Genomic DNA, 112,362 nt, shown 5'->3' with positions numbered 1-112,362 from the left:
TCATGGCCTTGTCCTCTGTAATAATTGTGTAATCAATCAATTATTTATCTATATATATGCACATATATTGTGGAATGATTACCCCAATCAAGTTACACATTTTGTAATTATTTTTCAGCAGTTCAGGGAGAAAACTTTCGTCACATTTTTTTTTTAATGAGGAAATAGATCTTGGTGGTATGGGGCCCTGCCCAGCTCTAACATTCTGATATCTGAATAGTCTCAAAGCAGGTACTTTGCTGCCCACCAGGGGGAGCACCAGGCCTCACAGCAAAGCTGGTTTCCTCCAGGGGAAAGCCTGATGGGCACAGTCCCTAGGAAACAGGTCAAGATGAGGGTTTTGGGGATAGCGTGTCCTCCACAGTAGGGCACAGCCAGTCTCCCGCCTCACAGGGCGCCCAGGGAAGTGAATCTCCTTGCCCTCATTCAACACAAGTCTCTCTGATAAATAAAATCTTTTCACTACTTCTTTACTTCAGATTTAGCCATTTATCACTTGTCCTGAACATACATAAACTTGATTATTCAGCCTTGTCTTTCACTTCCTTCACAATCTCTAATTTCCAAGGATAGAGTTCCAACATTTTGTTGCAACTGTGTTTTCTATTCTCCTGCAGGTTCTCTTGTGCAAGATTAAGGATCAATTTGTGGGGTGTATGATTTAGGTAAACATTTATCTCCCTGAGAGACTCCAGCCATGCATTATACAGACTCAATTGTGACTGTGTCGTCAGGTGTCTGCAGCTGGGCTTGTGGTCACACCTCTCCCATTGTAGCTGCCTGCAATGGGCAAGAGAAATAGGTACCAGTTATAGAAGGAATGGCATGTGGACCCCCAAGTTAATTGGCATCGTGGTTTTACTTATTCCAGTGATGTTTTAGTGTCCATTAAGAGGATCCTTTCTATTCTTTTTTTAAAAAATTATTGCACAACTTGATAATATATATCAACAGCCTTAAAAATGTGTGTATCGTTCAAAATGGGCTTTGCTGTTAGCTGTAGTTTTTTGTAGACGATCTTCCTTTGTCAGATTGAGGGAGTTTCCCTCCTTTCCTACTATAGTAGTCCCCGCTTTGCCCTGGTTTCCCTTTCCGCAATTTCCCTTTCCACGGTTTCAGTTACACCATGTCAATCCAGTCTGAAAATATTACGTGGAAAATTCCAGAAATAAACAATGCATAAGTTTTAGATTGCATACCATTCCAAGCAACCCAATGAAATATCATACTGTCCCATTCTGTCCAATCCAGGACATGAATCATCCCTCTGTCCACACTGGAGATGCTCCCAACCCATTAGTCAACTTAGTAGCCATTTTGGTTTTGAGATTGACTGTCCTAGTATCACAATGCTTGTGTTCAAGTGATCCTTATTTTACTTAATAATGGCCCCAAAGCACAAGCTTAGTGATGCTGGCTTATTGTTATAATTGTTCTATTTTATTAGTAGTTATTATTGTTAATCTCTTACTGTGCCTAATTTATAAATTAAAATCATAGGTATGTACGCACAGGTATAGAAAAAACATAGTGTGTATGGGATATTCCAGGCTGATTTTGTACTTTCCCTGTTCCAGCCCCAGCATCAGTCATTTCTTCAAGGACTCCTGCTTCCTTTTAGTAACCTGTAGATTGTACTCCAGGCAGTCTCATCTGCCCAGTCCAGGTGATGGTTGCCTGTCAGAGTTGAAAACAATCAAGAAGTCTGTGTTGTGGTCTGAGGGAAATGTGTCCACAATTCTGTCCACAATCGCTACGTACTCCTGTGGCTGGACCACTATAATCTCTGCCCTCTCTGCGGGATAGATCAAACAGTCTGCAAGTCTTTCTTACTGCTGATGTTTGGAACAGTGTATGGATATCATCGAGTGTTCTTAGAAAGGGCTGGGATATTCATTAGGATATTTTTTTAAATGAGTTATATTTGTTGACTTTCAGCCCTCATTAAAGCCAGTGTATAATCTGGTAAGTTTCCTTTTCATAAGTCTTCCACAATTAAGAACAGTTCAGTTCAGATTTTCTTTCTTATTTCTGTGATGTGAATTATAAAATGCCTTAGGATGCTGCAAGGTAAGAAAGAAGCACAATTTGATTGATTTTTGTAATTTACCTAATGCTGTTCATTACGCAAGAAAATGTAGAAAGGAGACTATATAAGGGGATTGTTTTGCATATTTATAATTTATCATAAAAAAGAGAATTTATAGGGCTGGCCCTATAAATGGCCCTAACCGTGCCCACTTGGGTAGAGCATGGTGCTGATAACACCAAGGTCACTGGCCAGCCACCAAAAAGAAAAAAGAGAGAGAATTTATAGCTATAGATAAAGAGTAATTGAAACCGAATTCTTATCTATAGGTTGTTCCTGAAAGGCTCCTTCCTAAAAATAAAGAACGCGTGAAATTTCAGAAAGCTAGAATTTTAAGTTTTGGTCAGTAGTGCTAAACACTATAAATCAAATGTATGCTTTTTATAAGCTGGGTATTTTTTAAATGGATATACTTTATTATTAAGTAAATAATGCATGTTTAGCCAAAACAAATAAAGCATTTTGACTCTAAATAGCATTTTAAGCTTAAGAAAAAAAGTCATAAATTGTTAACATGTTTCAATATTTTCATTATTCATGTTTTTAATTTTGTAAAATTTCTTTTACTTAAGCTCCATAATCACTAAGACTTTTTTTTTTTTTTTAAATTTTCTTTAAAAGATGACTGGTCAGGGGATCGTCACCCTTGACTTGGTGTTGTCAGCACCACGCTCTCCCAAGTGAGCACGGGCCGGCCCTCACTAAGACATGTTAAAACTGAAGCCTCATTATCTTTTTCATCTCTTGCTCCTAAATGGTATTATTTTTAAAATGGCAAGTTTCAGAATTCTTTAACAATTACTTTAATCAAATTGTTTCCTAAAAGAAAGGTTTTATGCTTTTTGTCCTTCACACCATTTTAGAACTACACTTGCCTGAACAAACAGTTCCCATGAACTTGTTGTTGTCCGAGCTTAAGTGACAGCAAACGATGAAGCAAAACTGTAGAAAATTTCCAATGTCTTTTATGTGAATCATGTTGCTGAATGAGCTGAGGATCCAGCAGCCTTGATTTTGTTTGCTGAGACAGATTGTCCAGTAATTCCACTGAAATTCCAGTCTGAGCAATAAAACAAATAACATCAGTGGCAGAGAATAGAGAGCCCAGAAATAGAACCACACAAATACAGTCAACTGATCTTTGACAAGGTAGCAAAGATAATTCAATGAAAAAGGATTGTCTTTTCAACAAATGGTGCTGGAACAGTTGGACATGCCCATACCCAAAAAAAAAAAAAAAAAAGAATCTAGACACAGACCTTACACCCTTCAGAAAAATTAATTCAAGATGGGTCATAACCCTAAATGTAAACTGCAAAGATATAAAACTCCTAGAGCCAAAAGAGAAAATCTAGGTGACCTTAAGCCGGGTAATGACATCTTAAGATACACCACCAAAAGCACAATCCATGAAAGAAAAAATTGCTAAATTGAACTTTTTTAAAATTAAAAACTTCTCTGCCAATCTGAGCAATAGATAGAACCTGGATAATATTCATGGCTCCAAAAAGGCATGATAGCTTTCTTCTCCAGATTTAAGACCTGACATTTTGAAGATAGCAGCAAATCCTAGGAGCTGACATACTGGCTTACCATTCGAATCAGGAAAAAGAGAGAGGTGCCCCATTTCCTGGGGAAATGCAATTGTTTCCTACAGAAAAACCACACATGGCTGATACTTTTCGATGTTGTTGTTTTGGTGGCTGGCTGGTCCAGGGATCCAAACCCTTGATCTCGGTGTTGTAACACTGCCTTCTAACCAACTGAGCTAACCGGCTAGCCCTGGTTGATACTTTTATAATCAGGCAAATCACCTACAAATCTACCCTTACCACCTGCTATGCAGCTGTGTGCACAGCCTCCCCACCACCAAGCAACCAAACCTGGTAGCAGGGACAAAGTCAGCAACTGAGAACCCTGAGCTTACTGCTCTAGTCAGGCCAAGAAGTCACCTACATAGTGACTGAATGCCTTCTTGGTAAGTTTGATTTATCTTCTATGTTATGGTCCTGGCCTCACAAGTCGATCCAATTCAGAAACTCAAAACTCACTGTGAAATCACTGGCTATTAACATGAAATGAGAATTTATAAATTTTTATGAAATTATGTTTCAATTTATTTGTGTTGTGAGTGGAATCCTATTGAGTCCAAAGTGTTTAATTTACTACTGAACTACTGATTAAATTGTATAATGCCATTCTAAAAAAGGGTGGCAACATTCACATAACATAAAATTCATAATTTTACTTTTTTTTTTTTTTTTTTTTGTGACCAGCGCTCAGCCAGGGAGTGCACCGGTCATTCCTATATAGGATCTGAACCCGCGGCGGGAGCGTCGCCGCGCTGCTAGCGCAGCACGCTACCAAGTGCGCCACGGGCTCAGCCCAAAACTCATAATTTTAAAATGCACAATTCAGTGGCATTTAGTACATTCACAATGTTGTGCAATCATCACCACTATCTAGTTCCAGAACATTTTTATCACCCAAAAGGAAACTCCATAACCATTAGCAGTCACTCCCCATCCCCTGTTCTCCAGCCCTGGCAACCATTAATCTGCTTTCTATCTCTAGGATTCATCTATTCTGGATATTTTCTATAATGGAGTCATATAATATGTGGGCTTTTGTGTCTGGCTTCACTCATTTACCATAATGTTTTCTATGTTCATCCATATTGTAGCATGTATCAGTGCTTTATTACTTTTTATGGCCGAGTAATATTCCAGTGTTTGGATATTCCACATTTTGTTGATCCACTCACCAGCTGATGGACATTTGAGTTGTTTCTATCTTTGGGTTATTGTGAATAGTGCTGCTGTGAACATTCCTATTCAAGTTTTTGTTTGAACACCTGTTTTCAGTTCTTTTGGGTAAATACCTAGGAGTGGAATTACTAGATCACATGGTAATTCTGTGTTGAACTTATTGAGGAACCGGCAGACTGTTTTCCACAGTGGCTGTACCATTTTACCTTCCCCCTAGCAATGTACGTGCGTTGCATTTTCTCCACGTTCCCATCAGCACTTGTCTTCTGTTTTTTGTTTTCAGTTTGCCTGTTTTTTGGTTTGTTTTTGTTATAGCCATCCTAATGGGGTGAAGTGGTATCTCATTGTAATTTTGATTTGCATTTCCCAGTGATTAACGAGGTAGAGCATTTTTTCATGTGCTTCCAGGCCCTTTGCATATCATCCTTGAATAAATGTCTTTTCAAGTCTCATGCACTTTTTAAATTTTGATTTGCCTTAATTTTTTAAAAATTATGGTAAAAAACACATAAATTTACTGTCCTAACAATTTTTGTGTGTGTGACTGGATGGTACAGGTATTGAACCCTGGACCTTGATTTTATCAGTATCATGCCGTCACCAACTGAGCTAACTGGCCAGCCCTCTCCTAACCATTTTTAAGTGTACATTACAGGACAAGTATTGTTAACTATCCACATTGTTGTACAACAGATATCTAGAACTTTTTCATCTTGTATGACTGAAACTCTATATCCATTGAACAACTCCCCATTGCTCCCTCCCCCAGCCCCTGGCAATCATTCTACTTTCGGTTTCTATGAGTTTGATTGCTTTAGATGCCTCATATAGTAAAATCATGCAATATTTGTCTTTTTGTGATTGGCTTATTTCACTTAGCATAAGTTCCTCAAGTTTCATCCATGTGTTAGCATGTGACAGGATTTCTTTATATTTTAAGGCTGAATAATATTCCATTGTATATACATAACACATTTTCTTCATGCATTCATCCATTGATGGACATTTAGGTTGTGTCCACATCTTGCTTATTGTGAATAATACTGCGATGAACATGGTGTGCAAATATCTATTCAAGATTCTGTTTTCAATTCTTTTGGCTATATATCCAGAAGTGGAGGTGCTGGATCATATTGTAGTCTTATTTCTAATTTTTTTAGAAATTGTTTTACACAGTGGCTGCACCATTTTAGAATCCCACCAACAGGGTGCAAGTGTTCCAATTTCTCTACATCCTCACCTTGTTATTTTCTGTTTTTTCAATAGTGGCCATCCTAACAGGTGTGAAGTGACATCTCATTGTGGTTCTGATTTTCATTTCCCTAATGATTAGTGATATTGAGCATCTTTTCATGTACTTGTTTGTCACTTGCATATCTTCTTTAGAGAAATGCCTATTCAAGTCCTTTGCCCATTTTTAAATTGGGTTATTTGATTTTTGATATTGACTTGTAGGAGTTCATTATAAATTCTGGATATTTACCCCTTATCTGATATACGATTTCCAATTATGTTCTCTCATTCTGTATATTGCCTTTTCACTCTATTGTTTCTTTTGATGCACAAAAGCTTTTGAGTTTGGTGCAGTCCTATTTGTCTATTTTATATTTTGTTACCTGTGTTTTTGGTGTCATATCCAAGAAATCATCGCTAAGTCCAATGTCATGAAGATTTTCCCCTATGTTTTCTTCTAGGAATTTTATAGTTTCAGGTCTTACATTTAGGTCTTTAATTCATTCTGAGTTAAGTTTTGTACTGTGTGTAAGATAAGGGTTCATCTTCATTCTTTTGTATACAGATATCCAGTTTTCCCAACATCATTTGTTGAACAGACTATCCTTTCCTCATTGTGTAGTCTTGTCACCCTTGTTGAAAATCATTTGACCATATACATGAGGGTTTATTTCTGGACTCTCTATTCTGTTCCATTGGTTGTCCATGTGTCTGTCTTAATGCCAATACCATACTGTTTTGATAACTGTAGCTTTGTAGTATGTTTTGAAACAAGGAAGAAAGTGTGAATCCTCCAACTTTGTACTTCCTTCTCAAGATTGTTTTGGCTATTTGGGGTCCTTTGATATTCCAATTCCATATATTGGGTTTTTTTTTTAGTTTTTGGTGGCTGGTCAGTACCAGGATCTGAACCCTTGACCTTGGTGTTATTAACACCGCATCCTTCTATGTGAATTTTAGGAGTTTTTTTTCTCTACTTCTGCAAAAAAAATGCCATGGGGATTTTGATAGGGATTGCACTGAATCTGTAGATTACTTTGAGTACTATGAATATTTGAGTACTATGAATTGTCTTCCATTCCACAAACACAGGATGCCTTTCCATTTATTTGTCATCTTCAATTTCTTTTTTTAAGTTTTATTTATAATTGACACATAATAATTGTACATACAGCATACAGTGTAATATTTCAATACATGTGTACATTGTATAATGATTAAATCAGGGTAATTAGCATATCCATCATTTCAAACATTTATCATTTCTTTGTGATGATAACATTCAAAATCCTCTCTTCTAGCTATTTTGAAATATACAATACATCATTATTAGCTGTAGTCATCCTACTGTGTAATAGAACACCGGAACTTATTTCTCCTATCTAACAGTAACTTTGTACCTGTTGACCAACCTCTTCCCATCCCCTTCTCCCACCTCTCCTCCCTGGCCTCTGGTAACCACTATTCCTGTTAGAGGGTGAACAAAACCAATGCCATTTTGTGCCCTATTTGCCATGTTGACTCAATCTTATTCCTTTGCTTCACTGACCAGTTACACCTTAAGATTAGGGCAAGTGTAAACATAGGAACATAGATTTCAGGGAGTGAGTGACTTATTACAGCAGGTGGCATCAGTGTTCTGTGCTCCCCAACCAAGCCACATGGATCACAAGACACCAGGTGAATGATGTTATTACCTTATTTTCTTAAGATGTTTCCTTGAAGTTATTCTTGGTAACAGGGGCTTTGCTATGTAAACATTGCCTAACCTTAAAGCTAGAGTTCTCATCTGCTGACATGTGATTCTTCACTGCATCCAGCTTCCTTGTCTGTAAGTCACCGATTAATAAATATCTCTGATTACTGAATGGACCTGCCTATTTCCTTCTTCAGTACTGAAAAACCCTCTCAATTTGGAGGGCATTATACTTTAACCTCCTCCTTACACAATTCTCCTCTCCACTTCTATGAGATCTTTTTTTGAGATTCCACATACGAGTGAGATCACATGGTATTTGTCTTTCTGTGTCTGGCTTATTTCACTTAACATAATGTCCTCCAGGTTCATCCATATTGCTGCAAATGACAGGATTTCATTGTTTTATGGCTGAATAGTATTCTATTGTACATATATGTACCACATTTTCTTTATCCATTTATCCATAGATGGACACTTAGTTTGATTCCATATTTTGGCTATTGTGAATAGTGTTGCAATAAACATGAGAATGCAGACATCTCTTTGACATACTGATTTCCTTCCCTTTGGCTATACCCAGTACTGGGATTGCTGGATCATATGGTAGTTCTATTTTTAATTTTGTGAGGAACCTCCATACTGTTTTCCATAATGGCTGTACCAACTTATATTCCCACCAACAGTATATAAAAGTTCCCCTTTGTCTGCATTCTCCTTAGCATTTGTTATTTTTTGTCTTATTGATAATAGCCATTGTAACTGGGGTGAGGTGATATTTCATTGTGGTCTTGATTTGCATTTCCCTGATGATTAGTGATGGTGAGCATTTTTTCATCTACCTATTGGCCTATCTACCTACTGGTATGTCTTTAGAGAAATGTCTATTTAGGTCTTTTGCCCATTTTTCTTTTATAATCAGGTTAGGTGTTTGCGTGTGTGTTTGTGTGTGTGTCTTTTGCTATTGAATTGTTTTGAGTTCCTTATATATTCTGGATATTAACCCCCTGTCAGATGCATAGCTTGCAAATACTTTCTCCCATTCTATAGGTTTGATTGTTTCCTTTGCTGTGCAGAAGCTTTTTAGTTTGATGTAATCCCATTTGCCTATTTTTGCTTTTGTTGCCTGTACTTTTGAGGTCTTATCCAAAAAAATCCTTGCCCAGTCCAATGTCATGAAGCATTTTCTGTTTTCTTCTAGTAAATGCAGTTTAAATATGAGTATTTTTTAGAATTGTCCAGTGAGGCCACCTGGTTCTAGGCTTTCCTTCTGGGGGAGATTTTTGATAATGATTCAATCTCTTTACTAATTATAGGCCTATTCAGATTTTCTATTTCTTTACGATTTAGTCTTCTTAGGTTCTGAGAATGTATCCATTTCTTCTAGGTTATCCAGTTTGTTGGTGTATAATTGTTCATAATAGTCTCATAATCTTTTTCATTTCTGTGGCTGAATGTTTCAGTTGTAATGTCTCTTCTTTCATTTCTGATTTTATTTATTTCGGTGTTCTTTTTTTTCCTTTTTCTTATTTATTTATTTATTTTGTCAGCTGTCCTGTATGGGGATCCAAACCCTTGACCTTGGTGTTATCAGTACTAGCTCTAAATAACTGAACTAACCAGCCAGCACCCATTTCTTTCTTAATATTATTAAGGGTTTGTCTATTTTGTTGATCTAAAAAAACCAACCTCTTCATTTTGATTTTTTTCCCATTGTTTCTCTATTCTCTTTTGTTTATTTATGTTTTAATCTTTATTATTTCTCTCCTTCTACTAATGTTAGTGGGAGAGGGACACCTGGCAACCCCATTATTTCCTGTACTGACTTTCAATCAGTCCCCATTTTTAGCCTATTGCCACATGCCTTACTTTTTCATGGAACCTAGTACTCATAAATCCTGCCATTCCTGGGATTCTTCAGGGCAAATCTGCTCACTTCTTATTGGCATCTCTTTGAAAACATTTAGGTTGTAACTTATGGTCTATGTCAGTTCTGTTGTCCATCTTCCATTTTTAAGGACTTTCATAATTGTTTAATATTTGCATAAATAAAAGTTCTAATTCTCATTTGCAAATGTCTCTTGCCCCTCTCTATTTGGTCGTTGTAAGCTTATACTTATAAATTCCTTTACTGACATTTTAGTGGGAGTTGGGAGAGAGAACTGAATTTTGTGTGGCTATGTTTACCCTGAATTCATCGTGGGTTTATTATGCAAAGTATCTCATGGCACAATGAAAAAGTGCAGTTCCCAGGAATAGTCACAAGGTGGTGCAGCGAGTCTATATTTCATTTACAGTTTCCACACACACCACCTCCCGCCCCCACCTTCTCCTCGCCAACTCCAGAAGAGTTGGAGTATTGTGAGTCCTGGATAAACCAGCAATGGGAACTGCAGAATCACAGAATATTTCACTGGAGTGAGTGTCAGAGGGCTTTCTAGTCCACCTCCTTCAAGCAAGGAAACAGATCCACTGGGAGTCAACCAATCGAAAATCCGAAAGTAGTAAGAATAGACTTGGGCTTGAATTTTAAAGTTTTTTTAAAGTTATAATTGAAGTTGTCTTTAAATCTAAATACAACTATGAATGCATGAAAGTGGGAGTGGGGAAAAGGAGGACAATGCATCTCTTGCTGGACATGGTGGGGAGAAGGAAGCTGAAGGAAAGTCACTGGTTCACTCGACGCATGTCCTGGGCACCTGCTCCATGGGCAGCAATGCACTAAGATCTGTGAAGACACAAAAGGGACAAGACAGAGTCCTTGCCCACCAGACGCTTACAATCTGTTAAGGAGATAAATCACACAGAACACAATTAAGTACAACCAAGGAAGTATGTAATAAATGCCCAGCAGAAATGTGTGCTACAAGTTCTGTTCGCGGCATGAAGAAGGGAGAGGCCATGTCCCTGCTCAGGAGTGGATCACTTACCTGATGATGAGATTTGGATTGGCCGCAGAACAATAATGTACGTCAGCCCTTCTCAAATTGTAGTATGTGGAAGAATAACTTGGTTTAAATGTAGACTCTGCATTTAAATGCAGATTCTAATTGTGCTGAGGTTCTGCATTGCTAACAAGCTCCCAGGCGATCCCATTGCAGTTGATCTGAGGAACACACTTTGAGTAGCAAGGGCGTAGGCACTGGCTCACGACCTTGGCTGAGCATGGGAATCACATAACTCTGAGCCAGAAGTCACTGAAACAAAGAAGCAAAGGCCACACAGTAGCCACCTTCACAAGGGTTTTGGCACTGGTGGGAGGTATATCATTTTCAGAGGCAGCAGTGACAATTCTTGGGGCATAAGGTTGTGTTCATCAGCAATGACAATAGGGCCCTAGCAGCCCAATTCTTCTGAGCCTAATTTTGAACATCCGTCTTGGCTGCACAGTCTGTTAAGACTGGTTCTATGGTCCTGGAGATTGGGAGCCACCTTATATAATTGTAAACACACACCCACACACAGTCTTTTATGGTTAAATTTATAATACAGATTTTAAAACCCACATAAAACAAATGTGTAGATTAATGAATTGTTAAAAGACAAATACCCTTGTAACCAATATTTATGTCAGTAGATAGTATTTTACTATCTCACAAACCCTCCATATGCCCCTACCAGTCATAACTCCTTCCTCTGCTGAGAATATCCCTGTCCTGACATTTAGGGTAATCATTTCCATAATTTTCTTTATAGTGTATTACCTCTCTACTTTCTAGCTAACCATACTGTGGTTTAGCCTTGCCTGCTTATATCTTTCTCTCCCCCATTGAAATTTAATTGTTGAAAGGCTGGATAAATTGTCTTGTAAAGTTTACCAGTCTGGAATTAGTGATTAATGTAGTTTGGTATGTTCCTCTGTCCTCAGATTTTCTTTTTCTTTTTTGTAAACGGGATTTTTTATTTGTCACTATTAAAGTTCTGAATTTTAAACAGATTCTTGGACTGATGGTTCATATCCATCAGCTCGTTCAACTTTAGCACCTGTTTCATCCCCAGTAGCTTTTCCAGAACTACTACCTTCACCATGAAGCTCCATGAGTTTTCTCAATTCAAACCTGAGCTTCTTCAGCATTTTTACTTTTCTAACAAAGACATCATGAAGAGGATAAACAGATTGGCAAGCTTTTCTATGTCTTTTCCAATGCTGTCTGGAATCAATTTATTGATCACTTCTTTCAAGTCACGGGTCTGCACCTCTCGGGTCATGATTTCCATCATCTTTTTCCGGATTTGGCAGACCTGTTGGTGCTGAGCATAAGAAGTCTTCCATATCTGATTGTTGCGCTTTTTAGAACAGACGAAGCAAATAACCATCGGTAGACTTAACATCAACATGAGCTTCAATCATGGTCTGCCATTTTTTGACCATGGAACACATTTTGTCATGAGTAAGATCTATGCCATGGAAGTTAGGCAGTTTTTGCCCTAGACATCCTCAGCTTGAATTTTCTAAATGAAACTTCATCATTCTGCTGATCAGCAAGGCTCACTTCCAACACATGACCCTTGAGGCCATCAGATGCAATTTTGGTTCCTTGAGTCTTGGTGACTGGTGTTTTTTCAATATTTCCTAAGACCCATAAGGGGATCTTAACCCTTGACTTGGTGGTGTCAGCACCACGCTCTCCCAAGTGAGCCACGGGCTGGCCCCAATGGTTCTTATAGTAAACACAGCAGGCACTTCACACCATACCAATCTTTCTTAGAAAATGGATCAACCACTTTCTTCTTGGCTTTTTGCTGCCTTTTGTAAGAAGCTTGTTCTTACCAACCACCATGGTGCTTGCTGCTCAGAGGGCCAAAAGGGAGATTGTCTTTTTTTTGAGAGAGAGATTTTAAAACATATTTAATTGATGAATTTGTGATTACATTTTAGATGATTAAACTAATAAATGGTCAGAAATACGGAGCTTTATGTACTGATCAAGAAGGCATAAATAAGCCACTCTTCTGAAATCCAAGAATGCTTCAGATTAAATCTTTGGGGGTTGAAAAACTCTTTACAGTCATCCAAGACACAGGAGAGCAATAGAAACACAGTTGTGTCCCCCGCATCCAGAAGCTGATCCACTTTCTTTCATATTAGGCATTGTCTAAAAATTATTTCTGGGCCGGCCCATGGCTCACTTGGGAGAGTGCGGTGCTGATAACACTAAGGCCACGCATTCGGATCCCTATATAGGGATGGCCGGTTGGCTCACTGGGTGAGCGTGGTGCTGACAACACCAAGTCAAGGGTTAAGATCCCCTTACTGGTCATCTTTTAAAAAAAAAATAAAAATTATTTCTGCCACTTTGTCATCTTCATCCTTCAGGGAGGCAGATTCCAGTCTCACCCCTGCGAATCAGAGGTGGGGCAGCTTCAGGGTCTGCAACCTCCCAGTGGAAAATGGCAGTTGTCATCCTCAGATTTCCTATAAATTGGCAATTGAATCTAGGCTACAGATTTGATCTTTTTTGGCATGGCCTCACCATAAGAAGTATTGTGTGCTGGTCAGAAGGTACATAAATATATATTTTGTTGGATCTCTCTTTTTGTGATGTTAGTAGCCATTGATCATTGCCTAGATCCATTAATTCACTAGAGGTTGCAAAATAGGTTCTAATTTCATTTAGACTTTCAGTTAGATTCAATTAGATTCTATCATTTCTTTAGAGGAATACTTCTCTATAGAGAAACTTCATCTCATTTCTTATTTAGTTACCCAGTGACATAGTTTATATGCGGAAAACAAGATAAATTCTCGATTCCTTTATTTACCAGAGGGGGAAGTTACGGGGGGAGAGGAGAGAGAGATTTCCCAGTTATCCTCGCATAGTGACCAGTTGGGGTGTGTGTGTGTGTGTTTAGTATCGTTATAAACGTGGGGATTTAAACATATTTGATGTATTCCAACTGTCTCAGCTTTGGTCAGAGTTGGCCTCTTCAAGTTGGCTCCCAAGCTCTATTGAGTTTGTCTGATGTGACAATTCAGGCCCATCTTACACATGTTCTGCCACCAACTTGGAATCTGCCATTTAAAAAAACCTTGGTTTCTTTTAGTGGGAAAAGGGTATTTCCTAGGGCCCAGACTGCTGTAGCCATCACAGAGTTTATTGCGGATCCCTTGTGCTCACTTGCTATTGGAGTGTGCAAACCCCTTCCATTTCCAGCCACTGCTCTCAGATTGGTTTACAGAGCCTTTGAGTACCTGTGGCTATTTTGGAGCTCCTAGGTCCATCAGATGCCCATTGCTCCCCTTTGCTTTCCTCCCCACAGATGCTGATATTATGCAGCCCTTGCTTCTGGTCAGAGTTTGGCCCTGCCTGCTTGTATGTGGGGGAGTTGTGGGAATACCTTGTCAATTATGTTTGCTATATAAGTTGTTCACTACGTGCTGGGTTTCTATGGAGGGATTTGTAAAAAATGAAAAATTATGCCACTGCTACCACCATTTTTTCCCAATACCACCTTATTAAAATACAACCATAATAGCCTCTTAATAAATGTCCTCCACTGCTTAAACTAGCCAAAGTTAGTTTTTACTGTTTGCAGCTAAGAACCAAAACTGATACTGGTGGATGTTATTTAAGCAAAGTGGTGGTAGAAGCAAAAATTTTGTGGCCTGATCTGTTTTGAGGCCTATGAATAGCTGAGCGGATTTGTGCAGCACTTTGGTTAAAGTGAAAGCTGTAATAGCAAGCTGTATTCTCCTGGAAGCTTGGACAGCAACAAACCATGATGGATCCTTGCTGTAGGTAAGAGGAAAGTGGGCTTCAGGAAGATTAACCTTCTGATCTGTGCAAGATAGACGAGGGGTGTGTGAGGGAGACCAACACAAGGTAATCTGCTAGAAAACTAACAGTGCTCCGCAGGAGACTGGCAAGTACCAAAAGTAGAGCAGCGGGAATGTAAAGGGGAAGACCTGAGATAACGTAAGAAAACTCAACAGTACTGGGTGGCTAAGAGGGAGAAGTCAACAGTTGAGGTCTCAAAGCTGGGTGATCAGAACATAAATAAGACAAGTAAAAGGAAAGCATGGAATTACATTAGATTTCTAACTAATTCATCCCAGTAAGTTGGCCTGGAAGAAGCCCTACTCAGCACTTCCACCACACAAGTCATTTCACCACCAAGTCATTTGCTTTCAAAATCTTCCAGACTTATGTGATTTACGTGAAACCTATGAGGATTTGATGTAATACTTCAGGCACTTCAGAAGAGGCATAGGTGAAATGGCCTTTGAGTCCCGCCATTTTCAAAGAAACATCAACTCTGCAACCTGCATATTTGTTGTCTAAAGCAAATGGATCTTTTCAATTTAACACTAAAAACCTGCCCTCGAAGCACTTACTAGAGCGCTTAATCTTGAACTGACTTCTCTCTAGCTCCTGTCAAAAGACCAACTGAGACTATTTCAGAATATAACATCAATTACCCTTTCTTTTTTTTTTTTTTTTTTTTTTTTGTCGTTTTTTCGTGACCGGCACTCAGCCAGTGAGTACACGGGTCAGTCCTATATAGGATCCGAACCCGCGGCGGGAGCGTCGCCGCGCTGCCAGCGCAGCACTCTACCAAGTGCGCCACGGGCTCGGCCCCAATTACCCTTTCTTTAAGAAGCGATAGATTACATGTCTGTAGTAAGTCAGATCACCATAAAGCTACAGACCTAGACTTTATTACTTCAGCTGCCAGTAGAAACATCATTGATTTACAATTTACTCTCGCGTTTCTGTGGTATTCAATAAATGATAGAGGCATACAAGCAAATTTATGCACTTGATACACCTGCACTGGAGACATTTTCACTTTGTAGTTCATTGACCTTTAATGGTAAAACTTCCTGACTTTTGTGCTAGAGATTTCCTTTTCTTAGCAACTGTTATGCCCTTTTTAACTGGATGAACAGGAATACATGGCCTCCCTTTTCAAGTTGGTGCTGGAAATCTCAGACCTAAACTCAAGTGTCCCCAGCAAAGCACTGTTTCGCTTGCATCCCTCACTTCCCCTACATGGCCCCGGATCTTATTTCAGGTCATACTGTACTAGTCGTTTAATATAAACTATCTCAAATCCACCAAGGAAGATGGCATAAACTGTATCCAGCTGCCTTCTTTCCCCTCACCTCTATTTTGAGTTATTTTACCACTATTACTCACTGTTGCAGACATTATCAAAACAGCAACAGAAGTCCCCCGCAAAGTGCTTATGGCTTTAGAACAACTGTGAAAAGCCACTTGCTTATTGTTTCCTTTCAGCCAAAAGATTATTTGAACTAGGATGAAACAATTAGCAAGGTGGTGAGGAATAATATAGATTTAAAACAAAAATGGTAGTACACTGAGTTAAGCATTTTCCAAGGGCATTACTCTGTCAGAAGATACCGAAGTCAGGCTTAATGGTTACTTTAACCACCCGAGTCTACACTCAAGCACTGTTTTTCTGTTGGCTCTGGCACACACTTATTACCCCCATTACAATCATTATAACCAACACTCAGGACCTTCTCCTAAGAAACTATGATATGGTGACAAAATAGGAGGGACACTGGTGTCAGGCCTGGTTTCAAAATTCAACTCCAGCACCAACTGGTTGTGCAAGCAAATTAATCTGAGTTTCTTATTTTGGAAAATGGGTACTACATCAGGATGTTGAGGACATAATCCAAAGAACCTAGAATAGTGCCACAAGCACCAAGCTACCTACTTTGCCCTTCACATACTCCCCTTAACTTTAACCCTGCATTTCCTTCTGCCATCATCTTAGCCAAGTCCTATTCAAACCTTGATTAATTTAGCAACTTCCTATGAGACTCTAGAACCCTTCAGTTTCTCCTCTTCCAACCATCTAGTTTTCCTCACACTGCTCTCACCACTCATAAGACCTTACCATGACTCCGCATCACCTAGCACATCGTCCAGGTGCACTTCCGGTTTCCCACAAAAGCCAAGCCTTTGTGGCTTCTCACGATGCCCTCCCCTCTGCCCTAGCCAATCAATGTACATGTTCAAGAACCAATTCATGTCCCTCCTCCCTCAAAAAGCCATCCCAGATATTTTCACCAACTGAACTTGCTCTTCTGAGTACAGCACCTAAAATCTGTATTCCAACTATTTGGCTCTTGTATATACTTAGCTGATTATTAATGACTTTTGCTTTCTAAACTAGACCATAAACTTAAGGGTAGAGACCATATCCTATTTTTCTTATACCAGTTTCAAAGGCATAATCATAGGCCCCACCCTTCACCATTCACACACAAAACAGGAATAGGAGGGTGCTCCAGAAAGTTCATGAAAAAACAATTAAAAGGTACTACAAATCTTTCCATGAACTCTTGGAAGTACCCTTGTATGCTGAAGGGGGGAATGGGACAGCATTAAAAACTCTCCAGGTGATTCTTATAAACCATGCACGAGAAAACCTCTATGTATCATCCAGCAGAAAGAATTCTGTCAACAAATATTTATCTGTATTACTGACAAATAGGGCCTTAATACAGAATTAAACTTTTTTTTTTTTTTTAAAGATGACCGGTAAGGGTATCCTAAACCTTGACTTAGTGCTATCAGCACCACACTCTCCCAAGTGAGCCATGGGCCAGCCCTAGAATTAAACATTTCTTCTGCCAAAATATAAAGCCAAAGCTGTTGCTATGGTTCAGAAAAAAAAGTGGGAAATACTTGCTATTTTTCAGATAAGAGGATAGCCACTGCGAAAAAAAGGATTCCTCCTCCAACATGGTGTACCTGCCTTGGTACCTCAGGGCACATTCAGTAGCATTAGCTGGGAGTGACTAGGATAGGGGTATCTCCTGTTTTGGCACCAGGATAATTCTGCTTTAGTGTTCTATAGATAATTCTATGGGGGGGGTGCAGCACTGAGACAGCTGCCTGGTTCTGGAATTTGAACCCGTGACCTTGGTGTTACAAGGCTACACTCTAACCAACTCAGCTAACTGGCCAGCGCTAGATAATTCTATTTTTTATGTAGTTTCCTATCACAGATATTTCTTGAAATTGCCTCCCCAGTTTTTCACAGGTTGAGAAAGTTACTTCCCATCTATTTTTGCCACGTTTAATATTTGTTAATTTGCATTGTTGTTTTCAGAAGTAATCCTCCATCTCCATAAACAAATGAAAACCAAACAACACAGTTGGAAATCAAGTTTTGCTTTTATATGAACAGAAGTAGACCATCTAGAAATATTTCAGTTTATTTAAATTATTAAGTAGAATATGAAACCGAATTTGTAGCTAGTACCAGAGGATGGACTTAACTGTTTGGTGTTTAATGAGAACAGCTTCTACGTAGGATCCCAGGAGACTTAACAGAAAAGGGGCAAAGCCCTAATATTAAGCAAACAGAACTCATGTTTCAAACAGATTATACAAAAATTGATTTATACTCCATTTCCCTTTTTTCTTGATATTTAGAAAGTGCAGATTTAACAAAAGGTAGCCATATCCTTTGTATGTACAATGCCGATTATAATTATGCAAACAAAACTGTCAGTCTGTTAACCAAAAATCCCAGTGTTTAGCTCTCAAACCTTAAGTCACTGAATTGAACAGTAAGATTAAAGAGGGTTAAAAATAAAAAAGCTACTGCCACATTCCAGATAAAGGGAAGCAACAAATACATTAAAGTTCATCTAACAACAATAGATTTAACCTAAAACTTTTCGAAAAGCTTAACATCATTTCATTATTTTTTTTTAATGGAAAGTTAGGTATTATTTGGCAATGCTGCTTTTTACTAGTAGTAAACAATGATAAAGTCAAGTGAGGGAAAAATCTAAGAACAACCAGTGAGGCATATAAAATTGTTTTTCGGGCACTATCTGAAAAATTCTTGGATTTTCATAGCAGATACGTCCCTATGTTTCTTGTTTTTGTGAGCCAAGAGGTCGTTAAAATGCTATTCACGACACAGAAAGACTTTTCAATGGAAGCTGCTGTCCTAAACTCAGCCTCTGCTAGAAATGAATCATGCTATTCACGATTATTTCAACAGAGGTATCATCTTAGGATGCTAGCAGCATAGCAAACTTAACTTACCCTATCCCAGTGATAAGCAATGAAGCAAAATTAGAAAAATGAAGTGAAAAAAGGACAGGGTTAGAGATAGCTAGAGATTTCATCTTCACATAAAAGCGTTTTGTTGTCCTTTTTCCAAATCCATGGTAACACAAGTTTTCCAAAAGGATGTGAAGATAGGACTTAAAATTAATAATATTCTAAAGTATTTCTAAATCTTAAGGTAAAGACAACTTAACACTGAAAAAGTGTTCTTTGAAGGCCAAATCTCAATACATTTGGCAAGCATGTTAATAAAATTCACTCCTCCTTCTCATTTTTTTGTTTTAAAACAATCTTTACTGGGCTACCAAACTGCTAGAGGAGCTGCCAAAATGGAGACTACTCAAATTTAGGTTAAGAGATTTACTCTAGGAAAGTGAATAGGCTATACACCTAATCAGAAAGACAAACCACAACACCCTCCAAACACTAGTGCATGCAATTAACTCCTCCATTTCATAAACTCAGTGGACAGACAGGAAGGGAACAAACAGGGAGAAAAACGTACACAGAAGTAAAACAGCAAATGAAGGAATCTGGGACAGACGTTTTAGGGCAGGGAGCAAATGGAGGGAAGACATCGATTAACTGACATTTGATAGAAGGCAGTTAGAATTTACCTTTCAGCTTACTTAGCAAGTTAAATCAGTGCTTTATATTAAACTCGACAAACGTACTAGTTTGCCCCTTTCATTTAAAAAAAAATCATACCATGAGGTGGCAGGAGAGAAGCAAATAAAGCAGCATGCAAGAAGATGGGCCGCAAGGGAAAAGTGGCCAAGGAGAAGAAACGGTGGCAGGAACAGTTTTAAATATCAAAGGCCACTTAAAATGAGACTCAGCAAACCAAAGTTATCATTTCTGCATTACTCTTTGTCCTCATTAACTACTTTAAAAATTACAGCCAAGCAAACCACAAACATTTTAATGGTTTATGTATGGATGATATGACTCCTGCACATGCTTCCACCAAAACAAAAAAGGAAAAAAACCAAAGAAGTTCCTTTCCACATAAGGCACAGGACAAAATTAACCCCATTTACATATTCAAGGCGAAAATGAGTGTTTTCCTGGCTTCTGTTTCTTTTGCTATCACGTGTCTATAGATTAGAGGGACTCAAGCACATTATCCATGACAGAAAATTCCACTGTTGTACAAAATAAAATTGTTAATTCTAACTTTTATTCTTATACAATTTGCAGAATAGAGTTGAAATGATTGCTATAGGTTTTAATGTTGATAAGAAGAACTGGACTATAATACAACTGAAATGCAGTGGTGAGCTGAGCAAGTACATTTAAAAATGAAGTCACAGACATGATTTTTCTACACATTTTTTGTTTGAAGGAAATTATAATAAAGTCAGCAAGCAGTCACAGATGAAAGAACAAATAAAATAGGTGGACTGGATAGTTAAGATGAAGAACAGAAATATCTGTTTAGAGTTAAAAATGGACAGAGTGGCTTATTTTGCAGCAGGGAGAGAAAACGGGTGGTGGATGGCAACTGATGGAACAGGAGAATGCTCAGCAACATTTGCTCTTCCAGCCTGTCACGCCTCCTCCACTGCTGATATCTACATTTTCACTGTTGGGCTCTTTTACAGGGGTCTGGAACAAATACACAAGGAAAGTAACCCATGAAAAAACATTGCCATCAAGATTCAACAGAAATAGTCTCAAAAAATGTCATTTTATGCAACAAAATACAATTGCAGTCACATGAGATAGCGTCCCCTCCACCTCCCATGCAAAGTAGATTTGGAAGCTTTGTTTTTGACCTTTATTTTGCCTGCTTCTTCCAAGTTGTGAAATTTTAGCCATTTCCTGGCATCCCTTTAAAAAACTTCTGAAATCATTTCTGTCCTAACAATTTTAAAAGATCTTATCTCCTAGCCCTGACCTCTGAGTACATTTAGTACTTAAAAAGCATTATGAAGCAAGTTGTATAAAACCAATGTTGGGTCATATCTAACTTTAGAGAAATGAAACAGAAACCCTTTTCTGTTTAGTTATTTTGCCTTTTGAGACTGAAGCTGGTATTTTAAAAAGGCAACCTTCACCATTAAGTGAAAAGGGGTGGGGCAAAGTGCAAAGTTATGTAAATCACATGGAAAATGGACACAGAAAAAAACCCAAAGGACATAAACCAAAATTTTAACAGTAGCAACCCTTAGGTGATGTGTTTATGGTGATTTTACGTTCTTCTTTGTATAATGTTTTCCCAACATTCTAGATATTATTTTTAAAATCAGAAGAATACACTGTTTTAAATGGGCAGACACATACTGTACCTATGAAAAAAATTTTTTTCAGCGATAGCCTATATACAGAAAAGTACACAAATCTTAAGTGAAAAGCTTGTGTATTTTTAGTATATACTGTGAAATCACCAGATCAGGATAAAGAACATTATACCCCCAGAAGGCTCCTTCATACCCCTTTTCTAGTAAATACAACCCTTTTACAGTTAACCAATATTCTGACTTCTATCATCATAGATGAGTTTTTTATGTTCTTGACCTTCATATACATGGAATCATAGTTAAATTTATTGTCTGACTTCTTTTACTGTCCATCTGTGAGACTTATCTATGCTGTTGTAACAGTAGTTCACCACGAATGGAATTTTAAAAAGTAGAATGTACCTGAGAACTTATTGTCTCATGGAAACAACATAAAGTAAGGTCTTGAGTAGCCCAAGAGAAACCTACTTAACTTACACTGAGGTGAAATTTCTACTTGCCCTTATAGCCCACCCACCTACCATCAATGCCTAATGGGATTCCTCTCGTTTGTTGAAGCAGCAAGTTTTTACGTTAAAAAGACCTTTGTAGGTTTTCCTGAACTAGTGCCTTTGCTTCTAATACAGATCTTTAAGAAAAATATACGCAAGAAGAGAAAAGAGGCAGCTCAGCACCTAGCCCACAGCAATAAGGAATAATAGTCGCACAGGAAATACTCTTTCTCTAGGAACTTCCAGGTGTGGGTCAGGTTCAGGACATGAGTGCCTGTAACCAATGAGGCCCCTACATTTATTTACTTAGCACCTCACTCACAGTCCATCTTTTTACAATTTAACTTAGATCCTTGAAACAAAGTCTCTAAAAACTGGCATCTCTTGCAGGGCAAAATGTTTTAGAGACAAAGTATTAATCGAGTTTATTAAATACAACTTAAGCTGGCTTCTAGCTACAAATAAGAAAAGGCAAATAACCAAATAGAAAAACTGGGCAAAAGAATAAACAAAAAAGTGTACCAAAAAGGAAATGCAAAAGTGATTCTTCATTTTCTAAAAAAATTTATCTTTTTATTTTTTAGGTAGCTGGTGGTATGGGGATGTGAACCCTTGACCTTGGTGTGAAAGTGATTCTCAAACATATTTTTAAATGCTCAGTCTTACTTACAAGAGAGCTGTAAATTAAATCTACATTCTTTAACCTGTCAGATTGGGAACGATCTGAGTTTTATAATCCACTGTGCTGGCCAGGATGTGAGTAAACAGACATTCTCATACACTGCTAGTGGGAGTGTTAATTGGTATAACCCTAATGACAGAATTTGGCAGCAACTACCAAAATTGCAAATGTACATATATGCTCTATGGCCACTTCTGGGAATTCAACTTTCAAATATACTTACACAAAATGATTTAAATATAAGATTATGCACTACGACACAGTGTATAAGTGCATAAGGTTGAAAATAATCTAAATGTCCCTCACCAGGAGACTTGTTCAATTATGATATAACCATTCAAAGGAGTACCATGCAATTATTTAAAAAGTAGATTTATTTTACTTATAGTAAGTGAAAAAGGCAAGGTGACAAATATAGAGTATGTTACCTCATCTGTAAAAAAAAAGGGGGGGTGGTGGTGGATGGGAATAAGTATATTCATATTTACCCATAGTAATGATGAACAAATTAATTACATTAGTTACCTGTGGGGGAGGGATGAGAAACTGGCAGTTGAGAGGATTAGGGGAATGAAGTGGGAGACTTCTCTCTACTTTTATTTTTACTCTTTTTAAATGTTTAAACCATGGGAATGAATTACCTATCCAAATAATTAAGTTAAAAAAATTTTTAAATTGCTTTCATTCTGAAGTTAATTCTAATGTGAAGCAAGGTTTCATTTGATGTTTTAACTCATAACTTTACATGGGCAAGGCTCTAGACTGAGATCTTTCTTTATTGGTGTATCCACACTTAAATCTTTAATATGATAATAAGGAAGTTCTACCTCACTGGGACATGTTATATAATGGCTGTACAGCACTCTCCAAAAAAATGTCAAGACTGGTAAAAAGATCAAAGGACACAGTACAGACAGAAAGCAGAAACCATGTAGAAGACCGAAAAACCCAGAAAGAGAAAGAACACAGAGACAAGGGTATTTCAATAAGTTTTGTGATGACTCCTACCAGTCATATCCTGTTCTTTACCTGGACTGTGAGTACTGGAATAATTTTTCATCCTGACTCAATCTTCTCAAATAGAAAGTACCTTCCACCAATTAGCAAAAACATTTTTCTATTCCTTTTAGTCTCTTTATTTAATTACAAATATGAAAAAAATTTCCTAATCAACACAGTATTTTTCTATTCTATTTTCTTGTTCCTCAAAGGAATAATAAATAATAAAAATTTATCCTCTTAAGGAATTTGCAAAAGAATTAGTGAATTAGTATTTTTTTAATTAAAAATTTTTATAATGAAAAAAAAGTTAGAATTTCAACGAAACTGCCTGTAAGAGTCAGTAAATGATTTTGTCCTACAGTCTCTCCCCCTTACCACCATCACTCTCTTGGATTATTCGCCATTTAGAGTTTGGTATCTATCCTTCCAGATCTTTATTTGCTATAGTGTGTGTGTGTGGTGTGTGTGTAGTGTGTGTAGTGTGTGTGTAGTGTGTGTAGTGTGTGTGTGTGTGTGTGTGTACAAGTGTGTTTGGTAGCACACAATTTTTAAAAATGAGATCACTAAACATATTATATCCTAACTTGCTTTTTATAACTCAATATACTATGATATCCTCTATATTTAATTGCTCTGAGCCTCACTCATTCTCTGAAATCAAATCCAATTTTCGATCTGACTGGATTCTCATAGAAAAACATCTCCTAAAGCAGCAACTCCTACAACATGGTATGCAGGATGCTGGCAGACTTGGAAGAGCAGAATTTTGTAGTCCCCTTGTATAGCAATAATTGATGACCGTTTTTCCCAGTCTGAACATTCAGCTGTAGTCAAGAGAGATCTACATTTCACTCTAAAAAATTAAGTTGCTTGGTTTTAATGATTTCATACACAGAATTTACTTCAACGTAAATATCTATATTCAATTTCTTACAATTGCTCAGGAATTTCACTAGATTTATATTTGACCTACCACCTCTATTACACTTGTTTTAGAGATACCGACCTTTTATCTCTAAGTTGGTTACTGAAAAAATACTAATATTTCAAATATAAAAACATAAAGGTTACCAGAAGCAATTACATTTTCTCCTATACAATGTTTGCTTCTCTTTTAGGATTTGTCTCAGATTTTATCTATATTTATTTGCATTTAAACTTATAATAGATTGAATAGAGAATTCAGGACTCATAACCAAATCTATGCATTATATCTAGTCATTTGAAGGAAAATATGAAAAGCAGATTTCCTACTTTTGTGACATGTTACTCATACTAGACTAGTATTGGGATTCACAAATCTTAAAGCCAGAAACAAACCTGAGGTAAAATGAATTCTCCAAGATTACATTCTCAGCATTATTTATTTATTTTTTACATTACAGGTTGTGAATTCAGTAAATGAAATTTGAGATTCCATTTATTCAGTATATAACGTATACATATGATAGAATAGATTCTGTAGCAGTAACTACATAATAGATTCACTTATTTTAAATTTTCTCAAATTACCTATGGGAATACAAAGAACCCATTAAGAGAAATGAGTCCAAGAGTATAAAAGTTGGAACAAGATAAAAAGCTAGAAAAAGGAATATGGAATTGGGGACTAGACAGTGACTACGGGAGCGCAGAATACTAATTGTTTCCACTGTCTAGATCCTTCAGATTTCTAGATGGCTTTCTGTTCCCCTGAGTTCCTTACTTTATTCTGGAGGATTAGACAACGGTAATGGGTAACCATTTAGAAACAGTACCACCCAAATCCAAATTTTGTATGTGAATTCAGTACTTTATTTTTTATTTTTTTGGTGGCTGGCTGCTAAGGGGATTCAAACCTTTGGCCTTGGTGTTATAACACCATTGTCTAACCAACTTAGCTAACCGGCCAGCCCTAAATTCAGTACTTTAGAAGAGACAAAAATATTTAACTGAGACACTCAGGTACCTTAACAGGAAGTAAAACTAGGAACTTACCTTTCGAAGGATATCTTCAGCTAATGTGAGGAACGCCTTTTCGATGTTTATATTTGCTTTTGCACTAGTCTCAAAAAATCTAATACCATGCTCCCTTGCAATCTAAAATAGAAGCAAAATATCATACTAAAATTATCAAGCATGGGTTGCCGACTGATGACTTTAACCTCTTAGAGGAAATACTAATCTTATTCTGAAGACAATGGTCTCAACTAAAACATGTAAAACATTATTTCAAAGAGTCAAGGTCTTTCAAAAAACAAACAAAATAAAAGTAATCAAAAAAAAAAATTCTCTCATTACCAGAAGAGTTTATGTTAGATATTCTAACTCAGACATTTCAGTCTGGGAGCAAACTTAAGAGAAGCTCAGTGTGACTCAGTATCTAATTTCTGCTTGTCACAGGCTCCTAATTGTCCAACTTTAGAATCATTGTTTACATTTTTCCCTCTTTATAGTTTAAATAAGGCTAAAAATGCTACAGCCTCAGATTTGATTCTCTCATACATGTTGAATATGCACTCAAATGATAAGCTATTGTTTACAACAAGCATTTAAAAATCTATAAAACTACCTCAGTGTACTCCATCACCACTACTATAAAAAGTCAAAAGCAATATTATCTTCACAAAGAAAGGGCAACATAATTTCTTCCAGAGATTTTTACCTGCTCTCCTTTTCCTTTAGGTACGACTCTTTTATCGTCCATATCACACTTGTTTCCTAGTAACATTCTTTCCACATCTTCATTGGCATGCTAAAATGGAATAAAATTTTACTTTTACACACTACCATGAATGATGGCTTAATATTTTCTTTAAATGACTTTATTTTTTTTCAATTTAGAGTATCATTTCTTTAGCTTGAAAGTTTTAAAGAAGTCTCCCTAAAACCACCCCATGATAAAAGCCTACACAGCTTTTAAATTGCCTAGCAAAAGAGACATAATTCCTAAGAAACATCCATGTCAAATACTGTTTGCCCTCCAGAGGAGGCTGTATGCTTCCTAGATATGTTCTCACCAAAAGAAAAGATACAGGCAAAGGATCTGATACTGGAATCCCACAGGCATAATCTAAATCCAAGGTAATACATAATTTCAGATTTCATAATGTGTATGCCTATAGAGACCTTAATTAAAAATTTTACAGAGCCCTTAAGTCTTAGAGCACAAGGAGATCCCACTCAGAAAAGTCAGTTAAAAACAAATGGTTGCCCCATCAAAATCCCAATGACATTTTTGCAGAAATAAAAAGATCCATTCTAAAATTCACATGAAATTCTAAAGGGACCCCCAAATAGTCAAAATAATCTTTAAAAAGAAAGTACAAAGTTGGAGGATTCACACTAATTTCCTAATTTCAAAATTTACTGCATACCAAAGCAGTGGGGTACTGGCATAAAGACAGATAAACAGACTACTGGAATCAAATAGGCTAGAAATAAATCCTCCTGTATATGGTCAAATAGTTTTCGAAAATGGTGGCAAAATCAGCCAAAAGGTAAAGAACAGTCTGTTCCACAAATGATGCTAGGAAAACCAGACATCCACATGTAAAAGAATAAACCTGGACCCTTATTTTACACCACACACAAATATTAACTAAAAATGGATCAAAGACACAAACCTAAGACCTAAAACTCTTAGAAGAAAACATAAGAAGCTTCATGACATTGAAGTTGCCAATAATTTCTTGGATATACCAAAAGCACCAGCAATAAAAAAAAAAGTAAATTGCATCAAAATCAAAAACTTTTGTGCAACAAAGGACACTATCACGAGAGAGAAAAGGCAACACACAAAATAAGAGAAAATATCTGCAAATCATGTATCTGATTAAGGGATTAACGTCCAGAATATATAAAGAACTCCTAAAACTCAACAAGACAAAACCTGATTCAAAAATGGCAAAGTGCTTGAACACACAGTTCTCCCAAAAAGATATACAAATGAACAATAAATGCATGAAAAGATGCTCAATAGTACTAATCATTACGGAAATCAAAATCAAAACCAAAATGAGATACCACTTCACACCAATTAGAATGGCTATTATAAAAAAAACAAAAACAAAAACAAAACCCAACAGAAAACAAGTGTTGGTGGGGATGTGGAGAAATTGAAACCCAAGTGCCCTGTCGATGGGAATGTAAATGGTACAACCACTGTGGAAAGCAGTTTGACAGTTCCCCAAGAAGTTAAACATAGAATTATTCTATGATCCAGCAATTCCACTTGTAGCTATGTATCCAAAAGAATTTAAAGCAGGGACTTGAACAGATATTTGTAGACTCGTGTTGACAGCAACATTATCCACAATAGCGAAAGGGAGGAAACAACCCAATTGTCCAATAACAGATGAGTGGATATACATACAATGGAATTTAGCCTTAAAATAAAAAACAGGAAATTCTGACACATGCTACAACATAGATAAACCTTGAAGACTATGCTAAATAAGTGAAATAAGCTAGTAACAAAAGGATAAATACTGTATGATTCTACTTAACATGAGGTACCTAGATCAGTCAAATCCATAGAGACAGAAAATAGAATGGTGGTTGCCAGGGGCTGAGGGAAGGGCATAGGGAGTTATTGTTTAATGGACACAGAGTTTCAGTTTAGGAAGATGAGAAAGTCCTGAAGATGGACGGTAGTGATGGTTGTACAACACGAGAATGTATATAATGCCACTGAATTATATACCAAAAAATGGTCAAAATGATAAACTTTATGTTATGTATATTTTACCACAATAAAAAAAGTATTCAAAACCAATAAAAACCACCAAATGGTTGCAGTTAAGTTATTCTTTTTCCTACAGATATCAGAGAGCATATCCTATAGATATGTGAGATCTAGGAAAGTTAAAAAATATACTCATGACCTAAAACAATATAGTTTGAGAGGGGGCAAAAAAAGGTAGGGTTTGAGAGGATACCTCTTCAGGTAAGGAGTAATATCCTTAGTAGAATTACAAGCTTAAAAAAGAAAACACAAAGTATTATAAAGAAACTCCCTATTTAGGGAGTCCATGGTCTTAGCTGAATTTAGTGCCTCTTAATTTACCTAATTTATGTTATTACTAAAACAAAGGCAACTTTGCAAATATCCAGTAATAATCAGCAATACACCAGGAGCTACTAATACTCTGTAATGTGCTAAGAATCCGTAAGAGGCAATCTTAACTTGGAATCTATGGATGGACTTCAGGAGCATCAAGAATTCCAAGTAATCACATATTGTACAAAACTTTGTGAGTTAGTTATGCACATTGTTCTGGTAAGATTCTAAATTCTCAATGGGGTCCATTACCCAAAAAAAGTAAAGAAGCATTGCTCTGAGAGGCTCCCAGCCATTAAATGGACAAATTATCCTGGTAACCTGAAATCATCTACCAATACCCTGATCACTACCAGACACTGTAAGTTGCTAGAGACACTAACATTAACCTCCACTAAAACAGAAGACAATTTATCTAAGTCTATAACTTTAAAGGCTACCATTCTTTTAACTAAGGATTACTTGTAAATTAAGGTGTAAGCAGGCCAATGGAAGAAAGCCAATAAATAAGTAATCAATAAAGTATTTTTAAAAGGTAAAATTACCTTAGATGTAAATTTAAGGTATTTTGAGTCTGGTTTAAAAAAAAAAAATCATTGTAGAGTATGCATAAAGCAAATGCACTTCACAGGGCCTGGTTTTCCAAAGCCTTGCAGTTTCAAATATTGACCTTACAAAAAAACAGGAAATTTTCCCCAGGCTATTTATTTAGCCTGTGTTGTAAGATAAGAATTGTAACACAACAAGGCTGCTGGTTCAAAGACAGATAGGTTACTGACGGATATGTAAAGTTACTGAGAGACTGTGGGAGGCAGAAGCAATGTTTGCTAGATCAAGCTTTTGTTAGTGGATCACTTAATTGCCTAACAGAATGTCATCTGATTTCATTAAACTTTTTAAAACTATGTCTCTTCCTGTAACTTCCTGGGCTAGACAGTAAATGCAGGAAGAGAACCCCAATTCATGGTTAATTTCCCAGATGGAAGAAATGCCTCTTGCTTGAGGGTTCTGGGATATCAACCCCTTTCTGGGGTGTCTCACTGCTCAGAAGAGATGAGCTTTGAGTAATCTTTGGTGGCTCCATCACCCAAGGGATAAGGGGTGACAAATTCATGGGAGACAAAGCAACAAATCATAAAGCTTTAGCAATGTGACCACCAATTTACAACCCACTACCTCCATACCCACATACATTACTATTCTATGGCTAGTGAGGAAATGGGTAAAATTCCTTAGGCATGTATGACATTTTATAGCATAAATATAACTCTACCTCAAAAACAGATTTGAAAGTAAGCCTGAAGAAGTAAGAACCCTAAAACTCCTGCTTAAGTGTTGGTCCTACAGCAGCATCATATTAACAGAAGACAGTGGTGATCACATCCTGGTATCAGTGGGAGTTTCCTTCAGGTCCTGGCAAAAAATGAAATTTACTAAGTTATTCTCAGACTCCCTGTACAAACTCCTTCTACCCCCACCTACTCAGCCTTGGCTTCATGGTGGCTTTAGGAACCTCTTACCAAAAGGGGGCAGGGAAAACCATAACAGCAGGTCCTGTTGTCATTAAAACTCTTAGTATTGGGGGATTGGCCAGTTAGCTCAGTTCATTAAAGAGCAGCCTTATTACCCCAAGATCACAGGTTCAGAGCCCCTAAAGGCCAGCCACCAAAAACCCCCCCAAAAAGCCCCCAAAACCCACAACCATTAGTACTGATCAGGAAAGCCTTCTTTTTTATCCCAAATATTCTTTTCTCTTTAGAGTTGGTACACAGGCACCTTTTGTTCTTTGAGGGGAAATGTGGAATTGCATTTGGACTGACCGGAGGAAGATTATCACACATTTGTTAGTTTTCATTAGGAAGTTAAAAGCCTCTGTTGCATTAATGATGTAGAAGGAGCGAGTACCTCTTAGCATGACTAAACAACGCACAAGCAAGGTGCTGAGCTTTATAAAATGTGTTATTGTGACATTGTAAGGTCTCATTATATTTTTAGCTAATGTCATGATTATCAGAAATTCTTCTCAAAATGTTGTATTTTAGTAACAGAACTGCCTTATGCCTAAACCTGGCTTCTTAACTATGTATGCCCTGTCTGTTTTTAAAAGGCTAGATCTCAGATATAGAAATGACCAACTATTATATATCCAGCAAGGACATATTTCTGAGTCCGTGAAGTAACACCTTCCTGTTAGTCTTGAAAACTTTCTGAGTTAATATTTTCTTGGCTCAGATTTTCTATTTTCCTAATTACTGTCCCTTTCACGTAGTGCTGAAGCAAGGCTTAAGAAAAGAAAGAGCCTGAAAAACAGCTGTGATATGCTTCTCTGAATAACAAACACAAAAAACTTTAAAGAGGTCTTTAAAGCTAAGAGATCATCCTTACATGGCAATACTAACAATAAGAATCAAGCTTGATGAGCTTAAGTAAGCTTTGCTGCCAAACTAGGGGACCACTAAAACAATATTCAAAATGTACAGAGCTTCTTTCCATATATTTTCCTGTGCTAACATGCATATTAATCTTTGCCATTCAGATACACTACATAGAGCTTGTGTCTACAACCATATCAGGCAAAAACACAGAAGGATTGGTAGATGCACCACACAGATATATTCATAGACAGACATGTTTATGCAGGAGCATATGCATCTCTATTCATATTAATTACACACCCAGACTGTTACTAGCTTAAAAATTGGCTAATTTCCCAAGGCACTAACACAGAGTGAGAAGTTTAGATCACAGTTTCTCAACTTCAGCACTGTTGACATTTTGGGCCAGATCATTTGGGATGGGAGGGGGAAGGCACCCTGTCCTGTTCACCATAAGATGTTTAGCAGCATCTCTGGCCTCTACCCACTAGATACCAGTAGGATTCTCCTTGTGTTCCAGTCATGACAACCAAAAATATCTCCACACATTGCCAAATGTTCGGGGGCGGGGTGGGCGGGGTGTGTGTGTGTGTGTAAAATTGGCCCTGATTGATTGCTATGTCTCTTATTAAACAAATTAGAGGCCGGGGTGGGGGGGGGGGGCGGCGGTGTGTGTGTGTGTGTGTGTGTGTGTGTGTGTGTGTGTGTGTAAAATTGGCCCTGATTGATTGCTATGTCCCTCATTAAACAAATTAGAGGCTCCAAGTAACTCAAAAGGATGTTTAAGAATTAACCATGAAACCATTCAGAAGCCATGAGTATTTCATAGATATGAATATCAAATTTATTTTGATACACAAATAATGAGAACCTGTTAACTTTTTTAAAAGCATTATGTTGTAAAAATTGGAGAGAAAATAACAAGATCTTGTATGAAAGAAAGAATCTGAGACTAAGGACTTATCTAAAGCTAATCCAAAGCATCTTTCTTTGAATATCCCTACAGCCAAGGTAGTTACGTTCCCTGGATACCAAAAGATAATTACAAGATTTGTTTTGTGTTAAATGTGAATCCATCACACTCTTTCTACCAGTCCCATCCTTATCTGGATGTAAATTCCACCCTTCTCTTCAGGCCTCAACTTAAATGTCATTCCCCTCATCGCCCAAACTGTTAGGTACTTTTTTCATTTACACACTAATAAAGTATTTTTTACTTCCTAACCCTTAACGCTAGGTAGGTGCTATGGTCTGGATGTGGTTTGCCCAAGCCAAAATTCATGTTGAAATTTGATTCCCAATGGCAGGTTGGGAGGTTGGGCCTGGTGGGAGGTGGTGTTTGGGTCATGGGGACAGATCCCTTATGAAAAGATTAATGCCCTCCTGCTGGGGTCAATGAGTTCTCATTTTCTCAGGAATGGATTTGTCCAGAGAGCAGGTTGTTTGAAAAAAAAAGTCTGGCTTCCTTGGTTTCTCTCAGGCTTCCTCTCTTGCCATGTGAGCTCATATGATTCCTTTGCATACACCCACTCCCCTTCTGCTTTCTGACATGAGCTGAAAAGCAGCAGGAGGCTCTCACTGGATATCTTGAACTTTCCAGCCACCAGAATCATGAGCCAAATAAACCTCTTTCCTTTATAAATTAAATTACTCAGCTTCGGGTATTCTGTTATAGCAACACTAAATAGACTGAGACTGGGGAATCATTTATCTTGTTCATGCTGCATCCCCAGCCTAGTTCAAAACACTGAACAAGAGTTGTTCCTTGATACAAAGTTTCATGGTGAAACATGTCAACAAGTTCCAAAAAGCTACATATTATACCTCCCTCCTGGACATTCGCAATACACCAAAGCATACAAAAAGATCAGAAATCACACAATTAAAAGACCTACTTAACTTATTTGTCCACAGAACTCTTTATGCCAAGTAATACCATCAAAACGTAGAACACACTTTAGAAAACACAGAATTAAGAATAAGCAAGGTCATGTTGCTAAAAAAACATCAGGACTGGGATTCTAACTATGTGACTTCTTATCTTTCCCCACTTATCCAAAGCACAGAAAACTTGTATTTGTCTCCTTTTGCTAAAAAAAAAAAAAAAGTTGTAAAACAAGGTGTTAAAGCTTAATTCAGTATAATTCAGAAATAAATTGTACTGAGACATAATGCATGTCATAAAATTTACCCCTTTAAAATATATACAATTCAATATTTAGTATATTCACAAGGCAGTTCAACTATCAACATTATCTAATTTTAGAACATTTTCTTCACATGTAACCCTCCCCTGAAAATCACAACCTTACCTGTATCCGTAGCAGTCCTCTTTCCTCCAACATCACCACAGCCCCTGGCAACCATGTATCTACTTTGTGTCTCTATGGACTTGCCAATTTTGAGTATTTCATATCAAAGGAATGATAAAATATATGGCTGTTTGTGTCTGGCTTTTTTCATAATGTTTTCAAGCTTTGCCCACCCACACTGCACCATGTATCAGTACTTCATTCTTTTTTATGGCCAAATAATATTCCATTGTGTGGATATACAGTCGACTCCTCAGTATCCGTGGTAGGTAACTGGTTCCAGGACCTCCCACCCCACTTACAAAAATCCACAGATGCTCAAGTCCATGATATTAAATGGCACAGTATTTGCATATAACCTATGCATATCCTCCCATATACTTTAAACCATCTCTAGATTACTTATAATACCTAGTATGATGTAAATGCTATGTAAACACTTATTATACTGTATTGTTTAGGGAACAGTGACAAGAAAAAAAAAGTATGTACATGTTCAATACAGACATACTTTTGTCCCCAAACATTTTGGGGGTTTTTTTGTTTGTTTCTTTTTGGTGGCTGGCCAGTACAGGTATCTGAACCTGTGATCCTGGGGTTATAAGGCTGTGTGCTCTGACCAACTGAGCTACCTGGGCAGGCTCTTCCCCAAATATTTTAAACCCGCAGTTGGTTGAATCCAAGGATGGAGAACCCATAGATACAAAGGGCCAACCATAACATATTTTATTTATCCATTCATCAGTTGATGGACATTTGGGTTGTTTGTACTTTTTGGCTACTATGAATAACGCTACTTTAGACATTCATATACACTTTTTGTGTGGATGTTTGTTTTCAGTTCTCGTGGGTACATACCAGAGTAGAACTGTTGGGTCATAGGTAACTCCTTCTATGTTTAACATTATGAGGAAGTGCCAAGCTGTCTTCTAAAGCAGGTGCACCACTTTACAATCCTATCAGCAATATAACAGGGTTACAATTTCTCCATTTCTTTGTCAACACTTGTTACTGTCTGCCCTTTTGATTATGGCCATCCCAGTAGGTATAAAGTGGTATGTTGTTGTCATTTTGATTTGTATTTTCTTAATGACTAATGTTGTTGAATGTCTTTCCATGGGCTTATTGGCCTCTTGTATATCGTCTCTGGAGAAATACCTATTCAGATCCTTTGCCCATCTTAAAATTGCATTATTTGTCCTTTCATTCTTGAGTTATGAGTTCTTCATATGTTCAGCATACAAAAGTCCCTTATTACATGATTTGCAAATATCTTCTTCCATTCTGTGGGTTGACTTTTTACTTTCTTGATGGTAACCTTCAAAGCACAAAAGTTTGTAATTGGACGTAGCCCAATTTATCTTTGTCTTTTGCCACTTCTGCTTCTGGTGTCATATCTAATAAACCACTGCCTAATCCAAGGTCAGGGAGATTTATTCCTATGCTTTCTTTTAAGAGTTTTATGGCTCTAGCTCTTACATTTAAGTCTATGATCCATTTTGAATTAATTTTCCTATATGGTATGAGACAGGGGTCCAACTTCATTCTTTTGCACAGGATAGATATACAGTTGTTCTAGCACCATTTACTTGAAAAACTATTCTTTCCCCACTGAATTGTCCGAGCAATCTTGTCAAAAATCAACTGACCGTAGATGTGAGGACTTATTTCTGGACTCTTAATATATTCCCATTGGTGTATGTCTATCCTTATGCCAATACCACAATGTTTTATTATCATGGCTTTCTTCTAAGTTTTGAAACCAGGAAGTGTGAGTCCTATAACTCTGTCCTTTTTCAAGAATGTTTTGAGTTCCTTGTATTTCCATATGAATTTTAGGATCAGTTTGCCAATTTCTGTCCCCCTCCGTACCCCTCCCCCCCAAAAAAGGACAGCTGGGATTTTGATAGGGACTGCACTGAATCCATAGTTTATACCTTAGTTGGTACTACTATCTTAATAATGTTAAGTATTCCAATTCAACAACGTGGGATGTCTTTCCAGTTACTTAGATCTTTAGTTTCTTTCAAAAATGTTTTATGGTTTTCTTTGTACAAGTATACTACTCCTTTGGTTAAATTTATTCCTAAATGTTTTTTCCTTATTGATGCTACTGTAAATCAAACTGTACTCTTTATTTCATTTTTGGATGTTATTGCTAGTGTACAGAAATACAACATTTTGTATATGCATCTCATTTCCTGTAACCCTGCTGAACTTATCAGTTCTAGTAGTTTTTTTGGTGTATGTGTGTGGATTCCTTAGGATTTTCTATATTCACGATCATACCATTTATAGTTTTGCTTTCCAATCTAGATATAACTTTTTTTAAAAAAAATTTCCTAATTACTTTTGCTAGAACCTTCAGCACAATGTTGAACAGAAGTGGCTAGAGCAGTGACCCCTGCCATGTTTTTGACCTTAGGGACCTGTGGGATTTTCACAGATGTCATTTATCAGGTTAAGAAAGTTCTTTTCTGTTCCTAGTTTGTTGACTGGTTTTAATCAAAGGGTGCTGGATTTTGTCGAATGTTTTTTCTGTGTCTACTGAGATAATCACATGGTTTTTGTCCTTTATTAATATGGCATATTACACTGATTTCATATACTGAATCATCCTTACATTCCTGGGCTAAACTCCTCTTGACCATGATATATAATTCTCTTAAAAATATTGCTGGACCAATTCAGCTTATTTTCATTTAAAGTTTTAATTTCTACAACAAAGTGGAACTTAGACAAAGCCAACCTCTTACATGTCAAAAAGCAGGACTTTCTTTTTTATTGGCTGGGTTTTATGTATCTTAGTATATGCTGGGAAACTTAAGCCATCTACCAAGTCAAGTATGTAAGTCTATGGTTGCTATAGACTGGATGCCCCCCCAACCTTGAGGCTTAATCCCCACTGTAACTGTTGAGGGTGAGAAATCCTATTATGGTAATTGAAAGGTGGGGACTTGAATAGGTGATCAGATTGTAGGACCACGACACAGTGAATGGATTAATAATGGTGGTCAACAGTGTCGTTCTGATGATTTTAAAAGGAAAGCACATGAAGAGTTTTTCTCTCTCTGCTCCACCATTTTCACAATGTGATACCCTGCCATCACCATTGTCAACAAAAGACTTTCACCAGCTGTCTTCCCTGGACTTTGGACTTCCCAGCCTCAGAAACTATAAGCAATAAATTTCATTTTCTTTATAAAATACCCAGTTCTGTGTATTTTGTTATAACCAACAGAAACGAACTCATACAATGGAAAAATAAAAAACTTGTATTTGGTCTTTGTTCCCAGTTTCTGTCCTGAGATCCTAATTTCCTGAGCGACAGAAGAGTCAGAACAAGCCCCTTTCAACCATAACTGAGTTTATGCTAATGTGGTGATTGCCAGTAGGTCCCCTATCTAGCTTCAGAATGGGCGCTGGTCTCCAGAAGAACCAACCAAGTGAACAGAGAGGGTTGAAACTTTCAGCCCCACCCCCTGACTTCCAGGAAGGGAAAGGGTATTAAAGATTAAACTCAATACCAGATGCCAATGATTTAATTAATGATGCCTAAGTAATAAAACTTCGATTACAACTTTGAAACAGGGAGGCTAGAGAAGCTTCCAGGCTGATGAACATATTAAGGTACTGGGAGGGTAGACATGTCCAGAGAGGGCATAGAAGCTCTGCAACCCTCCACCCCAATACCTTGTATATGCATTTCTTCCATTTGTCTGTTTCTGAGTTGTATCCTTTATGATAAAACTGTAATCTTAAGTAGAGCACTTTCCTGAGATTATGAGTCACTCTAACAAATTATCAAACCTGAAGTGGGCTTCCACAAAATTTGCAGCCAACTCAGACAGAACTGTGGGTAGCCTGGGGACCCAGGACTGGTGTCTTGTGGAGGCTGACACTAACTCTGAGTACTTAGCATCAGAAAAGAATTGAATTGTAGGACACCAGTTGGCGTCACAGAACCAGAATTGGTTGTTGTTGGAAAAGACATTGCAGTCTCTTACAAGGGTACCTCGAAAAGTTTGTGGAAAGATTCATAATATCTTTTAACTCTATTTTTACACAAACTTTTAAGTACCCTCATATTATAGACTATTTGTCCAAACAATAAAATAAAGAATAAGAAAATACAAATAGAGCTTTTGTTTCAAGAAGTGTGTATCCTTAACTAATTACTAAATAGTAACGGGCTTCTCCTTGAAGAGTTGTTGTAGCAATAAAAAAGTAGTAATGAACCCTTAGGATTGCTACCACTGAATGTATTATCACGGGTCTAACACTGGCTTAATACTTGGTCTTGGTGTATCCGGCCAAAACTTGCTTTAAAGAGTTAGTCTTGGACTGGCTGGTTGGCCCAGTTGGTTAGAGCATGGTGCCAGTAACACCAAGGTCCAGGGTTTTTGTAACAGCCAGCCACCAAAAAAAAAAAAAAAAAAGAAAGTTAGTCTTAATGAAATTCAAAGTCTAGAAGGCAGCAATAAGACATGAAAAATAATCCCAACAAGAGGCCACCTATTCTGTAGCATAGAAAAAGACATTTTTTGATACACAACTTACCTTATAAAAACTGACATCTTCACATGCAATGATATGGCACTATTTTTTGGTTAGGTTTTTATTGTATTAGTACTCTGTGTATTTCAAAATGTCTAGGAACAATATGACATTTCTATAACTTTAAAAATGATAAGTTTTAAAATTACTACTGAAAATTTCATTCATTCATTCAACAACAATTCATCAAGAAAGAATTCATTTAGAAAAAGGTATTGTAAAACTAATGGTAGCTTCTATTTGGGCCATCTTATAAGACGGCTATACAGTTTTGGGGTAATTTAGTAATTGTCTTGGGTGGAGTTCTAGACAGACTGCCCAAAGGTTTAAGAAAAAGGCAGGCAAAGAATAACATTAACCTATGAAAAGTAGAAATTAATCTCAATAATAGTGACTTCAATACCAGTGAAAGCACATTATATCCTGAAGATCAAGTGGAATACCTTTTCTTCCTAACCAAGTACATAAACGTATGTTCATGAAGTGTTTATAAAATTTCTAGGTCTTACCTCATCTATGTTTCTAAGCCATTTGCTGATGTTTTCAAAACTTTTACCATTAGTGATGTCATATACTAGCATGATACCCATTGCTCCTCTGTAGTAGGAGGTTGTGATGGTGTGAAATCGCTCCTGGCCTGCCGTATCCCTGAAAATAAACAGCCAATAATTTGTATTAAGCATTTTGATATAACTACATTCCAGGTAAAGGACAAAACAATAGAATAGTTTGTAAAATACACGGAGATTAAAACTCACTATCAAAGCAAAACAGAACAACCATTCATTTAACTCTTAAATGGTAAACAATTATGGTTCTTCATAAATATATATATAAACTTTTTAGTTTAAGGCAATTAATGATCTACGATACTGGATGAAAATCTGGAAGGGAAAACAGTAGAAAGTGATATTCAAAACTCGTGAAGTTATTTAAGGAACACTGGCAATCATCATAAAAACTCAGAATACCATTTTATTGAGTGATTTCGTTCCATAATGTAATACAGAAACATATGGAATTTTTAGAACATTAAAGGACTACACTTTAATATAGCCACATTTACACTTAGAATTATTTACAAAAAGTTGTAAAGATAACCTCACATGTAAATAACAAGATAGAAATATGCAAATATTATTTTTCATTATTATTTAATGCCATCAAGCCAAAGGTTTAGATATATTTTGTTCCTGTAATTATGCCTCTTTTGTGGATCATTCTCATCAGCATACAAATGTATTTTAGTATCTATTTTTTTTAAAAAGCAAAAATAAACAAAAAAACCCTACTCTCGACCCCACATCCCTCCAAGTAATACTTCATTTTGCTATTCTTCTTCCCAGCTAACATTTCATAGCCTTTATTTTGAAATAATTATAGCCTTACAGGAAGTTACAAAAACAGTACACAGAGAGGGTCCTGGGCACCCTTCACTCAGCTTTCCCCAATGGTAACATCTTACATAACTAACTATAGTAATTAAAGACCTTACTTGCTCAGATTTCACAGCTTTTTTGTATGCACTCACTTGTGAATGCGTGTATGTACAGTTCTTCTCAATTTCATCACATGTACAGATTTGTGTAACCAGCATCCCAAACAAGATAGAAAACTGTTGCATCACTCCTCTGTCCCTCCCACCCCGCAAGTCCCTAAATTCTGGTCAATAAACTGTTTTCCATGTCTATACTTTCACCATTTCCAGAACGTTCTGGTATGTTAACTTTTGAAACTGGCATGTGTCACTTTTTTCAGCATGATGCCCTTGAGATCCTATCCAAGTTGCTGTATGTGTGGATATGAGTTTTCACTTCTCTGGGATAAATACGCAGGAATAACATTCCTAGGCCACATTATAGGTGTATGTTTAACTTCAGAAGAAAATGCCAAACTCTTCCAGAGTGGGTGTACCTCTTTCTATTCCCACTAGCAAGTATGACAGATCCAGTTTCTCTGCATCCTCACAAGCATTTGATGCTGTCACTATTTTTTATTTCAGTTGTTCTAATATGGCATATAGTAGTACAAGAGTACTTCAAAAAGTCTGTGGAAAAATAGAATTAAAAGATAATACAAATCTTTCCATGAACTTTCTGAAGACCCCTCATATCTCATAATTTTAATTTGTATTTCCCTGTGGCTAAGATGTTGAACATTTTTTCATGTGCTTATTTGCCATCCATACATCCTCTCTAGTGAAATATCTGCTTATGTCTTTTGCCTATTTTCTTTTTTTTTTAAAGATGACCGGTGAGGGGATTTTAACCCTTGACTTGGTGTTGTCAGCACCACGCTCTCCCAAGTGAGCTAACCGGCCATCCCTATATAGGGATCCGAACCCGTGGCCTTGGTGTTATCAGCATCACACTCTCCCGAGTGAGCCACAGGCTATTTTCTAATTGGACTGTTTGCTTTTTTTACTGTTGGCTTTTGAGAATTCTTTTTATATACAAGTCCTTTGTCAGATATGTAGTTTGCACATATTTTCTCCAAGTCCGTAACTAGTCTTTTCATTCTCTTGACAGGATATTTGGCAGAGCAAGAATTTTATATTTTGTTGCAGTCCAATTTATTGATTTTTTAAAAAAATCTTTTATGGATCATGTTCTTAGCATCCTGCTTAAGAACTCTTCATCAAATCTTAGGTGCCAAAGATTTTCTTCTGGAAGTCTCATGGTTTCATTACATTGATGATACATATTAAGTTAGTTTTGGTACAGAGTGTGATTATTAAGTAGAAGCTCATGTTTTTGCCTAGTTGTGCCAAATCGGTCCAGTACCATTTGTTAAAATGTTGAGGTAATGTCCTTCCTCTACTGAATTGCTTCTGCATGTCTGTCACAAATGTGTAGGCCACAGTGTAGTCTATTTCTGGGTTCTTTATTCTGTTCCAATGCCCTACGTCTCTATGCCTCCTCCATCACCATACTACCTTGGTTTACTGTAGCAAAATAAAAAGTCTTAAAACACAGTAGACTGATTCTTCCCACTTTTTATTTTGTCAGAATTGTTTTAGCTATTCTAGCCTTTGCATATAAATTTTAGGATAAGCTTGTCTACATTTACAATAAAATCTTTCTAGCAAACTTCTTTAAAGAGTTATCTCTAGTCTCTGTTTCCCCACATTCATTCCTCAACTATTTCTAATCAGATTGCTATTACTGCAATAGTATATACCAAGACTGCTCTTCAAAAGGTCTCCAGTGACCTTTCTGATTGCCAAACTTAGTAATTACTTCCTTTTAATATATCTTAATCACTAAGCAGGATTCCACACAGCTGATCATGTTCTCTTATTCAAACACTTTATTCTCACGACTTTTCAAATACCATGTTTCTGCTCTTTGTTCTATGTCACTGCCTGCTCGTTTTCAGTATTTGTTGTTGGCATTCTAAGATTCAGAGATGATGGGCTGCCAATCTCCACACAGCAGCCAGAGTGATCTTCTTTAAACATATGTTTGATCACATTTTTCTACTCAACACTTCCAGTAGCTTCAATGGGGAAAGAATAGGCTTTTCAACAAACGGCGGAAGAACAACTGCATATCCTCCCCCTGCAAAAGAATGAAGCTGGACCCCTACTCCATACCGTATACAAAAATTAAAACAAATCTTAAGACCTAAATGTAAGAGCTAAAACTATAAAATCTCTTACAAGAAAACACAGGGGGATATCTTCATGATCTTGGATTTGACAACTGTTTCTTAGGTCACCAAAGCACAAGCAACAAAAGAAAAACTAGACTGAACTTCATCAAAATCAAAAACCTTTATATTTCAATAGACACTAGCAAGAGAGTGAAAAGACAACCCACAGAATAGAAGAAAATAGTTGCAAATCATAAATTTGATAAGGGACTTGTGTATGCGGAATACACAAAGAAGTCTTACAACGCAGCAATAAAAGGACAAATGACCAGACTTAATAATGGACAAAGGATCTGAACAGACACTTCTCCAAAGAAGGTATACAAATGGCCAATAAGCATATAAGATGCTCAACATTAGACATTAGCAAAATGCAAATCAAAACTACAACGAGACACCAATTTACCCCCATTAGGATTGTTATAATAAAAAGGACAATAACACATGTTGGTGAGTATGTAGAGAAATTAGAAAGAACTCTCAACCATTGTTGGCAGCAATGTAAAATGATGCAGTCACTTTGAAAAACAGTCTGATATTTCCTCAAAATGTTAAGCATACAGCTACCCTACAATCCAGCAATACTACTTCTAGGTATATAACCAAGAAAAATAAAGACATATGCCCCCACAGAAACTTACACAAGTACTCACAGCAACATTATTCATAATAGCCAAAAGCAGAAACAACCCAAATGTCCATCAACTGATGAATGGATAAATAAAACGTGGTATATCCATACAATAGAGTATTATACAGCCATAAAAAGGAATGAAGTACTGATACATGTTCGACATGGATAAACCTTGATAACGTTATGCTAAGTGAAACAAACTAATTATAGAAGATCATATACTATATGATTCCATATGTATTAAATGTCCAGAATAAGAAAATTTATAGAGACATAAAGTAGATTAGTGGTTGCTATGGCAAGGAGGTTGGGAGGTTGGGAATGAAGGTTATGGGGTTTTTTTTTGAGGGTTAGAAAATGTTCAAAAACTGTGGTGATGGTTGTACAACCTTGTGAATACATTAAAAACCACTAACTGTACATTTTAAATGGGTAAACTATATGGTATGTGAATTATGTCTCAATAAAGCCATTATAAAACAATCAAACTAAAACATGGCAAGGCTTAAAAAACAAAACCAAAAAACTTCCAGAGGCAGCTCATTACGACCAGAATGAAGTCAAACTCTTTATCCAGGGGTTTATAAAGCCTTACAAAATTTATAATTTATACAGAATTTATTATTTCTCCAGCCCCCATAATTTTGAGGCACTTTTTCCCTACCCACTAGAGCTTCATTTTTTTCATGTCCCCAAACTCACAAGCTTGTTCTCACCTGACAGACTCTGTACTAGCAGTTCCCACCACCTGTACATGATTGGCTTCTATTCACCTTTCACATTTTAAATGTGCTTAACATGTTCACACATCTGTCATTTATCCATCAATTCAAATATTTATTGAGTGTCTACTATGTGCTAGGCATTATGCAAGAACATATACAGAACATGAGCTTAGAGTCAGACTCAAGTTTATTTTCAAGCTCCACTACTCTTCCAGCGGGGCAAACTTGAATGTACTTAATCTCCTTGGACCTCAGTTTTTTTCATTTATAAATAATTATGAGGGATAACTAAGGTATGAGACCCAAAATTTAATTGCGTATTTTTAAGACATCCTAACAATGCTCTTAAGTCAAAACCATCTTTGCAGATGCTCTATGGTAATAAAATCTCTCTCAAGTTACTATTTATCTGTGCTTAAGTAGTACTCAAAGCCGCTTCACAAGGAAAATCCTGGTTTTTTCTTGCAGCCTGTTTCTGTATAAGGTGAAATAAAATGTTTTTTCATTTAGCTAAATGAAAGATCTGGCTGGACTTTTCAATTTTCTTAGGAGAATATCAGCTGCCACTTGCTCATTTCATCTCAAAGTATATGGATCTGTCTCTTCAAAAAAAAAAAAAATCCCATTTATACATTCTTCAGGTATTTATTGAGCAAATACTATATGACAGACACTATTCTAGGCACTGGAGACAAAGTAGTAAACAAAACAAAAATTCCTGCCTCAGTGGAGTTTATATTCTATTAGGTATAGTAAATAAACAATACATAAGAAATGTCAAAGGGTGATGAATTCCAAAGAGACAAAAAGAAAAGCAAGGAAGAGACTAAGCGTTCTCTGAGAAAACACCAAATGGCAGATGCTGCCAGTGCTGTGCAAATGCCTTGGAATGGGAAGCTTTCAGCAGTGGCAACCAGGAGCAGGTGGCAGCCAGGCCAGGGTTTGCAGCTGAGGCCTCAGAGCTCAAGGAAGCAAAGCCAAAGACAAGGAGTAACACCCCATCACCAAACTGGGCAACCTTTTCAAGGACACGAAGCTCAAATCCCTGGAGGAGATCTGTCTCTGCTCCCTGACCATCAAGGAGTCTGAGATTGTTCACTTTTTTCTGAGAATGTCCTCAAGGATGAGGTTTTGGAGATTATGCCTGTGCAAAAGTACATGCATGCTGGCCAGTGGACCCAAGGCATTTGTCATCGTGACAGACTACCACAGTCATGTTGGTCTGGGTGTTATGTGCTCCAAGGAAGTGTCCACTGCTTCTCCAGGGCCATCATTCTGGCCAAGCTCTCCATCATCTGTGTACAGTGAGGCTACTGGGGGAACAAGATCTGCAAGCCCCACACAGTCCCTTGCAAGATGACTGACCATTGCAGCTATGTTGGTAGCTTCATCCCAATCCCCAGAGGCACTGGCATTGTCTCAGCCCCTGTGCCCAAGAAGCTGCTGCTGGATGGCTGGTACTAACAACTGCTACACCTTGGCTAGGGGCTGAACTGCCTCCCTGGGTAACTTTGCCAAGGCCAACTTTGATACCAACTCCAAGACTTACAGCTATCTCACCCCTGACCTCTGGAAAGAGACCACATTCTCCAAGTCTCCCTATCAGGAATTCACTGATCATCTTGTAAAGACCCATACCAGAGTCTCCATACAGAGGACCCAGGGTCCCACTGTAGCTACTATAGTGTAGTATATAGTGTTTTCATACAAAAAAAGGTGGGGGGGAAGGGTTGCACCCCCTTTCCCTGCCAACGTGGTCTTGGCCTCCCACCCTGAGCTGTTGTTAAGTTCAGGGACCCTGGGTGGCCTTCTCCACTTCCAGGTGTACAGAGGTGGCCTCTCCCCTATGCACATCAGACTCATGCAGTCACAGGCTACAAAACTGTTATGAGGCTGCTGGAAGCCAAGGACAGTACTCGGGCGCAGCTGGCACTACCCTCTGCCCTTCCTTCTAGCAGGTCAATTCCAGTAGTAGTATCCAGTAGGGAAACTGTAGTGCTTTCAGTGCCCACTGAAGTCACTGTGATCAATCAACTATCTGTTACTTAACAAGAAACTTGCTAATCATTATGGCACCCACAGCAAGCAGTTGCCTTATCAATGAAAAAGGTATACTAACATAACAGCTAAAATAGAGATATGGTTCTTAATATTTAACAAAACAGTCCTAATTACACTGGTTGTTAATTACTTTTTAGCACAGTTTGAGAGTATATGTTAATTGGTATTTACTATTTTTTTTAAAAAGATTTTACTTAAGGGCCGGCCCGTGGCTCACTCAGTAGAGTGCGGTGCTGATAACACCAAGGCCACGGGTTCGGATCCTATATAGGGATGGCCGGTTTGCTCACTAGCTGAGCGTGGTGCTCACAACACCAAGCCAAGGGATGAGATCCCCTTACTGGTCATCTTTTAAAATAAATAAATAAATAAAAATAAATTAAAAAAAAAAAAAAAAGATTTTACTTAAATCAGTCCGTAAGATCAAGAGGAACCCTAATATGCAATATTTTCCTTTGAATTGGATGAGAAATATGTTTTATAACAGCATTATTTATCCTAATTCAATTCAATACTATGTCATGACAATTTCATGTTGTGATTAATAAAAGCATTTTGCTCTCCAAAAAAATAAGAGAATTAATTACACCTGTTAAAAAGAGAGAGGAACTAGGGGCTGATGTCTGGGGTGTGGCAACAAGTGCAATTTTAAACAAGGTGGTGGGAGAAGGCTTCCTTGAGAAGGTGAAGGAAATAAGGAAGTGAGCCATATAAAAATATGGAAGAACAGTGTTGCAAGAAGAGGGAAGAACAAGTGCAAAAGGCCCTGAGGGATAGCTGAGGAGCAGTAAGGAGGTGTGGCTGGAATGGAGTAAGTGAGGGAAGACTACTATCAAAGAGGTATAAAAGTGGGTAGGGAATATAGATTGGATGGGATCTTCCAGGTTTCCACAAGGGCTTTAGCTTTTCCTCTGAGATGAGAAGTCTATCAGAGGGTTCTGAGAAAAGAAAACCTGGAGTTAGAAAGAGTCATTCTGTCTTCTGTGTTGAAATGGGGGTTTGTGTGTGCACATGCATGTGCTGAGGCAGAGTCAGAAGGTAATGCAGTAACTACCCAAAAAACTGCCAGAAGAAATGTCATTTCACGAAAAACATCTAAGAGGCATGCTATCAGTTCTTCTAGGTTTGAGCCTTAAATCAGGTTAAACCACAGAGGTTACACATGCACATATATATGTATATATATGTTTGTATTTACATATCTGTTTACACTCTTAAACCATAATGTTAACCTCTATTACCTTTAATATTTATTAAGAATCATTACAAGCAGCAGCTTTATGAAACTTACTCTGTATTTGTTATAATCTAGATTTCCCCTTAATTTCTGAAAAGAATAATGTAATTTATTGTGGGTAGCCCCCCCACCTTGGCTGTCAAGAAGCTTATAGGTAAGTTTTACAAATAGAGCAAAGCAAACTAGTTGTATATTTATACCTTCCATTTTTATCATTTCTAATTTCATTTTATCTTTTATTAATCTTATGTATTTACTTACAAAGTGTTTTAAATCGGGTGTAACTATAAATGCTTTTATGAAAAAACAGATTTGTCTCATTACAGTACAAATAGCTTAGTTCTTTTCTGAACTGGTAAAAAGAAGCATAAATTAACTAATGAGTCTATCCCCTAAGAGATGGGTTCAAGTCTCTTACTTACAATACAGGCTAGAAATTTACTTTTCTAAGACAAAGAGCATGCAAGACCTGGGTTTCCAGTAGTGACTAACAACTAAGTGTAGGAGGCATAAAAACCTTTCATTTTAATTTTGTTGTAACTAATAACCATTTAGAGAAAAGATCTTCCACAGAACTCCACTATGAACACCATCCCCAACACTTTCTAGCTATTATACACTTAGCTTCTTCCCCATTCATTTACATTACACAATTAGCAAATTATATACACACTTACTTCAGTGTCAAGTCTATGACTAAATTCTCTACAAGGGAAGAACACATTGCGAAAGAGGCTACTTAGCTAAATCTACATCAAGAGCATATAGAGAGGGGGTTTGTATTATAACGCTGGTTAGTTATAAAATACCAACAAAAAGATATTGAAATATTAATGGCCCCTCTGAAAAGAAAGATAATTACTACTTATGTTCAGAGTACATTTGTTCTGATCTATGGCATACTACTCCCTGTTTTTTGATTTTTGTCTCTATCTTCTAGAATCTCTTACACCCAATTATCTTTCCTCTCTTTATATGATCTCCCCATTAAATTTTCTTTAGCTTTCTTTATCCCATTTTCACTTAAACATTTCACACATTTATACATTTCAACATGACTGTATCTGCCCCACAAAATGACTTGGCTCCTTGATCTCAAATTATCCTTTTCCTGGGTACTGCCTCGATTCTCATTATACCTCCCCCTACCGATTATTAAGACGATCAACTATTTATTTCAAACTAGGGAACAGGGTCTTTGCCTTACTACCTCTAGGCTAACTGGTGACCTTTTGCCCAGAGCTAAAAATAGCCACAGCTACTTGTTCATTGGTCAAATTATTTTTAGGTTTGTATACACGCATATGCTCAAGTCTAATCCAATCCAGCACATTGAATCCAATAAGCAAAAATAGGTGTTAAAAATCTGAAGAGCAATTAAACATTGTACATGTTCACAATACCTTTTTATGTCACCATAATACAGGTTTCTAAGCCTGTTTTCAAAACCACTCACTTCTCTGTTATTAAAAATTTTTTCTTTGCAGTCTACTTAATATGATCAGGTTTCTAACATCATTAGCCAATGGCAGCAGAACTTTCCTTACATAAAATAATACACAGCTGAGAGAATGTTGTAAAATCCTATTTTTCCCACTGATATATTATAAAAGGAGTGATATGTTCCTAGGAATTAAAATAGCTTATTTTCCTAATTGTTAGTCTAACACATGGGGTCAGGGAAGCCGTGTACTCTGGCTGCTATTTTGACAGTTATTTTTAGTCTGGACACTAATAGCACCAGAACAGACCAGAGGCAACATCAATCTGCTGTTTGTATTTTTTGGTAAAATAATAAAGGTCTTTCTTATTTTACAAATTAGAAGCCAAATTTCACATGTTGAGTTTTATTTTAACAAGACCTAGATTTCCTCACAGATATACAATTTCTCTACACCCAAAATATCATGAGTTTAAATTATGCTTAATTCAATGAAAAAAACATTTTTTTTCAAAAGTAAAAAGGCTGATACCTGCTTTCTCAGAGCTTACACCAGTGGGGACAGGAACAAGTAAATAAATATATAATCACAAATTGTAATAAAAGCTATCGAGGTAAATAGGGTGGAGTGATGGAGAATGGGGTAAGGAGGAGGAAGGACATAATCTAGATAGAATGATGAGGGAGATCCTCTCTATAGAGGTGATGCTTAAAGTGAGAAGTATAAACCAATCAAAGTATGAAATCAACCAAAGTCATTCAGTCAACAAGTATTTACTGAGCATGAATATTTGCCAGGCTATGTTCTACGTGGTAGATAGATAAGCATAAATCAGGTGGAATCTCCACCCTCAAAAAGCTTACATTCTAGTAGGGGAACAGTAATGAACCCATTAAAAATAAAAAATAAATTTTTCAGACACTAAAAAATGCTATGACAGAGATAAACTGGAATAAATGTGGTAGTGCCCGGGGGGACTGCGCTTCTTTAGCTAGTCATCACACAAGGCCTCTCTCAGAACTGAGATCTGAATGAGAGAAGGTAGCAGGGCAAAAATCTGATGAGAAGCATTCTAAGCAAAAAGAACAGTAAAAGTGCAAAGGCCCCAAGATGGGAACATGCTTTGCTCAAGGCAGGGAAAAAAGGCCACAGTGGCTGGAGTAAAGCCGGTTAGAGATTAGGTGAGAGGGGACAGTAGCTAAAATCTGGAGTGTTCAAATGTTATTTCTGTTGATATGGGAGGCCTCTAAAATGGAGTGGCCCTTTAGAGTGCTCAGTCCAGTGACGGGGTGGGGGAGAGTTGGTGGAATGGAGGGGGAGGTCTATAGGGCATGTACAAAGGTCCTAAATTAGAAAAAAGTTTGCCATGTTTATGAAATTGAAGGGAGATCAGTTTGGACTGGAGACTATATAGCACAAGGCTAGAAAGGTGGGCAGGGGCCAACCCTGTAAACTGTGGTAAGGAATTTGGACTTTCATTTAAAATGCAGTGGAAAGTCAGAAGGGCTATAAATAGAAGAAAGTAATGACAACCATGATCAGATTTATACAGTAGTCCCCTCTCATCCACAGTTTTGCTTTCCGAAGTTTCAGTTACCCAAGGTCAGGGGTCTGAATATATTATACGGAAAATTCCAGAAATAAACAATAAGTTTTAAATGTGTGCCTTTCTAAGAAGTGTGATGAAATCTCACACCATTCCACTCTGTCCCACCCAGTATGTGAATCACCCCTTTTTCCCCGAGCATTTATGCTGTATAAGCTACAACCCCATTAGTCACTTAGCAGCTGCCTTGGTTATCAGATTGACTGTTGCAGTGCTTGTGTTCAAGTAAATTTTCAAGTAAAAGTTACTTGAACCTTTATTTTTACTTAACAGGACCCCAAAGTGCAAGAATAGTGATGCTGGCAATTTGGTCATGCCAAAGACAAGCCCTAAAGTGTTTCCTTTAAATGAAAAGGTGAAAGTTTTCCTTAATGATTAGAGAAAAAAGTCATATGTCGAGGTGGCTAAAATCTACAATAAGAACCAATCTTTTATCCATGAAATGGTGAAAAAAGTAATTTGTCCTAGTTCTGCTGTTGCATCTCAAACTGCAAACGTTACAGCTACAGTGGGTGATAACTGCTTAGTTGAGGTGGAAAAGGCATTAAATTTGTTGGTGGAAGACATGAACAGAAACGTGTTCCAAATGACAGCAATCAAGTTCAGAACTATCCACAGTTTCAGGCATCCATTGGGAATCTTGGAACACATCCCTCAAGAATAAGGGGGGACCTACTGCATTAGAAAAAAATTACTCTGAGGGCTGGCCCATGGCTCACTCGGGAGAGTGCAGTGCTGATAACACCAAGGCCATGGGTTCGGATCCTATATAAGGATGGCCAGTTCGCTCACGGGCTGAGTGCGATGCTGACAACACCAAGCCAAAGGTTGAGATCCCCTTACTGGTCATCTTTTTTAAAAAAAAAAAGAAAAAAGAAAAAAATTACTCTGACTGTTAAGTGGAAAAAGTTCTGGAAGACATTTAAAGGGAACGTGAGGACCTGTTAGGATATTAAGAGCCTACTACAATAGTTCAAAGAAAAGGTGATGGTGGCTTGGACTAGGGAGGTTATAATGGAGATGGAGAATTGCAGATGGATTCTAGACATATTTTGAAGACAGAATCAACAGGGATTGCTAATGAATTGAATGTGGGGGTTAAGGGACTAAGAAGAAACAAAGATGAATCCCAAGTATCTGATACCTTACACAGGTAGATGGGTAATTCTTCCACAAAATGAAACCACCAGTTTCAGGTGACTGTGTTTATGTTAAATATGCTGCTAGTACAAGATACAGATGTTGACAGTGGCAGATATTCCCGATCCCTATCCCTTCAAAAACAACAACAAAGAAAAGGCAGACTTGAAGTAACTTACTATGGCTATTTTCCTGGCAGGACCCACTACTCTAGCAAGATATTGTGGTGGAAACTTTCTGCAGATCTGGGATTTAAAAAGCCACAGCTACTTCTCTATCAGCCAACAAAGCTAATTTTAGGCCTAGATACATATGCCCTCATCAGGATGAGACTCATCTCCACCTTTATGCAACACAGACTGAAAGATTCCTGAAAAGAAAGCAAGACATGAAGATCACTTAAATAAAAAAAATTAGACAAAGCTTTAACATAGACTGAAGAAGGTTTTCCAATATTCAATTACAGAACAGGAACTTTCATGCTGAAACAGGAATCTGAATATATTTATTTGAACTAGAGAGATAAAAATCACTGTACTTTTTAGTCACAACTGGAAGCAAAGCATTAAAGTTGAGGACAAGTTTTGAATTTCAGTGTATCGCAAGTTATTAGTAATGGGCTTTTCATGCTAAAAGTCTTCCTGAATGACTATGGATATCTCTTATCTCTGAACCTTGAGCTACGTGCTCTTTCTCCCTGAACATTAGCTGTAGAAGTGTTTTATCTCAGCAAGGTTCTATTAAGAAATATGTCTAAATTTTAAACAACTCTGTATTAGAAATGTTACCATTTCTGTGCTATACTTGAATTTCATAGGTACAGTAGAAATCTTTTATAGATTAATCTTGAAGGCCACACTAGAGGACTTATTGTTCCAAAAGAGCACCCTTTAAGGGAGGCTCTTTTTAAAAACAAGTGCTAGTTGTTTGTTACTGTTTACTTCTAAAAGCTACATAAAGACTAAAATGATAAGAGGGGCAAAATGTATAAATCCACAAGGTCAAGGAACAGAAAAAGAGAAAGTTGTGGACAGGAATGAGTAGACAAAAGAACAAGACAAATTTAGCAGGGCAAATTTTTTATATATTATATAAAACCAAAATATAGCAGAAAAAAAACTGTTTTGTAAACTTAAATATGCAGACCAAGCCATAATGTTAAATGTATCCTCAATGTCAAAAAAAAGTTTGCAAATTATTGGCCTGAAGTGTACACTGAAGGGGGATATAGTTAAAAAGAGAGCCAATCAGCCTAGCACAGCTTAGGAGGAGCTTGGAACATAGACCGTAGAGCCAAGGTCAGGCATAAAGCACAGAGCTTTTTTTTTATTTAAAAAAAAAAAAAAAATGGAGGGTGGTGAGGAGACTGATTGAAATTCAGAATAAATAAATACAAGAGTACTTCAAAAAGTTCATGGAAAAATATTATCTTTTAATTCTATTTTTCCATGAACTTTCTGAAGTGACATCCTTCCCCTGAGATCAGCTTTGATTTTAATGAAACAGAATGTGAACCCTGGTTCATTTGCTGAGTTATTTCCCCACTAAAATAAGTAAAAATCGATGATCATCAAGTGGATTTTGCTTCAAAGAGAAATACTAGTTTTAGGAAACACTTTAAAATATCTAAATTTTATTTAAATTTGTATTAAATTTTAAGGATGTTATCGATAAAGACTATATTTCTAATAACACGGTCAGGTAATAAAGATATTCTGGTTAAACACATCCTACTTCTAATTATTAGATTCCTTTAAAAGGGAATATCTAGATTTTTGAAACTGTCTTCTACTGTATTCTGGGCTATTGTTCTCTCCCAATTCTCTTTCTAACTATCCAAGTATGGCTTTACAATCTCCTTTGCCACCTTCCTCCTCTGCTCATACCCTAAAATATTATTATTCTTAGGGTTCTAACCTCATAATGGAAGATCCCAAACAATAATAGCTATATTTATTGAAAGTTAATTATGTATCAGACACTGTTCTCAGTGCTTTACATGTATCACTCACCCTCATAACCATTTTATGATAGCTCCTATTTACAGTAAAAACCGAGATAACACAAATTCAGATTTAACATAATTGTTGACAGGTAATGAAGAAAGAAAAATGATAGGAACTGGAAAAAGCAGCAAAAGCAAACTGTACTATTTATAGTAGGCAGTACAGCCATTAAAAATACCACTCTGGAACCTACATCCTGAGCATGTGTGCATCCTGGCTCTGCCACTTACATGCTAAACCCTGGTTAAATTATTTCGAAGTTCCACTATTTCATTATCTGTAAAACAAAAATAATCCAAAAAAAAAAAAAAAAAGCATATGCCTACACAAAGATTGTAGCAGCTTTATGGTAAATAAATTGTTGTATATCTTAACAATGGAATAGCATTCAGCAATAAGCTTATAGATAATTTTCAAAATAATTATGTTGAGGAAAGAAGCCAGACCCCCCCCACACCCAAAAAAAGACAAAGAAAAATAACACACTATACGATTCCATTTATATATATTACTAGAAAATGGAAACTAGTCTATAATGACAGAAAGCAAAAGAGTGGGTGGGGACAGGGGTAGCGGGGAAGAAGGCATTACAAAGGATTACAAGGAGGCTTGAGGAAACTGTTGAGGTGATCGATATGTTCATTATCTTGCCTGTAATGATGGTTTCATGAGTTTAACATATATCAACTTACCAAATTGTAAACTTTAAATATGTACAGTTTACTGTATGTCAGTTATACTCAATAAAGCTGATTTAAAAAAAATAATAATAACATATCCTACAGGGTTCTTGTAAGTATTTAATGGGTTAATACATATAATACACATAAAATACTTAATATTCTGAAAAATATTACCATTATAATTTTAAAGTCTATGATTCACACTTGAATACAAATTCAAAGAATCTTATCATACTTCTATGGGCAAAACCCCATGCAAACTAATGAAAATAATAATGCTTATAAAAGTTAAGAACATTAAAAAGACTTTCAAAGCAACAAAAGGATTATAATATTAACTTTTTATATTGGATGTTTGTCAGCAAAGCATTGTGCTAAAGACTTTACACAGATTGTTCCATATAATCCTTATAATAATCCTCTGAGATAGCTGGTATTATGACCATTTTACATGTGAAGATATAAGAGCCTAACAGTGAGTATGTAACTTGCTTGAGTTCATACAGTAAGTGGAAAAGATTTAACACTCAGCCAAGATCTCATGGACTCCAAAGTCCATGGCAATTTTTACTTCACTGAAAGGTCACCTGATTGCCTGCTTTAGAAAGGAAAAGTTTCACAGAATCTAAACAGGTGACAAGAAAGAATTTCACTGCCAAATCTTAAGGAACCTGGCATCCTGCTATATGAAGGGAGTAAATTAATATCACTTACCATATCTGTAGCTTGATCTTCTTTCCTTGTAATTCAACTGTTTTGATCTTAAAGTCTATTCCTACAACATAGAAAAAAAAGCAAAATTTAACTGTGGCTTTGTGCTTGACTATACCAAAATTTATAGGAGTAAAAATGCTTACACTTTTAAAATTTGTTTTTGTTTGGTTCTGGAGATTCACTAAGTATGCAATTCTCAGCAAAAGTGTCCAATTTTAAACCTGGGTAATGTAAGATCCAGGATGGTAGGAGAAATAGCCATAGAAAGAGTGAGTTTTCACAAAGGAGGAAATAAGTAAATTTTAAAATATCGAATATTTTAATGCCTACGAATAAAAAGACATTTCCTAGTAAGAAAAAAAAAACCAGCCTTTACTAGTTTACACAGCAAAAGAAAACTATCAGAAATAAAGAGGGTCATTTCATAATGATAAAGCAATTCTTTAGGAAAGCATAAAAATACAAGTGTTTGGGTTGTCTGGTTAGCTCAGGTGGTTAGAGCACAGCCTCGTAATACCAAGGTCAAGGGTTCAAATCCCCATACCAGCCAGCCACCAAAAAAAAAAAGTTTATACACCTAATAACACAGAGCTGCAAAATACATGAAAGCAAAACTAATAGAACTGCAAGGAGAAATAAACAAACCTACAATTACAGTTGGAGATTTCAATACTGCTTTCTCAATAACTGATTTTTTTAAAAAGTAGACAGAAAATCAATAATGATAAAGAAGACTTGAAAAACATTATATCAACCACTTTGACCTAATTGACATTTACATAAATCACCATCCAAAAGCAGAACACACACCCTTTGTGTGCATACTGAACATGTATCAAGAGAAAACATGAGGGCCATAAAGGAAATTTCAAAATATTTAAAAGCATTGAAATCACACAAAATATGTTTTCTGACAACAAATTAAACTAGAAATCAATAACAGAAAGACATCTGAAAAACTCCTGAATATTTGGAAAACTGTGGGTCAAAGGAAAAATTACAATAAAATTAGAAAAACTTGAAATGAAAACAAAAACATAACAGATCAACATTTGTGGAGTACAGCTAAAGCAGTGTTTAAGGGAGAAATTTATAGCATTAAAAGTTTACATTAGGAAATAAAACTATAACAAAATTCAATCATTATTTCAGAAGTGGAAGAATACCAAAAGAACAGATTAAGTCAGTAATTCTTAAAGTATGTGAAAAAGATGAGAACTACTGAGTTTTAAAAAGTAACCCCCTATAGAATTTATTTGGCAGAGTGGACAAAAAAAGTTACTAGAGAAAGGAAAAAGGTAACTTCAAAACAAAAAATCAATCCAGATAAAGGCATGACAAATTAAATATTTCTAGGAGATTCAAGACAATACGGCAGGGACTCCAAACACCATCAAATATACTGTAAGTTCTGGAATACATCTTTACATTTTCCACATGAGAATTTTGAAACTATATGACAGTATCATCTTATGATGGATCATAGCAAAATAGCCCATTTGACTTGAGGGCAATAAGTTGAATCAACAGCAAAAGAGCAAAGTGGGAAGAGGAAGGACTAATATCACTATTTAGAAAATAATATTAAGCAAATCTGCAAACTGATTAAGTCATCCAACCACGGCAATAGAACAGTCCCAATAAACTGAAACTTATCTCACTACAAAACATCTGGAAATGTTGCACAGATGAAACACACTTTCAAAAAACTAAGAGAAATTCTTGGCTGGCCAGTTTGCTCAGTTGGTTAAAGCACAGCCTTATAACACCAAGGTCACAGGTTCAGATCCTCAAACTGGCCAGCCACAAAAGAAAAAAAAAAAACTAAGATAAATTCCTATGGGCCAGAAACAAAGAGGAAACTGAAAACCAGAGCAGATAAACAAGCTTTAGTTGCACTTTGGAAGTGGCAAGGTTGGGGGGGAACATAACCAAGGAGCTTGCATTTTTAACAGCCAAGCAGGAAGGTTCCGAGCCTTTACATGGCAGAATATTGGAACTCAGACCTTCGCCTGAAACCTAGAAAGGACTACAATTTTATTGAGAGCCACCTAGAAAATAAATCTGCTCACCAGCAAAGGGAGATCATGAGGAAGCTTCTAATTCCAGGCCTTGCAGCACAAGGTTTGATGATCCAAATTTACATTAAAAATGGCCCTGGGCTATTAACAGCAAATATAGTAACTGTTTGAAAGTAGAAATCCTTTCAGCGGATCTTACAGGATTCCCACAAATAAAACTCTATTGAATACTAGCTAATAATCCAAAACTAATAAACATTAAATAACACATATGAAAATTATCCACTTTGAGTAAATGTCAACAAAGCCAAATTGAACCTCCAAATTTTTGACTACAAATTAATTACTTCACATGATTAAAATTACTGAGGAAAAAAACACAATCAACAACTAAGTCTGGGATGACATTTTTACCAATAAAAGGAAAAGTGAGAAAAACAAAAACAAGGTAGTAAATTTTTCATAAAGCTTGACTTAAAAGCTTTCCTTTCATTGAGATTATAGCCATAATGATTTTTCCAAAGCTTTTTCCATTGATTTTTCCATTTGCTTTCTCAATTGCTTTCAGGATAAAATTGTAAAAATGTCCTTCGGTGAAGTCTTCAGCCCACGTGACATATGCTCATCATGTTTTCTCATGTCTTTCACTTAACATATGTTACTTCCTAAAACCTTTCCTCATCCCAATTTTCTTTTCTTGGTAAATTTACATTTTCTTTCAAGACTCAGTTTCACTCCTGCGAAACAAACACGAGAAGCAAGCCTCAGCTGACAGTGAACATTAAATGAAGAAAACAATCTAAAGCATATAAACAGATCTAAAAGTAAATCAAGCTTCAGAAGAAAACATGTGCTACAATCTTAAAGAATAACAGATAAAAATTTAAAATAATTAGAACCTGTTACATGATTCTAATGAATATCGGTTTGCTCTGTACTGCTAATGTTGTTTTCCCATTCCAGGCAGATGGGTGGTAATATATATCACTCATTAAAACTTTAAATATTTAAAGAATTCACAACTTTTTTCCAGGGGAGGAATTAATTTTGATCCAAATATTTTGGGAAGCCAAGGAAGAAAAGGGAAAGGAAAATGATAAAAATAAAGTCCCTGCCTATAAATTGATGGGAAGGGATTCTGGGGTGGGAAAAATGCTTACCATACAAAAGGAAGAAACAGAATTATTCAATGGTTTTCCTACTCATACCTTCCCCAAACTGACATGGTCCCTACTCTGTATTTCATTTTTAATAACTAACCTCTCACCAAGAAATGGTCTAAAACCAACCCTTAACAGAACATGTTAGCTATCTCTTCCTGGCCCCCAGTATGCTTACCCCTTCAAACTTTTAGATTTATCCTATTGCTCCCTTCTTAATTTGAGTCTGTCTGCTTCTTAAACAGCCAGAATCTTTCAGCTTGCCCCCATTATGTTTCCCATACTCAGTCGAGAGAAAAAAGGGCCACTTAACCAGCTATTAATAACCTTATCCTATGTCTACAGGCCATATTTTTGTTTCTCTAATAATTTCTCGGAAAATCATCCTAAAATTATCTGATCATAAAGACTAACTCTGAGCAAGACTAACAATTCCAGTTAAGCATACAATTTATTTATTTTATTTTATTTTTTATTTTTTTGTCTTTTTGTGACCGGTAAGGGGATCGCAACCCTTGGCATGGTGTCGCCCGCAACGCGCTCAGCCAGTGAGCACACCCGCCATTCACTATACAGGATCTGAACCCGCGGCGGAAGCACGGCTGCGCTCCCAAGCGCTGCACTCTCCCGAGTGCGCCACGGGGCCGGCCCCATTAATTAATCTTAATGACAAGTCAGACAACCGATACTATTTCAGGAAACTTGCCTGAAGAGAGATGAATTTAGGACACAGTCTGAAAGTTCTAAACCCCTTGCAATGGAAACTAGGTATCACTGGAAAACATCTAAGAATTAATTTAGGCTGTTTTAAGCTGCCTACTTACTGGTTGAGATAGAAACCTCATCCTAGACTCCTTGAGTTTCCCTCATGACCTTATCTAGTCAATAACCATAACTATTAGATTGTACTACTAAACCTCTTGAACTTGTTTTGGAGATTAAAGATTCTTCGCCAGCGGTCTCCTCCCCATCTCTTCTCTTTACAGCAAAATTCCTTGAAAGTTAACTATACATGTTTCTCCTTCCATCTCATGATCCTTTCCAATCTGGCTTTGTTGTTGTTAACACTCTTCTCCTCACCAACATACAAACACCCCTCTACCAAAACTGCTCTTGTTATCATTAATGATCTCCACGTTCCTAAATCCAGTGGTCCTTCCTAAGTCCTCATCTGTGTCAACCCAATTAGCGGTTGAAATCATTCTGCATTCTTTTCTGCATGAAAATTCTCCTGGTTTTCCTACTTTTCTGGCCATTCTTCAGTCTTCATTGCTGGTTTCTCCTCATCTCTCTCACCACTAAAAACTGAAATGAAGTTCTCTTTTCTATGTTCACTCATTCCCTAGTTTCCCTAGTGGTGATTTTCGCTAGTTTCATGGCTTTAAATTCCATACACACACTGATGACTTAAATTTATATCATAGCCCAGATCTCTCCCATAAATCCAAACTCCAGATACCCTACTGCTTATTAGATATCTCCAAATACCATTTCTCACAAAGACTAAAAGCAAAATTACTTAAAATGGCCCACAAGGTTCTACACATTCTGCCCACATCCCCCTTTCTACCCTGTCCTCACCATTTTCTCCATCATCTTACCTCTGACCTAGCTAACTGTACTGGCTTCCTTTTTGTTGTTCCACACACAGGTCATGCAGATTTCCACCCCAGGGCCTTTGCATATATTGTTTGCCCAACCTGGAATACTCTTCTCCTGCATCATGCCTCTTTTCCCAAGCTACCCTATCCTGTTGAAATATTTCTCCAGGCTCCCCACTCACTCACTGTCTGTTAACACTACCTATCCCCCGCTTCCTTCCTTTTTGTCTTTAATGTTTCCTTATTTCTGTTAGGATCTGCTTCCCTTTGCCAAAATGTAAAACCCTCAGGGTAGGTTTTAATTCAGTTAAACTCCCAGCACCTAGAAACAATGCTTGCCATATATCTGGCATTCAAAAAAAATTTTTATTGTTGAATAAACAGATAAATGATGTTTTCTGGAGAAAGTAAAAGGGTATCTGAGGAAAACAACCAATTTCACTCTTAAGGTGAAGCTCACCACTTGACAAGACTAGTCTTACCTGCTTTGCTTCCAATCAGCTTTTTAGGGCCTCAGGCCAGACTCCAGTGATACCCCAAAATAGTTAAGGGGGGAAAAAAAAGAAGGAAACAGGACCAGTGCAGAGAAAAAGTAAATCATTCCTCACCTTCTCAGAACAAGATAATATTTTAAAGAAAAAAAAAAAGTAAAGGAAGGAAGGAAAAGGAATGACCTAAACCAGAGAACTCCTGGAGATAAAAAAAAAAAAAAAAAAAGCTTAAGTAATATATTCAACAGAAAGGTTATAAGAGACAATTGAGATCTCCCGGAAGATGACTAAATGACAAGCAATGGAACATATGTGAAACATAACAAATTAGAAGGTCAAATGAGGAGATATGACATATAACTAACAGAAGTTTGAGAAAGAACAGAGAAAGTGACATACAGAAAATAATTAAGAGAAATTATTTGAGAAAACTTAACAGAACCAAAAGAACTTATTTTTAGACTGAAAGACCCACCAAATATCTGGCATAATGAATAGAATAAAATAAAATAAAACCTATACTATGGCACATAATAGTGAAATTTCAGAACATCAGGAATAGATTATAAAAGCTTGCAGAAAAATAGACTACAATAAATGATCAAGAATGACCAATTCTCCACTTCTCAATAGCAACACCAGAATCCATAAGACAAAAAGACAAGGTCTTTAAAAATATTTTCAGTAGACATAAGGAGGTTTTTCAAGATGGCGAAGTTCCCTGGTGGTCTAGTGGTTAGGATTCGGCGCTCTCAAGATGGCGGTGGCTGCGGTGGTTGGTGCGGAGTAGCTGAGGTGGAAAAGGCGGCCACTGGGCCTTAGGCAGCCGGGAAACTTTTGGACCTTCCTCTCGCCATCTCTTAAGGGAGGACCGCTGCTGGTGGCCGGTCGTGGGGGCTGACCACCACTTTGCCCTCGGCAGGAGAGGCTGCCTCATTTACAGGCAACAGCTTTGAAGTGTGGAGCAGGAAAAGAACTGTTTCTTAGCTGCAAAAGCGCATCTCTAAACAGGGAACATGGCGCCAGGGCTGCTGTGGATGCAGACAGGATCCCGGAGGCCGGGGCTCCGCTGAAGGCGGCCAGCTGCCCTATTCATGATTCGAGGTTTCAGGCCGGCATAAAAGAAGATTCCTGGGAGCGCCCGAGCCGCGCCGCGGGACCGAGCGAGCAGCCCCGCGGGACCGAGCGAGCAGCCCGAGGCAGCAGGAACCGAGAACGGGGAAGGCAACAAACCAGAGGCAGAGAGTGAGCATATGACCTGGCACAGCCCTGTGAGTGACCCCCGACCCGGCCCTGCTCAGGGGGCTGACGCCCACCTGGCTTCCGCCTGCATCACCGGGCCACTCACCGCCCTGGGGCTGCCTCCATTTTCTCAGGTGTGACAGCTCTGGCGGGGCTCAGCCAAGCCTCTCCTCCTCGCCCGGCTCGGCTCCTCACTGAGCCTTCCCACTTACTTGCCCCGGCGCGGGGCTTCCCGAGGCCTGTGGGCCGGCCTCCCCTCCCACTCCCTCCGTGGTTCTCTGGCGGGGCTGGTGGCGTGGGGCGTCCCCGGCCAGCGTTGGGAGGGCACGGAAGTAGGAGAGGGGCGGACTGTCACTCCACCACACTCTGGACTCCGGCCCCCGGTAAACTTCCTGTTACTGGGAGGCAGATACCATCTCTGCGGCCACCAGTTCGGAAAAACGCCTAACCGATTTCGGGTTAGGAATAGTGTGGTAGGAGAGTTCCCAAGTCTGCTTGAACCTGCTGGAGAGCTGACTGCAGGTGGGCACCGGACTCGGTCGGTGCTGGGGGGATACAAAGGTGAACAGTGTGCTGCGGGCTCCTCCCCCGAGGAGCTCACGCTCTGGTGTGGGAGATAAGACAAGTACACAAATAACCGCGATAACAGGAGGAAGGTGATAAGTCCCGAGAAAGATCTACACAGTGCTACAAAGGCACCCAGAGCGACCGGTCATCTGTGCCTAGCAGAAACCTGGTAGACTTCCTGGGCGAGGCAGTGCCGAGCAGGGTCTTGAAGGCCCAGCTGATAGACGAGGGTTGCAGAAGACACGTCCCAGCCCAGCCCAGTGCACACAGAGTGGGGAGACGTGCGGCCAGGGAGGCGAAGACTCGACAGAAATCACACACCCTGTGGGGTCACCACTACACGATCCAACAGCCTGGGCCAAAGCACACGGAACAGGGAGAAGTCCTGCACGGGAAGTGAAAGCTCAACAGAGATCACACACCCTGTGGTACGTGATCCAGCAGCCCAGCAGAGTCCAAGCTGACCAGAAAGGTGGCTCCCCAGAGAGGCCCAAGACCCGAGGCAACCATACACACAAGGCACTAGAGGCCAACTGTGCAGTCACGGAGGTAGCCATACCAAATTGGCAACCACAGCAATATCTTAGTCAGTCAATAGTCTCAAACCGGCGGACTGTGAAACCCCCTGCCACAATGAATAAACATCAAAAAAAAAAAGATACCAGAAATACAAAAAATCAAGAAAGTACACCACCAAAAGTTAATAAATCTCAAACTCTAGATCCTATAGAACAAGAAGCCCTTGATATGACTGACAAGGAATTTTGAGTGATAATTCTAAGGAAACTGAATGAGATACAAGAAAACACAGCTAGACATCATGAGGAAATGAGGAAAAGTATACAGGATCTGAAAGAGGAAATGTACAAGGAAATCAATGTCCTGAAAAAAAATGTAGCAGAACTTGCTGAACTGAAGAAGTTATTCAGCGAAATAAAAAACACAACGGAGAGTTTAACCAGCAGGCTTGTCGAAGTTGAAGAGAGAACCTCTGAACTTGAAGATGGGCTGTTTGAAATAACACAAGCAGACAAAAAGAAAGAAAAAAGAATCAAAGACATTGAAGAAAATCTGAGAAGATATCAGACAACCTTAAACACTCAAATATCCGAGTCATAGGTATTCCAGAAGGGGAGGAAGATGGAGATTCCATTGAAAACATATTCAACAAAATAGTGGCAGAAAACTTCCCAGGTATAGGAAAAATCACAGATCTTCAGATCCAGGAAGCTCAACGATCTCCAAATGTATTCAACCCAAAAAGGCTTTCTCCAAGACATGTTATAGTCAAATTGGCAAAACTCAGAGACAAAGAGAGAATCTTAAAAGCTGCAACAGAGAAGCATCAAATCACCTATAAGGGAGCCGCAATCAGGCTAACATCAGACTTTTCATCACAAACCCTAAAAGCTAGAAAGGAATGGGATGATATTTTCAAAATACTAAAAGACAAAGATTGCCAGCCAAGAATACTCTACCCTGCAAGGCTATCCTTCCGAAATGAAGGGCAAATAGTATATTTCTCAGACAAACAAAAACTGTGGGAGTTCACTACCACACAACCGCCCTTACAAGAAATCCTCAAGGGAGTACTGGGTTTGGTTCCTGAAAAATAACTACCACTGCCATAAAAACCCAAGAAAAATCAATACTCACTAGTATAATAAAAATGGCATTCACGAAGAGAAAACAAGCAAACAAAAACGCTATCTACAACCTAAGGAACCAACAAACACAGAAACCAAACAGTAAATCAGAAAACAAGGAACAAAAGACACCTAAGACAACCAAACAACCAATAAAATGCTAGGAATAAATCAACACCTTTCAATAACAACTCTTAATGTAAAAGGCTTAAATTCCCCAATCAAAAGACACCGACTGGCTGACTGGATCAAAAAGGAGGACCCAACTATATGCTGCCTACAAGAGACCCACCTCACCCATAAAGATTCACACAGACTAAGAGTGAAAGGATGGAAAAAGATTTACCATGCAAACAGAAAAGAAAAACGAGCTGGAGTAGCTATTCTTATAGCTGACAAATTAGACTTTAAACTAAAAACCATAAAAAGAGACAATGAGGGACACTACTTAATGATAAAAGGACTGATCCATCAAGAAGACATAACAATCATAAATATGTATGCACCCAATGTTGGAGCAGCCAGATTTATAAAACAAACTCTATTAGACCTAAAGAAGGAAATAGACACTAATACCATAATAGCAGGGGACCTGAACACCCCACTGTCAATATTAGACAGATCATCTAGGCAAAGAATCAGTAGAGAAACACAAGATCTAAACAAGACTCTAGACCAATTGGAATTGGCAGATATCTACAGAACATTCCACCCAACAACCTCAGAATATTCATTCTTCTCAGCAGCACATGGATCATTCTCCAGGATAGATCACATATTAGGTCACAAATCAAGTCTCAATAAATTCAAAAAAATTGGAATTATCCCATGTATCTTCTCAGACCACAATGGATTAAAACTAGAAATTAATAACAAACGAAACTCTGGAAAATATACAAACACATGGAAATTAAACAGCATTCTACTTAATGACATATGGGTCCAAGAAGAAATCAAGCAGGAAATCAAAAAATTTATTGAAACTAATGAAAACAATGATACATCATACCAAAACCTGTGGGATACTGCAAAAGCAGTATTAAGGGGGAAATTTATTGCATTAAACGCTCACTTCAGAAGAATGGAAAGATGGCAAGTGAACAACCTAACACTTCACCTTAAAGAACTAGAAAAACAAGAACAATCCAAACCTAAAGTTAGCAGACGGAAAGAAATCATTAAGATCAGAGCAGAACTGAATGAAATTGAAAACCAAAAAACAATTCAAAAGATCAACGAATCAAAAAGTTGGTTTTTTGAAAAGATAAATAAAATTGACAAACCATTAGCATGGCTAACAAAAAAAAGAAGAGAGAAGACTCAAATAACAAAAATTAGAAATGAAAAAGGCGATATTACAACTGATTCATCTGAAATACAAGGAATCATTCGAGACTACTATAAAAAACTATACGCCAACAAATTTGAAAATCTGGAGGAAATGGATAAATTTCTGGACACACACAAGCTCCCAAAACTGAACCATGAAGATGTAGAAAATTTGAACAGACCAATAACAATAAAGGAGATTGAAGCTGTTATCAGAAGGCTCCCAACAAAGAAAAGCCCAGGACCAGATGGATTCACAGCAGAATTTTACCAAACATTCAAAGAGGAATTGACACCGATTCTTTACAAACTATTCCAAAAGATTGAAACGGACGCAAATCTCCCAAACTCATTCCATGAAGCAAACATCATCCTGATACCAAAACCAGGTAAAGATATAACCAAAAAAGAAAACTACAGGCTGATATCCTTGATGAATATAGATGCAAAAATCCTCACTAAAATACTAGCAAACAGAATACAGCAACACATACGTAAAATTATTCACCACAATCAAGTGGGATTCATCCCAGGGATGCAAGGTTGGTTCAACATACGCAAATCAATAAATGTGATACACCATATTAATAAACTCAAACACAAGGACCATATGATCATCTCTATAGATGCTGAAAAAGCATTTGATAAAGTTCAGCACTCATTCATGACAAAGACCCTCTATAAGTTAGGTATAGAGGGAAAGTATCTCAACATAATTAAAGCCATATATGCCAAACCCACTGCCAATATCATCTTGAATGGAGAAAAGCTGAAAGCTTTTCCTTTAAGAACAGGAACTAGACAAGGATGCCCGCTCTCACCACTCCTATTCAACATAGTGTTGGAAGTACTAGCCAGAGCAATCAGAGAAGAGAAGGAAATAAAGGGCATCCAGATTGGAAAAGATGAAGTCAAACTGTCCCTGTTTGCACATGACATGGTCCTATATATCGAACAGCCTAAAACCTCTACAAAAAAACTGTTGGAATTGATAAATGATTTCAGCACAGTAGCAGGATACAAAATCAACACACAAAAATCAGTAGCATTTCTTTTCTCCAATAGTGAACATGCAGAAGGAGAAATCAAGAAAGCCTGCCCATTTACAATAGCCACCAAAAAAATAAAATACTTAGGAATTGAGTTAACCAAGGAGGTGAAAAATCTCTATAATGAGAACTACAAACCACTGCTGAGAGAAATTAGAGATGATACAAGAAGATGGAAAGATATCCCATGCTCTTGGATTGGAAGAATCAACATAGTGAAAATGTCCATACTACCCAAAGTGATATACAAATTCAATGCAATCCCCATCAAAATTCCAAAGATATTTTCTCAGAAATGGAAAGAACTATCCAGACATATATATGGAATAATAAAAGACCACGCATAGCCAAAGCAATGCTGAGCAAAAAAAATAAAGCTGGAGGCATAACACTACCTGACTTTAAGCTATACTACAAAGCTATAATAACCAGAACAGTATGGTACTGGCATAAAAACAGACACACTGACCAATGGAATAGAATAGAGAATCCAGAAATCAACCCACACACTTACTTCCATCTGATCTTTGACAAAGGCACCAAGCCTATTCACTGGGGAACGGACTGCCTCTTCAGCAAATGGTGCTGGGATAACTGGATATCCATATGCAGGAGAATGAAACTAGACCTATACCTCTCACCATATACTAAAATCAACTCAAAATGGATTAAGGATTTAAATATACACCCTGAAACAATAAAACTTCTTAAAGAAAACATAGGAGAAACACTTCAGGAAATAGGACTGGACACAGACTTCATGAATACGACCCCAAAAGCACGGGCAACCAAAGGAAAAATAAACAAATGGGATTATATCAAACTAAAAAGCTTCTGCACAGCAAAAGAAACAATTAACAGAGTTAAAAGACAACCAACAGAGTGGGAGAAAATATTTGCAAAATATACATCTGACAAAGGATTAATATCCAGAATATATAAGGAACTCAAACAACTTTACAAGAAAAAAACAAGCAACCCAATTCAAAAATGGGCAAAAGAGCTAAGTAGGCAATTCTCTAAGGAAGATATAGAAATGGCCAACAGACATATGAAAAAATGCTCAACATCACTCAGCATCCGGGAAATGCAAATCAAAACCACACTGAGATACCATCTAACCCCAGTTAGGATGGCTAAAATCCAAAAGACTCTGAACGATAAATGCTGGCGAGGTTGCAGAGAAAAAGGAACTCTCATACATTGTTGGTGGGACTGCAAAATGGTGCAGCCTCTATGGAAAATGGTATGGAGGTTCCTCAAACAATTGCAGATAGATCTACCATACGACCCAGCTATCCCACTGTTGGGAATATACCCAGAGGAATGGAAATCATCAAGTCGAAGGTATACCTGTTCACCAATGTTCATCGCAGCACTCTTTACAATAGCCAAGAGTTGGAACCAGCCCAAAATGTCCATCATCAGATGAGTGGATACGGAAAATGTGGTACATCTACACAATGGAATACTACTCAGCTATAAAAACGAATGAAATACTGCCATTTGCAACAACATGGATGGACCTTGAGAGAATTATATTAAGTGAAACGAGTCAGGCACAGAAAGAGAAATACCACGTTCTCACTTATTGATGGGAGCTAAAAATTAATATATAAATTCACACACACACACACACACACACACACACACACACACACACACACACACACAAAAAAAAAAAAAAAAAAACCAGAGGGAGATATAACAACCACAATTACCTGAAGTTGATACGACAAGCAAACAAAAAGGACATTGTTGGGGGGGAGGGGGGTACGGGGGGAGGGAGGGAGGTTTTGGTGATGGGGAAACAATAATCAATCACAATGTATATTGACAAAATAAAATTTAAAAAAATAAAAATAAAAAAAAACAAAGCACAAATAAATAAATAAAAATATTTTCAACCTAGCATGAAAATCAACTATACTGTAAATTGAGAAAATAAAATTTAAAAATGTATTTTCAACCTATATCCAGCCAAAACCAAATTAAAAGCATTTCCAGACATGAAAGATCTCAAAATATTTAGCTCTCATGCATCACTTCTGAGATAGCTACTAGAAATCTGCTTTACCAAGCCAAGAAAGAGGAAGAAATAAAATCTATCAGTTAAGTAAAAGCCAGGTTAAATTGAGCTAGACAGCGAATTGGCCTAGAGAGAAGAAAGTTCTAAGAGAGGTGCCTCCTGGGGGTGGAGATGGGGGTAGGAGTGGCGAGACGGAAATGGTACTAACAGAATTTGTGTGAAAAACAGAATTCAGAATTACCATGTTTGGGATTAAGTGGAGATAGTGCCTTGAAATCTAGGCAAACCTAACAATGAAGGAATTGTAAACTACACTAAAAACAGAAAGTTTCCCAAGAAAGGAGATGCAATTATAGTACACTACCTTGGTCTAGCAGTTAACCAAAACATTTGTTATTACTATTTGAGAAGATGAAGGGAGAGGTGCCAGAAATGTCTGGTGGTATGAGTATTAAATTCTCATCTTCTATAACAACAAGAGAGAATTTCTAAGATTAGGATTTTTAAAAGTTAGAAGCATACGACTAAGGAAGACGGAGGTGAATAACAGAAGAAAAGGTAAAGAAATGTTTGGGAAAGGTAAGACATGGGTGGGCATGGGACAAGGATTTGTTGTTGTAGCTGAGCTGCTGTTGTCACACCCTTGAATTAAGATTTGAATTCTAAAAATATGTACCTATTACACTATACAGAAATAAAAATTAGGTTAAATAAGAAAAAAGTATGTTTACAAGTATGTTCTCTCCACTACTTAAAACACCTCAACTTGATAATCACTGTGTATGAATGAAGATGATTATATTTCTTAGCATGGCCCCCAGCCACCTCTCCAGTCTCATTCCCTCTAGTCTTCCTTCTGTAACTACATTCAAAGGCAACTTTTACAGCTCTGAACTTTTTTAAAGGAAATCCCTTTGTTACACCAGCATGTACTTTCCACACCCATATACACCCATACCCAAACACACCTAAGTAAGGAAGAACTTATAGGTAAGGTAGAATAAGAACGCTTATGATAAAAATTTGGGGATGGGGCTGGCTGGTTAGCTCAAGTGGTAGAGCATCATGTTATAACACCAAGGTCAAGGGTTCAGATCCCCAAACCAGCTAGCTGCTCCTCACCCCCCAAAAATAAAAAATGGGAATGAAGAGTAAAATCAGCTGCCAAAAGAAGCAAGGAAAACTTACCACGCTTTAAGATTCTGCCAGTAGGAATAATCAAATTCTCCCATAACACTATCCATTTGTTAAATTACCACAGACAATCATAGGGTTTGATCCAACTGATTCTTTTTTAGGTTTTATAAAAAAACTTATGTAAAAACACACTAAAGGAAATTCCCACTTTTTACAGATTCTTGGATCCAGCTCAAAAGAGTATTTCAACTTCCTGCAGTCAACCTATTTATCAATTTTTTGCTGATCAAGAGAGAAACAATATCAGCCAACATATCTGCCTAAATGATGTTGTAGAAGCACCATCCAGTGGCAAGAGAAGTAACTGCAACCTCTAGCCACTATAAATACCAGTTTTCCAAAGCTTGGCTTCTTCTCATGACACATCAATACATAGTAATTAATGCAGACAAAAACAACTTATATAATAAATCCCAGGCAGCCAAAGCTTAACAATTTATAGCTAAATGATCAATATCTCTGGTTTCTACGAAGTGAAAACCAAAGTGTTTTCCCCACACCTGGAGAGGAAATAAGACGTACATCCTTTGAATGTCACTTAGTCTGGAATTTAAGAAAGCAGGTTCTATGATCTTAACTCTGTCACTAGCAGTACAAATTAGCCGTACAAATTTTGAAAAGGTAATTTTCCAATATGAACATTAGTTTCTTTATCAGTATGCAGATATGAAAATGCAGAATGTGAAAAAGTTCCCTTATATAATAATAGCTCAGGTAACACTTTACAATGTGTCTGCCACTGTTCTAAGCCTTTTGCATGGATTAACTCATTAAACCCTCAGAACAATCCTAGCCCATATTATTTCCCTTCTACAAATGAGGAATAAAATAAAAATCAACAGTGGCACCAATAATAGCAGTAACGCTAATATTTACCAGATAATTACTAAGCGTGCTAAGCAGTTCACACAAATATTCACAAAACTCCTTTGAAAGAGTACCAATATGCTTGTCTGACTCATATTATGTACGCTCTTAACCTACATTAAGTTCCATAATTCCATTTATTTTTTGAGGTAAAATTCATATAAAATTGACCATTTTTAAGTAAATAATTCACAAGGTTATGTATCCACCACTTCTATCTAGTTCCAAAATGTTTTCATCACCTCAAAAGGAAACCCCATACCCATTAAGCAGTTGTTTCCCATACTCCCCTCCCTCCAGTCCCTGGAAACCATCAATCTACATTTCTTCTCTACGTATTTATCTATTTTGGATATTTCATAGAAATAGAGGCACATAACACATGACCTTTAGTGTCTGGCTTCTTTCACTCAGCATGTTTTCAAGGTTTATCCACATCACGTGGCATGTATGGGAGTTCTTCAAAAAGTTTGTGGAGAAATAGAATTAAAAGATAATACAAATCTTTCCACATACTTTTTAAGTCCCTTCATATTAGTACTCCATTCCTTTTCATGACTGAATAATATTCCGTTGTATGTATACAGCATAATTTGTCTATCCATTCATCTACTGATGGACATTTGGCCTGTTTTTTGTACCTTTTGGCTTTTGTGAATACTGCTGCTATGAATATGTGTGTACATGTATTTGAGTACCTGTTTTCAATCTTTTGGGGCACATACAATGAGTGGAATTGCTTGTGTAATATGGTAATTCTACGTTTAACTTTTTGAGGAACTGCCAAATTGTTTTTCCACAGCAGCTGCACCATTTTACATTCCCACCAGCAATTTCTCCACATCCTTACCCACACATGTCATTTTCCTTTTTTTTAAACAGTCATCTTACCCAGTATGAAGTGGTTCTTTGTGATTTTTGATTTTCATTTCTTTAATGACTAATGATATGAAGCAGTTTTCATGTATTTGGTGACCATCTATACATCTTGAAAAAGTCTATTCAAGTCCTTTGCCTATTTCTTAATCAGATTGTCTTCCTATTGAGTTTTAAGAGTTCTTTATATATTTCAGATACTTGACCCTTATCAGATATGACTTGCAGTTTCTTCCATTCTGTAGCTGTCTTTTCACTTTCTTAATAATGTTCTTTCATGCGCAGAAGTTTTGAATTTGTACCGAGTCCAATTAATTTACATGAATTCTTCCTTTTACTGCATGCCTTAACTCCACTGATTTTAATTTCTGAAATACCTGAGATGGGAGAAGTTCCTGGTATTGAAAAATTCCTGATGACAGAACCAAAGCTAAATACAGCTTTTTCCAACTACAACTAAGATATGTAATAAAGGGACAATACAAGTGTTTCTAGTACAATGTCATATGTATATTCCTGAATACCCATTGTGTACTGCAAAATTACATATTAAAAATAACCAGGCTTATGAGAAAAACTAGGGATGAGGTAGACCATTCATAACCAATTTTGTTCAGGGCATTAAAAATACCAGCACTATTAAAAACACGTTAAATTCTTAATAAAGAAACAACCAGAATAAATATCAAATTCTACCCTTAAAAAAGATGAAGGTAACAATGGAAACAGAGGTAAGGAAGGATTGAAACTGTAAAATTATGAAGGCAGAGGTAAACTGTACAAAGATTACAAAGAACCTCACAAAATTCCCTTGGCCAAATTGTGCCAAGGACAAGAATGAAGGGTAAATGGGTATGTCCATACTTCTGTATTCCTCTGGGATATACTGTAATCAGCTGTATTAGTGTACCTGGTGGCACAAAATATATTGTGCTGGGGATAAAGCACAGTATGACCCAAGATGAACTTCATTATTCTGGTATCATTCTCTTACTGAAAAATTGGCTGTAAGCTAACTCACATTACAGTAATGTGTTTCAGCACAGTAAACCATACTTATTATATACTCAGCACTAAACAAGGTAGACAAAGTCCTTCTGTTGAGGGAACTTTTATTTGAGAGAGAGGGGATAACCAAAAAAAAAAAAAAAAAAGTCAAATCTCCAATGTTAGTGGTGATAAATGCTGTGAAAGTGAACAGGAGAGTTATTTTATACAAGCCAAGGAATGCCACACAGAGAGACCTTTGAGCAAAGACCTGAAGGAAGTCAGGGAACAAGCTGCAGTGGATTGAACTGTGTCCCCCAAAGTCCTTGTATTAGAAAATATGATTTTACAGAAAAGTTTCAAAAATAGTACAGAGGTCACATATACCTTTCGTTCAACTGTTTTTTTTTTTTTTTTTGAAGAGTTCACTTTTTTCTTATTTTAACTTAGTTTTTTTCATCCCAATGCATTCCACTTAAAATTTCTAAAATCTTAAATTTTAAAAACATTTGAAGCAATAAAATTAACATATCAATTTCAGCAAATTTAGAGAATATAATTAAGCAAAACAAAAGAAAAATTGAACACAATCCCACTACTCAGAGAACAATAGTCCAAAAATACTTGATTATAGCCTTCTAGATTTTTCCACGTGCTTGTCAGCCCTCACCCATTGCTGGGATCCACCACTCAACTGCTCTTAATGTTAACAGCTTATCCACAGTACATTAATCAGGAACAGGAAAATAACACTGGTACAGTGCAATAAACTACAAACCTAATTTGCCAATTTTTCTTTTACTAATGTCTTTTTCTGTTTCAGGATCCAGTTCAGGTTCCCACATTGCATTTAGTTGTCACATCTCCTTAGTCTCCTCCAATCTTCAATCCCTTAGTCTTTCATGACCTTGTATCATTTGAAGAATACCGGGCAGGTATTTTGTAGAATTTCCCTCAGTTTGGGTTTGTCCAATGTCTTCTCATAATTAGATTAAGACTTTACATGGGGACGGGGAGGGCCAAAAATATCACAGATGTGATGTTTTGCCTTTCTAGGTTCATCATATCAGACAGTATATACTGTGAGTATGTCTTATTAGTAGTGATACTAACCTTGAATATACTTCCAATACTTGGTTAAGATGGTATCTAGAGAGTTTCTCCCTGTTGTAGATTTACTGTTTTCCCCTTGGTGATTAATACATTTTTTTAGAGAAGAGAGATACTTTCAGACCATGTGGACACCACGTTTCTCATCTTACTTTCACCCACTGATTTTACCTTCCATCACTGGATCTTGCCTGTGACAATTATTGATGTAGTATTTGCTTAACAGTGAGTTTGTGTTTCTCTCATTCCTTTCACACTTATTAACTGAAATCCTTTTTGTGAGATTTGTCCCTTCCACCCCATTTGTTTATTCATTCAATTATTTATTTTTATCACTATGGACTCATAGATATTTGGATATTTTATTCTATTAGTTATAACCCATTATTATTATCATTTCATTCCACCTTTGGCCATTACAAGCTCCTTCAGGTCGGCTCCTGTGTCCTTTTGACATGTCCCATCCTTCTCAGCAATTCTTTGTTTTCTAGCACCACAAGATGTTCCAGGATCATCGTGTATTTCTCTTTCCCCAGCTCTGGAATCAACAAGTTCTTCAGAGAGCCCTGATTTCTTTTGTTGAAGAATTGTATTTAGAGTCAAAGATCTGGGTACTAAGTGTGCTCATTGCTACTGGAGTGTCACTGCTTCTATGCCTTCCCAGCAGACAGATCTGGGAAATTTACTTATGTATACTAACCCACACACATACTCACATCTACATTTCCATAATCTACCTGTATTTATAATATATAAAGCCATGAATCTATATTGATACCTCCAATTCCAGTCCAACACCACAGAGTTCATTCTAACCGTCCCCCTTCCCTTATTTGTAACATCTTTCTTCAACAATAATAAACCTGGCTCTCATTATCTAAAGCATATTACTTGTATGCTCAATCCTATTATATACACAAAGCAGTTTCAAACTTGCTAACCCACACCCCTATAAGAAGCAGATTTACTAACTAGAATAAAATGCTTGTATATAGTTCTTTTTATCTTTAGCCTTATGGTCAAAATATTGTTTTCCAAAGTTACTTTGATTATTCTTTTCTCTTCCCTCAATGTGGTAATGTTATTCATTTGTAATACAGTCTCAGGTTCATTTACTGGCTTATATTGTTTCTAAGTCAACAGTTGTTCTTTTTGTTCCTCTGTCTATAATATGGTCTTTTTTTCCCCTCTGGCTTTCAGTAATTTAATTAGGATGCACCTCGGTATCATTTTCTTTGTATCTATTATACCTACGTTTATTAGGTATGTGGCTCATATCTTTCATCCTATTCGGAAACTTTTCAGCCATTCTTTCTTTCTTTTTTCTTTTTAAAGATGACTGGTAAGGGGATCTTAACCCTTGACTTGGTGTTGTCAGCACCACGCTCTCCCAGTGAGCTAACCAGCCATCCCTACATAGGGATCCAAACCCGTGGCCTTGGTGTTATCAGCACCACACTCTCCCAAGTGAGCTATGGGCCAGACCTTCGGCCATTATTTCTTCAAATACTTATTTTTTTTTTTTTTGTCTTTTTCGTGACTGGCACTCAGCCAGTGAGTGCAACGGCCAGTCCTATATAGGATCCGAACCCGCGGCGGGAGCGTCGCTGCGCTCCCAGCGCCGCACTCTCCCGAGTGCGCCACGGGCTCGGCCCTCTTCAAATACTTTTTCTACAATCCTTCTCCCCTTTTCCTGGACTCCAATTACATGTATGTTAGATCATGTGATATTGTCCCACATATGACTGAGGCTTCTCAATTGTTTTTCAGCCTCCTTTCCTTGGTGCTTCAGTTTGAATAGTTTCTATTACTCTATCACTAATTTTTTCTTCTGAAGTTTCTAATCTGCTATTAAGCCAATTGACAACATTCTTCATTTCAGATATTGTTCAGTTGCAGAGTACCATTGGGTCCTTTTAACCTTACATTTGCCTCCTTGTGGTCATGCTTTCCTTTAAATGCTTCAACATATCCCTGTCTTGTAAATCCACCATTTCTGTCATTTCTGGGTCTATCAACTGACTTTTCTCCTGGTTAAATGTTACATTTTCCTATCTCTTCCTATATCCAATAATTTTGGACTGGATACCGAACTTTTTGCATATTTTGTTGATGAACTGTGTGGATTTATTTATTTATTTATTTATTTTTTGACCAGTAAAGGGATCGCAACCTTTGGCTTGGTGTCATCTGCACCACTGAGTGCACCGGCCATCCCTATACAGGATCCAAACCCACAGCCTTGGCACTACCAGCACCGCACTCTCCGGAGTGAGCCACGGGGTCGGCCCTGTGTGGATTTTTTAAATGTTGAATTTTGTTCAGGTGAGCAGTTAAATTAAGAACTGGCTTAATCCTTTTGAGGCTTGATTTCCCGGGTCTTCTTAGGGTTGGCTAGAATAGTCTTTTCTTTACAGTTACTTTAGCCCCACTGCTAAGGATTGCCCTTTCTGGAGTCTCTTCCAAATGACCCATATTTAATGAGGTCTCTCTACTCTGGCTGGACAGAACTTGACTGTCTCCCAAACCAATGTGAGTTCCAATATTCTACCAGTTCCTGGATAGTTATGTGCCCCAGCCCATGAAGCCTCACCCAGCTTAGTATCAGCAAACACTCAAAGGGACTCTTCTGCAGATTTGTAAATCTCACTGTTTGCATAACTCCATCTTCTGTGGTAGTCAACCCTGCAAATTCCAGCCTTCTCATCTTCCCTGTAATCTGGTTTCTATCTCTTTGGTCCAGCAAGACTGTCTTCTTCTGCTTGGACCCTGCACTGGAATCCAATTTCATACAAAAAGTCAGGGAGATCACAGGCTCTATTTATTTGTTTTCCTTCTCTCAGAGAGCACAGTCCTGTCCTGACTGTTACCAAATATCTAAAAACAGTTGTTTCATATGTTTTGTCCAATTTCTTAGTTGTTCACAACCAGAGGGCTAGTCTGACATCACCTGCTTTAGTAATGGCCAGAAATGAAAACCCTCAACAGCTTTATCTTTAAAAGGTTAAACAGTCTTTAATGTCTTCTGGAATATGTTATCATTTGAGAACCTAGTAAAAACCATGCCCTTACACCTAATGTGTATACATACAAAATTTGGAACAGAATTTCAGGGAGTTCAAAGTCTCTGCCCCAGCCCCTCTGCCTTCTAATGTTCAAGAGGCTGTGGCTACAGTACTAGTGTACTGTACCATCATCTTTTCAAGGTTTTAGGGCCAATTTTTATTTACCAAAACTTGTTAAGGCTGAAATTAAAGTATTTGAGCCAAGGACATTTTTCTTTCTTTTCAAAACAATCTAGCTATTCTTCTTCCACATGTGGTAGATAATATTTGTCATATTTTAATGATAACAAACAGGTACTTTGATACTACAGACCAAAGAAACAAAGCTAAAGTAATCTGGATTTTGTACCTGAATTGTTTCTTAATTAGCTTTCCTTCATTATATAATTATTAAAAAGTAAATTATTTTGTTTACTATCCCAGATCTAGCCACCAGCAATATAGCAAGGTCAATACTGAATTTTACACACACACGCATGTGGATGCATATACACAAGGGATCTTCAAAAATTCACGGAAAATGTGTTTCATGAAAATACTACGCATAGATTTCAATTTTTTGGCGGGGGCATCAAAATAAACTCATACTGACTCGTGATAACATGTCTGAACAGGATGTAGTTTAAGGCACTAAGATGGATAAGATATCAATTTGAAAAGAGTCCCTATGAGATCAACATGAATTTGCTAAAACTGAAACAAGAACAAACATCAAATTTATGGTGAATCTTGGATGAAATAGAAATCTGCAGTTTACAAATGGATAACTCATTTTAAGAAAGGATGAGAAAATGTTGAAGATGAAGCCCACAGCAAGCAGAACATCCATATCAATCTGCCAGGAAAAAATTAATTTTGAAGGGTTATACCTTCAAAATTAAAAAATTAATTTTGAAGGTTCATACCCTAACTGAAGAGGACCAACAATTAAGAGTAGAAACAACAGCCAACACTACAAACATCTCAACTGGTTCATCTTACACAATCCTGACTGAAAAATTACAGTTGAGCGAACTTCCTACTCAATGGATTTCAAAACTGTTATGCCCAGATCAACTGCAGACAAGAGCAGAACTTTCAATGGAAATTTTAAACAAGTGAGATCATGATCCTAAATCATGTCTTTGAAGAACTGTAACAGGAAATGAAACATAGCTTTACCAATATAATCCTGAAGGCAAAAACATAATCAAAGCAATGGCTACCAAGAGGTGGAAATGGTCCAGTCAAGAGCAGATAGGTCAAGAGCAAAGGTCATGGCAATAGTTTTTTGGGATGATCAAAGCATTTTGCTTGTTAACTTTCTGGGGGGCCAAACAATGATAACATCTGCTTATTATGAGAGTGTTTGAAAAAAGCCAAAACTTTAGCAGAAAAATGCCTGGGAAAGCTTCATCAGAGAGTCCTTCACCACCACAACAATGCTCTTGCTCATCCCTCACATCAAACAAGGGCAATTTTGAGAGTTTCAATGGAAAATCATTAAGCATCCACCTTATGGTCCTAATTTTTTGTTTCCTATAATCTTAAAAAATCCTTAAAGGCACTCATTTTTCTTCAGTTAATAATGTAAAAAAAACTACACTGACATGGTTAAACTCCCAGGACCCTTAGTTCTTTAGTGATGGACTATGTGGCTGATATTGCTTACAAAAATGTCTTGAACTTGATAGAGCTTATGTTGAGAAAGTTTATATTTTTTATTTTTATCTTTTTAATTCCATTTTTCCAAGAACTTTTTGAAGTCCCCTTGTACTGCATGGGACATACTTATGCAAGATATGCAAGTAACCCTCATGACCTGAGAGTGAGCTGGGTGACCAGCAGAAGAGAATCCTGGAGTGGCTTAAGTGTGGCAGGGATGTAGTATGAAAATCCAAGCCTCTGTTCCATCATCTGCACAATAGGGAGAATGATAGTGTGCAGAGCTGTTGTGAGGATTACCAGTGAAATCCTAAAGCACCTGTCTGTCACATTTTATATAGTCAGTACTAAGAGTAGTCATTACTGGTATTTAGAGGGCCTACAGACAGTGAACAGCACACAGCTGGTCCTTAATATGGGTTAGTTAGTTCCTAACTCTAAAGGAAAGAAAATTAACATATTTCTCTATACACAATAGATGTGATGCCTTTCTCATCTACCAAGAATAAATTTTTTTTTCACTTTAAAATTTAAAATTTCCTTTAATACCTCTATTTGTAATATACACGTAGTATTTCAAATACTATTTGGCATTTGCCTTTTACCATCTATCCAGTTTGGCAAAAATGTCTCTAATCCAAGGTTCCACCTGCTACTTACACTACCAAAAGACTGCTACAGAATACAGCAAAGAAATAAAGTATTACAGTTTATCTCCTCTGGGTATAGTTTTAAAAGTCAATGATTCATTATGTCACTCAACCATCAATCTTTCCATCCCATAACTTTCACCACCAACTTATTCTGTCTCTTTCTACGCTTTGTACTACAGAATGATAGTAGAAGACACAAATCTGAAAAGTTCAGGCCCATTTCTAACTCACACTAATTTATATCAACTTCCCTTTAGTTATCTTGGTTATCTTTCACTGCAAACCTAGAACTAATGAGGAATTATTTTCCACTTGAGGGATCCTAGATTGCTAAAAAACAAAGCATTCTATTTACAAACCTTAAAAATTAACTCTAGTCCTAATCAAACAGAAACTAACAATTGTAATGAAAATATAGAAAGCGTTAATTTCAGAAAGCCTCAAAGGAGTGCCCTTTACATTTCCTGAGACAACCCACCTTCAACCCACACACCACACTGCACTAAATGCTTCTGCTTAGTGATTCCATTGCACCCCTACAGGAAGGTTTCCTTATCTGGACTCTGAGTCACAAGGTTGCACAAGGAAGCAAAAGTTATAACAACATGAAAATACTAATAGATGCCTTACTAGCATCTATCCCCCACATATCACATGGACACTTTTGGTATATCTCTTACCAGAAATTCCAATAACAGTGCAAACTTAACTACAAAGATACACTGCAAATCCTACAACAGATGCAATGAAAAATGGCAGGGGAGAACTGCTAAGCCACTGACAAATGAGTAATAGGCAGTTAACAGATGGACAGAAATATAGACAGATGATGGCACAAGAGGGCTTAAAATTAAGATTACATGAACAAAGGATTAAGAAAGTTCTTGAAGAAACAAATAAGGCTTTAGAATATACATTTAATGACTGCTCATGTTTATACCAAAAAGTCAAAAGTGAAATTAAATCATCTTATTCATACAATTTTGTCAGAAAAAGTATGCCAAACTTCCCAACACTGGATTCTTTCTCTTAGTGCTAAATAGTAACCAAGAATTAAATTATAACCCCAAATTTTGTCATATACAAAATAAAACAAACTTGTTTTCATAAGTTTTAATTTCATTTCTCAATAAAGTTCCCAACATTTATTTTCCACTGTTTGCTAGGAAATTGATCTACTGTTTTAAATAGTTTCCCTGTGACTTTTTTCAGTACCATTATTTCATGAGTATTACCCTATAATTTACTTTTAATTTTGTGCCGGTCTCTCCTACTGGATTATAAACTGAGTTAATAGGGACCACTGCCTTTCTTGTTTACTGCTTTCTCCTAAAAGTACATATAACTATGAATGAAACTATCCTAAACCTTGTCATTATTAACTTTTCCATCTTATACAATACTTTGAAAGTGTACTTTTCACCTTTTCTAGGCCCTCAATTCCACAATCATTTGCTTCCAATCCCAACTACACAATTTTATTAGAAATGAGCCATTTAAAATCTTTACATCATCTCTGATTTGCCTTCATTCCACCATACATAATCTAGACAATCTTCATATCTCACTATTTCATTCAAAATACTCCTTATAATAGTCTTCTCTCCACTACCATGCCATCATCCTATGCTTAGAATACCAATGGTCTCCAAAGCAGTCTTCCTGATACTCTTTCTTGTTTCATCCTGCATTCTGCTACCATTCTGATCTTCCTAATATAAAGATCCGTTTCATCAGGTCACTCTTACTTAAGCTTCTACTAGATAAAGTCAAAATTCCCTTGCCAGTTTTTCACAGCACTCCACATCAACTGCCACTGGTCTGCATATTCAACCTGATTTCCCACTGGTCTCAAATATATAACCTCCTCTATATTCTAATCAATTTCCCCATTGTAATCTCCCTTTATTGATATTGATCCACCACCTGAAAAGCCCTCCTTAGTTCTTTCCACCCAATCAAATCTTAAGGTTTTGATCATAATCTACTTCCATTTTTAGATTTCTTAGTAACACTCTAGCTCTAATCATTCCCTTCTATAACACCTCACCCCACCCCAGCCCCCTTTTACCACAGTGTAATAATATACGGCAACCAGACAAGAAACTGGAAGCTGAATTTGGAGCCCTTCTTTCCTTATGCTGTATTCATAGTTACCAGATAGATAACTGTACCAGTTATCTATCTCATGCTCTTTGCACCATGCTCATCCTTCTGTTTTGTCATCTATACTGCCAGCTCTGGAAAAACTACTATTCCCAGACTCTTTCAAGCTGGTTTCTGGTTAGGATCTGCCAATGGAAGGCACTGACAGGAAATAACAATCAGGAAGAAAGGAAAAGCCAACTGATTCTGGTGGCAGCTACAGAAGAATTGGGGCTATCGCTCCAGCTCACTGGCCGCACAGTGGTGGGAAGCCCAGTGCAGTGGTGATAGTTACCACTGGTAATAGCCCAATAGTTTACCAGTAGCAGCAATGAGAACAGTTCTTGCTTAAGCAGCAGAAGGGATACCTCTAGCAGCTCAACCACAAGTACAGGCTCAGGGGCTCGAGACCAGAAAAGGTAACAGTTTCTAATCTCTGGATAACCCCTTCTCCCATTTGTTCCTCCAGCTCTTCCATCACTTCTGAAACAATTCCTGTATTAAACCCTTCCCTTCTTTTAAAATTAAAAACTCTATACCTAAATCAAACCTGAAATGGTTTGTTTTTCTCCTGGGACACTAACAATAAATCAAATCTTCTACTTTCTGTATTAGTCCATTTCTGTTGCTTATACAAATACATGGAACTGGACATTTTATAAAGAAAATGAAATTTATTGCTTACAGCTTCCGAGGCTGGGAAGTCCAATGTCCAGGGAATATAGTTGGTGAGGGTCTTGGTGGTGGAGACAGTGACCCAGTGGTCTCACACTGCAAGATGGTGGAAGCAGAGAGAGCAGAGAGAAAGACTCTCCTTTCTTCTTTTAAAGCCCTCAGAACCACACCCCTGACCATCATCTTTAATCTATTCACTACAGCATGGTCCTGCAATCTAATCACCTCTTCAAGGCTCCACCTTTCAATTACCATACTAGGATTTCCCACCCTCTTAACAGTCATAGTAGGGAACAAGTTTCTAATACATAAAACTTGGGGGACACAATGCAAACTTCAATGAGTGTTGGAGGAACATAATTCAATCCACTACACTTTCTCAGGCTTATGTCATCATTGAAACCTGTTTCTAACCTATTAAATAGAAGCAATGAAAGAGGGACAGCCCTACTTCTCAAACTTTTTGTTCTGAAGGACTCCTTTACACTCTCAAAATTACTGTGGATCCCAATAATCTTCTGTTTATGTGGGTATGTCAATTTATACTTACTATATTAGAAATTAAAACCAAGAAAAAAAATTTTTAAGTATTTATTAACGTATTTTAAAAGAAACCCATTGCATGTTAACATATTTTTATGAAAAGCAACTATATGTTATCCAAAACAAAAATTCACTTAGTGAGAAGAGTGGCATGATTTTAGAGCTTTGCACCTTCAATGTGTAGCTTAATAGACGATAGTGTTGGATTATATCTCCTTCTGCATTCAGTTTATTGTAATATGCTGTTTTGGCTGAAGCATATGAAGAACATGAAATATAGGAAGAAAATCTAGATGCATATAGGTATGTAGCTGGAAAAGGGAGGAGTATTTTTAAGTCTATTCAGATAATTCTAAATATTCTTCCTTGACACAACAAAATTCACTAAGTGGTAATTTCTTAAAGATTAGTTGCAATGTGGAATCTGAAACCATATCAATGAACTTTTCATTTTCTATTATACTAAAATCCATCAGTTACTTAGCACTTTGAATGAATCTATTAATCCATGCATGATTTTAGAAAATCATGTATTAGTCATTTGGAAATTATTGGTTCACTAAGTTATACAGTTCTGCCAAATGTTGACACGTTTTACTACACAATGTGAAATAAAATCATATGTGTTATCACCATGGACCTCATCAGGAAAATCTTTAATTACTGAAAAGCTGTCACGCTCACGGAGGCAGAGACAAGTTTTCCAAAATTCTAATTTTAAAAGCATGAATTTTATCATTGGCAACAAATACTGTCACTTCATTCAAGAAAGTATCTGCCAAGTACTCAAGTCTGAATAACCAGTTTGCCAGTTATTCTCTCAAGGATAAATGGTGTTGCATGAAAAAGGCGGCCAATTCAAACAATTTCACAAGTGTTTTCCCTTGAAACAACTGTCATTATCTCAAAATGAGGCAGAAGTAGTTTACATTTACTTCTCATTTTGTCACAGAGCAAAAACATATGTGCTCAAGGGTCAAGATTTAATAAAAAGATAATTGTTTCTGCTGCCTCATCAAGGACATACTTGGGTAAAACTACTTTAACAAAATGACTTTAGTTCTTCCTGTGAGTCCATGGTGATGAATACAATGCCTAGTAGTCCAGCTTGGTGCCATCTTGATTCATGCTGAGGCCAGCAACTTTACACACCACTGCTTCTGCACTATCAGTGCAGGCATTAATACAATGAAAAAAGGCAAATACCGTCTCAGAATTATTGTGAAAAGTTCTGAAATTCTGGTCAAAAAAGTTCTCTGGTCAAAAAAGACCCCCAAGTAGAGGTTTGTGGGGATCAACATGTTGAAAACCACTGAGGTACACTGAAAACATTTGGTGAGAATTTACATGCCATACAATGCATTGTATGTTTCCATTATGTATTTCATTTGCTCCTTGCAATAATCTTAAAAGATGTTTTTAAACAGATGAGGACATTTAGATGGAGCCAAAAAACAAATCCAAATATTTCTAATTCCAAAACCTTCCATTACCATGTTTAAGATCTGGCTCTGATATATCTGCCATATTATCAAGGGCAGGTCATTAAACTCTGCTTTCTCATGCGTAAAATGGTAATAGTTACCTCCCTTGCCCTCTTCACAGCAATGTGCAAGGCTCATAAGAAGGAAAGTAGAAGTACTCTAAATTTTTTCCTAAACTGTATTAAGTAATATGAAACAAAAACCAGTTCCAAGAAGAAAAAATCCTTGAGGTTCAAAAAGATACACGGTCACTTTATTAAGTGATTGTGAAAATTTACATACCTCTGTTTTAAAACAGGTGAAAAACAGATAAAACCAGATTTAACTTTACTTTGCTTGAATCACACAACTTTTGGTTTAATTCAGTCTTTTCCCACCATTTCCTACTGAACTCTCAAGCCTACTCTCCTGTAGCAGGCTCTAATTTCCAAACTTCCTAGAAGAACCAAAAGTCCCCTACTCTTTGTGAAAAATCCAGGAAGCCAAACCCAGAGAAAGAGAAACGCGAAGCCAAGAGAAGGCCAAATCCAGTGATAAAGCCAAGGATGCATAACTTCAAGTCCAAAGAGCCTGATCCCTAAAACCAAGGTGCTTTAGAAGAATATGTGTAGCTATATATCCATTATAGCTCAATATAACAGATAATACATAGTGAAGATAAATCTAAGACTGACACAGAAATACAACCCCAAAACCAAGACTATTTTTTCTTTTTTCAGCATTTTTAGCAATAAACAAAACTAACACTATTATTATCAAAAGCATCTAAGCATGGGCCGGCCCGTGGCTCACTCGGGAGAGTGCGGTGCTGATAACACCAAGGCCCCGGGTTCGGATCCCATATACGGATGGCCGGTTCGCTCACTGGCTGAGCGTGGTGCTGCCAACACCAAGTCAAGGGTTAAGATCCCCTTACCGGTCATCTTTTTAAAAAAAAAAAAAAAAAAGCATCTAAGCAGTTAAGTTTTTAAATGCCTTGCCATCCTCAGGATACAAAGGGTCTTCAAAAAGTTCATGGAAAGACTGGCATTAACTTTTAATTCTATTTTCCCACAAACTTTGTTAAGTACCCTCGTATGCCTAGAAAAGTTTAAATTATAGAAAAACAAAAATCTGTAAATCCTGAAAAATGCTACAACCCAGCATTATTGCAGGGTCAGTCAGGATTATCTTTTTTACTACAGAGGCAAAGATGCAGTTTTACTGATACAATTATAGCTAGGGGTCTGCTACTGCTGACTGAACCTACACCATCTTCTACTAGAGAAATTAAAACCACCTCAATTAAAGCCAACTTCTGGGGCATAAAAATTCCAAAGCATCTCAATGTTATTTAGAGGGAAAAGAGGCTGTATTAGATATTAAGAAAGTAATATCAGCTGAAAAATTTTTTAAATATATATGAGATTATAGACAGGCTTAATGAGAATCAGAAGTTCTTAAATTCAACTGCCACTAAAATGCAAGGAAATGCACAAGCAGTTCTGAGCTATAGTGTACTGTATTCTCTCCATAACGAAGAGTGAATCTGCAGGAAGTGATATACTAGCTGCTCTGCAAAAAAAAAAAAAGTGTTAAAAAACAATAACTAAAACATAAATGAAACTCTTTCCTCTGACTTCTACAGAAGAGGCATGAGGTGTCATTAAGTTTGCTTAGCTGGTTTTAATTAAGCCTCGCCCACACAGCCTGAGAAAATGACTCAGCAAGACTCAGCCCATATGTTAACTAGAGTTAAGCAATTACCATGATTAAAGTTAAACATGGGGTTCTGAAACATGTCCGATTTACAGATTAAAAAAAAATAGGCTCAGAAGTTAAATGACTTGGTCAAGCTCACAAAGCAAACTAACTACCACTATCTGTCCCCTGGCTCAATATTCTAATGTATTCAGAATTAAAAGACCATTTCAAAAAAAAAAAAAAATTAAAGGTTCATTGTCACAGTTACGGATGGGCATTTTCACATATAGCCACTCTTGATCCTTAAATATTAAATCATTCAATATACAAATAAGGACTTAAAGACATCTTTGATACACTTTTCACCACAAAATTCCAACTCTGGTCCACTTTGCACATTGTTTGGGTCAGCCATTTTTTAAAAATTGAATCAAATCATGTCACATTCCTGCTAAAACCTTCAAGGGAATTCAAATCCTTAGCATGGATTACCAGACTCTGCATGATCTGGCCCACACCTATCTCTTCAACATAGGTTGCTTTTGCTCACCTCACTTTAGTCACAACTGCAACACAGGCTATCTTTCAATTCTTTGAACTCATAAGTTTCTTTACTGAGGACCTTCTCCTGTTTCCTCTGTCTGGAATGTTCTTCTTCCTCTCCTCCCTCTTTTTTCCTACCTAACTTTCATAAAATCTCACTATCATAAATGTTAATTCCTCAGGATAGCATTCCCTGAGCCACGTTCTCATTCCCCAAAATAGATTAATAACCTCTGTTTATTCTGATTTCACAATGTATTTTTTCCTTATAGCAATTATCTCACTAGAGAATTACTCTGGTTTGGTGTTTGTTTATGTGATGAATATATATCACCCCTATCAAACTGCTACAAATATGGTGACCGTAAGTCTGTTTGACTAGAACAGTATTCACTTATGTTTCCAAACATCCTGTTCAAGTCTAAGATCAGTCTCAGATTTTACAGTTTTCACAAAGTTGCATTAAAATAAGTGGAGAGAGTTCGGTAGAAGTTGAACTGGTATTTCTAACTTCTGCTAAGGTCTTACCTACTAGTCACATGTGACACATGTGTAGTATAAACAATCATCACCTTTTAATACGTGGTTAAATCTAAAAAGATGACCAGTGATGGCCCGTCTCTTTTCCCAACCCTTTACAAATGCAAAATAAGTGACATTTCCCTTTTGAGAACAGCAAGCTAATATCAAGTGCAGTAAGAGGAAGCTAACTCCCTCCAGTCTTAAAAGATGCTGGAAGGAGAATGTTTAAGGTTGCTGCACCTCCCGATCATCTGTGTGATGGCCAATGCCTCAGCCAACAAGAAGCCATCAGGCCACCATCAGTGGGATTATGGGAAACATGGGAAATTACATATACATGTGAAATGTGTATGAGCAGACTTTTCAGAGTATCCAGAGGTAGCATAAATGCTTTTGCTACAATGACCTTATCATTTACTATACAGTGTATATCTACACTCAAGGAACATGTACATTTAAAGTGACGACAACGGAATGAAGAAGCAGCAAATCTGAAGAAGCATCAACATTTAATTCAACAGGCAATACTGGTAGTTACTATAAGATTTTGTCTGAAAATGACAATATATGGATTCCCATACTGGCCGGACACCAAAAAATAAATACATGAAAATGACAATATAACACATGAAGTTGCAAAAGATGCCTTTACAAAAAATTCTGTAAAGCATAACTTTTAATTTAGATCAAATGACTGTTCTTCTAAATTAATTTTTCATTTTTTTTCAATTCCAAGTTTTCTTATCCACTCAAAAAAATGAACCAATTAATTGTTCATTATTGATTTCATTTGCAGAAGAACTTCACAAAAAGATAATTGGTGCAAGTGTATCAGTATCATGTTTCAAATAGAAAAACCATCATCCCATTTACAGCTTGATTTCTTTCATCCAATTCATGGAATCAAAATAAAGCCTTTGAAGTTCATTCCGTTGAAGGTAAAACATCTGATATTACTGTGAATGCTGTTGTGAATTTTGTTAAAAAATATATAACACTGAAGATAAACAGTGTTTGTTTTAGTGATGATGAAAATACCAATTCTGGTAGAGTGTCGTGGTAAAAACAATATTCCCACTAAGCTTTTAAAAACCAAACTATGGAACAAAAAATATACATGGAATGATTGTGGAATACACATTATTCATAATTGCATGCAAGAAGGCTACAGTATTTTCCCAACTGAAAGATATATTGTAGATGTCAAAATGTAGAAATACACACAGTAACTGACCTATATTTGTGATCAAGCTGATTACATTTATTTTTATATATAAATATATATATTATATATATAAATGTTAGGCATGTGATTTCTCCCTGTTATATGTCATCAATCATATTTTGGAAATGTGTGAGCCCATAAAGAACTACTTCAAAAATCAACCTAAGTGTCCTACAATGGTATTGAATGTTTTTATAAATAAGTCTTCTGAATTTTGGGTGCATTTTTAAAAATCAGTTGGAAGTATTTAACCAAAGTATTCAATGAACTGAAGTGCCAAAAAATCTTCAGGTTTTTAAGTCTTTGGCAAATTGCAGTAATTGAAAACAAAAGCTTGCAAACAGGGAACTGCCAAATGAAAGTGTCAACGATTTCCATTTTATCAACCATAATATACAAGTTTGAGGACTGCAGAAAATTCTATTAAATAAATACAGCCATACTGGGGAAAAAACACAGTCTTCAGAAAAATACAAGGGACATGGCATTAGAAATACTGCCAATAAAGGCACCATGAATTGACACACACAAAAATTCTGCCTGGGTCATGTTTCTAACACTCAATATATTTTTTTAAAGTTTTGCTTTAATCAATACAGACATTCATTTTTAAGAAATAACTATTTTTGAAAACAGTTTTTGAATAGATAAAATGAATCTACAAAATATTTCAACAAATTAAGTAATTATTTTCAGCACCTCTTTTCTCTCAAGAGTGTTTCAGTTTGGATGACAAATTACATGGTCAACCCAGCCATTAGGCATATTCAGTTTTGTTCATTGCCTCCCCAGAACCTAGCACAGTGCCCATAGTGGGTATTCAATATGTTTGCTCACTTACCTAACAGCTCATTCCTTCAACCTTTCCAATAGGGTTTACACAGATGAGTAGGGACCTCACATAAATTAATTCACAAATATGGAGAGGAATCCCCACTCCCACACTGCCTTTCTCACCTATTATGAACTATTTCAGTTAAATATATCATCAGTCACTAGTTGGAAACCTAACTGGTTCCTTGCTCTCACCAATCTTGTCCCCAACACCTAAACACACTAAATCAAGTTTACTTCTTTCATATCTTTATTCTAAATTCTCACCTTCCTAGCTCACACCCTCATCATGGCTCTCTTGGATTCTACTTAGCATTTGACTAATTCATCTGTCTCCATTAACTCCCATGTTAATAGTTTGGTATATATGTTATTTTCTACACATATGAAAGTATAGATAGTATGCTTTTTAAACAGAAAAGAATAAGTCATACCTTAAAAATTTGAAGTCATGACATAAACTCATGACATCTTAGAAAATCCATACTCCTTAACAAGACTGTCAAGGCAAGACCTTCTACAATCTATCCCAACTTACTTCCTGCCACACCTCCCATTCTAGCCACTTGGTACTACCTGCATATCCAAACACACCATATACCAATGACTCCATTCTTAGCAGTTTCCTCTACCTGAATATGCCCTTCAATCCCCAGTACCTTATTAATCATGCTTTAAGGGTCAGCTTAAATAAGACCTCCCTTATGAGGCTTACACTCCCAGTCAGAGCTAATTAGGTCCCGCCCTGGGCTTCCCGCACAAGATCCTTACATAGCTTTAGTATCATTTACACATATTATTTAACCATTAGTTATCTGGGTAACTGGATAACTAAATTGTGAGCTCTCTGTAAGAGATCGTATTATCCTTTTACCCCCGTATAAATTATCATGTCCCTTATACACAATATATGACCAGTAAGTGCTTACTGAATAAACTGTCAGTGCCACTGGCTGAAAAAGCCTATTTTTCACCATAATTCAGATTTCAATTGATGACTCAAAAAAAATTTAACTACAAAGAAACATACACCTCAATTATTTTCTTTTCTATTGTCAACAATTTCCTTTCTGCAACCCACTATCAAAAGAGGTAGAATGAGTCATTTAAAAGTTTCCAGATCACCACTGTTTCTAAAATAGTGTTTAAAGGTCTGCTAAAGTTTAGCACTGCCCAAATGTATGCTAAGTAAACACAGATAATTTCAGATAAAACTAAAAAGTTTTTCCTCAGCTTCTTTGGCAAGAGTAAAATTATTTATCACATGCCCAGAGAGAGTCATATTCTGTAAACTTAAGTATTATAGTACCTAGATCAACATACTTGGAACCTTACAATTCCAGGCTAATTCCTTCTTTCTAGAAAAACAGAATCAATCTTTTTCAGGTATGAAACTGGACTGATTTGCTTCACATGCCTAGTATTTGCTCAAACACTGAACACCAACAAATGCCAAAAATGAAAAATAAAGTTCCTACACAGGTTGGAAAAAACATTTTTTTTTGCCATGAAAAATCAGATGAATTTTGTATTTTAGATTTTTTTAAAAAATCTCTAAAATAAGGGTTATTTAATGTATATTTTGTTATGCTACTAAATGTTAGGAGTTATATTCTAGTATGTTGTGTGTGTTATTTGTTATGTCCATCTCTCCCACTAGAATTAAAATTCCACAAGAGTAGAACTTCATTTGGTTCACTGCCATATCCCCAATATCTGGCACCTACTAGATATGCAAATATTTATTGAATGAATCACTTAATAAAACAAAAATATACTGCTTTTCCAACTTCAAGGTTGCTGGGGGTCCAAAACAAAGAATCCATTGTTAATAATCAGGAAGTACAGGTTTCTAAACTGGCTGGTAAAGCAAAGAATTAGCAATCAGTGCTTCATGCTGCAGTCAACTTTTACAAAGCATCTATGATGTACAAAAACAAAACTGAGTTAGGTGTGGTCTACAATTTAGAGATACACTAAAAACACAAATTAATTGACTATTTTGTTCCTTCAAATATTTGAGAAACTACCAGCATTGTTCAAGGTGTTACAGATACAGACGTGAGCAGACATCCCTGCCCTAATGCAGTTCACATTCACAGGGGTGAGTCAGTTAATAAAACAAGTAAATATATCTAAAAAATGGTATTAAATACTAAGGAGAAGTCAGGTAAGCAGCCTGGTGGATTTGATTTGGGAGCTGTTGTTATTTTATTATAGGGTGGATATAGAAGATTTCACTGGTAAAATGATATTAAGCAGAAACCTGTAAGAAATGAGGGAATAAGCCATGCAAGTAAGTACCCAGAAAGTAGATGCAGACAGAACAAGTGCACAGCTCCTCAGGTAGGAGAGTGCTTGCCAAGTTCAAAGAATGGTAAGAGGGCCGACCCCGTGGCGCACTCGGTAGAGTGCTGCGCTGGGAGCGCGGCGACGCTCCCGCCGCGGGTTCGGATCCTATATAGGAATGACCGGTGCACTCACTGGCTGAGTGCCGGTCACGAAAAAACGACAAAAAAAAAAAAAAGAATGGTAAGAAAGCTGAATTGCTGGAGGGTGAACAAAACAATGTGAGTTACAAGGAAAAGATGACAGCAAAGAGGTATCAGATCAAATGACATTGAGCCTTACATATTCTTTCTGAGAAAATAAAAAGCCACTGAAGGTTCTGAACAGAAGAGTAACGTGATATGAATTAAACTGTAAATGAATCATTGTAGGTGCCTTGTCAAAAAATGGTTGTAGAGGACAAGAAAGAAAGCAGGGAGACCAACTAAGTAAGTAAAATAATTCAGGCAATATGATGGTGCCGTGGACCATATTGGTAGCAGGAGAAATTGTGATAAGTAGGGGAATTCTGAAGGTAGAGCCCAAGAATCTGCTGATGTGTATGTGAGTGAAAGAGGCATCAAGGATAACTTCAAATAAATAGCTGGGTGACCCCAGGTCCTATACTACTTGTCACATTATTCCATTTGATCCAATCAATTTTGCGAGGTAGGCGTTATTAGCCTATCTTAAAGAGAGGTTCAGAAAGATTTTAAAACTTGCCTTAAGTCAAACAAGTGGCAAAACAAATTTTAATCCATATTCTTTTCTCTATACCATCCCCCTACCACTCTGGCCATTGCTTCTTAGTTTCCTTGCTGGATTCCTACCCTATCTACACCTTAAATGTTGGCACTCCTTATAGTTTTTGGAGGTTTCTCACTCTATAGTCACTGAAGCCATTATGACTTCAAGTACTTTTATTTTTCAGAACTAGATTCCACTCCATGTTATAACACCAAGGTCAAGAGTTCAGATCCCTACATCAGCCAGCCACCAAAAAAAAAAAGATTCCACTCCTTATCTCCCAGACATGATATCAAATGTCTATCAGACATGCTAACCTAAATATCCTATAGGAATATGTCACAACTCAAAAACTTTTTCTTAGGCCTCTGAGATCTGCTCCTACTCACATATTCCCTAAGTTAATGACACCAATCCACCTAGCCAGTGGCAGCACCAGAAATACGTGGCATGAATCTAATCCTGCCACTCACTACTCTATCTCTATATAATGAAGTACAAGCTTATGGCCAGATCATACAAGGTACTTCACAGCTGGCACCAGTTTCTAAACACATGATGTCCCAGACCCAGCTCCAAACCCAAAATGTCAATAATAGGGGACTAGTTGAATACATTATTATACCTCAAATGCAATACCACACGGTAGTTTAAAAAATGAAAAAAACTACTTAACACTGATAAGAAATGATCTCCAAGATACAATATATAAAAGCAAACAAGGAATAGAACAGTGTGAATATGTGCTGAAATTTATGTAATAAAACGGGAAAGAGATCATACAGTTGTCCCTCAATATCCATGGGGGACTGGTTCCAGAACCCCCAGATACGAAAATCTGCAGATGATCAAGTCCCTGATACAAAATGGCGTAGTATTTGCATATAACCTACATACACCCTCCCGTATACTTTAAATCATCTCTATATTACTCATAATACCTAGTTCAATGTAAACAGTTGTTATGCATTGTTTAGGGAATAATAACAAGAGGAAAAGTCTGTACATATTCAGTATAATTTTTCTTCCCCAAGTATTTTTGCTTGGTGGTTGGTTGAATCCATGGACGCAGAACCCACGGACACAGAGGGCCAACTGTCTATTTGCTTTTATATGCATAAAATATTTTTGAAAGAACATAAAAAAAAAAAAGTAATCCTGTTTGACTCCAGGAAGGAAACGGGCAGGAAGATTTTTAAACCTTTTGCATTTTGAATCACATCACTACTGACACAGTCCAAAACGAAAAGAGCTTTTAATGACCCATCAGAGGAAAAAGAATCACGGAACAGCAAAGGAACTGAGCAAGTTACATTTCCAGGAAAGCAAAATTCCAGAAGCTACATCCAGGCAATAAGTTTTTAAAAGTATGACAAAGACCAAGAAAAACAAGGATGTTGAAGCAAGTTCTCATTTCCTGTCAGACCCCCTAAAACCTAAAATATTTAACTAGTGATATTTATTACAGCATTATTTATAAGAATTTTAAAAAGAAAACTACATGTCCAACAGTATGTTTTTCTTAGTAAATAACCATTTATGTGACGTATTTAATAGTACAACCTTGGTTCTCAAACTTTAGCTTGTATCAAATCACCTGGAAGTCTTTGTCAAAACAGAAGGTTGGAGTTTCTAATTAGAGGTGAGCCTCACAATAGATCAGAGGTGGACCTGAGAATTTACATTTCCAACAAGTTTCCAAGTGCTAATGGTAAAGGATCCACACTTTGGAACCTGTCCACATTTCAAAAAATGAATCAATCTTTACCATCTTTAAGGAAAATTAACCAACCACAGACCAAATTACACAATGGTTGAGGAAGACCAAATACCGCCTAAAAGTATGCACTGAAGCAGATCGTGGCAGTTAACATGAGAAAAATTAACTGACAAATTGCAAGGGGATGAGCCAAGCTGTAATACTATTCCAGGGTGCAATTCAAAATCTACAAAACAACATATCATCATGTAATACCAATCAGGCACACCACACTGTTGCTTTCGGGAAGATGTGTTTTATAGAAGAGTCAAGAACAAATTAACAAAAATTAAGCTATTTATTCATGAAATTAAGTTAGCTATAATGCTTTCCTTAAAATTAATGTTTAAGATCCAGCAATCCCACTTCTGGATATATATCTAAAGGAACTGAAATCAGTATGTCAAAGAAATATCTGCACTCCCATGTTCATTTAAGTATTATTCACAAGAGCAAAGACATGATAGCAATCTAAGTGTCCGTCAACAGATGAATGGATAAAGGAAATGCGGTGTATATGCACAATGGAATACCACACCGCCTTAAAAAAGAAAGAAATTCTGTCATTCATAACACTATGGATGGAAGTGGAGAACATTATGCTAAGAGCCAGGCACAGAAAGACAAATACTATACGATCTCAGTTATATGTGGAATCCAAAAAAAGTCAATTTTACAGAAACAGAGTAGAAAGGTGGTTAGCAGAGGCTAGGGGTGAGGGGAAGTGATGGGAAAAGGGGGATACTGATCAGAGGATACAACGTTTCAGTTACGCTGGAGGAACAAGTTTTAGTGATCTACTGCACTCCATGGTGACCAGTTAACAATTTACTGTATCTTTCAAAATTACTAACAGAATATATTTTTAATGTCCTCACCACAAAAAAATTATAAATTGGTGATGTTAATTAGCTCAACTGAATCTTTTTACAATGTGTATACATAGATCAAAACATCACACTGCACCCCATAAAAATATACAATTATTTGTCAATTAAACATATTTTAGAAATTAATGTTTAAAACTTCCAAAACCTATAACAAAAAACTTTTACCAATTCTTTCTTTCCAGCCATTCATTCCCATCAATCAACACATAATTTTACCTAACAGCAGATAAAACAAATTGCATTTGAGAATACAGTTCCCTAAAAATTCTCACTGAACTGGGCAATTTAAAACTCACTAAATTAACTAAAATTCAATAGAAGATCAGGAAAAAAGGCAAAATGTTCAAAGAAAGTCTGAATTGAATTGCAGGAACATTTCCATGGAGCTAAAGAGAAGTATTCCAAAGGTAGACAGAATTCCAAGAACGAGGATGTTACCTGAGTTTGAGTTAAATGTTGAAAGGGTAAACTGTGCTTTAACTAAATAAATCACTGCTGGAGTTGGAAATCATACTTCAGTAGGAAGATGACAACCTAGGGCAAAGAGTAAGATTATTCATATACATATATATTGCCTGCTAAAAAGCATAACCTAGAAATGTCAAAAGCAGCTCAATACAGTATGTGTTTAAATGCCTTGTGTTAAAAAAAAAAAAAGTTCTGTAATTTCTGGCACTCACACATAAAAACATCTTAATAAGGCAAATTTTTCAGAAGAGAAACTGAAGAAAAATTAAAGTGATACAGTGTAAAATCTAGTTACATTGGATTTTATCATGTTAACATTGAAATGGTTTTTATGAGGCTGGCCGGTTAGCTCAGTAGGTTAGAGCGCAGCCTTGTAACACCAGGGTCACGTGTTCGGATCCCCCTACCGGCCAGCCACCAAAAAAAAATAAAGAAATGGTTTTTATTCCCTTAAGTACACACTAACATTTAACCACAAATAGCCCCACAGTCCACATGTTGCTTAACTTACAGTTACCTGTGTATATATACCTATGTAATCTTTTTATTAGAGTATTTTATTGCACAGAGAAACACAAACTGCCAAACCCTGTCTGACTTACGGTCCACAAGCCCACTATATTTCTGAGGGAGGCTTATGAAGTTAAAAGCATGGCTGACTTCCCAGAAGTCCATCTTAAAGGGATAAGCCAGTTGCAGTAAGATGCTATTTACAGTTGTGACATTCATACATCTGGACAGACCCTTTTTGAATCCATTTAATTAAGAGAAATTACTTCTTTAAATATATTATTCAATATGGAAAAATCCCTTTATTTACCTCCCAAACTGCTTCATTCACATTTCAAAGGATAACCCTCTAATAATCCTAGTACTTGAGAACTGGTGAATAAGTATTATGTTCACCTTATTCAGGCTCATAATTTGCTTGTACTGTATTCATCCTTAGCCTTAACTTTCCCACTGATATATCCTGATTTTTTCATATATATTTTTTGAATATAAGAAATCATTGCTATTATTTTATAATAAATCACTTATCCAACATCTTGTAGAAAAACTATTCCACACAAATTAACATTATACTTGAAACACCAAAACTTAGTTGTTTTTTATTATGTCTCCAAAATGTAGCAAACTTTCCTATCTTTAAAGAGACTACTGAAGATAAAAAAATTCCTTCTCATTGATCATAATCATCAATTCATAAATCTTTAACTGTATGGTATAGTAATACAATCTAAATTTTCATTTTTGTTTTCAGGTCTCCTTCCTAAATGTCTATCAGGTGTCATTTCCACTGGCTCAACATGTTAACTGCATAATAGCAAAAGTTTGCTGCTTCTCAACATCTTTGAGCTCAATAAAATGAGGGTGGACTATATTTACAAAAACAGTAGCAAAATACCATCCATCGCTAACCTTACTGGACATTTTAAGTTAAAATGTGGAATCATATAGAGTCAAAAATTACCTCAAATTCCAGTTGAGATAGTAGAGAAAGATCTTTCTGCCCCCTTCTCTCCAAAGCCACACCAAAACAAGAAATATAAATCAAATTCTACCTTCATCTCAGTGAATAGACACTGCAACTCAAACGACAAGATAAAGACAAAGAAATTTATGAGGTCACGGCCCACTGAAGAAGATACCAAAGAAGAACAAACAAATTCATGCCTCAGAACCCTGGAAAGGTTTAGCAACAGTAGATATCAGATACCAGGCAGAAAGTGGGGCTTGTTTAAATGTCTATATAAGGACACCCCAAAATATAGCCTCCATCTCACATAGCCAGATATTACCAACCCTCGAGAGCAAAGCAGGAGTCTAAAGGTTTATTCTCTAGAAAAGCTGAACCAGACACACTCTGAATTCAGGAACACCAAGCTTAACTGAGTATGGGGATAAGACTAAAAATAGAAATTTTTTAAAAAGGAGATTAAATATAAATGTGCATACTTGAAACTAAAAGGTAACCCCATACTCGCCCACCCAAGTCCCCCTAGCTGCTCAGATTCAAGAACGCAGGCAGCCAAGCTTATATCCTCCTCCCCATGCCCAAAGCAGGTGATCTAAGGGTCTTTCTTTGGAGTAACTGGATTGTTCCAGAAACAAGTCCTACAAGGCATTAGTTCTTGGATGTTCTCCCAGTGAAAAAATATAGGCTCACTGTTCCATCATCCTGTAGCACAGCCCACCAGTGAAAAGCCCTACCCATGTTTACAGAGCTTGCAAACATCCTTTTAATGATTCATTCTTAATTACGAATGCACAGCCTAAAATCACCAATCATTTGAGGAAGGCCTCTAAAATAAAATACAGACTAAAACAAGGGGGGAGGGGGCAAGGACAGAGAACTTTAAGGAAAGAGGCAGCAAGAAATAGAAGAAAATGTCAAATAAGCTATGCTCCAAGAAGAGAAGATACTGTATTCATGCAACAATAGAATTTTAAAAACACATTTGAAGGAACAGACAACAAGAAAAAACTACTTAGAAATTAAAAATATGACAGCTAAAACAAAGCCTTCAATAGAAAAGTTAAAAGATAAAGTAGAGGAAATCTCCCAGAAAGTAGAAAAATTAACAAAGTTGGAAAACAGGAAATTAGACAATCAATTCAGGAAGTCCAACATCCAATTAAAAAGAAAACAGAACACTAAGGGAAGAATATTATTGGGGGGGGGAATGCAAGAAAACTTCAAGAAGTGAAGGACCTGAAAAGGCCCACCAATTACCTAGAACAATGGATTTATAAAAAAGACCCATCCACTAAAGTGCGTAATTGTAAAATTTGTTACTAGGAATTGAAAACCTCTAAAAAAATTCCAGAGACAAACTAAGCTACTAATAAAGAATAAAGAATCAAAATGGTATTGGACTTGCCACCAACATCAGAAGCTAGAAGACAATAAAATAATGTTTTCAAAATCTAAGGGAAATTTGTTTTCAACATGGAATTCTATGCCCTATCAAACACTCAACTAAGTGAAAGGCAAGAATTAAGACATTGTCAAACACAAAAAGTCTCAAAACATTTCCTTTATCAAAAGCACCCTTTCTGCCAGAAGCTACTAGAGGATGATGTGCTCCAAGGCAGTAAACCAACAAAGACGGTATGGCAAAAAACAGAGTATCACACACAGGAGAGACTCAGGGAATTCCCAAGGCAATAGCTATGCAACAGGCCGTTATTGAAGCAGGAGGAGGGAAAGATCTAGAAGAGAGATGCCCAAGAAAACAATATCAAAAGATTATCTCTCTGATGGCTTGTGTGAAAACTCATTTTGAGAGATTATTGGAGAATGAAGACTAGACATGGGTAAAAGGAAATTAATCCAATAAAGAGATTTTTTTAACTTCAGAAGACAGGAAATAAGTAGACTACTTGGCTAAACAGAGAATATTACATGAGCATATTAATGTAACCACTGGATACCAATTTAACAAAGAATTGGGACAGAGTGGGATAAAATTTTAAAAGGTTAAAATTCTCATCTAATATTAAATTAATGGCTCAAGAGAACCTGTATAAGCATATCTTCTGAAAATACAGAGGTATATAACAGAAGAAAGCTAGAGGATGCCTCTGAAAAGCATGACTGGGAGTGGAGGGACATGGAACATGAAGCCACTTTTTTTATTATTACTACAAACCTGAGCAGTATTTTATTTCAAATATTTATATAGATATCACCAATAGGAATAAACATTAATTTTAAAAACCTTTCAGAAAGCACAGTGTAAGTTATGATGAGTCAATCACTAAGTCAACTTTTATTCCTATAGGGTCATACAGAATCTCTGAAACCTTCACAATGACTTTACTAGATCAGGGTCAGAGGGGATCCTGCACATTCAATAAATGGTACTGAAGCAACTGGACATCCTTTCTACAGGCAAAAAAAAAAGTGAACCTCAGCCTAAATACCAAGCCATATACAAAAATTAACTCAAAATAAATCATAGGTTCACAGGCAAAACACAAGACTACAAAACTTTTAGGAAAAAAAAAAAAAAGAAAATCTTTGTGATCTAGAATAGACAGAATTCTTAAACACCAAAAGTATGATCCAAAAAAAGAAAATCCAAAAGCATAATACATAAATTAGACCTGATCAAAATTAAAAATTTTTGCTCTGTGAAAGCCCATTAAAGAGGATGAAAAGACAAGCTATAGACTGGGAGAAGATATCTGCAAACCACGTATCTAACAAAGGACTAGAATTTTTTTATTTTTTATTTCTATTGAATCAAAATTGATTATACATATTTTGGGGGTTCAACATTGAGATATGTTGATCAAATCAATATTACTAGCATAAATATTGTTACAAATCGTAATTATTCTTTATGCCCCTGTCTAACCTCTCCCCTTTCCCCATTCCCTCTCCCTCCCTCTCTAATCACCCTAGATTTCTTCTCTCCCTCTGAAAGAATAATGGTTACTCTGTTGATTTGCTGCCCAAATGATCTGTCCAAAGCTGAGAGGCATGGTCAGGTCCCCCCATAGAGCAGATGTCTCTTCTGTGACTATGAAATGGGCTCTGTGGAGACAGACATCCTCCTCCTTTCTTTATCTCTGCTGGTGACTCTCCTTGTGTCAACTCACTCCACTGGCTGGTGGACCATCTGCGTGGTGGTTGTGGCATCTAGCCACCTTCACGGCAGCCATAGTTATCATGGTGGCTGTGGAGGGCCACCCACATGGAAGAGATGTTTTTTGGCCTGTTCCGTGGTGCTGGCAGTGTGCCTAGTTGTGGAGAGTAGGACTAGAATTTTAAACATATAACAAACTCTCAAAACAGAACAGTTAAAAAAACAATCCAATTAAAAAATGGGCAACTACCTGAATAGACATTTCACCAAAGAGGATATACAATACAGATGACAAATAAGCACATAAAGATTTTTCAACACCTTTACCAATAGAGAAATGCAAATTAAAAACCATAATAAAATTATCACTACACACTTATCAGAATGGCTAAAATACAAAATAGTGACAATACCAAATACTGATGAGGATACAAAGAAACTAGATCCCTCATACACTGCTGGCGGCAGTGTAAAATAGTTCAGCCACTCTGAAAACATTTTTGGTAGTTACTTGTAATACCAAACATGCAATTACTATGTGACCCAGCAATTATACACTTGAACATTTATTCCAGAGAACTGAAAACTTATGACTGCACAAAAACCTGTATGTAAATATCCATAGCAGCTTTATTTGTTAATAGCCAAAAGCTGTAATCAGCCCAGATGTTCCTCAACAGGCTAATGGTTAAACTAACTGTGGTACGCGCATACCATGAAATACTACTCAACAATAAAAAAGAACTATTGATACAACTTGGATGAATCTCCAGGGAATTATGCAGAGTGGGGGAGGTAGGGGAGAAGCCAATCCTAAAGATTCTATCCTATATGACTCTATTTATATAATATTTGTGAAATGACAAATTTCAGAAATGGAGGACATATTCATAATTACCAAGGTTTGGAGGGGAGAAATGGGGAAGGGTATAGATTGTATAGAACCTAATTGTACAGAATTTAATATACACAAATGAGTACGAACAAAATGGGGGAAATTTTAAGAAGAATGTCGTACAGCACCAGATGTCAATATCCAGATTGTGATGCTATACTACAGTTCTGTAAAAATGTTACCACTGGAAGAAACTGGGCAAAGTGTACAAGGGATCTCTCTGCATTGCCTTTTACAACTGCATGGGAATCCACAATTATCTTGATAAAGATTTCAATTTTTAAAAAAATCTGCACAAGCACTGCTATTGATATGAGAGAAACAAATCAACACCATTCTCTGTTCTGACTTTGATACACTGTTTTTTTTGTCTCCAGAATAACAGTTTTTCCATTTTACAACCTTGGATGCTCAGTTTCTGCGTCATACTGGGAACGTAGCATTCCAGTTGCTGTTTTCCTCAAAAACATATTATTTTTCATCTCTGGAAAGATGGATAAACACAGAGCAATCACCTATGCTTGCAACTCAAAATACATGGCAGTCGTCAAAGAAAACTTTTTCTCATTTCAGATTTGTCTTCAGATTGAGTTTTCTTTACCAGAATTTTATTCTAATCATCTTTTCAAATTACTTTTCTTGTAATCCAAATTTTAAAAATTTATTCCAAAAACCCTCAATTATTCATCTGTTTGAAAGAACCATCTCCAAGATCTTTACAAGACCTATCAGTCATATGTTCAATGTTCTGTTCATCTCCACACTCTTTGTACCTCCTTTAAACTCTTCCTTTGTGACTTAACCATCTCCATAAAGCAGTTTTCCCATGCAGATCTCTTTAGCTATCACATAATTCATATTTTGTGCCAAATATCCTTCTCTTATTTGTAAATCAACACTCAACAAGCTCCCACTATTCTGATCATCACAGCTGCTACCACAGCACTACCTGGACAACCTTGTATTGTTACACAAGTCAAAACAGATTGCCAGTATTTCTATCATTCTTTTCCTTTTACATACCAAAGAACAACATCAGAATTTCCTTTGCTACACCTTATACACCACTATGCACCATAATCCTTGAAAAAGAAATAATTATACCTAACATTATCAGCTCTGTCCTACTCTGCTCTAAATCTGCAAAGGACAGGTAACAGACAAAACCTTTGACAACATGGTCCTGAGATTTACTTTCCTACTCTTGCCAAAAAACAAAAACCTACAGCAATTCCACTTTTCAAACTGATACTGATGAGACGAACTATCCTATCACTGATTTTGTTCATGCACAACAATGAAATTCTCAGAATGGGAAACATGGCCATGAACAGGACTGGCTCTGGATTCTAATCTAATCAAAACTCCTTCACTAATTAGCTATATGATCTTTCAAAAGTTACTTCACCTCATCCATCTGTTTTCTCACTCTGGAAATTCATTATAGAGTTCATTCCTGCACTAACATTCTGTGATTCTAAAATTCCAAGGAGGTCTATGTAGATACACACAACAAAAAGACAAACCTGCCTTCAGTATCTAAAAGTACAGACCAGTGATATTAAAACACAGTAAACTACTATAAAGGATCCTCCTGACTCACTGATCCCAGTTAACAATAGTTATCACCTGGAAAGGAGGGACCATCTATAATCACATGCTCTTTTAGAGAGCTGGGTCAAATGTTGGACAGTGTTCTAGGGTTTTTTTTGGGGGGGGAATATACATATTTACCATTTAAACCATTTTTTTTTTAATTGTGGTAAAAACCACATAACATTAAATTACCATCTTAACATGGTGCTGACAACACCAAGGATTAGGATCTCAGAACCAGCCAGCCACCCAAAAAATAAATTAAATAAATAAATTTGCCATCTTAACCATTTTTAAGGTACAGTTCAGTAGTGTTAAGTGTATCACATTGTTGTGCAATAGATCTCCAGAACTTTTTCATTTTGCAAAACTGAAACGGGGGCTGGCCACTTAGCTCAGTTTGTTGGAGTGTGGTGTTAGTAACACCGAAGTCCAGGGTTCAATCCCTGTTAACCACCAAAAAAAAATTGTTTTTTAAACTGAAATGGGTTGTTGTATACCTATTAAACAACAACTCCCTATTTCCCCCTATCCCAGCCCCTGATAATTACCATTCTACTTTCTGTTTCAGAACTGAATGGTTATCTCAGTTGGTTAGAGCACAAACATAGCCTTGTAACACAAAGGTCTAAGGGTTTGGATCTCCCTATCAGCCAGCAGACAAAAAAAAAAAAAAAAATCTACTTTCTGTTTCTATGAATTTGACTTTAGATACCTCATATAAATGAAATCATATGGTATTCGTCTTTTTGTGCATTTTAACCACTTTTAAGTGTACAATTCACTGGCATTACGTTCACATTGTTATGAAACCATAACCACTATACATCTCCAGAACTTTTTCATCCTCCGAACTAAAATTCTGTGCCCATTAAGCAACAACTCCCATTACCCAATCCCCCAGACTAAGGTAATCACAATTTCATTTTTTCTCTATGAATCTGTCTATTTTAGGTACCTGAGACATTTGTCCTCTTGTGTGTCTTATTTCACTTTGTATAATGTTTTCAAGGTACATCCATGTTGCAACAGATCAGAATTGCATTCCTTTTTAAGCCTAAATAATATTCCATTACATGCATATATCACATTTTGTTCATTCATTCATCCAGCGATGGACATTTGCTTCCACCTTTTGGCTACTGTGAATAATGGTGCTGTTAACACTGGTGTACAGACATTTGTTCAAGTCCCTGCTTTAAATTCTCTTCGGCATAACTTAGACGGGAATTACTGGATAATATGGAATTCCATTTTTAATTTTTTCAGAAACCACCATATTGTTTTCCACAGCAGCTGTGCCATTTCACATTCCCACAAGCAACGCACCAGCACTCTAAATTTCTCCACATCCTCACCAACACTTGTTTTTGTCTGGTTTTTTGATAAAAGCCATTCTAATGGTTATAAAGTAACATGTCATTGTAGTTTTGATTTGCATTTCCCTCATTGGTTCCTGACTGGTACCAAAAATACATGAATGCTCAAGTTACTGACATAAAATGGTATAGTACTTTCATATTATCTACGCACATCTTCCCATACACTACTTGAAATCATCTCTAGATTATTTACAATACTAATACAATGTAAATGCTATGTAAATAGTCGTTACACTGTGCTGTTCAGGGAATGACAAGGAAAAAAGTCTGTAAAGGTTCAGTACAAACACAATTTTTTTTCTGAATATTTTTGATCCATGGTTGGTTGAATCCATGAATGCGGAACCCACAGATACAGAGGGCCTGTATTAGTAATTCTGAGCATCTCTGCATGTGCTTATTGGCCATTTGTGTATCTTCTTTGGAGAAATGTCTGAATCGTTTTTAATCAATCCTTAAAGTACATGTTCAAAAGAGAAAAATTCCTTAGGCACTCTGGCATTCCTGTATGAGCTGCTTGCAGCCTGAGTATCCTAGCAGAGCCCAGACACGTTTACTGTAACAAAGGTTTTGCTCATTTTCTAAAAAGTGACCACTCCATATAAAACGGATTCAGTTCAATTTAATTAAATGGTTCTTAAATGCAGGTTAGTGGAACCAACCTACTCTTTCAAAGCTTAGCAAAAACACTCAGACAACTAAAAGGATGCATTATATCTCCCACAGCAGCAAGAGTCTTTATCTACTTAATTTTTACACGGAGCCCAGAGACTCCACTGCTCAAAGTAAGATTTTCCCTGTGGAAAAAGTAATTAAGTCTAGGGATGGAAGGAAGATTACCACCACCAGAATGCAGCACATCCAGAAGAAAGAGCCCACTAAAAATCTGTGCTTTGGGGACAAGTCCATGTAATTACTATATCATAATGGGTAATGCTTTCCTGAGTTCATACTGCCAAGAGGGTTGTGGTCAAAATCAAGCACTAAAATCTGATCATTCAAAACCAGTAACTCTCTTAAGCAACTCCTTTTCAAACAATCTTTGAATTTCTAAGACCAGTCTTGCCCTACAATTACTCTATTAGCCAAACAGCTAATATTTTTTAAGTAAAATCTGATCCCTATTTACTTCATACAAAACTCAAGAAAGTAGGTAAAATGGGCTGGCTGGTTAGTTCAGGTAGTTAGAGCATGGTGCTGGTAACACCAAGGTCCAGAGTTAGATCCTTGTACCAGCATGCCACCAAAAAAAAAAAGTAGGTAAAATGGAAAACATTAAAATATACTAAGGTCCAATACAATATTAAGGGGATACTGATTGTACTACCTGTCTGCCTGCCTGCCTGCCTTTATTCATTATCTTGTACACATTAAATGCAGGGACTCTAGGTGTTTAGCTCATATCAGAAAAAGAAAAAAAAAGATCTGTCCTTGTGCAACTTATATTCTGGTGCACTTGGATTGGTTGAGTGTGGAACATACCAGTAATTTGTTTTCGCAACAATGCCTGCAATAAATCTGACCATAAATATCATACATCATTTCTAATATGGATGTGTGAGACTTGAAAGTACTGTATACATAAAATTTTAAATACTGTAGTATTTGTAAGCATTATAAACAAGCATCATAAATCTATAAAAATTATTTCTTCAAAGAATCAATAGCCAATGAAACTAAAATGATTGTGCTGAAATAGTGAGGGCCTGTCTTATTTTAGCAGTCTGTTCCTTCTGAACACCTACAAGATAACTACTTTTATACAAACCTCACGTTTTTAACAATCAAGTGACAACTCACAAATTTCACTATCATTTATACTTAGAGAATGCTCTAGATTTTAAAAAACAACAAACTCTAGTCAACTGATACATTTAAAATGTCCTAAAAGTAGTATACTTTCAAAGTATTTCTAGTCATCTGCACATTAATCACCTGGCAACTTTAGGTTGTTAAGATATGCACTGCCCAATATGGTAGCCACTAGCCATATGTGGCTACTGAGCACTCAAAATATGCCTAATCTAAATTGAGATAAGCTGTAAACATAACTTATATACCAGAGAAAAAGAATGTAGAATATATCTCAACAATTTTTTAATCTCGATTACACAACAAAGTAACATTTTGGATATGAGCTAAAAATACATTAATATTTCCTTTTACTTTTTTAAAATGTGGCTAGCAAAAGAGTGGCTCACATTATTTATTATTATATGTGGCTCACATTATTTCTTCTGCACAGCACTAGTTTAAGACAATAGGCGACTTCTAAACCTGTGCACAGAGGTAATACATGAATGTGTTCAAGCTGTACTCCAAATTTTATTCATTTTCTCAGCTTACATTATTCAACATCTTATACATCAAAATAGGAAAATGTCAGAGTCTAAGTGAAATTGTTTAGGAGAGCACCAATAAATATTTGGTTAACCACTGTGTGCTGGACATTCAATCCATAAAGTAACACGGTCTGCCACACTTCAGCAGAAGAGTCACATATTCTATATATAGCTAAGATGCACTGTGCTCCTACAAAGTGCCTGGCACGATGCTAAGTGCTTTACTCTCACTGACCCAGAAAATCCTCAAAACTACCCCCTCTGTAGTAGATACTATTATTAACACTACTTAAAGAAGAAACTGAAGCAGGGAGAGGTTAAGTAACTTGTCAAAGCTGCACAGCTAGTAACCTGTGGAACCAGGATTCCAATCCAGCAGGCTTGATCCAAAACCACCTGGCATTTTCCCAAATAAAAGGATTACAGAAAAAAATTATGCCATTATCCTACAGGACTGGCTTTTAGTTGTGGACATGTACTCTTTACAAAAAGACTACAGTAGATGGAGTTAATGCTTTACTTACTACTATCCACCCCTACCTTTCTCACTGGCAGGTTAAAGTTGACTACATGAATTAAATCCCTGCCCTTACTATAAGTTTGTTCTATGCTCCCTTTTCCAAAAAGGCGTTATCCCACCCCTCTGGCCCAATTCCTATTTGTCCTTCAGATTTCATTTTACACATTATCTCCATGTAATCCTACTCACACTCCCCACAAATGAGGATAGTCACCCCTCTTCCCTGTGCTTACTATTATAGCACCTTCCAGACAATATTGTAACTGCCCTGACTAGAATGCTCCTTAATGGGTTTACCTTGTTCACCACTTACCTCCAGTGCCTAAAACAGTGCCTAGTGCCTAGCATTAGGTGTTCAACAAATATTTGTTGACTGACCTAACCACCTGACCCACCCAGCTACAGCTAAAAGTGGAATATTAAAAGCAAACTTAATGCTAGGAAGTACTAACCAACAAGGTACAGAAAAAGTTCTAAGTTTCATGAAGTTTATGATAGACCAAGAGAACAGTATGATATTCAGGAAATGATTATGACGACTTCTCCCAAAGATGGTGAGTACAATAAAAATCTATTTAAAATAATCAGTAAATTTTGATATAATTTGTTTTATCAGAATGAATTAACTACTGTACCTGATAAGTATTTGTCATAAGAAATCTAAATCAACAATTCGGTAATGCTATAAACTGTTTGAAATCAGTTTAATTTTGACAATTCCCAGAGTTCAAAGACGACCGCAAAAAAAAAAAAAAAAAAAAAAAAACAAAGACGACCGCAATTGCATTTTTAAACCGGCTCAATATATAATTAGTTACATTTTAAAACTAGTTTCATTGCACTGGCCCAATGCTGAGTACTGGGTTCCATGTGTCCTTTAAGAAATTTATTGTGTCTGGGGGAAAAAATGGGTTTCGCATAAAATGGGTTTCAGCACAATTAGTGTTAGTGCCACTAAATTTTCTAGCCAGAGTCAAAAGGGACTTTCCTAGAGCCTTCCCTTTTCTTTTCCCAAACAAGAAACCGATTAAAAAGGTCACTCTTTAGGTCTTACTTCCACACTAAGTAATTCTGAAACGTGGTGAAAGTACATTAGAAGTCTGCAGGGCTGTGACTGGCAAAATACTTCCCTATAAATTCTAGCGTTAAGTAAAACAGAAGGAAGAACTTGACTTCATTCCTGTCAAATTTGAGGACAGAAACTGAACATCTTCCTCAGATTACTGATTCTGTTGATGTCTCGAAAAGCATCGTAAGGCAAACATGCCATAGAGTCCCACCCCAAGCACGAAGAGCCTGATTGTTTGACACATCAATGGATTAGTCAACGCGGGCAACTCACTTTTCCCCTCTAATTTGCCTTAATTATACTTCACACAAGCCCTCAAGTTTACTCTAAGGTAGACCATATGGAATATTCTCTTTGCCCCAAAGTATGAATACAGGCCTTTAACAAATAGCTAGTACTGCTTCAATCCCAACCACTGAAATGTATCCCTTACAAATATCACACGTAGTAACTCCACACAAATATGGAAAAAGCCAATCCAGTCGCTTAAAAAAACGGGACTCTGGAACGTTGTTAAACGCTGCATATTTTGTAATAGCAGGCACTGAGCAGAGTGGAATACTTGAAAGCAAAAGACCGGATAGAAAGCATGGGAAGACCCCGCCCCAGTAAGCAAGACGCCGATTCAGACAGTAACTTGGGTCTGTCGTATGGAATCGGAATCACTGGAACAAAAGGCGTACATTACGGGAAGCAAGATGTCTGGAGTAAAATAAACGGTCTGCAGCTACAGAGACCGTCCACCATCCTCCCACAGGTCTTACCTATGGTGGAAATAAAGGTGGTATTGAAGGCATCATCCGAAAAACGAAAAAGGACGCATGTCTTCCCCACTCCCGAGTCCCCGATCAGGAGCAGCTTGAAGAGCAGGTCGTACGTCTTCTTCGCCATTGGGAGGAGCGGCTCAGGCTCTCGCCGCCGGCGGCCCCAAGGGATCAGTCCCTTTCACTACGGCCAACTCCTCACTCGGGCGTTCTCAGGCCGGAGGACCGTGGAAGCGTGGGAAAAAGGAGAGCTCGAGAGGGCGCGGGCGACCTACGAATGGCCTCGCTGAGGAAGCCCCGACGGTGGCGGCGTCCGGTGCCGGCGAGGGCGGCGACCGCAGCTCCGCAGCCTCTTCCAGCCGCTCCGCCCGGTTCCGGGGAGTCGGTCGGGACAAAATGGCCTCCCCTCCCCCCTCAGGGCTGCTCGGCCGGGACGCTCCCACGGGCGAGCAAGCGAGCTCTGCCGTCGAGGGAGAGCGGCGGGCGTGAGACAGTCTCTTTCCTGAGTAGAAACTCCGCGCTAGGACGCGGCGAAGGTAGCGATGCAGGACCTCGAGCCGACGAGCTCAGTTACATAGCCCTAGGAAGCTGAGCCGCCCGGGCCAGAGCCACCTTTTCCCCGTGCCCTCTCACGCCGGCGTGCGCGCTGCCTGAGACGCACGCAAGCACGTACACCCGCCCTTCCCTCGCGCCCTCGCCCTGAGGTCCGCCTCTACGCACGCGCGTAAGACGGTGTGGGGGCACGCGGGGGCGGAGAGTGGAGCGCTCGGGTCTCCAGGCCTCAGTCTGAGACCAGACAGAAAGGGCAGAGGGGGAGGGGCAAGAGAGGGCGAGGCCGCGGGCGCGCTCCCTGTGGCCACCTGATAGGGCGCGCGGCGTTACGAGCACGCCCTGAGGGAGGTGCTAGCCAGGGACTGCGCAGGCGCAGCACGGTGGAGTAGCCCCTGGAGCCCCCGTTTCCTTCCCGAGGTCGCCCTGCAGACTGCGCTCGGGCTGCTTTGCACCGTGTTTGTCGGGTGTGTGGGAGCTGAAGATCTTGGCGCAGAGACGGGCTCGGGTGGCCATGTGTTCTTGTGTAGATGTAACTCTTAAACGCGAGAAAAAGTGGCGCCCTGGGATATTTAATCGCTTCTGCCAGAATGAGACGAATGGCCTTCTAGAGTGACCTCCCTCGTGGGCTAATCGTGACAGGGGAAATAGAGCCCCAAGCCGGTTTACTTAAGCAGCAAGAGTCGGCCTTCAAGGGAGCAGGAGTCTGAAATGGAAAATCCGGCCAGGCTGCTCGGGTCGGGATGGTGTAATCGGCCTTCCTGGCCGAGCAGTGGAGGGCTGAGGAACACCTGGGCGCAGGGAGACCCTCCCCGTGAAGTGGAAGCTTCAATGTGCTCTGCGCGGGGAACCTGCTGCAGGCCTTTGACAGCTGTCTGCGGGGGAGGCGCGGCCCCTCCCTGCCGCCGAAGTCTTACCACCTTGACGAGAATTGAAAGGTGGTGAATTCAGCCTACCCCAACCCTATGCAGCCTCTTTCTCGCATTTTCTTCTTATTCGCTTTACCCCCTTCCTCCGTCCCTCCCTCCCCATCAATCTTATTTAGATCTCCCTTTTCTTCCTTTCTGCGGTTGAAATACTCATGCATGTGACCTGCAGTTCTCAGTGTGCTCCATTGCTCAAGCAGAGCACTTGAACATGGTGAGCTGGTTCAACCTGACAGAGTAGAAAACCCTGGGACGTCTGCAAAACAAGAAACAGGGATTGAGAGAGAACCGCACACACGCACACAACCCCATCATCACCAAAATGTTTGTGTATTTGATGTGTAATTAAAATTAGTCTATCAGGCAGATCCAGTAATTCTATTTCAGTCTCACATTCTTAGAAGACTTGTCTCACCTTCTTCTTTCTTTCTCACCCACCCCTAAAGCTTCGTTACTGAAGATGCTTGTCTTCTGTAATACAACTACATTTTCAGTTGGTTCCTCTGATTGGTCTTCTTAACATTACCACTTAAACCTTATCCTCTATGAATTATTCTTCCTCCATGAGGAATGTCTTATAATACTAAGAGTTCTAAACTAGGCTAGTTATGCAAATCACAAAGTGAGCTGTGGTTAGTACTTCACAGGTTTGTCATCAATTCAGAGCCATAACATTGAGCATCTCAGGAAAATCTTCAGTGTTGGCTTGATTATTCCTTTCAATTTGTTTGATTAACTCAAGCCCCAATATTGTAAAGCATTTTAAAACTGTTATGGTTTTTTAAATGTAGAAAGCCTAATTTGATTAGAGTAATACTATTACATAAATTTGGGGGGTAATAGGCAGTTAAAAATTAAAATTTTTTAATTAAAAAACTTCCTTCTTTATCCCAGTTGTTTCCAACAGTTTTACCAATTAGAATTTTTTCCCCATGGACCCATATTCTGAAACTTTAGGAATTCATTGCATTTATTAACAAATTTTTATTATTAGGTCAGGATCATAGAGCTGTCATGTATCTTTTAAATCATAATTCAACTCCTGCGTGTAACTTACAGAGGAGGAGTCTAAGGCTTAGACAGGTTAGGGATTTACCAAAGGTCACTTGTTTGAGGCAGAGCCAGGACTATATGGGCAAGGGAAAAGGGAAGAAAACCTTCACAGGACATCATATTGCATGAAGGGGACAATTGGGAGACTCAGCAAGTACTTAGTGTTTGGTTCCCTAAAGTTGATTAGGGTTTCGCTGAGTGAGGCCTAAACATCAAGTCATATCTACCACTGAAGCCAGTGAAAGTGATCAAAGCATGGATGATCTCTGACTCTAGAAGAAAAGAATAAAATGGGGGTCTAAAAGATAAACCTAGAGTTATGAAGTTATATTAGTAAAAATAAAAAATGCCAATCCAGTACTAATTTAGGGCTTATGCCTTTTTCAAAATTGCTCTATAAAGAATCTAGTCCAAGTATTTGCAAAGCCAAGAAAGAAACAAGGTATACTTATATGTTTATACTATGAATTAAGGAATTATTTCTACATTTTTTGTGGAAAAAGCACAGCTAACCAGCTCGTAGTTCCAGTCTTCAGTTTAAGTTTTCAGAACCGGCCTCAAAAGATACTGACTCAGGATCATCTTAACCATTGTTCCCATATAATATTGTTTAGTCTCTGAACCTGATTCCTTGTTCTTTTTTTCTTCCCTCCACCTTGCTCTCTCTGTTCAGAAGACTGGAATTTTCCCTTGAAGGTCAAGCCCATTGCTATGTCATCACCTTGCTGTAAAAACTACCCTCTGGTCTCTGGGACTTTGCCTATTTACTACTGCTCATTTCCTGTGTTCACACCCACAATCTTCCTGCAGGGACTCCCATGAGAAAGGTCTTTGTTAGACTTTCCTGATGCTAAATACTGATCACCTAGAGGCTACTACTGTTCTTATAACCACAGCCTGCCAATATTCTGCTCTGCTTACATACCTTTTAAACTTTTTTTTTTTTTTTTTTGGCTGCCTGTATATCTTGACTTAACGCCTCCTCCTGTTAGAAAATTATTGCCCCAGCCCATTGGATGTGTTTGTCTAGTCTATTGCCAGGGATTCCTCAGTTCTGAAATGCTGGCCTCATCAGTTGGCATTTGAGGGGCTCCAGACCCTAGCTAACAAGCTTTATTTCCTATCCTAGCTTCCACACTCCAGCCTCTAAGCAAGCTGAAGAAATCTTCTTTCCCACGGTGACTATGTATCTTAATTTAATGCTTAGTTTAATGTTCTCTCCATGTGAAATTCACCCTCTCATCCTTTCAGCCTTCAGCTTTAAGACTTCACTATCTTATTTTCTCAAATTGGAATCTCCTTGAGGGCTGTGACTATATTCTACATCACTTAGCATAGTGCCTTAAATATATCAGAAAATCAAAACATGTTTATTGAAGGAAAAATCAAATGAAACAGAGAGAGATTAATTTATTTTCTGGAAATACTTTCTTTTTTTTTGTCCTCTGACCAGTAAGGGGATCGCAACCCTCGTCACGGTGTGGTCTGCACCACGCTCAGCCAGTGAGCACACCGGCCATCCCTATATAGGATCCGAACCCGTGGCCTCGGTGCTACCACCACCACACTCTCCCGAGTGAGCCACGGGGCCGGCCCTGGAAATACTATTTTGGAGAAATTTTCAATATGCTGAAAAAATTGAAAATTCAAAAGAAGCAAATGGAAAGATAATACTTTGGAACAGTATTTTATTAATTTTAGTAAATACATGAGGAACTCAGAGGGCTGGCTGATTAGCACAGGTGGTTAGAGCACAGCCTTCTAACACCAAGGTCAGATCCCCATACCAGCCAGCAGCCAAAAAAAAATAAAAAACCAAACTCCGTTGAAGAATTTATTTCTGTGAACAAGAAATACTGTTAAGGCTAATAGGGCTACTGTGATACAGTTAAATAAGCTAAACTTGGAGTCAGACAATATAGATTCAAAACCCAGCTCTGCTAGTGACTATCTCTGTGACAATGAATGATTCATTTAACCTTACTAAGCCTGTTTTACTCATGTCAAAATGGGGGGGGAGGAGCAGTGACTGGCCAGTACTGGGCTCCAAACCCTTGAATCCTTAACCTCGATGTTATAACAACATGCTCTAAACAACTGAGGTAAAGGGCCAGATTCCTATTCTTACTATTATTATTAAGAGGTAATGATGAACAGCCTAAAACCTCTACAAAAAAACTGTTGGAATTGATAAATGATTTCAGCACAGTAGCAGGATACAAAATCAACACACAAAAATCAGTAGCATTTCTTTTCTCCAATAGTGAACATGCAGAAGGAGAAATCAAGAAAGCCTGCCCATTTACAATAGCCACCAAAAAAATAAAATACTTAGGAATTGAGTTAACCAAGGAGGTGAAAAATCTCTATAATGAGAACTACAAACCACTGCTGAGAGAAATTAGAGAGGATACAAGAAGATGGAAAGATATTCCATGCTCTTGGATTGGAAGAATCAACATAGTGAAAATGTCCATACTACCCAAAGTGATATACAAATTCAATGCAATCCCCATCAAAATTCCAAAGACATTTTTCTCAGAAATGGAAAAAACTATTCAGACATTTATATGGAACAATAAAAGACCACGCATAGCCAAAGCAATGCTGAGCAAAAAAAATAAAGCTGGAGGCATAACACTACCTGACTTTAAGCTATACTACAAAGCTATAATAACCAAAACAGTATGGTACTGGCATAAAAACAGACACACTGACCAATGGAATAGAATAGAGAATCCAGAAATCAACCCACACACTTACTGCCATCTGATCTTTGACAAAGGCACCAAGCCTATTCACTGGGGAAGGGACTGCCTCTTCAGCAAGTGGTGCTGGGATAACTGGATATCGATATGCAGGAGAATGAAACTAGATCCATACCTCTCACCATATACTAAAATCAACTCAAAATGGATTAAGGATTTAAATATACACCCTGAGACAATAAAACTTCTTAAAGAAAACATAGGAGAAACACTTCAGGAAATAGGACTGGGCACAGACTTCATGAATACGACCCCAAAAGCACGGGCAACCAAAGGAAAAATAAACAAATGGGATTATATCAAACTAAAAAGCTTCTGCACAGCAAAAGAAACAATTAAAAGAGTTAAAAGACAACCAACAGAGTGGGAGAAAATATTTGCAAAATATACATCTGACAAAGGATTAATATCCAGAATATATAAGGAACTCAAACAACTTTACAAGAAGAAAACAAGCAACCCAATTAAAAAATGGGCAAAAGAGCTAAGTAGGCATTTCTCTAAGGAAGATATCCAAATGGCCAACAGACATATGAAAAAATGCTCAACATCACTCAGCATCCGGGAAATGCAAATCAAAACCACATTGAGATACCATCTAACCCCAGTTAGGATGGCTAAAATCCAAAAGACTATGAACGATAAATGCTGGCGAGACTGCGGAGAAAAAGGAACTCTCATACATTGTTGGTGGGACTGCAAAATGGTGCAGCCTCTATGGAAAATGGTATGGAGGTTCCTTAAACAATTGCAAATAGATCTACCATACGACCCAGCCATCCCACTGTTGGGAATATACCCAGAGGAATGGAAATCATCAAGTCGAAGGTATACCTGTTCCCCAATGTTCATCGCAGCACTCTTTACAATAGCCAAGAGTTGGAACCAGCCCAAATGCCCATCATCAGATGAGTGGATACGGAAAATGTGGTACATCTACACAATGGAATACTACTCAGCTATAAAAACGAATGAAATACTGCCATTTGCAACAACATGGATGGTCCTTGAGAGAATTATATTAAGTGAAACAAGTCAGGCACAGAAAGAGAAATACCACATG

General features: G+C 37.4%; 1 protein-coding gene across 1 annotated transcript; it reads right to left on the bottom strand.

Moving 5' to 3' along the window:
- Nucleotides 1-17,968: 17,968 nt before the first annotated feature.
- RAB10 (RAB10, member RAS oncogene family) lies at nt 17,969-106,668 on the bottom strand. The gene is made up of 6 exons (XM_063078505.1): nt 106,004-106,668; nt 53,458-53,518; nt 38,065-38,203; nt 25,915-26,004; nt 25,248-25,349; nt 17,969-20,460 (listed from the first exon to the last, which is right to left on the bottom strand). The coding sequence occupies exons 1-6, from the start codon at nt 106,128-106,130 to the stop codon at nt 20,377-20,379; spliced, it is 603 nt and encodes a 200-aa protein (XP_062934575.1). The 5' UTR covers nt 106,131-106,668; the 3' UTR covers nt 17,969-20,376.
- Nucleotides 106,669-112,362: the final 5,694 nt, after the last annotated feature.

The sequence above is a fragment of the Cynocephalus volans genome, chromosome 14, assembly GCF_027409185.1.
Source record: "Cynocephalus volans isolate mCynVol1 chromosome 14, mCynVol1.pri, whole genome shotgun sequence".
Lineage (NCBI taxonomy): Eukaryota > Metazoa > Chordata > Mammalia > Dermoptera > Cynocephalidae > Cynocephalus > Cynocephalus volans.
The sequence above is the reverse complement of the archived record's forward strand: the minus strand, read 5'-3'. Positions and strand labels throughout refer to the sequence as shown.

Bases quoted from the DNA above. Each gene is read 5' to 3' on its own strand.
- RAB10 (XM_063078505.1), bottom strand. From the start codon at position 106,130: ATGGCGAAGAAGACGTACGACCTGCTCTTCAAGCTGCTCCTGATCGGG. The intron at 26,005-38,064 runs GTAAGACCTAGA...ATTCCATTTTAG, and splicing joins GGCTTAGAAACATAGATGAG to CATGCCAATGAAGATGTGGA. The intron at 20,461-25,247 runs GTAAGTTCCTAG...TATTTGTTCCAG, and splicing joins CTGAAGATATCCTTCGAAAG to ACCCCTGTAAAAGAGCCCAA.